General features: G+C 46.6%; 2 protein-coding genes and 1 long non-coding RNA gene across 3 annotated transcripts; 2 read left to right on the top strand and 1 right to left on the bottom strand.

The window, feature by feature from the left end:
- The first annotated feature begins 33,978 nt into the window (after positions 1-33,978).
- Positions 33,979-98,248, top strand: LOC125619551. Its single transcript, XR_007351084.1, has 4 exons — positions 33,979-34,453; positions 87,836-88,021; positions 89,318-89,478; positions 91,750-98,248. It is a non-coding gene; the product is annotated as an uncharacterized LOC125619551 (long non-coding RNA).
- Positions 98,249-99,110: 862 nt separating this feature from the next.
- On the bottom strand, positions 99,111-100,469 carry LOC107150317 (calmodulin-like protein 3). The gene has a single exon (XM_015495296.2). It carries the CDS (start codon positions 100,305-100,307, stop codon positions 99,858-99,860), a length of 450 nt encoding a protein of 149 aa, XP_015350782.1. The 5' UTR covers positions 100,308-100,469; the 3' UTR covers positions 99,111-99,857.
- A 21,443-nt stretch (positions 100,470-121,912) lies between these two features.
- LOC107150315 (calmodulin-like) lies at positions 121,913-122,841 on the top strand. Its single transcript, XM_015495295.2, has one exon. It carries the CDS (start codon positions 122,062-122,064, stop codon positions 122,509-122,511), a length of 450 nt encoding a protein of 149 aa, XP_015350781.1. The 5' UTR covers positions 121,913-122,061; the 3' UTR covers positions 122,512-122,841.
- The last annotated feature ends 4,589 nt before the right edge of the window (positions 122,842-127,430 follow it).

Genomic DNA, 127,430 nt, shown 5'->3' with positions numbered 1-127,430 from the left:
CAAAAAAAAAAAAAAAAAAAAAAAGAAAGAAAAAAGAAAAGAAAGAAAAAAGAAAAGAAAGAAAAAGAAACATTTAATTGGTTCTTAAACCAATTATCAGCGTAACCTGGAGGGCTTGTTAAACTAGATTGCTGGGCCCCACCCCCACAGTTCCCAATGATTAAGTCTCAGAGGGTGCCTAAGAGTTTGCATTTCTTGTAAGTTCCAGGAGGTGCAGGTGGGGTGCCGGGAGGAGCCACACTTTGAGAACCACTTTTCTAATCTACTGCATTTTCCTGTGCACCATCTTCTCTCATTTTAGTTTCTAGACTCATTTAAATTGATGGCCTTTGAAGTTTAGTGTTCTAAGGAGCCCTCTGCGGGAATCTAAGAGAATTAGGCTTATGTCAGGCCTCAGCAGAGGTCCCTTTTCCATTATGGACTGTGCTCCTTCCTTTCTGCTTCCTAGAGAAATTGCTCGAAACTAGGTTTCCTGAGCTGGAGTCCCTGGAAATGGGCTTTGCAGATCTTGGCTGCAAAGAATCTTATTGTGTTTCTCTCTATTGCCCCTTGCTAGACTTCTAGCTGCAGCCAAGCATTGGAGCCCTGGAAAACAAACACTATAATCATTTGCACTTTGTGTCCCCGGATGACCGATGGTTACCTCTTGCCAGGTGTGAATCATTTTCCTCGTGATGTTCAGAACACTGAAGTAAATGATTGATGAATGGGAGAGATCTAAAGACCTTGGATAAATCTCTCGTATCTATGAATCCTTGAGGACAAGCCACCTTGAATTGTGTTGTTGTCTTATTTCCAAACCATTCAAGGCTCTTGTAAAGTTCTGCCCCTGAGCAGTGGCAATAAGAGCTGTTCCATTTTCCACACGGGAAAACACTGAGAAGCAGAAGAAAAATTTAACTTGCAGAAAAAGTTTCACCGGCTAACGGTCTCTGCAGCCAGGGCCTCGGCATGTCACTGTGAACGCCAGGATGGAACACCCCTCCATATGGGGAAGCCATTGCTTCCCAAAGAGTGGCAGGGTGGAGACAGTTCCTCTCCCTTCTGGCAATAACCTGGAGTGAGTCCTTGGTGGTATGCTCTTTTTTTCAAGAGGTCCTTTTGCCCAAAGTAGGACATCTGGTCCTTTAGGAAACCAGGACATTCACCTGGGCTAGTGGTGTGTTCCCAGCCTCCTGAGCTGCTGAGATTGCATGTGTGCACCATTGTGCCCGGCTTCTAGGGGAGTCATTTCTAAGATGCCTCTTGATCACCCACTCTAATCCGTTTCATGTGTAAGTGCTTACTGAGAAGGCAGGACTTCTCTGAGCCCAGGCTTTACTTTTTCCAAATCAGAGCTGACACCCTGCAGATACCCACCCCCAGCGCTGTGGTGCACAAGGTGCAGCAGGAAGTCCGTAAGCCCCCAGACCCAAAGAGCTGAGTCCTTCAGGGACACAGCCCGATGGTCTCTCTCTGTTCTTTCCCATCACTCCTGTCCACCCCCAGAGAGGACAATTCAGCATGATAGTGAAGGAGAACTGATAAGGAAAAGAGGGACCTGCACCCTCCAGGCCTCTCCTTGGGTTTGGTTGTGCCTGGATGGTGCTCTGGGTTTCCGGTATCACCCATCTTGGCAGCCCGTCTTGGACATGGCCTCTTCCTGATCAGCTCTTTCCTTACTGATGTTCTCTCTTTTCAACTTGGCATTTTTTAAAAAACACGTTTCTGGGCATGTTTTTTATGGTGTGAACTGTGTCTCTACACAATTCACCTTTTGGAGCTCTGACTCCCCATGTGACTGCATTTGGAGGTAGGGTCTTTGATGAGACAGGTTAAATGTGGTCATAAAGGCAGGTCCTGATGAGATAGGATCTGATGTCCTGATCTTGGACTTTCAGACTTCAGAACTGTGAGAAAGTGACCGCTTGTTATTTTAGCCACATAGTCTATGGTACCTTGTAATGGCATCTGGAACTCACTAGCTAAGACCATGCCCAGAAGTCCTAATGGGAGCAGATTTGTCTGTGGATTCTGATATTTATAAGTTTTGGGACTGAACATTTTATTTAATTTATTGTTTTTTGCAGTGCTGAAGATTGAACCCAGGGCCTTGTGCATGTGAGGTGAGCACTCTACCAACTGAGCTATATCCCCAGTCATGGGACTGAACGTTTTAAATTCCAGTGTAATCTGAACACTATTCTCAGACAATCACATTAACATAACAGGGTGGATTGTGGGTATGAAACATGTCCAGGTGTTCACTGCCCATCTCTATCTCATTTTGAAAAATATTTCAGACTCGGATGAAGAGGAAAATCCTCTTGATCTTTCAGGACTCAGTTCATTTCCCACCCTGTGAACCTTTCCTCCAAGGTTCTTCCTCAAAGGTGTGAATTCTTCCTGGGCTTACAACTTTACCCAAAGCACTTGATTTTCAATTCTATAATTCATCTCATACTTGATTCTAATTATTTTTGTGTCTGTAAGGTTCTCCATACTGGGAGTGCTTTGAGGATAGGGACCAGGTCCTGCTTCCCATCATCCTGTGCCTAGCACATGGCCTGGCTGGGAGAACAAGCTCTGTAATTGTTTGCTGAATGAGGGGCAGGATGAACAGTGGTTCCCAGGGTCCCTGGCTGCCCCCGCTGTGTGCTGGTCCCCCTCGATCTTCTGACTGTACCTGGCTCTGTGCATCTCAGCAATTTTTTCTCTTTCATTTTCCAGGTGGACATTGAGCCCTAATGCAGCCATCGGGGAGACCCTGGTCCGGGCAGCAGAAGGAACCCATGGAGATGCCAAGGGGTCCAATGGTCAGTGCTTGGTCAGGAGCTTCCGCGGTTAGTGGGTAAATGTTTTTGCAGTTTCAAGCCTGGAATGTGAATTTCAGTGACTGTGCTGAGTAGATGGGTGAATTAATAACTGTCCTGAGCTGGTTCAGATTTGGGGCAACCAGGACACCTGGGCAGAGAGGCCTGGGATTTCTGATGCAGAGATCCTGGAGGGAGGGTTGGAAAGGCTACAGAACCAGGCCACAGCCAGAGTCAGCAAAGCTAGGGACAGATGGATGACATTTATGTCAGAAGCATGGCCTTCTACAGCCCCTGGCACCTCCACAGTGTTGTCCTCACAGCAGTGGCTTCTCCTGCCACTGTCTACCTGAGAGACAACAGCAAAGACAAGACAAGTGTAGGTATAAATTGTGTGTGCATGCACAAGTGTGTGTGTATGTGTGTGCAGTTAATATGGTACCCACTCTGGAGTGCCCACTGTGTCACACCTTCTCACCTCGCCCTATTGAGAAAGTGCTGCTCTCTTCCCTGATTTGCACACAGGAAGGTCTAAGAGCTGAAACTTTTTCCATTCTAAGGCAGAGCAGGTACAGCTGGAGGACCCCTGTACCTGACCCACTTTCTCACAGCTTCTGCATTGTGGGGAGGCTTTGCATGGATCTCCTTCTCTCAACTGTTCTCCTGTGACTTCGCCATCCTGGTGGTGGCCTGGACATAACCCCTCAGGATCTGTTCTCAGAGAAGGGAAAAGCCCACAAAACAAAGAAGAATGGCTCATTGTGCTCCTTATCTCTGAAAATGGATTTTTTACTTTAATAAGAACTTTCTGGAGGCACAGCTCTTTGAGGGACCCCTATGACACAGTGGGACCTGGTCCCTTTGCTTTCATAACCTCTATTTATATTACTCAATTCAAGAAGTAATTTCTTAATTATTCAATTACCTTGTTAATTGAGTAAATAGGGAAAATTATTCAATTACATGTTCTCAACAGTAGTTATCCCACTGTGCTATAGAACATTAGGAATTATTCCTCCTATCCCACTGCACCCCTGTACCTTAATAAAGCTAGCTTTTAAGTGTTGCCAACAAGCTCCTTTAAACCCAGGGTTTTCTGTGTCTTTGGTTTTTATGGATGAGCCAAAGGCTCATACCAAAGCATTTTCCAGCCTCTAGATAGGTACCAATTTATAGTCTTAATTCGTTGATGTACAGGCTTCCTTAATGTTGCTGACTGTGACCCTGCGATGATGTAAGGTGTAGGTAGGGGTCAAGCTGGTAGGCAGCCCAGGCCCGATTTGCACGCAGCCTGTTGTTTAGATGTTTGTCCACACGGTGGCGCTGGGACACCAGCCTGGCCTGTGGAAGGGACTCCCGTGGGGGCCAGGTCAGCTCTGGTGCTGCCTAGACCTGGGCTGACCGAGCCTGTGTCTACAAGGCCTCTGCTCCCTCAACCCTCAATAACCCTTGTGACTCCATGGCACTGTTGCAGGAGATGGAGACTGGGCACAGGCTGTTAGGTGACTTCAGAGTCTGGAGACTAGACCCTTCCACCTTCCTGCTGCCAAGCCTGGAGGAGCTGCTGAGTTTGAGTAAAAAAAAAAAAAAAAAAAAAAAAAGAAAAAAAAAAAGCAGGAGAACAGATCCCCCCCCACCCCCCAACCCTGGAACAAATTCCACTCATTCACTCCAGCACTTGCAGTCACCCGANGAAGACTGGGGCACAGGCTGTTAAGGCTGACCATTCACGAGATCTGGAGACTAGACCCTTCCACCTTAACCTAGCTGAAACCAAAGCCTGGAGGACGCCTGCTGCAGTTGAGTCAAAAAAAAAAAAAAGAAAAAAAAAAAAAGCAGGAGAACAGATCCCCCCCCCACCCCCCAACCCTGGAACAAATTCCACTCATTCACTCCAGCACTTGCAGTCACCCGACAATAACTCTCAGGTGGCTTTGTTCAGACGCCACTGCAACCAGCAGTTGTGATTAGTGGCTTATTTATAGTGCGTCTAGAACGCTGCTGTGGATTCTGTCGCATTTAGACCTCTCAGTGCCTTGACATCTGGCCCCTAAACAGTGGTGCAGAGTCATCAGGGTGCTGCTGTGGAGTTCTGGGTCCTCCCACCCCACCCCACCCCATGCTGGAGTGGTTCTGTAGGTCTGGGGTGGGGTGGAACCTGCATCTTTTAGCCACCCAGGGGGAAATAATGCTGTAGAAATGTGTTGAAGGAATGAACCATTTTCATTAGTGTGTTTTTCCTCCACCCCCCACTCTGTATCCTTTTGATTACCTCTTTCTTTCTTTCTTTCTTTTTTTTTTTTTAGATTGTATCTTGGTACTCTGAAATTCTGTGAAGGGAGATGTAAAAATAGCAATTTTTCGGAACCAGTGTTTTCCTATCTTCTGTTTAGTCTGAGGTGGTGTCTTTGGCATTTCCTAGGCTGCGGTCACTGTGGAATGCTGTTGGTGCACCCAGTGCCCCTCTGTAACCCTGGCCACACGTGCCCCGCCTGCTCCTGCTGTCACCTCCAGGAGGGGGTAGCGGGTGTCACCAAGCACAGGGCGTCTCAGGGGCTCCTGGCATTTCTTTTGTCCTGGTGGGCTCTAGAGGTCAGAAGCTAAACTCTGACTCTGTGTTATTCCAAGCAAATGAGAAACTATTGGCTCAAGGTGGATGACATGCTGTCTGAGCTCAGCACAGTCCAGGACACAAGGGGAGACCAGAGTCTCCTCCAGGACCCTCTCTCCTCCAGCTCTCTCTTCTCTGTTTCACTCGCTCATCAACCCTGACCCTAACCTGCCTTCTCGGTGGCTCCTTCTGCCTTCCTTTTGCTGCTCCTGGGACTCTGTGGCCTGGGGGCCACCCCAGCATCCCTGTTCACGAGGCTAAGGGATCCTGTCCAAGGCCTCCCTGCAAGCTGAAGCCCCCTCAAGGGGACAGAACCACTTTCCCGACAGCCTGCCCAATCTCCTTCCCCCCTGCAGGCCCCAAACCCAGTCACAACAAGTTCACAGAGAAGGAAAAAGGCAAAAAACTAAAAACATGCATCTTGGCCTCAGAACAAACCCAGAAGTGGATTCACTTCCAAACCACTTACAGCAATGATGTCAAGAGCGTGGATGCCTGAGTTGTGGGGCTCTGCTTCAGTGGGGTCTTCCCTGTGCTAGGAGAAAGGGGCTGTGTGAGGGGCATGGGAATGGGACAAGGACAAGGGAGGGGATGTCCCGGTGGAGCAGGGCTGAACGTTTTGCCTCTGGCTGGTGCTTCCCACACGGAGCCCTCCAAGGGGAGGAAATGTATCTGGAGGAACAGGCTGCGTCCTCCTGGCTGAGGGCAGGCGGGCCTTTAGTCCCCTGTTCCCACCACCCCTTCCTCACCTCCAGACAACCTCAACCTTTCTGATGAGGGCCTGGCAGGGTTTTTTTCCTGTTAACTCCTTCCACATGTTCTGCTCAGGGCCTATGCAGTTTAGCTATTTACTCCCAGGTCCCAAAGCGTGGGGCCCAGGCTCCCTAACCCAAGTCTCCTGCTTCCTTCTGAATGGGATTTCCTCTTACTCCTCTGCAGTGTTGAGCAGCAGTGGCCTTGGGCCTGTGCTGTGGCTTGGAGACATGATTACTCCCCACGATGTGGAGGCTGACCCTGCGGTGGGCAGGAGGGTGAGCGATCCTGCAGGAGGAGAGGTCTGGCCGATAGCCAGCTCTGTGTTGCCATAATCTGTGAGAGTTGGGGCTGGGTACTGAAACTGAGCAGTCCTTTCTTTTGAACTGAGAAGTCCCTTCTTAACACAGTGTTGCGAAGTCCATTAGGTTCAGACAGAAGTTGTCCAGAGACTACCTTTAACAGGAGAAGGGGTGGATTCACATATTCATTCATCCATTCACTCCCTACCCATTCATTCATTCATTCATTCACTGGCTTATCCGTCATTTCAGCATTGAATAGGGACCTACGCTGTTCCAGTTTCATTCTGGAGATTGACAGGTGGGCTGTTTCAGACAGCTGGCTTGAAACAGAATGGGGCTCTGTGCATGGGGACCTGGAAGATCCGCCAGGCTACAAAACCACAGGGCCAAGTGCAGGGCTGGAGCCTTGATCCTTGGCCAGCAGAGGCCGCAGCTGTTACTGATTACCCGCCTGCCTTGGCCTGGAGTGCTGGGTGTCCTTTCTCTAAAGAGGAAATGCTAAAGCTCCCAAAATGTGTGGCAAAAAGTGCAGGCTTGTGGTTTCACAGAACCAGCCAGGGCTCTGCCTCCACGGCATTTGCCCAGTCAGCTGCCCGTCACAGTCCACCCACCCAGTGCACTGGCCCCGGACAGCTGCTCGAAGGGCTCAGGCAGTGGCTGCAGGCATTTCTTGTTCTCTTTTCTTTTTCTTTGTTTTTGGTTCCAGGGAATTGAAGTCAGGGGTGCTTAACCACTGAGTCAGATATCCAGCCCTTTTTATTTTGAGACATAGTCTTGCTAAGTTGCTTAGGGTCTCACTAAGTTGCTGAGGCTGGCTTGGAACTTGGGATTCTCCTAACCCAGCCTCCTGAACCACTGGGATTTCAGGCGTGGGCCACCATGCCCAGCTCGTGTCCTTCTTTCTAACACTAGCTGCTTATTAAGGCTCAGTAAGAACTGACCTCCATATTTGAGAAGTCAGTCGCCATCCCAGATGAGCCTTTCTGAGGCTCTGCTTCCTCATCAGGAACGTGGGGATAGTTGTACTTCCTACTTCCAAAAAATAAAAGATAATTTTTTTTTTCTCCCTAAGATAGTGTCTTGCTATGTTGTCTAGGTTGGCCTTGAACTTGAGATCTTCCTGCCTCAGCCTCCTGAGTCACTGGGATTATAGGTGTGTGCCCCAGTGCCTGGTTTAGGGTACTAGCTTGCTTGATGGTTTTGGAGTTGCTGGGTTTCTCTGGGTCTTCTACTTGCTCTGAATCTATGACCTCTATGATCTCTGTAGGATGAGCTGACAGAGTCTTCCTGCCTCTGTTTTTGCCATATTCTGTCAATACCTTGATAAAAGTTCTTCATCCTCAGGGTAAACCTGAAATTCCTTCATACAGAGTCAAAGGCCCTGCCCACCTTTCCCGTTCCTTCTGGTATCTGCCATGGGGAAGCCAGTCTTCCCTGGCTTCGCTCACCCTCAGCCACTCCTCCTGTTCTATTGCTGCCCCCCCAGCAGTCCTTCGCTGCTCTCTCGGTGTACACAGCCATCCTCATCTACCTGCCCCAGTGGCTCTTTAGGGAAGTGACCCTTCAGAAACATTTTCCATTTCTATTGGAAATTGTGGAATGCTGGGCACGGGTGACCATCTCACAGATCAGAGATTGAAACCAGAGATGAGAAGGGATTTATCATCCATTACTAAGAAAATCAACAGGAGAGATGGAACTGGAGTCCAGGACCATCAAATGTGGGGTAGAGTTGTTTAGGAAGCCTCTGGGGTTCCCTACCCACAGCCACCTGAGTACACTGAGAAGCCAGGAAAAGAAAACCTTCTAAGCTGGAGGCAGACAAAGGATCCTCAGAGTCCAAGATACTGTACTCCCCCATAGTACATTCCCTAGGAAGGAAGCCTGCCTTCCCCCTCCCTGGATCCTTATATCCAGACGGAGTGAGGGAATGCATAAAATAACAAAACAAAACAAAACATGTATCCTCCCCCAAGTCCCTAGACATCCTTTATGACAGTTTTCTGAAGGATTAAATGATTGGTCGGGACCACACAATTTTAAATTCTGCTCATGTGAGCAGACCTTCATCTGATCCCGAGGGGAGAAACCCAACAGCCTGAGAAGACGAGAGAGAGAGTCAATGGAAATTTGGCAAGCTCCCCGGGCTGCTGGTGGTGGCTGCAGCCAGACAGGAAAAGTAAGACGGTGTGAGCAGAAATGGCTGGAAGGAGAAGGCTTTTCCAAGAAATTACAGAGGGATCTTCTTCCAAGGGCCTGGGGGCCTCTGCAGACATGATCTCATTACTCCCCCAACGTCCCAGTGGGACTGGAGGCCAGGGGTCTCTGCCCAGTCTTAAGCTCAAAGAAAATGCAAACTTCACCGACTTTCCTACATTTTCTGATTTCAAGCTTGGCTCTGAAGTTGGCTCACTGGCAGTGGAGGGACGAGAAAGTCCCCCTGACGTCTGATGAGGGCTGAGTCTCCTCAAGCTTCAGGGGTTTGTAAAAATACTTGGATCCCTGAGGACAAAAGTGACTGGGGCTAGGGAACTAGATGTTCAAAAGGAATTATTTCATTTGGTACCTGGGGGCCAGGGCTGACCTGCCAGTGTTTCTGAGTCTTTTCTATGCCTTGAGCACTTGGCTAGACACCTATGGGTACAGGGTGTGTCGGAGCTGGACTTTATCAGCAAGTGGGACACAGACTTGCACTCAGAACAAGTGCTAGAGGAGGGTCGTGGAGTTGGTGTAGAAGAAGAGAGTTTGGCAGCCATGATTTGTCCAGGAAGGTTTGGAAGAGCTGTTGTTACTAGCCAGCTCCCATCAATGGATGCCAACTATATGCCAGGCACTGGACTGACTGATCTAGACACATCATCTCATTTAATCTTCATGACAATCTGGGGGCTGCTTCCTATTTGCTGCCCAAGCACCTTATCAGGTGCAGGCCATTGTCATTCTTTGAGTGCATGGTTGATAACAAAGCCTCCTGCAAAATAAAGAGGTAGAACTCATGGGAGAAAAGTAATTATGAATTAATTTAATGTCAAGATTTGAACCCAGGGCCTTGTGCATTCTAAGCACATCTCTACCACTGAGCTACACCCCTAGCTAGGAGAAAAGTAATTCATCCCAGCTGCTGAGTATATGACCAAGGGAATCAGAAGCCAGGACCCCAGTGGTTAAGAGCCCCAGCCTCAATTCTAGGCAGTCTAGCCGGACTGGACTATGCCCTTGAGTCACCCTGTGCCTTCCTATGTATTGATTTGAAATGAGTTTAAAAATATTTATTAGAGCTGGAGGTGTAGAGGTGTAGCTTAGTGGCTGAGTGCTTGACTAGCATGAGCAAAGACCTGGGTTCAATCCCCAGCACAGAAAGAAAAAAAAAAATTACTAGAGCTGTTGGGAGAACTAAATAAAATAATATATAAACCTGTTTAGCACAGGACTGGCATAGAGTTTATTCTTATTTTGTTTTTAGCAGTACTGGGGATTGAACCCAGAGCTTCACATGCTAGGCAGGTGAGCTGCATTTCCAGCTCTTTTATCTTTCATTTTGAACCAGGATCTAAGTTTCCCAGGTAGGCCTCAAACTTGCCATGTTCTGCCTCAGCCTGAGTTTACAGGCAGACACCACACACCTGGCCGAATTAATTATTATTTAATGAGTTTTACTCTAGTGCTGTGTCTATGAAAGCCCATTTGAGGAATGCTGCGTGTTATCAGGTAGCTTTTTATCATTCCTCCTTTGGGATCACTTCTTCATAAACTTTGGACCAGGCTTCAAAGTCTTCCCACATCAATACAAAATGACTTGTTTGGGAACCGAAGGCTTTTTAGCATATACATTCATGTTTTTTGAGTGAAAACAGGCCTAACTAAGCCCCCTATGTGTGATTTAAGGGTAGAGTCTGGATAGAACCGGCTAATTGTGGTCACTGAACGACATGAGAATAAATGACCAAATGCTTGTTGGAACCTACCTTATTAAGTAGTCTCGAAAACAAAATAAATATTCATTCTAAAGATGAAAGAAAAGGAAGAGATAGCTGAAACATCACAACCAAGAAGAATGAAAACCAATTGTTAAATGGGGTGCCTTTCGAATTTCAGAGTGGTAAATATCTGTTAACTTTATGAAGACTGTGTACTTGCATTGGGTGGCCATAGGAGAAAATTAGTTGAATCTTAGCTTCGGCTATGAAATCTGAGATCTGTGAAACTCCAGCACTAGCCGGGGCTCGCAGCTAAAGTGCAGGTGGGGAAGGGGTGCGGACTGCAGAGAAAAAGGTGCCAGCAGACACTCCCTTGGAAAAGTCCTCCTCTGTTCCAATTCCCAGTATTTATTTTGGCTTTGGGCAGCAAACTCCTCTGGGGAGAGAGAAACCTAGTGGAACAGAGTCAGGGAGGAGGCATTTGAAAACCACAGGGTTAGTGATGAGATGGTACAAAACACACTGAACCAAAATACTGAGCTTAGGGTGGGTCGGGTATGTGGATTTCTGGATTGTTCCATGACTGCCAAGGCCAGTGGGTAGAGCCAAACACAGCCAGGATCCTGCTTCCTGGATGACCTCCATTTCCTGAAAAACCTTCCATAAAGTGGTCCCAAAGTTTAGTTAAATGGCCATGAGCTCCCTCCCTTCCCCCTACAACATAAGCAGCAGCTTTGATGTTGATGAATTTCCCTATGATAAGCAAGGCTTCCGAAGAAAGACCAGTGGAGGCTTTTGTTTGCCTGAGAGTAGAGTGTCTCATGCCCTTGGCATAGACGTGACCTATAGCCTTCTCTTGTCCCCAGGGATGTCCATCTAAGTACTCAGACTGGCAAAGCAGCATGTCTCTCATCTGCAGCCTCCAATCCTTCACAGAAGCTGGGGTTCATCTGGAATAGGACAAGGGCAGAAGCAGCCCCATGGTCACAGCCTGGACTGGGGCCTTCCACTCATCCTTGTGAACATGCATGAGTTGTTTTACTGTCTGCAAGAAGGAGAAGTAGAGACCTGGAGGGTCAGTCTCCTATGGGGCTCAGTATGGAGAAGAACTTTTCCAGGTGCGGGGACTCTGAATGACCAGGTACTGCCCTTCTGGGAGCTGTCCATCCTGCAGACCTCCACCACAGTTCTGTGGGACCTGTAAACACAATCCATAAGCTGCTGGCCCCTCTTATAAGCATAGTTTCCCAAGACTCCATGAGTTGTGCACTTGTTTGCATTGTATTTCCTCATCAGCAAGGCTAAGGGATCTGCCTATCCCTCAGCTTGCTAGGTTCCTCACATGTTTGGACGTTGGGCCCCAGGACCTTAAGTGAATAAAATTCAAGTCCTCATGCTATAGTTTAGATTATGAATATCTCCCCAAAGCCCATATTTTAAAGGCTTGGTCTCCAGTGTGGCACTAGTAGGAAGTGGTAGAATCTTTAAGAAGTGGGGCCTAGTGGGAGGTCTTTAGGTGATTCGGGGTGTGTCTTTGAAGGTGGTTGTGTAACCCCAGCCTTCCTCTTTCTTATGCTTTCTGGCTTCGAAGTGGGAAGATTTGCTCTTCAATATGCTCCCACCATGATGTGCTGCCTCAATGCGAGCCCAAAACAACCAGGTCAACTGAATATGGATTGGAACCTCTAAGACTATGGGTCAAAATAAACCTTTTCTCTTTATAAGGTAATTATCTCAGGCATTTGTTATAGTGATGAAAAACTGACTTAACACACCTTCCTTTATTGATTCTCTCTTCCATCAGAGGAAAAAACCAAAATTTTTAGGAGGACACAGACCTTGAGAGTTGAGGAGAAAGTCCCACTTGGCTAATGAAAAAACTTCCAGATTCAAGGAGATTGTGAGTACAAACCTTCTTTCTGCTTCCTGACTGTAAATGTCACCTCTTGAGATCTTTTGGTTTGTGGGCTTTAACAAGGAGGAAGCTTGTTAGTACCAGAACTAACTTAGACTGAGTAGCATCTCCGGAACTCAACCTCATTCCTTCTAAGCTTCTGCAGAAAGTGTCAGATTTTTCCAGGCCCACAAGGAGCAATCTCAAGAAGGGCTGGCCATGTGGGGGCCATCTCTGAGCTTGAGATGTGAGGCTGAGAGAGTTGTTTCTGGGTGACTGGTGGTATGTGTCCAAGGGTTGGGAAGGACTAGGCAGGAAAAGGAGCCACAAGCATCATTTTAGTACAGCAGAATTGTTTGGGACCACTGATGCCTCTTACCCCACTGTGCTTTCATGTTTCCAAGTAAACCCCAAAGCAACCCAGATTTATGGGACTGTCCAACTCTTTAGACTGTTGATGTGCAAAAAGAAATAGACGTAGACTTGGTTTCTCCACCCAACTTCTCTTTCCTATTCCTACCACCTTTCAATGTGACTTGAAGGCAAGTTTTTCCTCCTACTGGGCTTCAGTGTTTACCTCAAGGGCTGGGATGTGGCATAGTCATCTCTGTATACTCAGGGACTAGCATAAAATTGAGCACAAACTAAGTTCTCAAATGTTGAGTGAAGAATAAATGAGGGACAAGAAATAATAGAGGGAGAGAAGGAGGGACAGAGAAGTTGCCCATAGAGGGCGTGCAGGGTAGAGACATGGAAGTGGGAGGGGGTTGGCAATTTGGTTGGTGAAGGTAGACTGTTCTTTGTTCTCATCTTTCTGAAGCTATTTGGAAACCTGATAGATTTCCTTTTTGGAGTCTTTCCTAGATTTACTTAAGAAGGCCAAGACAGAGGGAATTACCCAGAGAGACAACAGGAGTCTCTTCTCAGTTGTCAGAAGTTGAGGCTGAGGGAGGAAGATGGGGCCTTCAGACTTTTGCTTTCTCTCCCTTGGCTGAGAGACTGAGCTCTGCATAAGCCTTCACGCTGGCAAAGCTGGCACAGAGAAGCAGACCATTCATTCTCCAAGGTAGAGCTGCTGCCTTCCGGGAACTTGTATTAGACATGTACCACAGTACCACATGTACACAAGAATGTACAGGCCAGGCACACCAACAATAGACCTGGTGACACAGGGCTGATGTGTTCACCCTTCACTTGGTGCTGGGGTCCTGCAGAGCCTGGGGGTGCCTGAAGGGTTAAGATGAGGTGCAGAGGAGGCTTGTCAATGGGCTTAGTCCCTATTCTGGTGCTAAAGAGACTGAAAATGGATCCTGGTTCCCTAGTGACTTTAGCATTGATGAGCAGAAATGAAGACTACCAAAGTCTACAAAAATATTCCAATTAACCATATGCCTTGGGGGCTGTGAACAAGACGAAGAACTTAGGGGTTCAGTGAATATGTTTGGCTGTTCAGTTGGTTCTATCCATATACAGAACAATCATTCACTTAAGAAATATTCTGTGCACTCTCACCATGATGTGCAGACCTGGACCAGGTTCTGGGATATAGAAAGGAACAAGGCAGATGTGGTACCTGCCCTCAGGGACATTAGCATCCTTCTATGCCCACATCTGTACATTGATTGAATGCAAACATTTCCCCATAGCTTGCACATTTTGAGTTCTTATACAAATAATTTCCCCAAGTATACAAACCAAAAGAAAGAAGCTCTGTTATTTAACCTAGATCCATCAGAGATGGGTGGGTTCTTGGAGATCATTCAGGGAGTGCTTCTTTAGGTCCTAAAAGTAGCCTGGTGAAAATATAGTGAAGGATTAACAAATTTAGGAGATGCAGCTCAAGGTCTGAATGCAAACCTAGGACTTGTTCCACTGTTGGAGCCTGTCCTGGATGGGGAATGGCCAGCCAGACTAACCGTCACTCAGGTGGTGAGGAGCGCGCAGAGTCGGGCAAAACCATGCTGCCCCCCAGGTAGGCAGTAAGTGGAGGTCCAGCAGGGGAGGTTGGACTCTGCTCAGCTCTGCCCCTAAGTATGGAGAGGGGCCTGCTTTTCTTTTCTGGGTCTTGGTTTTCTCATTTTTAAAAAGAATGCACCAGTCCTGCCACATTCCTTCTCTCACCTGTCCAAAGGTGAATGAAAACAACTGAGCAGCGTGCACAGGTTCCCAGAAGGGAGAAAAAGAGAGGAAGCTGAGATATGACTCAGTGTCCCAAGTCTCTCAGTCCCTCATACCTTTTAAATATTAAACAGTGCCAGAAAGCCCTCTGGGACCTCCTCACTTTCTTCTCCTTGGCTTCAAATTCCTGAACTGCCAAACAAGGGCTTGCCTCACACTTCCTGATCCTGTACTCTCCCCCTACAACTCTGAGGACACCTTGGTGACTGCTGTTGGTCATGGCTGTTGAACCTGTGCTTGCAAGTGCTTAGTGACTAAACAACTGTGTGTTGACAGCGATGAGATAAGCAGCCCCTCCCATCTGCCTTACGGCTCTAACAGCGCCTTTGTGATCACATAGTTCAATAAGTTGAACTTTCCAGGTCAGGAATGTGAAAGGATCAGGCACTCCAGCAGCCCTGGATATGAGGCAGGGACCTGGGTGACTCACTGGCCACAGAGAGGGACAGAGAAATTATTTTCTCCCCCCTTTTCTCTCTCTTTCTTTTCTGTAATCTGCTTTGTTAATTCATATTAACTGTACATATGGGGTCCAGTGTGATAGTTCCTATTTATATACAGTGTGCATCAGTCAAATCTAACCTTCTTCCATCTTCCCTTGCCACAATCCCTGGCCCCTATCCTATCCCTAGTACTCATTATTCTACTTTCAGGTTGACATTTATTTATTTATTTAGCATTACATGTGGTTCTTGTCTTCCTGTGACTGGCTTATTTCATTTAACATAATCTCTCCAATTCTATCCATTTTGCTGCAAATGGGAGAGAGGAGTTCTGAGTGGCAGATAGTATGTACTGCATCTCCTGGAAAGGGAGGGCCCCCTTCCCAGCTCCCCCATTGAGCTCTGAGACATTTTTCACTCTAATCTCAGTTCACTTCCATGGATCTTAGAGCAGACTAATCAAACCTGGTGACCTGGTGATTGGTATTTTTCATTTGTCTAGTCTCTTAAATCCTGGGCTAATGTTTGAGTGATCAGGTCATGTATTGCCCCAACTAGGCCCTTTTCAGAGGGCAGGAATGATGCAAGGAGACTGGGAAGGGCGGGTCACCTGAGTTGTAGTGGAGGAGATTTGTGTTAGGGGTCCTCTTTCTGGGCCTCAATTTCCTCATCTGTCAAACATTATTTTATGCTGAGAGCCACAGCCGAGTCGGAATGGCCCCTGGCATTTTGCCAATAGTATTGATTGACAGGAGAGTTCCCATTGGTTGGGGAAGTGCAGGAGGAGGGATTTCCGGAGGATATTTCCGGCTGCTGGTTCCTGGATGAGCTGCGTGGGATTCGGGAGAATCCCCCGGGAGCATGTGTGAAGTGTATTGGTGGAGTTCAAAAATAAAGTTTGTTCCTGCTTCAGAGGCTCGTGGTTTGTGCCCAGCCAGACTGCGGCATTTGGCGACCCGTACGGGGAATGCCTGAAGCTCGGAGGTAAGTGAAATTGCTCACCCCTAAGGGAAGGCGAGAGAATGGGTGACCATTTCAAAAAACAATGTGTTCTTGTTTTGTTTTTGTTTCAAGCTGCCTATCCCTAGAACTTTCTCAGGCAAACTGGGAAAAATGGTTGGCTCAAGGTTTGAAGTTGTTCGCCCCTGAGGAAGAGATAGAAATAGACCACAAATGCACATGTCAAGAAAATAGGAAAATTGATACAATGATTTTTTGTTCCGTTTTTGTTTCATTCTGTTTCGGTTTTGTTTTGTGTTATCTTATTGGGTTGCGTTATCTTTATAGTAGATTAGAAATTAGTAAAAAACAAACTGAAAGAGTGTTAAGTAAATTGTTAGAGGTTCAGACCATGGAGAAAGACATTTTAGATCAAGCAAAAGAGAAGGTCTCTCAAGCTAGTCAGACAGAGGAAGAAAATTTAAAGGAAGAAAGCTTAGAGGAGAAACAGCTATTAGGGAAAAAGCTACAACAGGAGGCTGCTACTAACACCGTTCTATCACCAGAGGGCATAATTCAACCAACAGCTCCACCTATGGAGACAGCTGAGTGGCCCTCAACCCCGTAGTTGATAGATGGGATCCTGAGACAGGACCTCAAAGATTAGCATGCCCTGTACTTGAGCAGGCAGGAGGGCAGCGAATTCACTGTGCTTTAGATTTCAAAACAGTGAAGCAGTTAAAGAGGCTGTAACAACCTATGGTCCTCAAGCACCCTTCACTGTAAGCATGGTCGAATCCATTACCAACTTGGACATGATGCCAGCAGATTGGGCTAGCATGTGTAAATCTGTGCTAAATGGAGGACAATATTTGTTATGGAAGGTTGCCAATGAGGAATTTTGCATGGAGACGGCTAGGCGAAATGCAGCAGCCGGAAATATCCTCCGGAAATCCCTCCTCCTGCACTTCCCCAACCAATGGGAACTCTCCGGGAATCCCCACGAGAACTCCAAAGTAGCGTGAGAACTGCAAAGTAGCGGCCGAGGCAGATAGTAATGCCTCTCCTGTCAATCAATACTATTGGCAAAATGCCAGGGGCCATTCCGACTCGGCTGTGGCTCTCAGCAATTTTAGTGTGATGCTTCTTGCTTTCAGTTACCCAATACATTTCAGTGGGTTTACAGTAAGTAGCATGTCTCATGTTGGGGAGAGTTCATTTCACAGATTTCAGAATACCTTCTAGAGGACAAGACCTTCTTAGTTAAACTTGTCATTGAAGGACCCAAGCAGTATTGCCAATATGTGAATGCTGGTGATATTCGCCTGCATGGCCCATTGGGTGTTCACAGGGAAATACAGGACTGTGTTCCTCCGCGTCTGTATTCCTGCTGCTCTTGGAGGAGGGGCGATTTCTCACATTCCCTTTCCTGTAGCTCTCCCCACTTGCTACTCTGATGTCCCACCGCATTCAGCCAAACTAAACCAAACAAAAGACACGCTTAAGAAAACTGAAAATGATCTAAGACCCAGAGAGATCTTTCTCCCTTTCGACCTTGCAGGATTTATGCTTCATTTACCACAATGGCTACATTTGTGGTGCCAGCACACATAGCCTTCCCATAGCACTCTGTTTTTGTGAAAGATCTCACCATGGGTGGCTAATACCCTACCTCCTGCCTACCCCCCAAAATCTGATCTTCTGAGGATGAAAGTTCTGGCTCAACAAGGGAAGAAGTGGGTTTGAGAAATAGTTGGGTTGAGAGGGAGGGCTTCCCTGAAAGTTACTTTTTCTTTGAAAATGAAGAGACAGCAGTTCTAGAAAGACTCCCTCTTTCATAGTTAGATTTGGGTCCAAATGTACAACAGGTATATGGGAAAGAGAGCAGGTGCAGGCCCAGTTTCTCGCCTATCCTGGGGCCCCTGTGGTGTCCAGTGCCTACCTGCAGGATGGAATGGCTCACCCTTGCTTGTGCATACCTCTGCCCCTCCTCCTGCAGGGCTGGATATTTTCCTTCTGCATACATATTAAATCTAGCTCACGTGACCATAGAAGGGTCAAAAAGTACCTTCCTGCCTCAGTTTCCCCATGGAAAACATGAGAAAAGCTTCTTTATACCAGCCTTACCCCTGAGGACCAAACTGACAGGTGATTTTCCTCAGAGCCCAGTCTTAGAAAACCTCTACCTGCCCAGTTTGTGATGATGTGTGGACTCTTCATTCTTTGCATGCCTGGATTGGAAATGACAAACAGCACCTCACTGCAGTCTACGTTCAGCCCAACCCCCTTTCCTGTGTTGCAAAACTCCCAACATCTAGTGAAGAAAAGATGCTACAGCCTGTAACTAGGCCCCTTGTTAGTGCTGCACCCTGGCCTACAGGTGTGGGGGGACATTTATTAGGAGGCAGGCTGCATAAGCAGAGGAACTCATGCACACACCTGGGCCATGGCAGTGGGAGCCACTGAAGCAGTGGTGAAGTGAGGACCCACAGGGCTCGGTCACTGGGCACTAGAAGACACCATTGCTAAAAGTTAGACTGGAGTGGGATTTACCCAGGAAGACCAACTGGACATTGGCAGAACCAGAAGGGAACTTAGAGGTCCCCATTCCCTCCTTTGAGTTTATATGGAGGGAGATGGAGGCTCAGGGAGGGGACAAGACTGACCCCCAAAATGAACTCTGGAAAGTGATGGAATTTGAAGGAGACTTTTGTCTTCTGATCTCAAGTCCTGGGCTTGTCATTTCAAATACATCATGTAAGTGGATACACTTGATGCTTTAAAGAATTTATGGCGGGCTGGGTTTGTGGCTCAGTGGTAAAGTGCTTGCCTAGCACATGTGAGGCCCTGGGTTCAATCCTCAACACCACATAAAAATAAATAAAGGTATTTTGTGGGGGCTGGGGATGTGGCTCAAGCGGTAGCGCGCTCGCCTGGCATGCGTGCAGCTCGGGTTCGATCCTCAGCACCACATACAAACAAAGATGTTCTGTCCGCCAAAAACTAAAAAATAAATATTAAAAAAAGAATTTATGGCTCCAATCATATGCATTATTTACTTTAAAGTCCTGAAAGCAACTCAGACAACACCATCCCTCCCTAACTCTTGGCTTTCTTTGCTATGATGTGACAGATTCTCATTTGTTGAAGCAGTCTGAAGCCAGAGAGGCCATTAGGCCTCATTAAGATTCTTAGAGCAACCTCATCAACTTCTGCTAAAGCAGTTCTGAGTACAAATGTTGTATACAGGAGCTGGTTTGCACAGGTGTGGATCTCCCCAAGTCTCAGTGCTGTAAGCAAGTGGGCTGGGATTTGAGAGAAGAAGCTAAAAGACAATATTAACACAGCCAGTAAGGTTTTCTGGAGGCATCTGGGAATCATCAGGGTCTATGTTGGGGGAAAATTGTGATCCACAGAAGAGACAGTAAGAGCACAATGAAGATCTTTATAGGGCTGCTCCACAAGGTCCATGCTCGCTGGTTGGCAAGAGTTTTTGTTTTTGTTTTAGAGAGCAGGAGCTCAATCTTTCCATTTCCCTTGCCCTCTGTGCTGTATATAACCTTGTAGGCTTGTTTTGAAGCTGGATTTTATTTTTAGATGGAGATATGTATTGCTTATTAGGTTTTATGAGGAATGGTACTCAGTGTGGCAGATGCCTGTTCTGGAAACGAATGGGGTATTTTCAACTGAGGTCTGGGAATCAAGCTGCGTGAGGAGCATTTCTCGAATCCCATACTGATTCTCTCCTTGGGCCTCAGTGTTAGCCCCACATTCCAGGTCTTCCCCAGAAACATGGACACGCTAATGAACACCTCAGTCTTCAACCGTTTCACAAATGATGGGACCTGTGCATTGAAACATTTCAGCAAGTGCTCCCAGTGGTAGCTCTCCTACCCTCTTCCCCTCCAACAAGAACTTGAGCAGATTCCACAGCTTTCTGGTCACTCTTGGTAATTAAATTTAGTCGCCCAATTTGAAGCTACAATTATGATCCAACTCAAAGCCTCTCTTTGCACCTTGCCTTCAGGAGGCTGTCATGCACATCTGGCAGAGTGGCACAGGTAACAATCACAGGTGTGTTTTCCTGCCCATTCACCTCTGTCTTTTCTTTTGAATTCTAGGCATAATAGAAGCAAACCCCTGAAGCACAACAGGCTTAGTTTTTGAAAAAAAAATTCTCTCTACAAAATTAAGGGAGACAAATCATCTCACTTTATCATAGAAAGTATTTTCAAATTTCAGTATTTAAGGACTTTTTAAAATCTGGTCTACATCCCAAACTCATCCTTCCATGAGAACTAAACAATGTGAACTCTTTGCCTTATATTCTGAAGTACTGTGTGTGTTAAACTTGATTTATTCCACTCCTAGATATAGCCATATAATTGCCAGTAGGGAAACAGTACACACAGTGTGTGTAGATAATATTAAGTGGAGTGGTTTTTAAACACAAATGGCACAAATCATATTAACAAGTCCTAGGAAGAGGCTGTTTCTTTTATCCCAAACTCATTCCCTAAGCTTAGGTTGAAGAGAAGGTGAGTGTGTTACAAAAACATTTTCTCTGCATGGCTTGCTGGGGATTCAGATGGCTGCAGTATCGTGGCGAAGAGGCTCATAAACAGAGGTCATAGTCTGAGATTTTTCTGGACCAGTTGTTTTCACTTTGCTCTATAACCACAGACTCTTTCCTCAGTTCTCTGAGACCTCTTGCAAGTGTATCCTTGGTCCAAGAATAATCATATGAGAGCATCTGGTCTCTTTCTTTCTTTTCTACTAAGTGCCAGTTACTTCATTTTGGAAGTCAAGCTCATCATTGTCTCACAATCTATTATAAATTCCAACCTGTCAGGACATACATTTCAAGCTCTCATGGAGGCTTTGTGACCTGCAGTCTCAGGGAGTTAGGTTTTGGGGTAGCTGCTGCTCAGGGTTGTGTCATTTATGGGAGCAGCTCCAGAGGAAGGCCTTAGGTAAGACTTGAAATGTTTTCTTGCTTCATTGAGACTATTTTTTTTCTTTTTCAGAATGCAAAGAACACCCAGGAAGGTGAATGAGCTCTCTGTGAACACTTCATCAGGAGGGTCAACCCCTAGATGTTAGATCTGTGTGGAGGATAGAACAGGAATAACATGTTTGGGGCTTAAAGCAGAATACTGATATGTGACCCCAATCCTTCAGGAGCAAGGGGTTCTGTTAAGAGCTTGTTTGCCTAGGGTTGGTTTAGCAGAGTGTATAGAGAAAGGAAGAAGCTTATGTCCAATGAGATCCTTTGGGGAGAGCTGAGACCAGGAGGGTCAAAAGCAAAGTCAAACTCACAAAGTGCCAGAAGCCAACTGCAGCTAGGGAGATAGCCAGATATGGTCCAGGTTGGATGAAGGTGTAGTCTAGAGAGTAAATTACAAGCAAAGAAGGGGATTCGATTGATCCTGAGACTGCTTTAAGGATTCCAGCTCCAACTTCTTAGGAAGATGGTGCAATGTCTGGCCAGTGTTACGACTCTTGGGTCCTCTTCTTATAAGGGAGAACCTGGCCAGGAGGAATTTCAGCTGCGTAGGATTGTGTCCCCTGAGATATGGAGGGCACAGTTGTGTTTCACCCCAGCCTTTCCCAAGAACAAGGCCAACTTTGCCAGTATCAACTTGCTCACCCAGTACTGAAAATATTTTCTTGGCAATGCCCCAGTAAATCTGCTGAACATGTTGAGTCTTAACAGTCAAGGGAAAAAATGGGGATTGTGTGGGCATTGCTCTTTTCCTGTAGATGAGAACACTTTCTGATGCACAAAGTCAGCTCCAGTATTTACTATGGCTCTTCTTTTTTTATCTCAGCTATTTGTATTTCCATTTGTAGTCTGATTCTTTTGGGATTTGAAAGTTCATAGCATTCCTCTATGGCTTACCCGCCATCTTGGGTCTTTATAATTCAGACTAACAGGGAACATTATGGCCCAGACTATCTTGTTCTTCTGAATGTCATCCCAAGTGCTGGAGTGGAATTATGGACTCTTCCTTCCCTATTTGCTCTTTTCTTCATTTTCTGTCCCCTGACCCCATCTCTTTCCCAATCTCTCTCCCTCCTCCCTCTTCTCTCATTCCCCAAAATGATAAGATTAAAAAAGTGGTAACAGAACACTAAAATTAGACATATATGACCAATGATTCTTTTTTTGGGCAATGGAAAAATAAACCATACCCACATTTCTATCTTTCCCAGGATCTGAAGAACAACCTTGACTATTTGGGCAGTTGGCTATTTCTGGGCACGTTTCAGAAATAACTCATGTTTGTTTATTATTGGGTATTTATAACAGTGTTTCAGAGTAGTCCTCCAAGAACCCCACAAGGGAGCATGGCTTCAGCAATAGCTGAGGACAGGGCAAGGGGGGCTGGAGGAGGGCAGGTTACCATCACCTCCAGGACATCCAGCCCCACCCTCTCCCTAGCACTTTTGCTTACTGAGGAAAAAACAGGGCCTGTGGCTTTCTGAAAAATAAGGCTCTGAACTTTGTTTCAATGCAAGTTTTCCCCGAAAAGACGTCAGCACCTAGATCGGATTACTTTCTTGAATGTGATGGAGCGTGTGCGCAAGCGTGTGCACACACACACACACACACATGCACAGGCTCTGGGCTCAGGCGGAGATTAGTGGTGACATTTCTGGAGGACTAAAAGGATCTTGAATTCCTGAGCAGTCAGCCACAGACCTGAGCAGCCCAGGAATGCTGCCCGTTCCTGGCACTGACATCATCTCTCTCCTCCTAACTCAGGGAGGAGCCCTCTGACCCCAGGTCTTAGGGCAGTTATTTTTAGACGGGACCCTTCCTGTGGCATTCCCCTGGTGTACTCAGGGAGCCAGGGTTTCAGTGAGGGTCTCTGACTTACTTAGTGTCTGCCTCTGCTGGGGAAAGAACCAGGAGTGAGAGACTTAAAGATGAGGGACCTTGGAGCACATCTGGCCAGCATCTTCATTCGGAGATGACACTAGGGAGTTGTCAAATGGCTTGCTCAAGGTCAAAGAGCCACTTGCAAATTTGTTCTCCCTTCTTTCCTACCCTTTCTTGTTGGTCTTTGTCTGTTTCAGTGACTCTCAAACCTGGTGATCTCATGACCGATTTGTACTTTGAAAATTTATTGATAATCCCCAACAGCTCTTGTTTACATGGATCATATCTGTCAAAATACACTGTATTAAACATTTTAAAGCTGAGAAAAAATTAAAATGCATATATTAATACATTTAAAAATACAGAAACCACTGTGTGTTAACTATATTTTCAAACACACACATACACACAAACATACACAAACAAAACAATGAAAAATGTCATTATTTTACATTTTACAAATCTTTTTAAGAGAAGACAATGAGGTTGTCCTACTCCTTCCATATTCAGTCAGTTACAAAATCACATGGCATCTGGAAACGTCACTATGAGAGAATGAGAATGAAAGAAGCAACTTATAGTCAGAGGATTATTATAAAAGGATCTGCGATGCTTCAGTGGCCCCTGTACCCCACTTTGAGAAGTGTTGATCTATTGAATATCTCTGTCTGCCTCACTTACAACACCTTTTTGTTCTGGTTCAAACTGTCATTCTCCAAACATTCATTGAATAACTACCAGATGTTACGCTGGAAATTTAAACACAAATAACATATGTGTTTCTCAGGAGTGGAGCCTTCTCCCCAACTAGTGTCTTTGAGATGCTGTGTCTGCCCGTTCTACCTCCCCAATTCTCCCAGGGGCTTAGAGTTCTAGGTAACAAAAGTCAGAAAAATGAGCAGGCTCTTTCTACTTCCTACCCTGCCTCAGGTCTTCTTTAAGATTAAATAGATACATAATAAATATGTCTGGTATGTATATAAGAACCCAATAAATGTTGGTATTTTTTGTTGTTGCTTTTTTTACTTGGGAATATTGAGGCACAAAATTGGAAGGGAAAGGAAAGGGGAGACTGCAGGAAGAGAAACATCTCTAGAGTTCACATTTCCATGTGCCCCAGGACAAGGGCAGCTGCTTCAATGGCTGCCCAGGTCTCTCTCTCAAGCTGAAGTGCAGTGGTGAGAGCATCCTCCAGGTCCTCTCTCTTCCTTAGCCACTCTTCTTTCTTAGAACCCATCATGCATTTTATTCAGACAGTCCACTCCTAGGCTGTTCCTCAGCAGGCTCAGTTGGTGGGATGCACCCTCACAGACCTCAGCATTAGCAGGGTTTTGGAAGGAGTCCCTAGGCCAAGCTTTGGCACGGCTCTGAGCTGCCACCGACATGGACCTGATGAAGCTGTTCAGCCTCTGCCCAGAACCCCCTTCCCCCAAGGATGGCAAGTAGCCCCTCTTCCCCAGCTCCTCTGATTCTCCTTCAGTGACTCACCTGCTGCCTCAGGAGTTTTCCATGACATTAGCCATCACCTGTCCTTGCTTGTCTAGGACTTGATACTCTTTGGGAAGCACTTACCTGGTAGGCGGATGATGTCATCTGGGCCTGCTCTGGGCCATCTCTGTGGGGCACATAGACCATGGTGGGCACACCTTGTGGATAGTCAGTAATGGCTCACAGAATAGTGGGTAAGAAGTTGAGCAGCCTGCCAAGCAGAGCTAGTTCCTCCCTGTGCAGTCTGAGAGCATTTTCTATAGGACACAGGTACAATTGCCACTTTCTCTCCTAATGTAGCTGGGCTTGTGGGGCAGAGCTGTCTTTCCCAAAGCTGCAGGCTCATTCTATCCATCACTCCCTCTGCCCACCCTGATGGATCTGCTAATGCTTGGATACTACTCACAGCACATGCTCCACATGTGCTTGCCTGTGAGTGTGCCTGTGAATTTGTGTGTGTGAGTGTGCGTGTTCCTCTATACACACAGGCACCCAGCAGAAAAAAAGAAGAAAACATTACAGGAGCTTATTTTTGCTTTTCTCCAAGGCTTTGAAGATTTGGGGGATAGTCTAGAAGACATGTGGGCCCCAGGGTCCTGAGGGTCTAGGCAGCTTTATCCTACTGTTCCCTGGAGCGGAAATGGGAGATGAGCTGGATTTGTTGCAGAGAAATAGGATTAGGATACAGTCCCAGCCTGGGCTTCCTGCACAGGCCACACTACTTGTGGGGGCTTGAGTTAAAAAAAAACAAACCATGATATATTAGAACTCAGAAAAAAACCAAGGTTGTCTGGTCCTGAGTAGACTCATAGGAGGTGAATTAGAGGTGAGTCAAATTCTTTTGGAGGAGGAAATGACTTATCAGGCTGAACTTCCTTACAAGTACATCCATCAATCACGGAAAGCAAAAAAGAGCAAGAAAGCAATTTGCAGAGTTCTGGTTGCAAACTTTCGTTTTTTTTTTTTTTTTTTTTTGTCCAGGCTTGACGGAACTGTCATGGACCGTAGCCTCCTCAAGGGGTGGGAAATGGGGTGTGTTCTGGCCAAGAAGAGCCCATTCTGTGAGTCCCCTGCAGGAAAAGGCTGTTTTCCTTGTCTGTCCAGGGCTCCCTGCTTCTGCAGTATAAACAGTCCTGGCTTTTCTGCTGCTGCTTTTCTGGCTTTTCTATCTTGAAAAGTTAGAAGTTCTTGTTGCACCCACAGCATCACAATATAGCTCCTTAGCAGTCTCCATAACACAGCTATTTGTAGTTCAGAGCCCAAATTCATTCCTATGCTCAGGGATTCTTGATATTCCATTTATGGTTGTATTCATCTGCATACTGGGGGAAGGCCCAGGCCTTTCTTACCAAAATACTCCTAGAATGCTCTCAGAGTGTCCATTCTGCACCCTTCGCCACTCTAATCCAGTGAGTCACACATGACGTTATATTCTGATGATTCTATTTCTGCCCTTCCTAGAGGTGCCTAGAGATTCATGGAAATGCACATAATCTAAACTCTTCATCTGACAGAAGGGGAAACTGAGGCTCTATCTACATGATACAGCAAAAGTCCTGGAGCAAATTCAGGGAGGGACTAGGTCAGAATCCAGTCCTCCTGTCTGGCTGGGACAATGGCTGGTTTTATAAATGTCTCCACGAAGTTAGTTAATAACCTCTAAATTTTTTATGTGCTATTACTAATAATAACAACAACATCATATTTGTTTTTGTAACTTTGGCAAAACCACAATAACAACAACAGCAACAACAACAACAACAACTCAGGATTGAATTCCAGGTCTCAATTGCAGAGTTAAGTTTGAATGTAGCCTGAATATTCCAAATCAAAGATTTGCTGTGTTTTTAAAACCAAGTCTTGCACTTTAATGCAATGATTTACCCAAATAGGAATTTGGGTATTCCTATTCTGAGGGGGTCAGTTTGTCTCTATAGCCTAGAATCTGTGTTGTTCCTCCCCCCCCATTCTTACAGCGAATGCAGGATTTCAGTCTGCGAACTTTTGCAGCAACAAGATTGTCATCATTTCATTTCACACTCATCCATTGGCAACATAAAGGGCTCCTCTAAGAGATGGGGCTCAGAGACCCACATCCAAGCAATAAAAATGAATTCCTTCTGGTGGTCTGCAATGATGCAAATGGATTCAGTGTCTGGCTTTAATGGGGACAGGGAAATCGCTACCAGATGACTGCCGCGTTCACAGAGACAGAGTTTCTGGGCCTCCCAACTGAAACCATTTCTGAGGGCAGCCCGTCCCCACATGTGCGGCACAGACGTGGGTTATTTACGGGACGCCCTGAGTGCAGTCAGGCTCAAGGTATAACAGCAGGGGCTGCGTGCGTGACGGCTGAGGTCATGCAGTTATTCATTTCAAGCTGTAAAGACATTTGGTTTTAAAAACCCCAGCGACTCCACTGGGATTGGCTTTCAGAAAAGAAAAACAGTCCTGAGTTCTTTTCCTGTCCAAGCAGCGGTGTGCTTAGACTGACATCACCAGCCCCCTCTTAACCCTTTGGGGTTAGGAAAGTTCCTGTCACTTTCTCTGGGTGGTTTTTGCCTTTTGAAGAAAGAAAGCATGAGCCAGTGATTTACTATGAACTGACACTGTGTCTGAACAGTGTGTACCCAAATCAGAAGGCACACAAACTACTAAGAGCACAGGAGAACTCCAAACCAAACAGGATGAGGCTTTTAGATAAGTCTGATTCTAGAACCACTTTCCTCATCTGTTAGGTAAAGGTGGTGGTGGTGGTGAAGGGACGAGCTTATCTCTGTCTCTCTCCAGTTCTGTGCACATCCGGGAACATATTAATTTTATGTGTTCTATGGTTGTTTTTAATCTATGGACTGCTTCTTCCAAGAGCAACCATTCCCTGAGGTCACAGCCAGTTCTGCAAGAACAGGAAATTTTTGTACCCTTCTCTGATCATGAGGAATAGACTCTTTAGACAGTCAGTGAACCAAAGAGGCTAAATAAGAGGTAGTGAAGTTTTAAGGAATATTATACATGCGCACCTGTGTGCCACTAACGAGCATGTGTCAGAGGCGTGCGGTGTTGGAAAATGAAGGTGAAATCGGGTTAGTAAGGTGGACAATTGTGTTGAGGAATGAAGAGACCATAGATGGGGGGCTTAGCTTTCTTCATACAAAGATCCAGGTTAGGAATAATTCAAAAGTGTACAAATAATGTGCTCTTTCCAGTCTAAGCAGTCATTGTACACGTGTGGCAATTGCATGAGGTAATATAAATATACCCCAAACCAATGCTCTCATTCAACATGTTACAATTTAACAAAAATATATGTATAAAAAAATGAAAGAATGCATGTCATCGTGGATGAAAATACACATGATTTATGTTTTCTTTTTCTTGTCTATTTGTACTTGCTAAGTTTCCTACCATGAGCATTTACCATTCAGATAATTTGAAAAAAATTCATGATCACATCTAACTGGTAAATTAGGAATGATAGAGCTGGGAGAGTTTCTCAGTTTTCTCCTGCCCCAGGTGAGATACCAAGAGACTCAGAAAATGCTCTTGGATGATGGTTAGTGACTCCCCTTTTCCTTCCTTTTTGTTGTGATTTGGACAGTTCTATATGCTCCCTTTCCAAAAGCAAGATGATTTTTGAATTCTGGTATTGATATCAATACCTTGTATAGAATTCCACTGTCATCCTTTAGAACATGCAGACTTTCCTGGTCTGTGGCTCCCATGACTCCTCCCTGCACATGGTAGGTGCTGAGCTATGCTTTTTCTTGGGCTGTCCTCTTCTTGTTAATGGTCCAGTTGTCAGCCACACTCTTCCAAATCTTCAAGCAAGCCAATTGAGGGGATGATGATATAACATCTTCCCTTTATTTCTAATGGCCTCACTTGGTGCTTCGCGTATAGTAAGTTTGAGAAATAAATGCAACCAGACAAATAGCTCCATGCTATTTGGTTTTAAAAACCCCAGTGACTCCACTGGGATTGGAAATTCTAAGAATCTATAAGGCCAGGGTTTCAAATCATCTGGGGTGAAGTTTGCCAAATGTGATGGGGGAAAAGATTTCTGAGCATCAGGGATAATATCCCCGTGAGCAGGCAAACATGCAGGGAAAGGGCATGAAACCATGGCTGCCAAGGGTCACCTGGTCATGGGTCACCTGTTCCCATTTGCTCCTGGTTGGTGGAGGAGCAGTTGTTGCAGGTGTGGCTTGGAGGGGGCTCCCAGAACAGATCCTGATCCCAGCCACACGACCACATCTATACAGTGTAGGGTTTCCCTCTGTCTGTGGAGACACAGGGTAGAAGGCAAAACCGTTCAGTCCACGTGAATGCCAGGGGTGATGAGTCCTGAGGTTTGGAGGCCTTGAATCCTTACATTCAGGCCAATCTGAGTCTCCACCGCATCTTCAAGACAGGTTTGCCCTGGTGCGTGCACTGAGGCCACTTGGACCAAGCTTGGGGGGCTGGAGCCAGCCTTCCTTTAGCTGCTGGCCCCACTCAGGCTCATTCATCTCCCACAGCTGTCAGGAAGAGAACAACAGGTGAAAGCTGGCCCAGCCCATTGTTCCCAGGAAGCCTTTAGCTACGCCTGCTACCCCCATGCTGGCCGAGCAGACCTCCGGCTTAGAGCATTTCATGGTGGGAGGCCGGCTCTCAGAGCCACATGGACAGGGAAAGCCATCTTCCCCTTGAAAGTCCCCTGAGTCTGGGCCTGGGAAGCTGCCTTTAGGCCCCTTGAAATACAGGGACAGGTGTGGCAGCCCCTCTGGGAGCTCAGCCTGTGACCCTGATGGCTGTGGGGTCAGAAGAGCACATTCCATATTCAGGCTTCAAGCCTCTCTGTCACCCATCAGGACAACCCAGAGCATTGAGGTTTCTGGCCTGTTTGTCAACCATGCCCTCCGAATCTTCAAGCAGATCCCATGAGATGGATAACCATGTCCTCTTCCTTTGGAGTTAGTTCTAGTTGCCTAGCTTGGTGCTTCGTGAACAGTAAACAGAAATATTTGCCTAGTTCAGTTGTGTTTGAACTGCATGGAGAGCATCATGACTAAATTCAGAGAATCTGTGGGTCAAGGGCCTCAAGCTTCACATTAGAAGTTTGCCACATATGAGGGTGAGAGAGACTTGTCACCATCAGGGCAGGCTGACATGCAGGGAAAAATAAAGGTGGGGGAGGGGTACACTGGAGAGACCCCGAAAGCTGTGACAAGAAATATCAGTCCTAATCCTGTGGATGGGACCTGCTCTACCAGTTTGGAGGGTTTCCTAGCCCTTCTGTGGCCTTGGCAGCCCCCCACCCGCTGTCCCTCCAGGAGAGGGACAGCTGATATTCTGCCTTCTCTGTGGTGCCCATATGCTCTACCTCTCTGTAGCTGCATTACATTTTTGGGAAGAAAGAAGTTGTGGATAAGAGTTTAAGGAAAGTCACAAAATAGTTGATAAGTAGCCCAGGGAAGGCTGAGACAGGAAGCGCATTTTGGAGATGGGGGGGGGGGCAGCTGTGGAGAGCTTAGGGCACCCAGATGGTGAGAATGGTGGAAAAATCCCAGAAAGCAGGGGGAAGCCTCATTGAGCTCAGTATAGCATTAAATTAAAATTTAAATAAAAGATGTGACTCCCATCAAAAAGGCCTGGATAGGTTGCAACAGAGGGATAGCGACCCCCTTCCACACAGGAAAGCAGACGGAGCTCTACAAAGGCAGGAAGGGGAGCTTCCTGTTTCCATAGATGTGGAAGGCTGGGGACTGGGGCCTGCCACTGGTGGAGGTGAAGGGTTTCTTTTCCTACCTCCTGAGGGGGTTTCAGTGCCCCTCAGGGTCTGAGGCAGTATCCCAGCCCTGCCCTGTCCTGTGCATAGGAACTGGGTAGTGAGATGGGACAGTACTCCCCACAAGCCTCTCCTTGGCTGGAGTTTGAATTCCTGGTATCAGCCTTGGTCCCTGCTGCTTTTTTTTTTTTGGTGGTGCTTAGAATCAAACCCAGGACCTCACGCTTGCTAGGCAAGCACTCTACCATTAAGCTACATTCCCAGCCCTTTTTATTTTTATTTTTTATTTTGAGACAGTTATCTTGCTAAGTTGCCCAGGCTGTTCACAATCTTGAGATCCTCCTGCCTCAGCCTCCCAAGTCAGTGGGATATCTTTTTAAGGGGTTCCATGAAGAGTTTGGCTTACTCCAAGCATGATGTGCACATCTGTAATCCTAGCTATTTGGAGAGGCTGAGGCAGGAGGATCACAAAATCAAGACCAATCTGGGCAACTTAGGAAGATACTGCCTCAAAATAAAAAAACAAAAAAGGAGATGTAGCTCCATGGTAGAGGGTTCCTGAGTTCAAACTCTGTACCATGGGGGCAGGGGGAAGATGCCATGTGGGTCACTAGCATGCTTTGCTTGACCAGAGTTTCTGGTCTGAGTCCAGGGAAGCCATGGTCCACCCCCTCTTCCTCTGCAGCCTCTTTGCTCATAGCCTGATCAGGAAGTGATTCCTGCCTTTACTCTTTCCCTCCATGGTCTTATGGGTCTACCTCGAACCACATCCAGACTGACCTCTGGAAAACCCCGCTTGGCATTCCTGCCTTCTCCCTATTCCCAGCCCCACTTTATGCTCTGATAGTACCCACTGCCCATGGATTTAGATTCAATGCCTTATCTGAGCTTTATGATACTGGAGAGTATCATACGGCAGAGTACTAGCCTGGGAAAAGATACAAATTCAAAATTTGAGGTGTGATTTTTACTGAATGGGTCACTTTCACACCATCATAAACCTGAGATATTGTAACCCGAACACTGTAGGTTGCTGACCGTCTGTATTCTATCCAACTGGAAATGCATTCTGGTTAAGATCGGTGTCTTGCACCTTTGAAACATTGGGGCATGCACATGAATAGTTTCTCAACAGATGTTAGAATCTGATCATTGTCACAGCTAACTCAAGGCATGGGGACACAGAACACAGAACACTGATAGGCATTTCTTATTCAGATATGGCAGGTCCTGGGGGCTTAGGGACAATAGGAAAGCAATAGAATTGGGGCTGAAAGAGGACTCAAAAGAGGCAGCCTCACACCTGGGGGCCTGGAACTCTACCAACGAATTGGGGATAGACAGGAGTCATAGGCAGTGACTCATTGATAGCTGCAGATCAGAATCCCAGGGTGTGGGCTTGGGCAGCAGGAACTGGCTGAGATAGTGGGCTGTAGCCGGCCAGACCTTGGCATTGTGGTGGTTTTCTATGGAATACTATGGCAAGGGACCTCTATGCATACACCCACAGCAGGGCTGGGCAGTTGGCACTGCCACAGGTTTCAGCCAGTGGGAGGGAATTACCCACCAGTGCCAGAGATGTGGGTGGACAGGTACTCCAAGACAGCTAGTGCCCTGGCTCCTGAGTCTCCCTCAGGCACATCTCGGTCCAGCATGCATGGCAAAACCTGCCCACCTGGGGACTGGGCCCACCTGCTGCAGCAATCAGTCTTAGGCTACCACTTTCTAGCCAAGCCCTCAAGTGGCAGGAGGTTTCCTGAGGCTCCTTAGAGCCAGGGTAGCTCCCAGCCATGGGCCCTGCAGTCTGGCTGCAGGCCTCTGGTGACATGCTGCCTGTTGCCTGTTCTGCCTTCTGCATGTCTGTACTGCATCCTGCTCCTTTTGTTTCTACCTCTGGCCAAACCAACTTTGTCTTCTCTGTCATCTCCCCGGACCAAGTGCCTCTGAGGGTCACCAAGAAAGCATGTATGAGCCATCGTGGCTGCCCAATAAACTGGCTTCAAATAGCTTGCTTAAGCTCTCTGGGGACACTTAGTCTCCGTGGCTCTTGCTCCCCCAGTGCTGTGCCACATAGTTCCAGCTGTGCCCAGGGAGAGGCTGTCACTCAGTGGTCAGGAGTGCATGGTTATTTTTAGGCACTTGTTGTCCAGAGCACCCACCTCCCTGAGGGTCCCCAGTCTACCCTCTTCACCTTCTTGGGCTAATAGATACTGCCTGTACCTCGGTTTTCTTCACCCACCTTTCTCTCTCTCTCTCTCTCTCCCTCTCTCTCTTTTCTTTCCTTCCTTCCTTCCTTCCTTCCTTCCTTCCTTCCTTCCTTCTTCTTCTCTCTGTCTCTTCTTTCATCTTTCTTCCCCTTTTTCTGATGGTAAGAATCAAACCCAGGACCTCACACTTATTAGGCAAGGGCCCTTCCCTACCCCTAAGTGACATCCCCAGCCTGTCTCCCTTGGTTTTCTTAAGGAAAGATGCTTTTGACTGGAGTGTCTTGGAATAGACTTCTGTCTGTAGCAGAACAGGCAGCAGGGAGTAATAGAATATTCTAGAGGGAAGTTACATGTGCTAAGTTTAGGGTGGGTTCTCCTAGGAGTGGAGTTGGGGGATGACTGGACTGGTACCCATAGGGTTCTGTCCAAAGCTCCTGCTTTTATCCTGACTCCAGAGAGACTCGACAGGACTGAGACCGGGTGACAATCCAACCCCCAGAGTTGCAATCCTTGCAACTCTCCTTATTTTGCTCACCTTTTGCGTGGGTGATCTTACTTGATTGCAGTGTGTTGAAGTGAAAAGTACTGGTGATGACAGAGAGGATGGCATTCTGGAGGTCACTTCTCAGGGTCTACAGTTTCCACATCAGAGTAATGGGCATAATAAAAACCCACCCCATCTATGTTGCAGGGACGCTGTGAAAATCCACCCTCATACCTATGGATGATGCATGGAGAACAAGAGGGGCTGCTCCACTTCCAAAATGCCCTCTGGTTTCTGGAAGGGGGTCCAGAGACTGTTCAACACCAGAAAGCAGAAGCAAGAACAAAGGACAGGCAGTTTGTGTAGCTCGGTGATGGGGCTGCACTCGGGGGATGAAAGCTGGTTTGGGTCTGGGAAGATAGAGATGGCCTTGAGGGATTGCAATGCTAATACCTCCAGAGCCCTTCTGCCCACCCTCTGACATTACCAAGGTTACCTGTTTACAGGGAACAGTTCCTGCAAAAAGGCTATTAATGAAGCACCTCCAGGGTGACCCTTCTTCTGCCCATTTTCTCTGACCTTTTGGTTCATCCCCTGGCAGCTTTATGTACTCAGGATGGGGAGAGGAAAGAGGCAAGATAAGGGGAAGGAGGGCAGGAGAACCAAGAAAATCTAACATGTACAAAAGGGGCAGGCCACCCTCACTTCTTTGGATACCAACTCTGGGTCGGTCCCTTTCTTCCTCCCAGGAGAAATCTCTTTTTATTCTTTAAGTAAAACTTGATTTCTATGCCTGCCTGGGCATTTCTCGAGGTTCAATCTTCACATCTGGGGAAATGGAACTCAGAGTTGCTGGTATCATAGCAGCCCGCTAGCTGATGGTGCATGTCACTTCTTCATTTTTCTGGTGTGATCATGCCTCGGGGTCTCACCTGCCAGCCTTGGAGGGCAGGTGGGAGGAGCCCCAGCAAGGTAGGAATTCCTAGTAAGGGTTCTAGCTGCCATTGCCTTCAGAGCAGACCTTGCCCTAGTTCACACAACAAACAAACAAAACCCATCTCAGTGGGGGTGCTAAAAGCTGATCCCCTGGCAGAAGTGAGGAGAGGAATTAAGGCCAGAGCACCCTCCCATTGTACATGGTCTGTGTGAGGCCTCTGTGGCATCAAGCATGTGACGTTCCTGAGATCAGTGGCTGCAGCCCCTTGGAGGTGCTCCTGGCTTCCCTTCCCTCTGTCCCCAGCATGGGGTGCTCAGGCCAGGCAGATTGCTGAGATGGCATCCTGGAGCCAGCCAGCCTACTGCCAGCTGTTGTCTCCCTTCCAACTCAGCATCTCCAGGTGGGGACACTAACAAAAGAGGCAGGGCTACTCCCTAATCTGCAGGCTTAGGCGTGAGCTCCGGGGCACAGGGGCATGGGTGGAGACAGCTGCAGACTGCAGCCTGTCTTTCATGTGCGGAGCTGGGGACCTGCAAGAAATTTGTTCTGTGCCTGCTGCCAAATTTCCTCAAAGAACAATGAAAGCGAAGATGCTGTTTTGCAGTCCAGGAAGCTGGAAGGGGTGTGGTGGAGCAAGTCTCGGGAAGGTCAGGCAGACCACCGCGGGGAAGCTGCCTCCCCCTGGGGAGCAGGCGTCCTGAGACTGTGCCTTGCCCAGGCCCAGGCTCCTCTTTGAGGCCTGGAGTGGGGATCATGGCTCTGAGAGCATCGGGCAGGTTGTAGGAAGTGGAGCTCCAGCAGAGAGGAGCTGGCTTCTTCTTCCCAGTGTGGTTTTCACACAGTAACTTGGAGGTGAGTTTTGGGCATTGCTGCGACAGCTAAAGGCCATTGACATCATCACAATGCATCTTGGTTCCTTCAGGATTTTCGGGAAGACACATGGTGTCTGCCTTCTAGAGGATTCCAGTCTGTTTGGAAAATACCCGTGTACACAACAGAGTGACAGGTGGGCGGTGGGCTGAGACCATGGACGCTGGTGCTCACTGCCTGGTCTGTATGCTGATTGGCTACTTGCTGACTATGCACTGAACCTCAGTTTCCACCTCTGAAAATGGAGATGAACACCAGTACCTACTGTATGGAGCCGTTATGAGGATTAAATGACGCATAGTTTGCAGTAGAATGGCATCTGGCATCAGATGCTTGAGTGTTTGCAGAATAAATAACATGCAAGTAAAATTGAAAATGTGGGTCAAGACAAACAGGAAGAGACCACATTTAGGTTTTAAGAGGAGGTTTGGCAGTTTTCCATCGTGGGTGTTGTCTTTTATGCACGGTTTCTGTTACTTCCAATCTGTTTTAGGTTTGCGGGGAAGGCAAATGGGAAAGAATGTGATTCTGAAACGTACAAAGCTTGGAAAGACCCCACCTTGCCTGACTGAGAGCCACTGTCTTAGAGATGATGGCTGCATTCTTGCAAAGCATGGTGCCAATCCATTCCCAGACAAGTTCATGTGAATGGGAAGCTCCCAGTCTCTCCTGAAATCAGTGCTACTGTGTTGACAAGGAGAAGTTAGAAATAAGACTTGGCCAAGGTCCCAGAGCCGGAAGAAGTCCCAGGTCATGTGTTGGACATTCTACCAACACATCTTCCAGGGTTTGAACTAAAGCAGGCTTTTTCTCCTCTGGACAAGTAGATGTTTATAGAATGTTCCATCGTCCCTGGGATATGCCCTGGTGAGAAGAAGAAGGGGTCTGTAGCTAAGCAGGAAGTCAGAGTGCCGGGTTTCCGTGGCTCCAGCTTTGCTGGTGAGGATTTGCTGGAGGAAGACGTGCTTCCCCAGAGCCACAGGTCCTCAGAAGACCAGATCCTGAGGACCAGCCAGCAGAGGATCCGACCTCTCCACAGGAAGTCTCTCCAAGGGCCACAGGAGCAACATGGTGCCTGTAGCTTCAGGCTGTCGTGGGAAGAGGGCTACTGGTCCTTCTTACTCATAGCCCCACGGGAAGTGGCCAGACAGCCTAATGACACTGAGGACTTTGAGTATTTGACTTTGAGACTTGTCAGGCAGAGTCTAGAGGACTCCAGACGATTTCAATTTTGCTCAGCAACATTTTGAAAGCACACAGCTGAGTCAGTAACACCAGTAGCAACCACTACAAGGATTTACTTCCTCTTGTGAGTGCTTTACTAACTCATTTCTCATCAAAACCGGAGGAAGGAGGTAATCTTAGTGTCTCCATTGCATAGATAGGCAACCCACACCCAGAGGGGTTAAGTAACTTTCTCAAGGACACAGAGCTTATAAAATAATAGAGCTAAGATTCAAACCCAGATAGTTTGGCTCTAGAAAATCTTGCTCTTGACTACAGTATACAGGCCCTGAGTTATGTAAGTACATATGCTTTAAACACAATACGGGAAACAGTTAAAAATGGCACTGCTCAGCTTTGCTTCTGAGACCTATACAATTTACTTAAGGGGTTCCTAGTCACTAGACAAAGTAGCGGGGTACAGATGATAACCAAGCAACAAATGCATTATTCCAATTGCATCTGCTTTCTGGACTTTAGGTTCCGGTGGGGTCACACCCACCAAGTTTCCCCGTAATACACTTTTTACAGTGGTTGCTGTCAGCCCACAGTTCCACGCTAATGAGGTCTTTTTTATGAACAGTGGTTTTGTCATCTGAAGTACATTCGCTGTCCCTTGAAGCTCTGGGGCATCTGCAGATCTGATCAGCAGGTTTCCACTCAGGTCACTGCATGAAGCAATCCAGTGCTCCCGGGGCTGTGATTTAATCAGCTGCAGGCTCATCCCACTGCCGGGCCCCCAAGCTTGTCATAGGGAACTTCCATAGTCCAGGTTCCTCCTCAGCGTTGCTCTGAGCTGACCCGTCCCCCTCCTCACCTTTCCTCCCAAATTCTGTTCTCTCCCCTTATTTGGTATGTGTGTGGGTGTCCTTGGGGACAGGTTCTGCAACCAGAGCTGTTTGGCCTGCATTCCTCCTATTGTCCTCAAAACCGGCCAAGCAGAACAAACCTGCCTGAGATTCCCATTACAACGCCTGCTTTGGGAGTCCAGGGGCCAGCTGCAGTGGTCACCAGGGCAACCAGTGGTGCAGAAAAGGGTAACAAAAAAGAGCCTAGAGGCTCTTGACCGATCCTTCAGGAGTCAAGGAGTTGAGGGGAGGGCTGGAGGTCGGCTGTGAGAGAAGGTTGTTATTCAGGGGTGATTGTTCCAAATGTCAGTTGTGAATCCCTTTTGCCACCCTCTGGGGCCTGGCTAGCCCCCATCCAGCACCCCACTGTGCACTACCAGTATGTGCCTTCTATGTGTCTGCTTCGTCAGGGGTCCACTTGGCCCTTTAGAGCCTTTTCTTTTTTTGTGTGTGTTCCCGCCTCACACTTGACTGTCTTCAATCTCTCCCTCCCTTTCTCTCATCCTGCGCTGGGGATTCCTTTTCCTCTCCTTTCCCACATGTCAGAGTATCAGCATCAAAAGACTGAAAAAATTAAAAAAAAACAAAGTAAAATTGAAAATAAGGCCAGAGGAGGGGTCTGATGGTCTGAAGATGGGCTATTGGCAGATCTATCCCACAGCCTCTGCCTCAACCTCTAAATGGCAAAGGCAGTTATCTTTGGCCTGTTCAGACCATGTCTCTGGGTGATGATTTTGTGAGGAGTCCTGTGGTGGATTCCTTTCCAGTTGCTCATTGTATAACTGTTGCTGTTACATTCTGGAGAACCAGAGGGGGGTGTTTTTGCTTCAAAGACTGAGACTTAGGGCCGAGCCTTTTCTTTTCTCCATGTGCCCCTTACCGTCCCTGTCCCTGTCCAGGGAAGCCCTGTCTCAGGGTGTCAACCATCCCGCGGTGCCTGACCCTAGCTGTCTAACCTCACAGGGAATCCTCTGTGGGGTTTAGACTCTCATAACTCACTTGCCCAAGCACAGGCTTAAAACATGACCTTGCTTTTTTTTTTAAATATATTTTTTAGTTGTTGATGGACCTTGATTTTATTTATTTATATGTGGTACTGAGAATCGAACCCAGTGCCTCATATATGCTAGGCAAGTGCTCTACCACTGAGCCACAACCCCATCCCATGACCTAGCTTTTTATAGGTACTCTTCTCATTCCCACCCCATTTGCAGGCTTTTTTCCTGATTCCTTGAAGTTAAAATACTTTTTGTTAACTTTATATTTCTCAAAATATCCTGATCAGGAGAATCACTCAGAAACTTGTGTTTAGAATACAGATTTTTTTCCCACCTCAGATAGAGCAAATAAAACGCTGGTGTTTTGGAAAAATCACCCCAAGCGATGCTCTTGTTTGGGCAAGTTTGGGGAATGTAGCCCAGGGGATGCCTTTCCCTTCTCAGGTTTATCTCCTTATTGTTCTCACTGACCTCAGGTCACCCTTTCAACTGCAGTGTGGCACTGATCCTCACAAAGCTTTGCCAGCCTGCCCACAAATTGGCTGGGTCAGGGGGGCCCTGGTGAAGTCACAAGTGTCTCATGCTGGCCCCGTTGACCCTGCTTTGCCTCCTCTCCAATGTTGTCAGACCTGGGGTCATCCCCTAGTGCCCTTGGCCTGCCATGCTATGGATACTCTGTCTGTGCTGATCAGCTCACAGAAACCTGAGCTCCAGGAGGAGTCGGTGGGAGAACTCCAGCCTGTGCAGCCTACCAGGTGCCTCACACCTCCTGGTTGCAAGAGCTGGACACTGCTGTGTCACCAACCTCCAAATCCTATGGCGCAAAAGTATCTCATTGTGCTCATGGCTTTTGTTAGGAATTCAGAAATGGTTTGTGTCTGCTCTGAACTTTGGGACCTCAGCCAGGGACACTTAAATGGTTTGGGGTGACTAGAATGGCTGCAGGCAAATCCCAGCCTGTCCTTTGTGGGTGCACCAGAAGCCTTAGCTGGGAAGACTCCCAGGTTGGGCTCAGCTGAAATGGTGAATTCAAACGCCCACATGTGGCCCCTCCATGTTGCTTGGACTCCCCCAAATCATGACAGTCCCCAGGTGCTTTAGGACTCCCGAGTGAGCATTCTAGTGGCCAAGTGGAAGCCACATGGCCTTTTACCTCTTTGCCTCAATGCCGCAGTGTCACTTTCTCCATTGTTTAAAACAGCTGCAAATCCACTCGGATTGAGGGATTGTAGGCCCAGATCTCAACTGGAGGAGAGCAGAAGAATTCAAGGCCATGTTTTACATCTGCCACAGGAAGAAAGAGCCGTGACAGCTAAATGGAATACATGGAGCTGGGTTGGGACCTGGACTAAGAAACAAAGTAGCTCTAAGAGACATTATTGGGATAGTGGGAGAAATTTAAATATAGGTCATAGGTTAGATAATAGTATGGTATCAATACTGAAATTCATAATTTTTGAAAATGCAATTTGTAATTTTGATAATTGTGTTGTGGTTGTGAGAGAGAAACATACCCTCCTCCATGCACAAGGAAGAAGGTACCTATATAGAGAATGACAAGGCTAATGGGCAAATGTAACCAATTAGTGAGTTTAGGTGAAAGTATATGGAATTCTTCTAACTTCATGTAACTTTTCTGTAATTTTGAAATTATCTTAAAATGAAAAGTTACCAAAAAAAAAAAGTTACCAAAACAGAAACTTTCTGGAAAGTTCTCTTAAATGTGTTGAAGATGACCTGTGGTCCTTGAATGCACCTTCCCTGGGGCAGATGCCCTCTCTCTCCTTCTCGCTGCTTTAGTTGGGGGTGGGGGTGCTCTGGTCACAGCATGTGTACTTCCTCCCTGGGCTCATGGGCCAGCTACTGCCCTTGTGGGGACACTGTAAAATGTGACGTCTAATCCAGTTGACACCCTTGGTTTCTGTGTCCCTTTGTCTGCTAGCTGATCCTCAGCTTTGCACCTGCCTCTCCCAGACTGGTACAATTCTGACCATAAGTCAAGGGTGACCAGAGCCAGGCCATGCCCCCCGTTTCTGTTCTGGGATGGGAACCCAGCACTCGCCTTACCTTCATGCTCCAGAGAGACCTTTCATCATATCTTTGGGACTTACCCCAGCCACAGCCTGGATTCTGGTTGTCCTCAGACGGTCATGACCCGCATGTTCTTCTACTACTTCCCTTGATCTCGTTTCTTGTAACCAAGGATTGTCATGGACACATCAAGGTCACCTTTAGCTATGTCTCCCTCACTTGGATGTGATTTCCATTCCAGGGATCAAGGAAACCAGGGTCTCTTGTTTCTCCCTCTTCTCTTTTTTTTGCAACGCTGTCAGGTCTCTGGAGAGTCTCAGTCCCTCCCTGTCTCTCTGGCCCACACGGATGGGCTTTGGGAGGAGACTGTACTTTAATCTTCTACCTCTAATCTTCTAACTCTCCTTTTCCCACCGTGGTGGGAATTCGGGATCTTTTTTGAGTCAGAGACTTTTATCTATTAACCTGGAGGGGCAGCTTTTTTCTATTACCTGCCCACCAGCCTGCACCCTTTCTTGGAGTCAGGAAGCCCTAGATGGAGGCGGGCTGGTGTAATATTTGAGGATCTGGTGAAGGGGAGGCCTGTGAGCTGGGGAGATGGCTGCATGTCTGACTTTCACTGGTCCCTAACAAACAATGGCCCTCAGGTCTGGCCCTCAAGTCCTACCTGCAGAGGCAACATGCCAGGCCCCCAGAGAGTCTCATGCAGGTATTTCTGCAAGCCCTGGGGAGGGAGTGGGGGTGGTGGTCCTCATGTGTGTTCATGAGTAAATCCCAACCAGAGCGTTAGAGGCTTTAAAATCCAGCATGTGCCAAATTGTAAGCAAGGGGACTGAGGCAGTGGAGGGGTGACAAAGAGTCACCGAGGTCACTAAATGCTTTGGATCATAACTGTTTAGACATCTATAATTTCCGACTTTCTGTAATGTGTATTGAATTGGGCATTTTGTTAAATAGTTAGCACTTAGGGTGGTTTTCTTGGTTCACATACATCCCCTTTACCTCCATGGACATGCTGAAGAACAAAGTGTGTATGTGTTTGCATATATGCATGTGTATGTGGATGAGCGTGTCATGGCATACCTGTGAGTGCATGAGCATGTCAGTGCATGCCTAGGGATATGAGAGAGACTGAGTGTGTCAGCATATGTCTGTAAGTGTGTCTGAGTGTGTGAGTTTGTAAGTATGTGCCTGCATGTGCACTTGTATGTGAGTGTGTCTGAATGTGAGCCATGCCGGAGTGTGTGAATGTGTGTGCCAATGAATATGTGCATGTCTGAGTGTGTCAGTGCATATCTGAGTGTATGTGTGTGAATGTCTGAGTATGTCTTCATGAGTGTGTCAGTGTGTACCTGTGACTGTGTGTGCAAGTGTGTGCATACTTAGATGTGAGTTTGGGCATGTGCACACTCACAGGGGAGCCTTAAGGCACAGACATGGGTGGGTTCTAGGTCCTGGTGGGCGTGCTCAGGGCCTGGGGTCTGAGGAAATGGGTAATAAACCCCTGGAAAAGGCCCAGGAACCTCCAACAGAAGTGTGCACAACTCGAATGGGCACATTGAAAACCAAGGGCTCTGCTCTCCCCTGCTCCGTCACTGCACCTCCTCGTTCCCACTGAAGGGAATGAGACCACATGTCTGGAGGGAGGCCAAGAGCAGAGTATGCTCTATGTGGCCTCCTCAGACAAGAAAGAAGGGAGAGGGACAAAACAGAGATGAGTGGAGAGAGACTGAGTGGGGCAGAAAGACTGAGAGGAAGACAGCGAGAAAGAGACAAACCCGAGAGGAGTGGGAGAGAGAGGGTCTGAGGGCTGGGGAGGCAAGGGGGGGAGGGGCCAGAGCAGGCTGCAGAGTCCACCTGTCTACACTGACCCCTGAACTGGCACAGAGGAACCACTGGGTAGAACAGGTCTTGGCCTACGGGCAAGTGGCAGACAGGGATAGCTGCACCCTCTAATTGGGCCACAGCTGCCACAAGCAGGCCAGGAACCCCTTTGTTCCCCCAGGTGAGACTCACAGATCTGCTGACTGGTTCAGGAACCAGGTGCAGATGGAGAAATGCTGACCCGGTGACCCAGTGTGAATCTATCACAACATCTGTTAAGGGCCTGCTATGGATCCAGAGTCTCTGCCCAGTTCCTGCTCTGGGGTCACCATAGTGCACTCCCCAGGGCAGGGAGCTGGTTTCTGTTAAATCCAGAATATAATCAGAGAACAATGAGAAGCTGTGGTGTCTTTCCCTTTAAGGGATCCTGTGTGGAATCAGGGTGTGAATCATCTGCCCCACACGTTTACAAGGGAGTTGAGTAAAACCAACCTCCTAAGGATAAACCCTTCCAGGAAAGACTGAAAAAAAAAAATTGCTTCTCTAGCTGTGGAATGCAGTCAGCACCCTTTCTGTTTTTCTCAGTGTGATTAACTTGAGTGATCGTGTAATTAGAAACGATATCTTCTATTTTGGGTTATTTATGTTTTCCTCCCTCACTTGGTTCAAATAATCAAGAATGATCTGTCTACCAAAGAGGCTTCACTCACAGAGGACCTGTCCTGCTCCTGCCCTCCTGGGTCCCCACAGCAGAACAGACCACACCACTGTGCCAGGTGAGAGCAGGTGCCACCCAGCGCCGGAGCAGAGGGAGTCCGGTTGGGCTGTGGCCTGCTTCTCGCACACTCTTGTCTCCCTCTTCACAAATAGGGAAACTGAGGCACAGAGAACTGAAGCATCTCACCTACATTTCATAGTGAACTAGATTGGAGCCAAGCCACACTCCCATCACAACCCAGATGGCCTTGTGGGAGGGAAGTCAGAGAAGACTCTTCAGGAGGAGATGCCACCAGTCTTCAAAATCAGGATCAGGGCCTCATTTCTTCTGAGTTGAAGAATGAACAATTGAGAAGCACCAAGGCAAGAGCAAAAGTTTTATTTAAAGGCTTAAAGGCTAGGGGGGAGAGAGAGGTAGAGAAAAATAGAGAGAGATAGAGAGAGAGAGAGAGAATGAATACGAGAGGGAGAGACTCCTCTGGAGAGGAGGGGGTCCACAGCTGGTGCCTGAGGGAGTGGGGGTGTCTTGCTCCTTTTATAGATTTTAGGTTTCCTTTATTCTCATGCCCCTCCTCCTCTTATTTTGCCTACGTGACCAAAAGGGCAGGAAGAGGGGGGGGGTGTGATTGCTTGTGTTGGAAATGTGATCCTTCCCCTTCCCCGGGGAGGTTGTTACCAACCAGGTAATGGAGAGTGCTATCTACCCATTTCCTTTTCTTGATAATTATATACCTGTCCGTTTTCCCCAGTCTCAACACCTGGTGTAGGAGCTTTTTGGAGGAGGACGTGGCGGAGAAGGCCATCAGGGCTGCATGGGTGGGCAGAGGTAGGAGGTGGTTCTGGGGCTCCTGCATCATGAGAGAAGTGTGGATAGCAGAACGGTGTGTCTGAGCATCAGTACAGGTTGACTGTGCATCTGTGGACTTGCCTTTGAGGTTCCAGGATCCTGTGTCCTTTGCAATCACAGGGCACTTATGACTGGTCATAAAACAGCAGGTGACTGGTGAGCCAGCAGCTGGGCACACAGCCCTATGCCCTTTGGATTCCGGAGAATGTGATCAATCATAACCAGGTGCCAAGGATGTAGAAGTTTTGCAGGAGTGGGTAAAAACAATGGCACTGGGATGAGAAGATTCAACTAGCTGGTGTGACCCTGGGAAGGTCACCTTCTTTGTACGTATGTGTGCTAGTCAGCTTTCTGTCGCTGTGACAAAATACATGAGATAATCAGTTTATAAGAAGGGAAAACTTATTTGGCTCTATGGTTTCAATTCATGGTTGCCTTTTGGGCCTGTGGCAGGGCAGAACATCATGGCAGAGAGCATTTGATAGAGTAAAGCTGTTTACCTCATGGGGTCTGGAAAGCAGAGAAAGAGAGACAGAGGAAGGGGATGCAGTCCCAAGAGTATGTCCACAATGACCTCACTTCCTCCCACAGTCCCACCTCCTGAAGGGTCTGCCACTTCCCAGTGACAGTAGAGGCTAGTGACCAAGCCTTCTATACAAGGTCTCTAAGGGACATTTAAGGTCTAACCCATAACACTCAGTTTAGTCAATGGTCATACAACACATGCCCCACAGAGCGTTCTGTGCAAGTGCTGAGAGGTGCCGCCATTACCGGTGGTCAGAAGTTCTGGGTTCTGACTCTTATCTAGCTGGGCGTGATCTCCGAAAACCTCTCTGCACTTTCCTCTTCCCTGAGTCCTCCTTCCCCTTTGTGCTAAGCCTGACTGGTTCAGAGAAACCCACAATCACTGGTCTTTGGAGTGAGGTCGAGTTGGTGGGCAGGCCTGGTGTCCCGTCTCTGGACTCAGGAAGCCTCCTACCTGCATCTCCCTGCTCACCTGGCTGTGCAGCAGATGGGGTCAGCCTGGATCCTCTTCCCTTTAGATCACACTGTGCCGCTCCAGCTGGGATGGAGGCACCTACCTGTAGTCAGAGCCTGTCTCTGGCAGACCTCAGGGCTGGGTGTGGGTGATGATTGGTGGATGCACAGCCTCAGGAAGTCCCTGTTCTTGGATGTGTCAGGCACAGAGTTAGCGCCATATACCAGTGATGGGAGTCCCTGAGGTATGTCAGAGGCTAGATCTGCTGTTATGACCAGGCTGAAGGCCCTGACAGATGAACCCAGCCTGACTGCCAGAGGTAGTCCTCCAATCACTGAACACATGCCTCAGGGCTATTGTGAAGATTTTAGAAGACAACATAGAGAAAACTCTTAGCATGAATCTCGACATGTGGCAAGTTCCCAATAAGTTATGTTCTTAGGCATCAGTTCCTTCTTGGTCTGAGCTATTGAATATGCATATTAATTTCCCCATCTTTCCAACCAGGCGTACTTGATGATGCTGACTTATAAACCTAGATAGTCCACTGGCCTACAAGCCCCTCTCCTTGCTGAATTGTCACACCTGCTCCAGAAATTACCAGCCATGCAATGGAATCTCCTCAAATGGAGTGACCGTTCCACCTAGGGGGCTGGTCCATGCTGAGAGCACCGTTTATTCTTGGCTCACCTTCCACCTGCCCTGTTTCTCTCTCCTCCACCTCATTTCTGTTGGGAGCCTGGACTGTGCCGCTTTAAATAACTTTCACGAGGGAGACTGGATGACTCAGTGGCCAGTCACTGTGTGTATCCTTGGCGTTGTATTTAATCCCTCTGAACTTTAGATTCTCTATGCTGAACACAGGCAGGCACGACACCACTTATCAGACTCTGTATCAAAAGCCACGCAAGTGCTACGTGAGCCGGTTCCAAGAAGAGACACGAGGAAGTGTTTCAGTGCTTGTCCTGAGAAGGGAGGACTGGAATTTGGGAGAATGAACTCGGGTCCTCGGGAGCCAATTAAGGGAGAAGCAAAGCATGGCCCTTCCTGATGCCAGGGCTGGGCAGAGCTTGTGGCTTTGAGATCCTGATGGGTTTGAGAGATGCCCAACACACAGAGTTGAGGGCTGTTTGCTCCCAGGCCTGCACATGTGCTTGTACTTGTGTGTGAGAAATGACAGTGACAGAGAGGGTGAACCCAATGCCCAGTCATCCTCCAAACCCAGGAATGCCCTGAGGGTACCAGACACCCTCAGAGCTCCACTGCAGGATGGGGCAGGAACATCCCTAACTGCCTGGACAGACACTGGTCACTGGAAACCCTGGCTGTGGCCTCCTAAGAAGGTCCCTGGTGCCTTGCTCCCTCCCCAACTGCCTATGGACATTCAGCTGCTGAGGCTGCTGAGGGCTGTAAGCTGAGGAACCCCTTGTACTGCTAACGTCAAATTTCAGGATGGAGGAGAGTAGGGAGGAGAAAGTTGGGAATTCCTGGCCATAGTCAGGAACAAAATTGTTCAAACCCTTAGCTGTATACAAGTATGGTATTTATCAAATGGCTCTGTTCCTGGCTTCCCTTGCTAAGTCTACAGCATGAAGGGGGAAAAAGACCTAAATTGGAGTCACTGTTAAGATCCATAGGTGCCCTCCTGCTCCTCCCTGAACCCCCTGTCCTGACTGCACTTATTAGGCTGCAAATTTTTTTTTTTTTTTTTTAGAGTATGAGCTGCCCGTCATTATCCCTGGTCTGAGCCCAAGGTGTGAACAGGTGTGGTGAGGTGTGTCAGCCTAGTGGCTGTCAGGAGAAGAAGCTGTCCTCTCCATATCTGCACGCCTTGGGGCTTTGAGAACTGGGGTTCTTGTCACAGCCAGTGCAAGTCCCTCTTCCTCTCCTTGCCAATCCCAAACAGGGTTGATATTCAGTACATTGTGTTAATAAATGTCAACAGACTTGTTTCAAATGATAAAAAAAAGTATCAATTAAATTGTCTCTCATTTACCTGAGAAGATTAGACCAGCACACGGCACACAGCAGATCCCATAGATACTTATGGGACAGATACATCTGGCTCCAAGGATCCTTCCCTCCAACTCCACCACCTCAGGAATGGTGCTGGCCAGTGACTTGCCTCTCCCAGTTCCTGAGAACAAAGGCTGTGATTCAGGAACACAGGGTCCTCAAGGACAAGGACCTGGGCTTTTGTAATAGGGACCTGGCACCTGGCCTAAGTAGCTCTTTGTTCAAGTGTCCAAGCCTGGAGTGTATATATCCCCACCCAAAACCACACCACTCACACTTAATAAACAAGGATAGTAAACACACTTGGGTAAGTGTGTGAACAAACATGCAGCAAAGCTTAAACCCTGTCATTATTAATAAGTAGAGCTTTACTTATACAGTGCTGAGTTCTACACACAGTTCCTAGACCTGGAGAGTCTCTGAGCCTGGACCCTGGAGTTCAGCCCCTCCTTCTGTCCACAGCTGTGAGAAAGTCAAAGCTCTGCAATTTTGAGAGACCATGGCCTTGAGACACAAAGCCTGAGGCTGGGCTATCCCCAAATTGAGAATATAGTAACAGTTGGTTCTGCAAGATTTTACTTTTTTAGTGGTTCTGGGAATTGAAACAAGGACCCCCGTGAACACTAGGCAAGCACTCTACCACAGAGCTATATCCTCAGCCCTAATAGTTACTTATGTATACAAATCACAGCTTTTGTTCCATGTACTTTAAGTACCTTAATCCATCTACTTGCTCTGTAAGGTGGACTTTGTAGATCCTTTTCACAGATGAGATAAAGTACTCAGAGGTTGAACAATTTGTCTAAGATCACACAGCGTAGGACTGGGATGCCTCATTGCTTTTCTCCAGGTCAGACAGAGGCAAGAACAACCTCAAATCTAACTTGTTTGTATTTACAGTTTGCATTACAGTAAAAGTTGAAGAAGGAGGTTGAGGGCAGGGGTCATGGTAGAGGGTCTAGCATCAATGATGGTGATAAAGTCCATTGGGACACATGGGATGCAAACCAACAACCAGAAGAAGAGAGTTTTCTAGCCGTTCATAGCAGATCAACAAATCAAGAAAACTCTGAATGTACTGTGTGCAGGTTATGAGCTGGATCCCCTCAACACGAGTGAACCTGTAACAAGGGAGATGGACGCTGAGGTCATTGGAAAAGGAGTAGTCAGTTGAATTTAACAAACACGCATCACATACTTACTGTGGACAGGCTTGACACAAGGCACTGGGCCTTCCAAAAGGTAAGGCAGAGACCCTACCCTGGAATGGTCAATGACTAGCGAGAGACATTGACAAAGTCAAGGATGAAGAATTAGTGCTTAAAGACCTGGGACATTTTGCCTTCCTTCTGCCAAGTTCCCTTAGGCCTTCTTGTGCCCAGTGGGTTCTGCAGCCCAGCTGGGAGCAGGCTCTGAAAACCTCCTACAGGTCTGGGCCCCTTCCAAGCCTGTGCTTCCTGCCCCTCCGTGTGTGATGGAAACAGCCTGGCACGCCAGGCTCTGTCTCGTGCCCCTGTGTCCTGCCCAGGGCACTCAGTGGTGACTGGGGGAAATACGCCTGGCTGGCTTCAAAGCTGGTGACCCACCCTTTCCTCCAAGGCCAGCCTGCTGTGTTGTGCTGCCTGTGGCCTACGGTGGGGGTGGGGGACAAGTCTGAACTTGATATGAAGGCAATGAGGCCTCTTTCTGCCCTCATCGCTCTGAATTTAGTGCTGGGCTGGGCCCCTCCTCTCCCGGCTTCCCAAACAGCTCTTGGTGCCCTACAGGGGTACTTTTCTCCCAAACCCTTCAAACAATGTCCCAGGCCCTCAACTGAGATTCCTAAACCTGGTTCATCTTCAGAGTTACCTGGTGGGTTTTTTAGAAAGAGCTGTTCCCAGTTCCACCCTAACAAAACTTTCAGGAGGTCCCTGTAAGTTTTTATGTGGCACTGGGGATTGAACTCAGGGCCTCACATATGCTCTCTACCACCAAGATACATTCAGAGTTCTTTTTATTTTCTGTTGAGTCAGGGTCTCATTAAGTTTCTAGGCTGACCTGGAATTTGCGATCCTCCTGCCTCAGCCTCCCGAGTAGCTGGTAGTATAGGTGTGCACCACCACAGAAGCCTTTCTGTAAGAGCTTCTCAGGTAATCCCCGAATAACCCAGGTTTGGACTGACTGCTGTAGAGGCATACCCCAAGCTGGGGAAGGAGCATCCATTTTTCTGGGCTGTAGCTTCTGGTGAAATGTTTTGAGAAACTTTGCCCATGAAATCCTCCTTTGGGGGCTGGGGATGTGGCTCAAGCGGTAGCGCGCTCACCTGGCATGCGTGCGGCCCGGGTTTGATCCTCAGCACCACATACAAGCAAAGATATTGTGTCCGCCGAGAACTAAAAAATAAAAAAAAAAAAGAAATCCTCCTTTGATGACATGTCAATGGACCTGAGGAGCCCACACAGCAGATTGCCACTGTCCAGAGATGAATAAGCCGGCTCCTTGGAGGAGAAGGGGATGTATCCTGTCACCCCAACAGGCTCTTTCTGGAGAAGTTTGATTCTAGACCTTTTCTTAGCTTTTTCCCTCTTCTCCAGCAAAACATCCACCTTGTGCCTGATCTTTGCAAGGGTGCCATGGAGTCATAAGGGGAAAACGACTGGAGAAAAAAATGTTGCATAATTCATTATCTCATGTATGAGTTCCCACCTTCCAGGTAAATAATTCTGTGATCCAGTTAAAATATTTACATTTCCTCCAGGTTTTCTAACTGAAGACCTCAATGTTACAAATGTCCGATCTGTGTCAGGTGGATAATGGATTTGGGGGAAGGTGGACTTCTGAGAGTACATCATTCTTTAATTCATTCAACCAATCAGCTAACCACCAACCACCAACCACCCAACCACTAACTCTCAATCACCAACAACCAATTTCCAACTATCCACCCAACAGTTATCAAGTATCTACTAAGTGTACAGAATCCTTCAAGCCACTAGCTCAAAATCATTCCTTTGGGGCCATCATTAAGGTATAAAATTCTGAACAAAGAAAAGGGAGCAATCAGCACTCTGGTGTTTCTTAAAGGCTGGTTAGAGGGGTCAAGGTGTCCCTCTGAAGATTCCATTCTAAGTCATCTCGGATGGGCCTCTTTTAGAAAGAGGCACCTAATGATGCAATTGTTGTGGCCTCTGGAGCTGAACCGTGACATTCTAATGTGGAGTTCACGTTTCCACACACAGGAAGGTTATTCACCTTCACAGGTCTCAGTTTCCTTACCTGTGATGCCACTCTTACATGGATTAAATAAAAAAGCCCTGGATATATATATTCAAGGTTCAGTAAATGCAGGTAAATAATTCTGTGATCCAGTTAAAATATTTACATTTCCTCCAGGTTTTCTAACTGAAGACTTGGTGAGCGTAGAAGTCGTGAGGACCTGGGGCCGTCCCTAGGGTGGCTGGAGGCTGGTGGGCTGGGAGGACAGGACTCTATGAGGAAAAACACTTTTGCTTCTGAGGTCACAAGCTGGGATTGCAGCCAGGCTCTGGCAGCAGCCTCTTACTAGCTGGGTGACCTTGAGCAAATCACTTAACCTCTCAGAGCTTCCACTTCCTCCTCTGTGAAGCAGAGATTAAAAGTCCTTTCTTGTTTACTTCACATTTGGCTGCAAGAGTAAAGAAAGTCGTGAAGTGAAAGTGCTGAGGAGCCCTGGGAATGGTCTTCCTCCTGCCTTGAGGGCACCCAGAGGAGGCAGGAGAGACTTGCTTGGGCTGGGGAGGGGCTGGGAGAGCAGGCGGGGGTGCTCAGAGCAGGATGCCAGTGGCAGATGTTGACTGGGACTCTTCCAAGCAGAGGTGAAGAGAACTGGGGGACAAGCAGCCGCCTCGAGGACCACTTGCTTTTCCTCCTCCTTTCCTTGATCCCTTTCTTTCTTCCCATTTGCTTTCCCACTTTCCATTCTCTTCTCTCCTTCTTCTTGCTTTCTTTCCCACTATAGAGGTGATCAGGTCAGACACCTCAGGGATACTCATCTCAAGTTCTCTCCTCTTGCCCACTACTGAGCTGTTCTCACCGACTCCCTCCACTTGGCCCTCCACCCCATTGTCTCCTGCAAGATGGACATTTCCCTCTCCATCCTGGGGCTCCTCTGCCTTTGGGACCAGGGACACCTGCTCAGTGAGCATTCAGGTGCAGCCTATAGGCCACTTGTGACCAAGGGAATGAGGTCCCTTTCAAACCTAGGGCAGACATTTCTAAGGAGGATCCTTCACAAACTCTTACAAGGTCTCAGCTGACGTGAGTTCTCTACCTGCAGCAGGTGCCAGCTGGATCGTGGGTCACCCCATGGCTTCTCTTTTTGCTCTTTTTTTCTTTTGCAGTGCGGGGGATGGAACCCAGGGTTTGCGCATGCCAGGCAAGCGCTCTGCCACTGAGCTATACCCCAGCCCTTCTAGGATACTCTAATTCAATTCTTGAAATATAAAAAAGTGTTGGCTTTCAAAATTGCTGTTTCTGAGTTGGGGAGCAAGAGACTTATTGGGAGGTTAGGAGCAGGAGCTTTGGTGGTTCTCATTCTGAGTTTTTGCATAGAATCTGAGCACTCTCTGAGGCATAGGGGATGCTGCTCCTGACTGATAGGGTGAGTGTGTTAGTTTTCTTTCTGCTGCTGTGACAAAATACCTGAGAAAGTAAACTTGAAGGGAGGAAAAGTTTTTTTTGGCTCACAATTTCAGAGCATTTAGTCCATGGTTGCTCGGCTCTGTTACATGGCAGAGGAAGTCTAGGCACCCATGCTGGCCTGGAAGCTAAAATGGGAGAGCAAAGTGTTGGGTTCCCAGTATCCCCTTCAAGAGTATGCCCACAGTGCCCTAACTCCCTCCCCAGGTCCCACCTGATGAAGGTTCTACACCTCCCAGCAGTGCCCAAGGCTGGTGAACAGGCCACTGACATGTGGTCTTTGGGGAACCTTCCAGACCTAAACCATAGCCATAAGGTTCTTGTACAGAGAAAACCAAGGAAGAAAGGGAAGAGAGGAATTTTCTCCATGGTGTCTCACTCTGGAGGAAAGGTATCAAAAGATTCTCACTTATTTACATAGAAAAATGGCTCACCTTTTGCCACGGAGGACTTTGATACTTCCGTGGCAATGCCCAACTTGCTTGGAGTTCATCTCAGCACCTCCCTGTGAATCCCTCAGTATTTGTGGTAGTAGTGAGCCAGGTGGCAATTGTAGGGGCTGAGGGTCTTCTCAAGCATGTGAGGGCCGAATAAATAGACAGGGGCTCTTTCTGTGATCCCACTTGAACCCGAAGATGAAACAAGGCAAAGTTATCATGCCCCAAGTCCAACTCCATGTTACCCCCGAAGACTGGCTCTTCCTCCATCTCAGGAATGGGCAACTCTATCTTCCTGATGCTCTGGCCAGAAATCTTAGATTACTGGACCCCTCTATCTCCACTCACATCCAGTCCTTCAGCAAATTCTGTCACCTCTGTATTCAAAATAAATCCTGAATTTGATCACCTATGTTCATCTTCACCATCACTCTCCTGGTCTGAGCCACCATGATGAGCTCCCAGTGGGCCCCTGTGCTTCTACCTTTGTCCCTTCTCTGCCCAGCGGCCAGAGTGAGTCTTTCAAAATGTGCCTATCACTCTTCTGCTCAGAGTCCCCTGATGGCTTTCCATCCATCCCACTCAGAATAAAATCCAAGGCAGGGTAGCAGCCTTCTAGATGGTGCCCAGGGATCCATCCCCCTTCCTGCCCTCACACTCTTGTGTGCTCTTCTCCCACACTGATACGGATCACCTATATTTGATGCCTTCTAAGGCCAATGGTTGCTCTCTGGAAGATGTGAGCCATCATGTCACTGGGAACCTCAAGCAGTTCTGTAGAGTTCCATGGCAAGGAACCCGGAACTTCTGCTAAGCAGCAGCTGACTTGCCAGCAGCCTGAGTGAGCCATGTTAGATGTGGATTTCTGCTCCCAAATCAAACTTCCAAATGAATGTGCTCTGGTCAACAGCTTGACCACAACTGCACAGGTGATTCCAAGTCAGAATCACCCAGCAAAACCAGTCCTGCAGTCATAGCCACAGAAACTGTGTGAGTAAAACAGTATATTTCTGTCTTGAGCTCTAAATTTTGGGGCCATTGGTTATGCATCAAATAGATTACTAGTACTCACACCCTACAAGACCCTGTATGGTCTGCCCTTACACCTTCTTTACTTCTGGAATGTTCTTTCCTTTCACTGTCTCCTTCTCTCCCCTCCCTACCATACATATTCTACTTGAATATACATATCACATCATGTGTGCCCTCTTGCTGAATGTGCCAAGAACAACCTGTCTCAGAGTCCTTACACTTATATTCCTTCTGCTTGAGAATTTATGAATTTTTAATTAATACAAAGAATTTATACTTAGTCCTGAGATTGCTATATGAATTTTTTGATGGACAATATACCTCCCCAGTTGTATGGCAGCCTTCATCCCTAAATAGGCAAGAATTAAGAACAGGAGAAGTCTTGGGTATATTGATTTATCCACCTCTAATCTGGGAAGTGGATAATTCACAAATAGGTATTTTATTTGGAAGTGTAGGTAAAAGAAAATTATGTTTTTAAGACCAAACTGGCAATTCCAAGGTTTGGCTTTGGAAAGAAAATATCTAGGCAGGAAATGGTGGTAGTAGAGCTCCTGGGATGTCCCAGTGTCCCACCTCTTGGTGTTCACAGCCCATGTAACCCTTTTCCCAGGGTGTGGGCTGTACCCAAGACTTGATTCTAATGTGTAGCACATGGCAGATGTGATGGAGTGTTGCTTCTGACCTTGGAGGACAAAGAGATGGTGGCTTTCCTCATGGACATTCTCTCTTATTTTCTCACTTGTTGACATTGGCAGAAGCCAGCTGCTACATTGCAGGCTACACTACACAGGGTCCCATATGCCAAAGAACAGAAGGCAGCTTCCAGCCAACAGCCAGGGAGGAACTGGGGTGCTGGGCCCCATAGCCCACAAGAGCTGCATCCTGCCACGGACCATGGAGCTGAGCCTGGAATTGGACCCTGCATCAGCTGTGTCTTCAGATGGGACTGTAGCTCCATCCGGAACCTTGACTTAGCCAGAGGAGCCGGATAGGCCACTCCTGTATTCCTAACCCACAGAAACTCTGATGATCAATGTCGAGACAGAGCCTCACCAGACATACCTGGTGATCTAACAAACCCTTGGGGTTTTCTCCTTCTAATTGTTGTTGTCAACAACATCCTAGCACTCAAAATAGGCTCTGCCTATTCAGTTGGTCAAAGCAAAGATTATTGACTTTCAAACTTGCCTAATCCCTGTATCACTCCTGGAACTCAAAGAGAAAATACAGCGTGCTTTCCAGCGCCAGAAGTGAGTTAACTGGTCTGTAGGGCATCCTGCCCCACGAGGGTTTATAAAGCTCTCCACCAGATGCTAACAGGTAGTACAATTTGATAACCATTGTTATAGACAATAGCTCCTTCCCTTAGCTCTCTTCTCTACTGCTAAACTAAGCTGAAACTTTTGAAATCTGTGAATCCTGAGTATTCACAGATTTTGTGTTTGCCAATTCACCTACCTGCTAAAATTTACTTGTGGCCTCAAAATCAATATGTGCAGTGATTCCAAACTCATTTATGGACATGTGCAGAGTGGCAAAAAGTTAGAGTCACTTGATACTCACCTCCCAGCTGTGGTTGAACAAGACAATGCCCTGCCCCCTTGTTCACCTCCATTACTGAAGGAAGTGTTCCTTTCAAGGTCAATTTTGTGCCACATCTTTTGCATTTTTTTTGTAATTTTTATTGCTTTTGCTGTTTACATTGCTCCTGGACACAGTATGGAGGTGCTGTCTAGTGTTCCGCCATAAGTCTCCTGTGCCTTATGGAAAAAATGTGTGTATTATATAAACTTAGTCCAGGAATGAGTTTTGTATGGAGTGGTTGATGAGATGTGACCAGAGGCTCACAAGAACCTCACCCTGTATTTCCCCTAGGAGCAGTGGTTCAGCATTTGCTCCTCCAGGGTTCTTGGCAACTTTAGATAACATAACTATTATGAATAACAAGAATTAGCTGTACTTAGTCCAACACCAAGTGAGAATTAAGGGGAATAAATACAAAAAATTCAAAAAGCTTAAAACAAATTTGTTTACAAAGTCTAAGATAAATTAGAATTTACTATTTACTTAGATATATAACACTTAACCCTTAAACAGCTGGCCAAAGTTCACAGGTGTGTGTTGTCAGAGCCCCTAGTATTTCCCTCTCTCTACAATTTGGGAGGTATTTTAATGTTTCAATGGCCAAAACTAAGAGAAACAGCTTCTTTCTAAAGTTCACTTTCAGCTGTCACTCTGAAATTTTATTCTATTTATTCTGTCCTATTTATTTTATAGGATCATGCCATACATAATACATCAACACACACTAATCTATACAGTTTGATGGATTTTTACATATGTGTACAACTGTGAGGCCATCACCTGGACCTCTGATCATTTTAGGTCTGAGAGACACCTCATTATACCTGGTGAGTGACATCAGGAGTGATCCCATCCTTTAGAGATGTCAACTCCTACACCCACAGCAAGGGCATGGTTTTTCTGTGCTTTTTAAATTATTTTTGTGATGCTGGGATTGAATGCAGGGCCTCAATCATGCTGGGCAAGGGCTCTAATGAGCCACCCTCTGGGGCCATGACTTTTCTATTTAGGCTCATTAACATAGTCATGTTTTAATAAAATATGTATAATGTCAATATTGTAAAACAAGACATACATGAATAGGAAAAGGAGGGTTATTCTTGCACACCATGGTGCAAAATAATATTGTATTCCTTAACTAGCGGATTATTTTAAAGCTGTTACTTAAGGAATTCAAGGTGTGCACAGGGTAGTATTCCCCCTTAGCACTGGGCAAATATTTCTGGATGCTCACTATAACAAATTTATTTAAGTCAATGTCTTCTGAATAATTTTTGGGGTAATAATATTTCAATAATATCTCAAAATGTCCAACATGCCCAGTATGTGTGCAGGCTTCCTGCAAGATGGCGCAAGGTTTGCCAGATGATTTTTATTCACACTTGTTTTCTATGGATTTATGGTTAACTTTATTTTTGAGAAAAATCACCTATTGAAGTAGCTTGTGATCACGAGTCTGAGAAAGATCTTCAAAGTAGTTTTTGTTATAAGTAGTATATAGTGTTAAAAAAAAGAGTTTATGCTCTTGCATTATGGATTTTTTGCTATGCAAGGATCTTAAGCCCCCAGTCTCTAAAGACAAGTAACCTATCTCCTCCCCCAGGGAAGGACTTTTTGCCCTACCCAAAGCTCAGTAGTCACAGAGTTGCCCTAGCTACAAAGAAACAAATCGAAGGAATACTCATCCTTGATCATGAGGGGAAGCTGAGCTCATTGCCATTTGACTAATAGAGGATGCAGGGTACAAGTCGTGGCATGTGGGCCCATTGCTAAGAGGGAGTTTGGGATGGGGAGGGTTGCCATGGCATTGGCCAGTCAACATAAAGAAGGAGAAAAGAGAAATTTGGTGTGAAATGAAATATGAATCTTCAAAGGAGAGAGAGCTGATATGGGCAAATAAACCAATATGAATGTTTGGAGGCTGGAGATGAGGTGATGGAAATTTAAAATGACTTTAAAATGATTGGCCATGAGCCAGAAACCATAGCTGGTCACTGTGTCCATCAGAGTGAGTCAAAGTGAGATGGTGCCTTGAAGCTGGATAAGAAATTATTTGGCATGTTCCCAACATTCACCACGTTTGTATTAGGGGCCTTGACAATTTTGTCTGGGTTGGATTTGAAAGTGTGTGTGTGTGTGTGTGTGTGTGTGACTGCACATGTGTGTGTGTGCTCTCTTCCATCTTGTGGCTTTCCTGGGTATGTGCTAAAGCTTAGATCATCCATGGGAGACTAGTTCTCCCTCTTCCTGGATTCTTGTGATCAGATATTTCATGTTCTGCCTCCTTTCTTAGGCTTAGGAATGTCTGGGCCTCTTCACTCTCCAAATTTTAAGGAATAAAGAGAAGACTGTAATTCCAAACAAGGATAGATTCTCATGACCTGCTTTCCTTCCTCTTTGACTTCTCCTCAGAGGGACTGCAGGGTCTGGAGGCAAATGGAGGCCACTGGGAGGTCTAAAGATCTTTGGCTGGGAGAATGGTGTCCTTGTCCTCTGACTGCTCGAGGGATCAGTAGGCATTCAGCACTTAGTCTCTGGTGCTACTTGACTTAAAATCAGCATTCTACAGTGATGCAGCCACATCAATGGTTATAGCAGCTCAACTCACAACTGCTAAACTGTGGAACAAAACTAGGTGTCCTTCAGCAGATGAATGGATAAAGAAAATGTGGAATATATACACAATGGAATATTACTCAGCTTTAAAGAAGAGTGAAATGATGGCATTTGCTGGTAAATGGATGGAGCTGGAGAATACCATGCTAAGCAAAATAAGCCAAACTCAAAAAACCAAAGGCTGAATGTTTTCTCTGATATGTGGATGCTAATTCACATGGGGTGGGGGCTAGGGAAGAATGGATTGCTTTAGATTAGGTAGAGGGGAGTGAAGGAAGAGGAGGGGGTGTTGGGAAAGGAAAGATAGTAGAATGAATCAAGCATTATTACCCTGTGTACAATATGATTACACAACTGGTGTGATTCTATATCATGTACAACCAGAAGAATGAGAAATTGTACTCCATTTATTTATGATGTGTCAAAGTACATTCTACCATTATGTCTAACTAATGAGAACAAATAAAAAAAAAAAAAGAAGAAGAACCAGTGTTGACAAAAAGATCTCCCAAATAAAAACGAGAGGGGGGTTGGGGGGTTCAAAGCATAGCCAAACCAGGAACTCCTGGGTCTTACGAAAAGACCCATCAGCTTTAAGGAAAATATGTCAGACAAGACTAAACTTCAGGCCGAGGCAAGGATGGGGTTCCCTCAAGACCATCCTGAACAGCCCCACTCTTTCCCTTTTGTGGGGCTCACGTGTGTGCAGATGTTGAGGTCGATGTATAATCTGGAGGCTGAGCATGAATCCTCCACCATTCTCATTTTCGCAATCCCGTCTAGCACTCGGAAGTGTGTCTGGGTTCCTGCAGGTCCCCTCCCAGGTGTCTCAACCCACCTGCCTCACAAAGCCTGTCTGAATGGCTGCTGGGCCCTGAGTCATGCCTCCTCACAGAAGCTTTGCTGCCGAGGAAGCCTCCTGAAGCCTCTTTAATCTGCAAAGAGGAAATCCAGGAGTCCAGTCATCCTGAGCCAGTCTTCTTCTGGAGAGGACAGAACATGTTTGTGGATACACAGGCATGATGGTGGCAGTCAGCGGGACATGTCTGTCATGCTAAGTGCAGAACTTTCCCAATGCTCTGGCAAATCAGGGTGATCTCTCCAACTCCCCTGGGTCTCTGACAACCAGCTAGTGCCTGTCAATCCATGGAAGACTTGTTCTCCCTCTTCCTGAATTCTTTAAATATGTGGATTCCTGGATTCTTTAAATAATTAAAAAAGTGGGGAGAGATTCTTCAGAGAGAATGGGTTTAGTCAGGAGTAACGACACAATGGTAATAAGCATTATATGTAAACTATGAGGATATCCAAGAAGGTTGAGGCAAAGGGTTGTTTTTAAAGGCAAGAAGAGGAGGATTGCTTCAGTTGTCTTGGAACAACTATCCTTGGCCGTATAGATCAATAACAAGGGTGGCTTCAATCCAAGGCTGGATGGGCAGTGGCTGGACAGATGTCCTTGCAGAAGTATTCTTTGTGTAAAGCTGCAGTGGCCTTTGTGCAAGGCTGGGGCTCTGGCAGGATCTTTGTGAAAGTTCCTCTTATCAGGCATGCATGGTACCTCCTCCTTCATATTCTCCCGATTTCTTTATGTTTTGTTAGGATTTGACACAGAGACTCCATTTTGATTCTGACCATTTTCATATGCCTGAAAATTCTCATTAGCTTGTGCTTGTGAGGAGAGAGACCTGAGGCTCATTTACAGAGAGAGAGAGAGAGATCATTCTAGAAACTGTCCAGCTGTAATCATCACCAAAGGCAAAGACAAGAAGGAAGCCTCATTATTTAGCATCTGCTTTGGGCCAGGAAGCTGTTAGGTGCCTTTGTGTGTTGTCTCATCTAACAGCTCTGTCAGGTAGGTGTGGCATAAGCGGTGCCACATGTTTTTAAGAACATTACATTTTCTCCATTTCCTGCCCTGCATCCACTTATTTCCAGCTGGGGGTCATTAGGTTGGGCTGGAGTGATGCACACCATGTCAGGGCTACCCCTATTATCTCCCTGAACAACCATCTACACCTCTCTCTCTCTCTCTTCACCCGATGGCTGCTGGTTTAGTGATATAATCCAGGGGCAGAGGCCAACAAGGTGTGGAGCTCTGCAGAGCCATGGCTGGAAGAGTGTGGGTACTCTGGAAAAGGATGTACTCTGAGCTTGGAGAAGCCCACACAAGAGATCCATCTGCATAACTGGAAATGATCGTATTCGGCTTTGTGCAAGAGAGAAATGTGTTTTTTGCATTGAGGTTTGGGATTGTTTGTTATAGCAGTGAGGAACTACTCTAACACATTGTTACATGAATTCTACTGATGACCAAAGTGGTACCAGAAAGAATAAGTGAGAAAAATGGTGCTTAAACTCAAATCTGCCCCACTTCAAAGTGCATACTTTTTTTGGGAACTCTAGGCTTCTATGTGTGATATTCTTTCATTAAGATTCAATGGCAGGGGCTGGGGATGTGGCTCAAGCGGTAGAGCACTCACCTCGCATGTGTGTGGCCCGGGGTTCGATCCTTAGCACCACATACAAACAAAGATGTTGTGTCCGCCAAAAACTAGAAAATAAATATTAAAAAAAATTCTCTCTCTCTCTCTCTCTTTAAAAAAAAAAAGATTCAACGGCAGGCTGGGGATATACCTCAGTTGGTAGAGTGCTTGCCTCACATGTACAAGGCCCTGGGTTCGATTCCCAGCACAACCACGAAAAAAAAAAAAAAGATTCAATGGGAAATTACCAGCACGTAGTGAACTTTGTCTAGGACTCACTCCTTCCAGGGTCCAGGATCCAGTGTTTGTTTATGGGTTTGGCCCTTGGTAGTCTCTGAAGGACAGAGATCTGGGAGAGTGGAGAATATGTGGTGGTTACTCAAGTGTTTTAAGGAAATAAAACAGAAGGATCTCAAGAAGTCATTTTGGGGCAGCCCTTCCAACCGAGTGTATTGTCTGCACCAAAACATTGTTTAAAGACCTGCACTGAGTATGATTCTCTACATTCGGGTACCTACTGTGTATCAGGCACAGTGCTACGGACCACAGTTCAGGACCTCCAGGTTTAGCTGGGGTGCACAGGGAAGTAAGCCAGTAATGACCATGCAGTGAGAGTTGCTATTGAAGCGCCCACTCAGGAATGGGACCAAGCTGGACCTTGGGGTTTGGGAAGCCCTCCTGGGTCAGAGTCATTCCAGGAACTATGGGCTGTTCAGCCTGGTGAGAGGAGAGTGTGCCAGGCAGGATGGTGAGAGGCGAGTGTGGGCAGTGAGGATGGCAGTCTGCTGACTGCTGGGGTTTTGGAGACCATAGGCAGGTGCCAAAGGGGATGAATATAATTGAGTCTGTATTTTAGAGAGATCACATGGCTGCCACGTGGGAAGGGAATGGAGGTGTCAAGGCTGGAGGTTTGTAGACTAGAAAGAGGCAATTACAGTGATTCTGGCATAGACCACCATGGACTGGATTAAGGAGGAAGTGGATGGAATTGCTATACCCACACCTGTGCTGAGAAAGCACCTGCAGGGCCCAGCCTGGGCATGGGCCAGCTTCTGGCTGCCCTCCCCAACCCTGTTTGTTTCAGAGAAGGAAGGGGACAGTCTGGACCCTGCCCTTCAGATGGGTATCAATGCAGAGTGAGGCCATGTCCCTGGAGCTCCTGAGAAACCCAAAGAAAGGTGCCTGCTGGGCTCTACCCAGAGACAACAGGAGGGAGGCTGTCTCTGGCCCTGGTGGGGAGACTTTGTACCACAGACAGCTGGACCTCTCAAAGATGGTGCAAGGAATCAGCCGAGGGGAAGAGGGAGGAGACTTCCAAACAGCTGGCTCACATGGAACCTGGCTGCGAGCACTTCAGAGTTAAACAATCTTTATCGACTCCTGAGGGTGTCCCAAGGGACCAGGCCTGGGCCACAGAATGCTACAGAATTGTGGTGCCTTGGTTTTGCTGGGCGCCTGACATGCCTTCAGAACGATGGCTCCAGACATCCCTCTGGATTCCTGTCTGAGGGCAGACACGTTCAAGGCCCAGGAGAAAATTCCTGTGACACTGTTTTCTCAACATTGCATCTTAACACCTTCCAGCCATCCGTTGTTTCTGGCACCTCTGCTTGGCAGGCACCTCCAAGACGTCACTCCTCTGGGATGCACTGCAGGCCTCACTGGTAACCGCAGCTTTTCACCTACTTGGAAGCAGCTGGAGCCACGACACTCCGACCTGTGTCTAGACCCAGACTCCGACCTGTGTCTGTCCAGCACTTTCCAAAAGTGCTGCTGTGTTGCCAAAGCCAGGTCCGTGCGGCAGCCCCGGCTGGCTCCGTGGGTTGCAATCAACCCCACAGACTCCAGCTCTAACTCTGTCTGGTTTTGTTGAACTAGGAACACGCTGCGAGCCAAGTCTCACTTATCCTTGGTTAACAAAGGTGCCAGAGGTTATGTGGAAAAATGAAATAAAAAGAGAAACCCAACATGGTGTCATTGCCATGAAATTGGGCTTCTTTCCCCCACCAACATTTCAGTTTTTTCATTTGTCTACTGTTTTTTTTTTTTTTAATTGGAAAGTTTTACCTACTTATAAAAGGAAACAGAGAGCTGGGGTTGTGGCTCAGTGGTACAGCACTGGCCTCGTGTGGGTGAGGTACTGGGTTCGATTCTCAGTACCACATAAATAAATAAAATAAAGACATTGTGTCCATCTACAACTAAAACAACAAATAAGTAAGCAAAAAGAGGGAAACAGAATATGATCACAGACCATGAGGTACCATCACTGTATATCAGCATCATAAACAACTATCAATTCTTAACCAACTTTATTTTATCGATATTATTTTATCCCTCTATTCTATTTTAAAGCAAGTTGAGACAACACTTTTTAAAATATATTTTTAGCTGTAGATGGGCACAATACCTTTATTTAATTTATTTATTTTTATATGGTGCTGAGGATCAAACCCCGTACATGTGAGGCAAGTGCTCTACCACTGAGCCACAACCCCAGCCCACAGTTTGGGACATTGTTTCCTCAGGGCATTCTTATTCCTTTAGAGAGAATTTCTGGTTGGGAGGAAGGACAAGGACTGATTTGGACCATATAACTTTCTGGAGGTCAGAGATCTGGGGAGTGACTTTCAATTTTATTAGAATTTCTAGATAGGAAGGAGATTAAGCAATTTGTTTCTCTTATTCTGTCTACTAAAGTTGGAGAAGAAGGAGGAAGAGGAGATACAGATGCTGACAATTCATGTTGAAGAACTGTAGGCCGATGGTTCCTAATTTGAGGATAACTTGAGATTGTGACTTCAAACACCGTTGCCTGCTCCTTTCTGGCTGCTGATATGAGGAAATTGCATTTGGGGGGGGGGTGTGAACAATGGGAGGAGGTTTTGTAGCTTGGTTCCTAGGGTGGAGATGGAGGGTAGTAGGTGGTTAGTTGATTTTACACTGGTCCCCAAAGTGGGTTTTCAGCCCCAGGTGAAAGAGTTATAGGTAGAAGCTTAAGCAACTGTTTTGTGGGGGGTGGGGTGGGTTGGGAAACCCCAAGAGTGAGGAAGGGAGAGATTCTGCACAACAAAGTGGCCCCCAGAAGTAGGGGCTTTGGGAACCTTGGGAGATGGCAGCCTGTGGTGTTTGGTAACCCTCCGGGTGGGCATCAGTGGCAGTGGCTATGGTGGGAGGACAACATGGGGTTCAGGAGCAAGAGGTCAAAGATAGTACAGGCTTTGTGTTTTATGTTGCTGGTAGGAGCTGACTCACTGATTACAGAGTACCGATAAGACGTCTCTGAATGACATTAGGTCCTCCTGAGGTGTACCTTCCTTACTAGGGATGAAGTGATGAGCTTGCTAAGAGCTGGCTGTGGTAAACATGGGCCTGGAGTAGAGACCAACCAGGAAGAGGGTTCAGGCAAGAGCAAAGGTGTGGTGGCTGTGGTCAGGAGCCCGGAGCCTGCATCTGGAGCCACAAATAGACCTGTGAGACAAACATCCAGAGAGGCAGAACTGGGGACCTGGAGCAACTGGCCTTGGTGTGGATCTTTCCTCTGTTGTTTCGAGCTCCTTGAATTTAGAAAGCTCATTTTGCTTTTCTGTGCCTTGGTTTCCTTATCTGTAAAACAGGAAACTCTCCTCATAAAGTGTTTGTGAGGATTAAATGACCAATTCATGTAAAGTGCTTCAAACAATGCCTCTCCCATGCTGGGCCCTTGGTAAATGCTGTGTTATCTTTGTTTTCTATTTATCCCTGGTAGCACCAAGATGATGACAAGGAGCAGGGGGGACATTGTCCTCTGGGTGAAGTCCAGCATTGTAGGCACCTGTACCAGCCTCCACCACCTACTCAGCTGCCTTCCAAGCAGTTCAGTTCACCTGACTTGCTCAAGCAATGCTTGACTCTTGTTTGCCAAAGATATTGTGCCCTTCTAGTGGTTAGTCTCTTCAAGATTCAGGAGCAAGAAGACAAAGATATTGCAGGCATGTTGCTGATAGGGGCTGATTCTCTTTTTAAAGAGAATAAAGAGTCTCTTCAGGATTCTTCTCTCTGCCTATTAAATCTCTACTGTCTTTCTCTTTTTCCTCTTCTCTTCCCCCCTTAACTCCTTTCCTCCCACTTCCATCTCTTCTTTCTTTTCCCAGAGTCTCATGCATGTTAGGCCAGGGCTCTACCACTGAGCACCATCCCTAACCTTTTTTAGTTTTTATTTTGAGACAGAGTCTTACTAAGTTGCTGAAGCCGACCTTGAACTTGCAATCCTCCTGCTTTAGTCTCTCAAATAGCTGGGATTACAGGCATTTGCCACTGTGTCTACTAGAATATGGTTCTTTCCAGGAGCCCAACTCTCTTAGAAGATAATTTCCAACTTGCTTCCAAAGAATCTCTGAACAGTACCAATCCATGATTCCATCTCCCCTCCTCTAGCCCCTGTACTGAGCTCTCCTGTCACACACACTAAGATAAAGCCAAGAGTGCTGTGAGGGCAACAATCCATTTCAGATAAGAGCCTGAAGCAACTGAACCAGTTTCATAAAAACACTGAATGCAATTTTAGTTAGGGAAAAAAAAAAAAAAGGACTAACTCCTTGAAGCTCTGCTTGCTTGCTTTGGTGATGTGTCACTGGTTAAATAAATATCCTTTGTCCCCCACGCCTCCATCAAAGACTACAGTTAAATTAAAAGCCAGAGTAAAGGACACGTTATTTATGTGCATGTGCCTGCTGATTATTCCTGGCTGCCTGTGGCTTTTTTGAGCCACCAGGGAAGGTGAGCTTTATATGGGGCAAGAGGGTATGTGTGAAATGTTCTCTGAATGATGACTGCAAGGTGCTCAGAGAAGACTTGACTTTATTTAGACATTCAGTTTGTTCACAGCTCCCTCCCTGGGAGGGCTCCTGGCTGCTTCTCCAGACAGCCTGTGTGTGGTGGGAGGACAGGCAGAATGTGGAGGCCTAGGGGAGGGCGTGCTGGCAGCAGGGGAATAAGAGATTTTTATTATGAGGGAGGTTTCCTCATTCATGCTTGAAATTCCCGTGAGGCGCAGTTTGATTAAATATTTACATGATCCAGGTAACCCTCAGCGACCCAGATAGTTCATGCTCCCTGAGGAGCTATGCATTTCGAGGAAGGGTAAGAAAATATCCAAGCCTCTTGATGAAAGGTAAAAGTTCAGAGACAGCAATGATGGGAGCATCCTGGCACGGAGGGTCAACACTAAGACATTTCATAACATATTATCCTCAACTTCTGAAGCAGTACACTGAGGCATGCTCTGTGTAGAGGGAGACCTATGCAAGTCTGTGCACTTAAAAAATAGGTATCTACATAAAGCTGATTTACGGCTGCACGGACAAGTGTCCCCTATAATGAAGCATTACAGATGGTGTCACCTGTGATTTCTGTGGGACCCAAACACACAGAAACAAGCAATAATCTTGAGTTGGACCCACCGCTGCATCCCCAAAGTCTCTCCCATCTCTGAGACAGGGATTTCAGGCAGGAAGACTCATCATTTATAAACTGCAAAATACATAGATAGCTGATGATTCTATGATGCCAAAAATATTTAGAGTTATTCCAGGAAAGAGGGCTCCTTGTTTAAAACTCAATTCGGTAACTAATTGGAGCATTTTCTTCGTGCTGGACATTCACTCTACCCAGGGTGCTTGGGCTCAAGATGCCTGGGCCCGAATCCCTTGGGAACAGCTGAGTCACTAGAAGAGCTCCAGAAACAACATGGTCCCCCTGACGAGGGTGTGGGGGACCCTTCACAGAAAGGGTTTTGAGGGGAGCCTGCAGGATGTAGGGTGTTCTTCCTGTGTCCCCTGGAAGCCTGAGACTGTAAAGGCAGCATCCTTGGGTCCTGGTGGGGCAGTAGCCTTGCTTTTCACTTCTGTCCTATTCACATCCAAGCAGGTAGCTGAAGGGGGGAATTTTCCCACAATGGAAGAAGCTTGGGGCCCCAGTCGTGGGCAGGAGCCTGTGTGGAGGGCCATCATTCCAGAAGGTAGCATGGGAGTGGCCAGCATCCAGTTCTGTTTAGCCATTCATCTGCCCTCTTAGCTTCTGGGCTGGAACACCCCTGTTTCAGCCCAGGCACGTCTGGGGTCAGTACAAAAGGGAGGGCTCCTGGGGACAGTGGTGCTCTTGTTTTTGGTGTGGTACTGCTGGCTTTCCCTAGGGTGTGCACCCTAGGGAAAGCCAGCAGTACCGCACTAAAACAAGAGTGGACCACTCTAACGGACCCCCCTCCACATGCATGGACCCCTCAGCACTGCATCGATCCCTGATAGGCAGATGCCCTCTGCCATGGGCTTCCTGGTGGCTGCTGCTTTAGCTACTTTCTTTCCAGATGGGCCTGGTTCCTTCTACAGCAACCCCCCCAGCTCCCCGGCTCATGGGATATTGTGCCACCTGATAAGCCAAAAGGCAGAAATGTCACAGGAACCTGTGCTGGCTGGGTCTGCTGATTTGGCTGGAAGACCCTGGGCAGGCACTGCTCTTATTCTTCTTCCCTGAAGGACCCAGCTTCCAGGCTCACGTGTCTAGTCACTTCCAATGCAGCAGTGAGGCCAGCCAGGCTCCCCCAGCTGGACAGCTCCATAGGTGTCTTGGGATGCCCTTGCTTAGCTGGTGGTCAGAATGTGGGGGTGGGGAAGGAATTCCCCTTGGAGGGTCCACTCTCAGAATCTCTCCTAAGAGAAAAAATACTGCACAATAGCTTCTCACGAAGAGCCAAAGATGGAATGGGTAGTAAGTTAAGGGACCGAAGAGCTCGGGGTGGGGGGGGATAGAGAGAGATCACTCCAATCTGGGACTTCCCTCTAGACGCTAGGCCGACTTTGCTCCTGAATTGCAGCAGGACAGCCCTCATCATTCAGAAGAAGTTGCCTTTGATCTGTTGTTTGGTGATGGTTCCCCAGTTCTAAGATCTGATGTGCCCAAAGCTTCCCTTGGTCCTGAAAACAGGACACACTGAGAAGATGAAACGCTTGGCTGAGCTGAGCTCCAAGGGAAGTCCTGGTCATTAGAGAGAAAATGTCCCTCTGGAAAGACGCTGAGTTCCTCATAACATGGGAGGCTGCTTTGATGTGACTTTTTTATTGGGAGCCATGTCAGGGTACAGGACTGGGTGCAAGGAATCCCTGGGTTTCCACGGATGCGTCCGTGCCTGGGCACCAGCAGGAGCCCAGGGGCATGTGCAGCAGGGAGAGTTATGACCCCTCCCCCAAAGGACATCCCAATTATGAGACCTCACAACACAGGCTAGGGGGTGCCCACCAACATATATGTCCCAGCAGAGGGTGTACAGCCACAGGGCCTGTGCTCCATGCCAGCCTTACTAAATGGAAAGATCCTGGAAGCTTTGGTCCACCCTGGAACCATGGGGAAGGGATGACTATCTGCTGCCCATGGCCAAGAGACCTCAGAGCTGGGGATTTGAAAGTTATGATTACTGTCCAGCCTGGGTAACCTGGCCTCAGTTCCATCATTTTAAAATCAGGAGTCCTTCCTTCCTTCCTTCCTTCCTGCCTGCCTGCCTGCCTGCCTGCCTTTCTTTTACTTCCTTTTATTTTTTCTGTTTTGCTCCTACCTTGTAAGGTCAGTTGTGACCTCCCTGTACCTTGGGAGGGCAGCAGGACCTAGAGAGGCCTGATGTGTGCAATGTTGGACTTGTTCAGGGAGCTGGGGTTAGTCCACATAACTCTTCCTTCTTGGCTGCCCTGGGAAAGATTCATGGCAGTGTCTGCACGGGAGAGGAGGCAACCACCTGTCCAGGGCTTGAAGGCGCCCAGCACTCCCTCTGCATTCAACGCCCCCCCCCCCGCCCTGCTTGTCATTCAAGTCTTGCATTTGGAGGGGGAATCAAGGGGCGCTTTTCACCTCCTGTGTTTCTATAGTTTTCTATATTATAGCAATTGCTTGTAGAAATTACATGGTCCTTTTGAAATTAAAAATACCCCAAAATATATTTGAACATTTCTCCATTGGATAAAGGTGATCCCCTTACAAATTCAAGTCCCTCTAAAGTAGAACTAATTTATTAACCCCACAACACCCTCTGAACTTTTAAACAAGTCTAATCTCTTAGATTACCTAGAACAAAATGATCCAGAAGGAAGGAATACATAACTCATCAATGAGTGTTGGTTTCATGTATGATGAGTGAAGGTTGGTGAGGAGGGCTGTTTGGATTCAGGGATCCAGAGAAATCCCAGGTTCATAGTACATGTGGCATGCGGGAATCGTTTACTCTGGCATCTTCAAATTGTGCTTCTGGAGACCTCGGGGCAGGTGGGATCTCTCCCATCCCCTTTTCAATAAGAGCACCTCTGCTTTGCTCTGCTTTGCTTTACAGACTAGCCTGGCACGTGAGGTTTCTGGCTGGATGGCACTTGGCCAAGGAGAGAAGGAAATCACTGATGCAGTCCATATGTCTCATGCTGACTAGGGTTCAAGACAGCAGGGGTGTTCATGGCCACAGGATTGTTGGTGCAGGCCTGGACCTGGAGCCTAGGGGAGGACTTTGTGCAGCCAAGCCTGGTCCATACTGGGGTAGCTGCTCTGCTTATGTAAAAAAGAGGGACAGACAGATGCAGAGCATTTTCTGAAAAAGGCTAGGGGGTCTCAAGTTTAAAAGGACAACTCAGGGAAGAAAGAATGGCAGTGAGGCTCTGGGTGCCAATGCTTGCTATAAAGAGGTCTGCAGGGGTGTTGATGGAAGAAAAACTTCATGAACTTGACAATTCTGTATGTGGTTCAGAGATTACAAATGCCCCGACTTCTCCAGAATGGTGTTCTAAACCTGGAATCCAGGGTCTGCTCCTGGCAGGCTTCAGGGAGCCCACAGACTTCCTGGACTTTTAACAAAATATGATGTTGGGTTATTGCTGTGGGGTGAGGGGTGGGAGGGGGGAGTTTGCAATCACTGGATTCTCTCTTTTTTTTTTTAAATTTCTTTAGTTGTAGATGACACAGCATCTTTATTTATTTACTTTTATGTGGGGCTGAGGCTCAAACCCAGTGCCTCACACATGCAAGGCAAGTGCTCTACCACTGAGCTATAGTTGCAGCCCCAGCAATCACTGCATTCTTAAAGAGATTGAGAACCATTGAGAATCGGTTCCACAAGGAGACCTTGTGCCCAGACTGCCTGGCTCTGTCCTTCAAGTAAATTCTCTGGCTTATCCCGTGCTTCCTCCTGGGTACAAGAACCGCACTTAAATCTCCAAATTTGGAATCCTGATTCTGCAGCTAGAGTGCTTACTTGTCCACAGGGGAGGACTTAGGAGGCAGGAGGGGGAAAGACTGTGCATTCCCTGGGGGTGAGTGTGCAGTTGCACACATGTGGGCGTGAGCAACAATCTCTAGGTGCAGCGTTGTGACTGTCAGGCCAGAGGTGCTGGTGCTTTCTTCCCTCTTCCGTCTTTCTGTTTGGACGCAGAGTGACTCTCTTTGAAGACCTGCCTTTGTGGCCACTTCAAATGCTCCCCCACCCCTGCCATGTCACCCTCTGATCCACGTGGTCTTTCAGGGCACAGCTCTGACCCTGAGTGAGCCAGCAACCTGGGCCAACAGCAACAGAGGAAACCAAGACGGCGCTGGAAAAAATATTTGTTTAATTAGCAGAAATGATCTGTGATCAGAATCCCTATTTAACTGCCTGGGCTGGGCCCAGTCTGATGAATTTTCCTTCTGCCTGGAAGAAAAATTGAAGTGAGTTACCCCAGGCCTGACAGATTCACTTGGGGCCTGTGTCCCTTGACCTTCAGGGTCCTCGCTGAGGGGATCCTCGGTTTCCCCTGCAAGTCCTGTCCCCCTGGTTCTCTAAGCTTGGATGTGTTGTTTAGGCTCCAACTTGGTGCCCTAGGAGATCTAGAAGCTGCTGGAAAAGCAAGGGTCACCATGGAGGCTCTGTGATCTTGGACTTCCAGCTTCCAGAACTGTGAGAAAATCGATCTCTGTTGCTTAAGCACCCCGTCTGGGGCATTTTGTTATGGCAGTCTGTAGTGTTCTTAAAGGAAAGGGAGATAGCAAAACACCCTGTCCCTGAATTCCCCCTTTCTGTTCCCAAACACTAGCCAAGTTAAAGGAACAATGAGTGCAACCTCAGGTTGCAATGTCCAAATACATGTTATTTTGAAGGACACTGGTTTTTTTGCTTGCACCCTGGGAACCATGGCAAGCCAGTGCTGCTGCAGAAAGTGGATTTTTGCATAAAAGCGAGGACACGGGCTTCTCAGGATGCCTGGTGCAACCAGGCAAACTAAGCAAACCTGCCGATGGTGTCACTGTTCTGCCACCTAACACAAAAAAGCCCCCTCTCAGTGGGGCCTGGCACAGAACTGAGGGCCCTGTGAAAAGGACACGTGTCACTCATCCAGTGGGCTGTCACTAGGCAAGGCACCATGATGGGGAGGAGGTGCTGCTTGGTACAGCACAGTGAGGGTGGAGGTGGGTCCGTTCAGCCTGTTGCCACAGGACCTCCCCCAGCAGCATTTCTCAACAAAGCTTTTGCCCATCTCTGGGTATTTTCTTTGGTGTCTTAACAATGTATCCCACTGTCCTGGCACAATGGGCTGCGGAGGTGGCACGGCCTGAGCAGACTGACACAGTCCCTAATATCTCCTCCAGCTGATTGAACCCTGCTGTTCTGGGTTGCCCCTGGATTCATTTCCTGTGTCTGCTGTAACACTACCGCAAATTTAGTGCTTAAAATAACACAAAGGTATCCTCTTATGGTCTGGAGTTCAGAAGGTGTTAGCAGGGCTTGTGCCTTCTGGGGCTTCAGAGCAAAACCTGTCTCCTTGCCTTTCTTGGCTCTGGAGGCCACCTGCATTTGTTGGCTTGTGGCCCCTTCCTCGTATTTCACCTTCCTTCACCGATTCCTGCTTCTGACCTTGACCCCTGCCTCCCTCTTATAAGGACCCTGTGATCACACTGGGCTCACCCCATAATCCAGTATCATCTCCACACCTCAAGATCCTTCCACTGAATTCCATCTGCAGAGTCCCCTTTGCCATGTGAGGTCACCCATCCCCAGGGTTGGGGATGGTGCTATGTAGCCAAACACACGCCCTCTCCACTCTCCAACCCATATCACCTTGCATATCTGCAGAAAATCAGAAGCCACCGGGAACCAAGAGAGAGCAGGTCTTCAGGCCTCCAGTCCTGGCTGGACTCAGGGAAGCTGAGGGACCACAGCAGAAGTCTGGGTGGAGGGAAGGGAACAGGGGTGCCTGAGCACAGAGGGCGCTGAAAGGTACCAGGTAGTGAAGAACTTGGGCTTTGGAGCTAGAGAGAGCTGGTTTGGAGTCTGGCTCTTGGAGCTCAGAGGGGTTGTCCAAGCTCTGAGCCTCGATTTCCTTGGTGGAAAATGGGAATAATGGCACTGTTAAGGGAAATGAAGTGGGGCCTGAGGAATTATCCATACTTTGAGTACCTACGTGATGAACTGCAGCTTAACTTAGTACTGAATTAATTGCAAGTTTCACCAGGAGCTGACTTTTGAAACAAATCCTTGAGTCTCAGCCAATCACTGCAGCTTCAGCCAAACACAGGAGGCAACTGATCTGCCTGTGTTCAAATAAGGCATCCGCGAGCTGTAACCAGTCGAGAGGTTTCTGTGTCTCTGTCTATCTTGTGTCTGTCTATACTTCCTGCCCACCAGAGCTCTCTGAGCCTCTTCTGGTTCTGAGGGCTGCCTGATTTGCCAGCAGTTCTGTGCTTCATTGAACTTTCTTGAATTTAACTCTTCTCAAAGTTTTTCTTTTGATAGTTCCTACCTTGTAGGGTTATTATGGATATTAGCTGGAAATTCCTTGTGTGCTTGGATAAAGCTGGGTGTAACTCCTGGCACATTCTAGGTACTCAGCAAATGCTGGTTAGGATGAAAGTGTCTCCATAACCTGGCTGTTCATCCCTCCAGTGTGTGGGAGCCAGCGAGACGGTGCTGGTGTGTGTGTGTGTGTGTGTGTGTGTGTGTGCTTGCACGCGTAGGTGTGGTGGGGGGCCAGAGTGTGGATGTGTGAGGGTGTGTAGGGAGGTCATGGGACTGGAGGGCCCAGGAAAGGATGGGACAGTAGACACCCACCTGCTGCCAAAGATTCTTTCCTACAGAAGAAAGCCACAAGCCACTTCCTCGAATGGGGTCGAACTTTCTTCTCTCTCCCTTATTTCTGGATAACCCATTGATAGGAAATTGCATTAAATGACTTCATCCCTTTGCCCTGACACCCCCTCCACCCTCAGAGTTTATGCCTGTCGTTCGTTAGTCACTGGGTGAACTGGGAGTCTGTCCAGGGCGAGGCGTCACCCTGAGATAGAGCTCTCTGCCCACCTCCTGTGGCATGCAGGGAGGTGTGCGCGCGTACGTGGGTGTGCTCACGTGCACACCCGCCTGCGTGGGGTAGGGGCAGAGGAGGGTGTGGCACCCACTCTTCAGCTCCCCAGAGTGGGTCCTGGAGCTCACCATGGGAGCCCTGAGCCCACTTGGAGTTTCTCTGCACTCACCTTGGAGTCTATACCTGTGTCAGTCCTCAGTGCTGAGGAAGGACACCCTGCCTCCTGGGACTCGGTCACGACTCCAGGCATGGCTCTTACACTGCTCACTTGGTGGATCCTGGGTTCTGGGCACTGGGAGGGGATGATGGTGGCTGGGAGCTCTTGGGAGAGCAGACACAGCATATAGAAGGACAAAAGCTTTGGGGCTCCTGTCACCTGAGTGACCTCGTTTGGGCACAGTCTTTGGTTTCAGCCTGTCTCCATTTCCTGATCCAGAAAATGAGATGCAGTCCTTATCCCATGGATAGTGAGGACAGATGAGGGAGTTTAGGTGGGTTTCAGAAAGCTCATGGAGTAGAGGGCTCAGTACTGTGCCCCGTCTTCCTGGACGGAAGGGTCACATGTGGCCTCCTTCCCTTCCCATCCCACGCTTCCTTCTGCCTCCTGACCCCTCCTCAGTCCTCACCTGCCACGGTCTAAACCAGAGCCACCAGCCTTTCAAAGGAAGGTAACAGACCCCTGACAGAAAGCTGTGTCTTTGTTTTTGCCTCTTTTTTTCCCTTCCCCTCGCACACAGAAGAAGGAGACAGGAAAGTTTGCCAGGTCAGGCCCCATTAAACTCACAAAAGGCTCTTTGTTCCAACCTGGGATGGAATAAAAAATAACAGAAGTGTTAGAAGGGCGGGCATTTCCTTCCCTGTTCTTGGGGTGTTGGGGTGAGGCAGGCCCTGCCCTCCTCCCTGGGTGCTCTTCTACCCACTCCTTCTCTGGCACCCTCCTGTCATGATCCTGGCCTTCATGTTGGAACTGTAAGACGGCCTGGCCAGAGGCTTCTGTGGTCTTTTGAGTCTAGCCAGTTTCTGATTTTTTAAAACTGTGATGCATAACATAAAATTATAGGTACTAAGTTTCCATAGCACTTCCCCCGTGGTTTGTATTGTTGGGAGTGGTGTTATTAAGTCTCTTGCCAAAGGTCAGACTCCTGGTTACTGGCTGAGCTGGGCCTAAAACCAGGTCACTTGCTATCAGGCTTGGCTTTATCTGTTGTCACGTGCTGTCTATAATCTCTGGCACTGGCTGTGAACAATTCTGCTTGTTCTGATACTATGTCTCTAGTACAGAGAGATTTGTAGCAAGATTTATTTGTCCCATTAACCATTAAGGTCATAATGACTTTCTAGGCCCCTTACTATGTGACTGCGCAATTGTACAGTGTGTAACCTGTGAGCTAGAACACGTCAGCCCTAGTTTGCTTCTAGTGTTAATCCAGTAGTATTCAGTCATTCCTCAGAATAATGATGGTGTGAGGACTTTGCGGGGGATATTTGCCTCAGCGTTTAATACTTGTAGTTCTGATGCCCGTGGTATGCAGAACTGAGCACAGCCATGCTGAAATAAACCAGCACATGAGCCCAAAAGGAAGAGCCTGTTGCTCCCAGGAACACTGGCTGCAGGAGACCTGTGCACTCTTGTTGGCTGGGCTGGGTGGCTGGGCGGGGTGGCTGTGGGCACATGTTAGGGGAACTGGTCCTCAGTCAGGCATCTCTAGGGGCTCTGATGGAGTGGGTGTCACCAGCCAGGATCATGGCTCACCTCAGGTAGCCAGAAAGTCAGAACGTGGGGTGCCTCAGGTGAAACTGCGGCAGGGAATGAGCTTTTCTCCCTCTGTTCAAAACAGTACAAATGGCCCAGCCCATACTTGCTCGTAAGGACAGACAGAACAAAAGAGAGCTGGATGATTGTGAAATATCTCTGTGGCATTGTTTGGTGGCAGGATGCAGGTGTGGCGTGTTGCCCAGGCCCTTCTGGGGGCAAAGACACAGGTACAGGCTCGTCCAGCTCTTGATGATCAAGTGCTTGTCACCATGCTGGGTTCTCGGTGCACACCAGGATTTTGAAAAGATAACTTTTCCTTTGGATTGAGAGAGCCAAGTTAGTAAGAAGGAGTAATTAGCAAGTTAGAGTTAGTTAGAATTCTAATAAGCAAGTGAGGAACTCTAATTGGTTAATCGGAGTTAGGAAGTTAGAGTTCTATTTTGTAAGAGCTTGATTAGGAGTATGATTGACATATATTAAACTGCCCCAATTTAAATATTCATAAGTGTGTCCACATGTGAAACCACAGTGAGGTGAAACCATTCCTGAATAAAACAGTGAGCAGGGCTGTTGTCCCCGAAAGTTCCTAGTGCCCCTTGCAGTCCTTCCATCTCCCCCAACCCCCAACACCTGGGCGACCATTGCCAATGTTGAAGAGCCCTTCAACTGCTGGGTGCATTTTGACCTCAGGCATTTTAAAATATGAAATAAAATAAAATAAAATGTTGTATCTTAGAATCCATGGGATGGTGCGCTTTGAGCACTAATCTGAGGAAACGTCTATAACCTTTAAGGCCTGGGAGCCTGTGGCTGGGTGGGATGAAGATATTGCTCAAATAAGCTGCCGTGGACCGCAGATCTGGGATTCAAGTTCAAGCCTTTTGGCTTCTGTGGCCCTGGCTCCTGTGACCACATCAAATGGTATTTGCTAACCAGGTACAGTGAAGTTGGGCACTTGCCTAATAGGTGGCAGGGGTTGGCCCAGGCCTCTATAGGAGAGGGAGCAGTCTCAGCGGCCGGAGCCCTTGGGAATGTTTCCCAGGTCCGTGCTGACCGCTGGTGGTGTGGCCTAGAGAGAGGGCTCCGGGGAGGGAAGTCAGGGGAACTGGAGCCTCCCAGAAGCAGCCCCTGCCAGAAGCAGTAAACTGGGAATCAGGCACAGGACATAAGCTCCGTGGGGACAGGTTCTGCCCTGTTTCTCACAGGACTCCAGGGCCTAGCATGGGGCCTGGTGCAGGAGAGGATTGGTAGATTTGCTCCATGAACAAGGAAGAACGAGCCCATCTGGTGAGGAAGAATCAGGAAAGGCTTTGTGGCAGATGTAGAGTCTCAGTGAGTGGTGGTTGGGGTACCGCTTTGCTTAGATTTGGCCTTGGTCCAAGGGGTCAGCTAGCCATCAATTGCTTGGGGGAGGTAGTGAGCCTGGTGAAATGGGTACCCGCTCTGTGGTGAGCAGGCCCAGGTCAGAGGCCTGTCTCTGTCACTCTGCTTGTGATTTAAGGCATGTCCCCTAACCTTGGTAAGCCTCAGTTTATCCATAAGGAAAATGGGGCTTAATGACAGTATTCCCACAGATTTGTTTCAAGAACTAAGTAAGTTTGTGTCACGAGGCTGGCACATGGATAGCACTTAAGAAGCATTCTCTATTCCACCTGCATGGGTTTGAAATCCAGAGCTATTAGTGAAGCCAACTTCCCCACCTCCTCTGGGCTCGGAGACATCCTGCTTTTTCTCTTGGTTAGAATGTGCTGGTGAAGAGCCAGCAGTGAGTCATCTGCCGTGCCTGGATTGAGCTCTGTACTTGGTCCTGGCCATGCTGCTCCTCCCACCTAGAATTCCACGCCCCACTCTGAACCCATTGTGGAAGGACTGGCTCAGGTCCCACCACCTCCAGGGAGCCTTCCCTGATTACTCTGACCTGGAACTTTGAGTGCTGAGGTTTTTCTCCTCCTTCTAAGCCCCCACAACTGTTTTTGTTGTCACCACACTACCTTACGATTGAGAGTGCAGAGCCTGGCACTGTTTCCTGTTTTGCATGTCAGTATTTGGGTTCTCATTGTGCTCTTCGAAGGCAGAAATTATGTCTTATGCTTCTTTGTGCTTGGGTTGCATCTTCAGGATGGTGTTGAACAGAAGATAGGAGGTCACACAACAGGTGACTCTAGAGAGAACCAAGGCCAGTCCTTAAGGTCATCACACACACATAGAGTGTTTTAGTGACAGTGGGAAAGTATCTGTGTTGGTATGTGGTGGACGCTGCTGGTGTCCCTAGAATTGCATGTCCTTAGAGTTGCATGTCCTCTAGGGATGCCCAAAGCAGCAGGTGGCCCTCATTCTGTGGCCTTTAAAAAGGCCATAGAGGATTAGCCCATTGGAAACATCATCCTGCCCAGGGCTCTGGCCAATCCATTCATTGGTCGGCACTGTCCATCATGGGGTGTCTTTGGTGCTGGTGTGCTGAGCTCCTAGGACAGGATTTCGATGGCTTGTCATCAGCTTGTGTTCCTTAATTTTATTCAGCTTGTGGTCTGACCTGGAGCTGCTTCCCTGGGGATTGTCCTTGCTGACCCACACCAAAAGCCTAACAATGACTAGATGCTATTCCTCGCAAACCACCCGGCGATGCCTGGGGCCAGTGACCTCGAAACTTCTAGGGAGGCCCAGGCAACCCCAGGGGCCTCCCGATCTGCAGCGCACCCCCACTGCTGCGTCTGCCCTGCTCTTTGATACACTGCTTTGGAATGACTCATAACTAATGTTTCCTGTCAACAAAAACAAACACCCAGGGAGAGGCCCTCCTTGCCTAAACAATTCTTGAAATTGAACTGGAAGCGAAAATCCATGACACAAAGGGCTTTGCAGGGGAAGAGGGAAGGGGAGAAGCCAGAATAAAAACAGATGATCCAAACAACCGGGCTGGAGGAGGCACACACTCAGGTGGGTGGGCTCCTGCCCGCCTCTGAGGGAGGGAACAGAAACACTTGGCTTCTTCCCCACATCGGAACTTGAAGGTGGTGCTTTGCCCCCATCCCTTGGCAGGGACCTCACTGGGTCCATCTAGCCACACTTCTTTTTTTTTTTTTTTTTTTTGCTAGTTAGCCCTGGGTTCCAGATCATACCCAGAGTCATTGTGAAATGAGAAGAACGTGGGCTTTGAAGTCAACAAGGCCTGGCCTGCCGAAGATGGCCTGGCTTCCTTCTGGCTTTACAGCCTCAGCAGGTCCCTTCACCTCAAGGGACCTTGGTTTGCTGATCTGTAAAATGGGTGCGATGCCTGTCTGGGAGATTGCTGTGGGAATTAAAGAGGATACACGCACAGTGCCGAAACAGGGAGCGCGGATTGCCTAATGGCTGATCTTATTTGATTGAATATATTTATCTCTCCAATAAGCCTTCTGGGATTAGTAAGAGGAAGTTGAACAGAATTCCTCCTCCTCCAGTGGACACCTGCAGCGACATAGGGAGGGAGGGAGCAGGTAGCTTGGTCTGTACAGCAGCCGCTGTGACTTGGGGCTTTGGACTAATGGAATTGTGTTCCCTTGCCACAGGAAGGATGCTCATGGACATGCAGAAAGGCGGTGCCCTGATCCCAGGCCACTGGTTTATTTCTGGTCATGATTGATGACCTTTACTGCCTTCTCACAAGCAAAAGGATCTCCCTTCAGCCTCTGGCAAATGTCCACAGGTCCAGGCATGGGCATGTTGGCCAGGGTGCAGACACTGAGAAGGCGCTGGTCCCTTGGGCTCAGCATGCACACAAGCAGGCCCCACTGCCTCCTGAGCCTCTGGGGATGGTGCTGGGCTTGTGAAAAGAGTCTTACAAATCTCAGCTCGGGCTTAGCTCCCGGACGGCAGGGTAGAGACCACTGGTTGGATTCTGGAGGGGCACATTCCATTTCAATGGAAAGAAGAACTTTTCATCAATGATAACAAAAACTTTCCTGGTGCAGTATGGATTCTCAGAAACTTCATCCCCCTTTGTCCATCCTTAACTTGTTCACTGGTGGTAGTGTGTGTGTTTAGCCTAAGAAACAGTCTTTAGAAAGACTGTTTGATCTCAAGCTCTGTTAAAGTAGATACACCTGAACCAAAGAGCCATGACCCTGACGGCCAAGTTCTGTCAAAGACGGTGATGCTAAGACAACCCAGGCAGACCGTGTTTCTCAAAAGGTGATTCCCTGGGATGAGACCCGTCTCCGCCTGGGTGTGTCCACATTGCAAAAGTCTCCCAGTGACATTGCCACATTGATCTTGGAGGAGGACTGAGGGAAGCAGGCAGGGTGAGTTTTGTCTTCCTTTTGCAGAGAACGATAACCTGCCCAAGGTGGCCCGGCCAGCAAGTTGCAGGTCTGGCAGGAGAGACAGGTCTTCTGGCTCCTATATAAAGCCTTGTGTGGAAAATGAGTGGGCTGCCTCGTGAGCCCGCAGGGCCAAAAAGAATCAGATCACTTAGGACCATCTGGAGCCCAGATTTATTCCATGAAGGCATGCTCTTGGACTGCTGTGGGGAGCAAAACCTGGAATAATATTCAGGAGTGTGATTTGGCAATATGGATCAAGACCCTCAAAGATGCCTCCGTGAATGAAGAAGTGCTTTTTACTTCCAGGAGAGTCTTCAAAATGGGCATCAGGTTGAAAGGTTAAACATCGAGTTAGCACATGACCCAGCAGTCCACTCCTAGGGTGGATGCCCAAAGAAGTGAAACATGTATCCGCACCAAAAACGTCATACATGAATGTTTATAGTGGCACTGCTTATAATTGCCAAAAAGTGAAAACAGTCTACTGTTCATTAATTGCTGAATAGATAAATAAGATACAGTATATCTGTATATGGAATACTATTTGGCAATAAAAAGGAATAAATATTGATAGATGTTACAACATAAGGGATCCTTGAAAAACTCTGCTATTTGAAAGAAGCCAGTCACAAAAGGCCACATACTGTGTGATTGCAATTATAGGAAATGTCCAGGAAAGGTAAATTTATAAAAAGAAAATTTAGATTAGGGTCATGACAAAACTCACCTTGCCCTTCAGAATCAATGTGGCAATGTCACTGGGAGACTTTTATAATGTGGACACACCCAGGCAGAAGTGAGTCTTGTCCCTGGGAATCACCTTTTGAGGAAACACGGTCTAACTGGTTTGCCTTAGTTTAGATTGGGGGTTGGAAATTGGTGTGCGTGTGGAAAATGGAGATCGAGTGCTAATGAGCTTGATGCTTATTTAAGGGGAATTGAAATATTTAAAAATAGATTGTGGTGAAGGCTGCTCACTACTGTGAATATACCAAAAACAAAGCAAAGCAAAGCAAAACATTGAATTATACAACCCCTGACAATCACTGATCTGTTCTCTGTCTCTATAATTTTGTCATTTCAGGATTGTCAGAAATTATTATAAATGGGATCATGTAGTATGAAATCTATTGGGATTGGCTTTGTTCACTCAGCCTAATTCTCTGGATATTTATCAAGTTGTTGGGTGTTTCTATAGTTCATTTCTTTTTTATTGCTGAGTAATATTCTGTGGTATGGATGTATCACATTTGTTTACCGAAGGATATATAGACTGCTTCCAGTTTGGGGCTATTGCAGATGAAGTTACTGAACATTCATGAAAAGATTTAAATTTTTTCCATTTTTATGGGAATAGAATTTTTTACTTCTCTGCAGTAAATGCCTAGGAGTACAATTGCTTTGCCATAGAACAGTTACATGTGTATTTTTTAAAATAAAAGAAATGGACAAACTCTTTCCATAGTAGCTGTATCATTTTATAGCAAGTAGGAATGATCCAATTTCTCTGCATGCTCACCAACATTTGGTGGTATTGCCATTTTTTATTCTGGAGATAGATAGTGCTATCTCATTGGGGTTTTAATTTTCATTTCTCTAATGAATAGTGATGTTAGATACATTTTCATGTGCTTATGTATTTCCTCTTTCATGAAATGTCTCCTTTGGGATTTTTGATTTTGATTTTTCTATTTTCTTATTAGATTTTTAAGTTTTTTTACTGTTGAATTTTAAGAGTTCTTTATATATTCTGTATTCAATATAGTAATTCTTTGTCGAATATATGGTTTGCAAATATTTTCTCCCAGTTTGGAGGTTGTCTTTATATTCCTTAATAAGATCTTTCATGGGATGAAGTTCAAGTTATCAGTTTTTCCTTTTACTGTTCATAAGTTTGGTACCTCGTCTAAGATCTTTTGGGCCACCTCTTAAATCCAAAGACTTTCCCTATGTTTTTTCCTTAATTTTTAATAGTCCTAAATTTTATTTTTAAGTCTTTGATCCATTTTGAGTTAAAATCCTAAAAGATATGATGTGTAAGTTGAGTTTTTTTCCCCCCTTCTATGGATGCTCAATTGCTGACAGTTCCATTTATTGAAAAGGCTGTCTTCATTGCATTGAATTGCTTTTGTATCTTTGTCAAATATCAGATGGATGTATTTGTGCAGGTTTATTCTCTACTGTGTTCCACCGATCTATATGTCTATCCGTTCACCAACACCACATTGTCTCTATTGACAATTATCTAGTGTCTCCAGATAATAAGTCTTCAAATTGGCTGCACTGATTTCCTCCCATATTATTTTTCTTTTTCAAAGTGTGTTAGCTATTATAGTTCTTCTGTTTTCCCATATGAATTTTGAGGTAATCTTGCCTATCCTCTATCTATAGAAATCTCACTGGGGATTTAATAAGAACTGCTTTAACCTTGTTTGTCAATTTGGAAAGAACTGACATCTTTAATATGTTGTCTTCCAGTTCATCGACATGGTATATCTTTTATCAGAAATTTTGTGGTTTTCACCATACAAGCCCTGTATGTATCGGGTTAGTTTTAATGTAAGCATTTTTTAGGTGATTATAAATGGTATTTTAATTTCAGTGTTCATTTGTTTACTGTGTGTGTGCGCTCACACATGAACTTTTGTACATTTAGCTTGTATCTTGTAGCCTGTATAAACTCACTGATCAGTTCTAAGAGCATTATAACATTTCCATGGGATTTTTGTATATAGGCAATCATACATCTACAAATAAGGATGGTTTTATTATTTCTTTTTGATCTTGTATATTTTATTCCCTTTTCTTGGCTTATTACACTGATTGGAACTTTTATTACTATATTGAATAACAGTGGTTTGATTTTTCATCATTAACTCTAATCTTAGGTGTGGTCTTTCTATAATGTTCTTTTTCAAGTTGAGGAAATTCCCTTTTTATTCCTGATAGTTTTTTTTTTTGGATATATATTTTTTGAGAACCATAAATGGATATTGAATATTGTCAGACCTTTTTGTATGTATCAATATATTCATATGAATTTTCTTCCTTGAACTATTAACATGGTGGATATGTCCATGTTTTTTTTTTTTTTAACCATTAAACCAGTCTTGTATTGCTAGAGCAAATACCAATTGGTAATGTTGTAGGGACAGATGAGACAAGGTACTGAATATAGCAGGAAACTGTTTTATTTGGCTGCAGCCAAGTTCAGAGGGGACAGCTTTTTCTGTAATCAATCAATCTCCTGAACCCTGTGGTTTCAGAATTTTATACCCAGCACTTGAGGGGAGGGGCTCAGAAGTTCACAGTCTGTAGAAGTTCACATAAAAGCAGTTTTTTTCTTTCACTATTCTGGGCAAGTTAACCTTTCAAAGACAACACTTGAGAAGGGGGAACTTCTTCTCCCCTTTCTTTCCTCCCCCTGCCAGCTGTTACCATGGAGCCCAGTTGGTAACTTATCTTAGAAATGTAGACATCTTTGTGAAGCCCCAGCTCAAGGCCAGAGGCCTTGTTTACATATATCTACAAACTACTATACTGCATACATATTGGTGAAAAACTAGTAAGGGGGTGTCCAGCACCTGGAGTGCTGATTTCTTCCCAGCCAGTGGCCAAGTAAGTCAGAGTAACACGAAAATAAGAAGTATATCTACATTGAACTCTTTTGTAGGTCTCTTTTGCTGACAGTCCTAAAATCAGCCAGGGTGAAGATTTCTGTAGAGAAATGGGGTGCCACTATAGTAATAGTGTATAATTCTTTTCATATATTGTTAAATTCTATTTGCTATCATTTTTAAAAGGGATTTTGTATCTATATGCATGAACTATATTGATTAATAGTCTTATTTCTTTTTTTATACATGTTTTTTGGTTTGGTAAGTATTTACTGTTGTTCTATTTTCTGGAAGAGATTATATAAAATTGCTATTGGCTTCTCTTAAAGTGTTTGATAGATTCTCCAGTGAAATCACAAAGTCCTGGAGATTTCTTTCTTTCCTTTTTTTTTTTTTTGAGAGTTTTAAAATGGCAAATTCAATTTCTTGATAGTTACAGGGCTACTCAAATGATCTAATTCATATTGGGTGAATTGTTGTAGTTTGTATTTTCAGGGAATTGATCCATTTCATCTAACTTGTCATATTTACGTGGGTAGCATTGCTGGTGGCATTCCATTACTACTCTTTGGATATCTGTTGGGTCTGTGGTAGTAGCTCCTATTTTATTCCTGATATTTGTAATTTATGTTTTCCCTCTTTTTTTTTCTTTTGTCAGTCTTGCTAGAAGTTTGCCAATTTTATTGATATAACAAAAAAGGAAGCTTTTTGTTGCATTTGTTTTTTTTTTCTATTTTTCTGCTTTCAACTTCATGGATTTTATCACTTTATTATCTCTTTATTTCTTCTCTTTTTTAAAGGTTCTTGAGGTAGGGACTGAGATTATTGACTTGAGGTTTTTCTGCTTTTCTAGCATATTCATTAGGTGTTATCAAATTTCCACTCAGCACTGCTTTACCTGTATCCCAGAGATTTCAATATGTTTTATTTTCATTTGATTCAATATTTTTTTAAAATGTATCTTGATATTTCTTCTTTGGACTATGAATTATTTAGAAGTGTTCTGTTTAATTTACAAATGTCTTGAGATTTTCCTGTTATCTTTCTGGTATTGATTTCTAGTTTGATTCCATGGGACTGGAGACATTCTTCCTAAAATTTTAATTCTTTGGAATATGCTGAGGTTTGTTTGTGATCAAGAATATAGCTTATCTATCTATCTTGAAGTATGGGAAAATGCAATATGTCATCATTTAAAAATATAAATTATAAAACTTATGTATAGTGTAATTCCATTTTATTTTAAAAGTGTGTGCATATACATATTCATGAGAAAAATCCTGAAAGTTTATACATCAAGATGTAACTATCCTTTATTTTTTTCAGCCTTTTATTTTATTTTGTCACTTCTGAATTCTCTAAGATTAAAAATTCTAACTTTCATGATCAGAAACTTTTTTTCAAAATAAAAAGAACAGTGCATAATGTGTTATAATATTGGAGCTTAAAAACTGGGCTATCATTTACTAATCAAGTGACCCAGTTACCTCAGTTAATCTCATTGAGCCTCATTTTTAGAATCTGTAAAATGGAAATCATAATGTGCATCTTATACAGTTATCATATTAAATAATAAGTCAAGGCCAAGATTTATTAAAGCATTTTGCAAATGCTCAAGTAGATTGCACAAATTATGGTGGTGTTTTAATTAGAAGGAGGATTAAAAAAATTCTCTTGGGTCCTTTATAACTATTTACTTTTAAGCTTCTGTGATTCTTTCACTGAGGAGCAAACAAAAGGATAATAGAATTAAAAGGACTCTGAAATATCTTGTGCCTGTAGACAGAATTCTCCACAATTGCTGTGCCTCAGGTATTTCTGGAAGCCTGTGAGTTTAAATAGGACCCAACAAATTTGTATTTTTTCAGCAAAGTTTCCTTCAAATGTCTGTGCTATTGTTCCCCTGGCACAAGAGTACTTACTGCAACATGGAATTTAATTTCTGGTTAGGAAAATAAAGATATTGGGTTAAGATACATTCCATGCTTGTATAATTATACCAAAATGGATTCTGCTGTCATATATAACTAAAAAGAGTCCATAAAAAAAAAGATATAGGGTTAAAACTTTTCTCCTGAAAGGGAAGAAAAATTTTCTGAAGTTTGTTTTTCACTTTACTAGAAACTCTTCTTCTTCCTATGAAGTTGTAATTGTTCCCCAAAGCGGGTGATTGCAATCAGAATCCCAAGAACAGTCTATCGGCTTTACAACCACCATTTCCTCATGGCAGGAAGGGAGTGGGGCCTGCTGGGTGTGTCAGGGAGGGACAGAGGGTTTCGAGGTGACTGGGTTCCCTCCTGTGTTACTTAACTTTAAAGTCCTCCTCCTTGCCTGTCTGCGACTCTCCATTCATTGCAAAGCTGGCCCTGTGGGAACTTCTGCAGTATCTCCCACCCTCTTAGTGGTAACCTTCAGCCTTCCTTCTGGGTCTTCTGTCCTTCCTTCACCAGCAACCAGTCACTTGGATTAGAAGGTGACCTTTCTTTCCTCTTATATGATACTCTCTTCCAAATCCACCCTCTCCTCTGGATGGTGTCTTCTGGATCAGGAGAAGCATGGCCTAAGCTTTTCTAAGGATATTGCAGAGGATCCCAGAATCTATTCAGTTAATGAACTCATCCACGCTTCAAGACTCAGTGTAATATCAGCTTTCTCAAAGTTCACTATTCATTCAAAACATAGCATTCATGCACAAATGGCATTCTGCTATTTTAGAAGATACAATTATGATATCTTTTTATTACCTGCTCTTTGCCAACCAAGACTGGGAGTTCTTTTGGGCTCAAGGACTTTCTCTATTGTGTTTTAGTTTAATTGTAGCATGGTGAACACATAACATAAAATTGACCATATTAAAATGTACATTTAAAAAATGTACAATTAAGTGGCGTTAAGTACACTCTCAATGTTGTACATCCGTCACCACTATCCATTTCCAGAACTTTTTCATTATGCCGAACAGGAACACTCTATCCATTAAACAATATCCCCATTTATTTTTTTATCTTCCCTCTTGTGTTGGAGGACTTGCGTTAGTCCAGATAGGACACGATGTGAATGTGCCCTTGGAGCTGGCAAGGCATTGGCTAAGTTCCTGCCACCTTCTTGACACCTTGTGGGAACTTAAATGCTCTTAAAAATTGAGCTAACCTGAGAGCTGGGTATTATAGGTATCCTTTACAATTCTTGGCCCTTCGTTTAAACTCTTCTCACAAATGAAATCCTATCACTTGCAGAAACTGAAGGTCATTAATTTAAGCAAAACAAGCCAGGCACAAAAAGACAGATAACACACATTCATTTGTGAAATTAATAAGTTGATCTCTAGAAGAATAGAATGGACTAGTGGCCACTAGAGACTGGGAAGGGCAAGGGGCAGGGGTGGGAACCAAAGAAGTTCAATAAGGGGCACAGAAATGCAGTTAGAGGGGAAGGATTCATTCTGTTTTTCTATAGCATAGTGGGGCAACTATTGATTAAAATGTCCTATGATGTATTTCAAAATGACTAGAGAAGAAAAGTTTGAAATTCCTGACACATAAAAATGATCAATGTTTGAAGAGAGGGAAATGATTAATACCCTGATTTGATAATTATGATTGTGTATATGTATTGAATTACCATGATATAGCCCACAAGGATGTACAAATATTATGTTTAAACTTTAAAAATTTAAGAAAAGAGAATGACCTTGGTTTTTACTGCAGAGAGGTCTCTCTTCATGAACCTCCAGATTCTGTTATCAATTTTTTTTTCAAATCAGTTTCACTCATCTAATTTTGATAGCCATGTGAATGAAATAAAAGCTGAAGCAATGGAACCCACTCCTGAAGGTGCTCAGAGCCTGATGTTGGGGTGATAGAAAGGGTCTTCGTTCCACTTATCAGATCTATGGGCTCTCGACTTGGAAATCATGATTTTAATTATGGTGATACAATCGGAGAACATGTCTGCTTGAGTTTTCTCAAAGGCAGATCATAAAAAGCTTTCCTACTAGAAAACTGGGGAGAGAGAGAACTCGATGTAGGGTACATGATCCCCATGTTAGGACAGAAAGAGCAGCTCCTTGAATATCAAACAGACAATGGAGGAACTACCTGCCTCCAGTCCCCCCTGGCAGTGATTGTTCTGTGACTTAGGAACCAGAGAGACTTATCTGGGAGAATGTAGCTCATGGTCTCTCATGAGGTTTCCATCAAGCTGTTACCTGGAGCCGGTGTCACCTGAGGGCCGGGATCCACCTCTAGGCTCACTCACACCATTGTTGACAGATGTCAGCTACTTGTGGGTTGGTGATGTTTCCTAGAGCAAGTGATCTGAGAGCCCAAGACAGAAGCCATGGTCTTTTACAATCAAGTCTCAGAAGTTATACGCTACCATTTCTGTGGCCTTCTGTTTTTCACTGATCAACTCTGGTCCTTGTGGGAAGGGACAACAAAAGGATGTGAATTCCAGGAGGCAGGGGGCATGGGGACCATCTGGGAGGCTCCCTGCCGTAGACTTTAGCCCCTCCTACTCTGTCTATCCTTGTCAAGTTCATCAATAACCTTCATATCACTAAATCCAGTGGCTCATTCTCAGTCTTCTTTTTATAAGACCCATCATGGTCCCTTCTGAAAACACTCTCTTTTCTTTCTTTTTTAAAATTTATTTTTTCTTTTTAATTATTTATAACATTAGAATGTACTTTGACGTGTCATACATACGTGGAGTATAACTTCCCATTCTTGTGGCTGTGGTATTACACTGTGGCATTACACTGGTTGTGTATTCTATGAACATAGGAAAACCATGTCCGATTCATTCTACTGTCTTTCCCATTCCCATCTCCCCTCCATTGCCTCCATTCCCAATCTGGTGAACAACCCCCACTCACCCCCCCACCCCTGTGCCTATTGTGAGTCAGCATCTGCATATCAGAAAGAACATTCGGCCTTTGTTTTTTTGGGATTGGCTTATTTCACTTAGCATGATTGTCTCTAGTTTGATCATTTATCTGCAAATGCCATAATTTCATTCTTCTTTATGGTTGAATAATATGGTGTATATGTATTACATTTTCTTTATCCATTCATCTGTTGAAGGGAACCTAGGTTGGTTCCATAGCTTAGCTATTGTGAGTTGAGCTGCCATAAACATTGATGTGGCTGCATCTCAGTAGTATGCTGATTTTAAGTCTTTTGGATATAAACCGAAGAGTGGGATAACTGGGTCAAATGATGGTTCCATTCTGAGTGTTCTGAGGAATCTCCATACTGCTTTCCAGAGTGGTTGCACCAATTTGCAGTCCCACCAGCAATGTATGAGTGTGCCTTTTCCCCACATCCTGGCCAACATTTATTGTTATTTGTATTCCTGTTGATTGGCATTCTGACTGGAGTGAGATGGAATTCTCAGTGTAGTTTTTTAAAAATATTTTATTTTTTTGTTGTAGTTGGACACAAGACCTATTTTTTACTAACTTATTTTTATGTTGTGCTGAATATCGAACCCAGGGCCTCACACATGCTAGGTGAGCGCTCTATCACTGAGCCACAACCCCAGCCCTCAGTGTAGTTTTAATTTGCATTTCTCTAATGGCTGGTGATGTTGAACATTTTTTCATATATTTGTTGACCGATTGTATTTCCTCTTCTGTGAAGAAACACTCTCTTTCCTTGTTACTAGGTTGGAATGTCCCCTCCAAAACTCACATTGAAATTGAATTGCCATGGTGATGGTATGAGGAGGTGGGACCTTTAAAAGGTGATAGGTCGTGGAGGTTTCATCCTCCTGAATGGATTAAGGTTGTTAAATCTTTTTTTTTTTTTTTTGGTATTGAGGATTGAACTCGGGCACTCAACCACTGAGCCACACCCCCAGCCCTATTTTGTGTTGTATTTAGAGACAGGATCTCACTGAGTTGCTTAGCGCCTCACCATTGCTGAGGCTGGCTTTGAACTTGTGATCTTCATGCTTCAGCCTCTGGAGCCACTGGGGTTATAGATATGGGCCACTGGGCCAGGCAAGTTTGTTAATCCTTACGTGGATTTGTTATTGATGGAGGGGTCAGTTATGGAGGGTTAGTTATGGATACAATCCCATGACAATCCTTATAAAAATGATGTGTTTGGCTTGGTTTCCTCTCTTTGTCTTGCCCATGCTTGCTTGCTCTTTTTCTGCATTATGATACAGCACTAGTATCCAGCACCACATTCTTGTATTTCCTATCCTCCAATCATGAGTCAAATAAATTTCTATTGTTTATAAATTACCCAATCTCAGGCATTCTGTCATAGCAGCAGAAAGTGGACTGAGATTCTTGGCTTCCAGTATTTTCCTGGTTTAATTTCTCCTTTATCTTATCATCAATCTACCTTATGCTGTACTTGCTAATTTACTTGCTATGCTAATTGTCTCACTCATATCTAAGCTCCATGATATTTTTGTCAGTGTCCTTTGCTATTATAGTTATTATTGCAGCTGATCAGTGCCAAGCACATGGTAGGCCCTGAATTTCCCCAGGGAAATAAAGCATTTCCTCTAAAACTGTTCAGAATCAAAACTGAAATGGGAGGAAGGAATCATTTGGACAAGGTGAATTTTATTTATAATTTCAACTGGACCATACCAGGGAGTCTGTAAGTTCAGGATGAACTTGATCCAGGTCTCCATGGAAAAGAAAACAGTACTCAGCTGAGTCCTCATCCCTGACAGTATGGCTTCTGGAGACCTTGATGCAGGAAGGTCTCTGCATTCTTACCAGGAAGACAAGCTTCACAGCACCTGGGGTGCCAGGACTTCTAACTCAAAGAGACTAAGCAAACCGTGTGTAATCCTAAGAGATTCTCTCAGCTTCCTTTACTCTTGGGTACAGGCTGGGATGAGTCTGGTGGCCCCTTAACTTTTTGAGATGATGAGTCTCTGCTATAGACTGAATGTTTATGTCTACCCAAATTCATATATTTTTTCCACAACCCCTCTATGTTGCTATTTGGAGTTAGAGCTTTAGGGAGGTAAGTTAGGTTACAAGAAGTCATAAGGAACAAGCTCTAACCCAACATGACTAATGTCCTTACAGGAAGAGACACCAGAGAGCTTCCTGGTCTCTCTGCCACATAAGAACAAGGTGGGAAGATGACCATCAGCAAGCCAGGAAGAGAAGCTTCACCAGGAACCAAATCCTACTGGCACCTTGATCTTGGAGCCTCCAGCCTACAGAACCATGAGAAAATTCATGTCCATGGTATTGAGTATGGCAGCCCAGGTAGAGTGAGATAGGCTTTGTGCCTCTCACAGCCACTCTGTCTATACTGTGCATACACCCTGAATTCCATCTCCATCCAGGCCAGGATGTCTCCTCGCTCTCCTTGGAGGCCCTGGCTAGTCCCTGAGGTCTGGCTCTGCTCTTGCCATCCTTCTTGAGATGCCCTCTCCCCTCTTTGTGCTTTTTAAGTTCACTCTCTCTCCTCTTTTGCAAAGCTGTGTTTGATTGCCCTGTGCTCTTCCTTCACTCGTCTGGTACATTTGTATTCAGCATCCTGCATTTTATTATTTACATGTCCTGTGCTTGTTTGCAGTGATGACTTTGGCTCCATAGACCCTGGAGAATTTGTTTCTTGATGACAAGGACTTTGCTTTGTCCTTCATAGCTCATCAAAGATGTCTGTAGTACTTGTTAACTGAGTGATAAGCATACAAGGTGTGAGTTTCTGTAGAAAGTCAGACAAAAACAGACAGAATTAAAGAAAAACACAAGAGTTAAGAGGAATCCCCAAACAACTGACTCAGGCTTCTCTTGTGTCTGAGATCCAGGGTGTACCAAGGACTGTCCCCTCGAGGGCACTGCCTGAGAATACAGACGCTGGAGGCCCTTGGTCAACTCCTGCTCTTTTGGCCTCGCTCCCTGTTCTGAAGCCCAAAGGGAAAAGGGTCCTTGAAAGCTTTTGTGCCACTGGAAGGAAAAACAACTTGCATGAGGCTCTACCCCGAGATCAAATTCTTAAACAATTAATGAGCAAATTGGGGCAAACATGTTAGGCTGGAGTGGAGGCTGGGTTGTATTTGGGAAGAAGTGGAAGGCCCTGGGGAAAGAGGGAAAGAATCAGAGGACAAGAGCAGAAAGACATGAAGACAGGAGGGGAGAAAGACACAGAAAGGGAGGGAGATCCAGATGTGGAGAGATGGTGGTGAAGGGTGCTGGGGGGTGGGGAGGAGGAGAAAGGAGAGGAAGGAAAGAGCCAAGAAGACACCCGGCAAAGGGCAGCTCTAAAAAGTCAAGCACATAAGGAAATCAATAAGAATTCCAAGAGAACTGGAGACAGGACTAGAAATAGAAAACAGACAGCATGAAAAATCCAAACAGTCAGGGAAATGGGGGAGGCCCTTGGGGGAAAGAGAGGAGGTCAGACTTAAAAGTAGAAACATTTGGCGTCACAACATCTTTTATTGGCGTTTATGAAGAAGCCTGATTGAAGCCCATGTTTGTGAGTCTTGGATATATACCTTAGGCAACCTCGAGGGCTTGGAATCTAGTTGACAGACTTCTGTTTTTTCTCTGCAGGGAAAATTGCGAATCAAGGCTTTGCAAAAGGCCTGAAGTAGACATTCACATCATCCAGCCATTCACCCAGACATGTATTGATCATGCTGAAAATTTACCTTGAGCTTCTGCATCAGGGTATCTTTTGGGGGACCCCTTCCAAGTCCCTAAAGGGGCCCATGGTATGTTCATATGATTATATACTTTTTTTAAAAATTTGCAAAATGATATATTTTAATTGCAATCAGTAAGATGGCTGCCCTTTCCCTCTTCCTCTGTTTGTTCTCAGTCACTTAGTGGGCAAACTATCTCCAGCTGTCCTCATACAGACATGACTTCAGGGGTATTTCTACCACCCTCTGTGTTCTGGCACAAGAGTCCAGGCACGCTGGTTTTATCGTCATGTGAACGCATCCCAGGGTACTAGGCCCCAGGGGAGAAGGGAAGCAGAATAGAAAAGAGTTCTGAAATACATAGAGCCAGACACTGGGAAATTCTTACAATTACCAGGTGTTGAAACAGGATTTAGTTCCCATCGAAGCCTAATCACAACTGAAGTGAATGAATGAAATGCATATTGACATAAATATGTGATTGTCCACTTTCCAAACACCACTAATATAATTTTGTCTTCACTACAGCAAGAAAGGCTCTAAACACAAACATCATCCCATATGAGGGAACTCTCTTTTTCCCTGCAAAATGAGAATGTGAAAGGGACCAGATTCCAGGCTCCTCATGTCCCATATGCCATGTTGAAGTTTCTATGTTCTAGGTTAAAGAAATTTTCTTAACTGTTCTTTGGACTTTCCTGATGTCCCTTCAGCCTCTTAAACAGAGGGCTTCATTGTTGCAAAACCTCTTTGTGTGTTTTTGTTCTCTTTCCAGTGGAGACCTCTATTTGGCCACAGAACTAAAGTTTCCTCACAGGTTTTGGATTACAAATAGACTCTTACTCTATGCCCTGGGTCTCCTCTGGGAACACCATCTTATTTTCAAAGTTGTGACTGTGCAGAACTGGGTTTTGCATAAAGCCACTAAGATTCCAGATACATGGACTGAAAATTTCCTTTTAAAATTAGATAGGGGAGTTTGAACCAGGGTTCTTATTTGGATAGCCTAGTTCTTGGAAATGCAGCTGGTGTCTTTTGGAATATTCTAAAGGAGCCTCTATGCATAAGTTCAAGCATTTGCTTGCTCAGCATTAGCCTCCATATGGAGAACTTCCTATGCAGAGGGCTGTGTGAGGACTTTAGGAAATGCAAAGGTACTTTTTGTTTATCCTGGCATAACTCTTGTGCAGGTTAAATGTTCTCCAGTTTGTTTTTTTCCTGTAGACATCTCCAAATCTGTGCTATTGTGAAATCCTTTCTCATATCTAGTCTCAACTTTAACTGAAGATGTTTTTGTTGTTGTTGTTGCTGTTTAAGACCATTTAGGTTTTACTGGAGAAGAACAACTCTATCGTTTTTTCCCCCTAATCTTCCCTTCTGAAATGAAAGACAGTGATCTAATCACCTTGAGGTATTTTCTTTTCCAAGCAACAGAGTCACTATCCTTCAAGGAGCTTCTGCCTGATCCACCCTTTGGTGAAGGTGATAGGAATGGAAGTCGGGGCTGCAGGGGAGAGAATTCAGGGTCTCCACCAGGCTGAGCGTACAGCCTGGGTTGTTAGGACCTGTTTCCCAGCTAGGTCTCTCGTCACAGCTGGAAGAGTTCAGGGAATATTCTGGGACATTGAGCCTGCTGTGAACATGGAGAACCGGCAGAGTGAGGGGGAACCAGGTACCGCTGAGCCCAGCCTGGCCGACCAGTGCTGCAGGTGGTGGGATGTGAAGTGTCATTTGGTCTCTGGGTTCTCTCTGAGTGGTCATCCACTCATTCAGGGTGCAATCCGACGATATCAGTGGTGAATTCTGGGGGGAAAATAAATCAAACAAATCGAACAAAGGAAAAGGCCAAAGTTGTATCAACAGGCTGGGTGGAAACAAACTCCAGCCCACCCATCTGCAAAGATCTGGCGTGAGGATGAAGGCTCTAAAGGAGACAGTCAGTCTGTGGAACTGAGTGTCCCCTGGGACAGGTCCTGCCCTGTGACTATGACGGTCAGCGGGATGGTTGTGTCTGAAAAGAAAATACAAGGCCCCTGATTCAAAAATCAAGAATTCCAAGAGAGTGACAGCAGAGCCTAAAGGCAGCTTGAGGTCTTCAGAGATGAGGCTTGTGAAGCTGGGTGAGCAGTAGAGGAACTCGCTCTGTGCTCTCCGGGGGTCGTCCATTCCCATGGCTCCCCAGATCTTCAACCCAGCCCAGCTTCAACTTCAGACTTCTGACTGTTTACAAGTCCTATTACCTAAAACCAATGAGACTAAAAATCAGATTTCTCATCTGGTCCTATGCCCTCTAACCATCAAACTAAATTATAAACTTCTGTTTCTCAATCTTGCTTTCAGAGACGGAGGAGGCCATTTTGCCATCTGCCCAAATCCTTCTGGCTTTCTCCCTCCCCAGATTCCCTGCCAAATTCTAGCTCTTGGTATTTTTAATCCATTTCCCTCTTTCTGCCATTGTTCAACCCCCGTCATCCTAAGCCCTGTGCCTCTTCTTGTATTATCTGTCATCCAGGTCTCCTAACTAGTTTCTGTCTCTAACCTTCTCTTCCAATGGCTGCCAGCATGTTTTCTCTTTCCCCCCAAATCAACCCCCTGATGTGACAGTCGCCCATGACTCTCCTTTGCCAGTATGGAGCCCAGAGCCCTCAGAATGTCTGTGAAGCTCTTCATCACCTCATGCGTGCCCACCTTTCCGTTGTCATCTCTAACACCTCTAGCCAGAACGCGCTAGGCTGCTCCACTCATCCCATCAGGCCTGTTTTGAACAGGGACTCAAAGCCAGGTCTATGCTGTGCGTTCTGTCATGAAGGTGACTAGCTCCGGGAGTTCATGGCTTGCGGGGAGGAAGATGGCAGAGGAGATATCCTGGTAAGGTAATGAGGTGAGTGCTTGGGGTTACAAAAATGCAGCCTCAGAGGGTTATGGGGACAGGGAGAAGGTCTCCAACCTGGGGGTGAGGGCAGGGGGGATTGGAAAGCCTGAGAGGTTTTCTAAAACATTCAGTCTTGGAATTGGATCCCTAGGGATGTGTGGGAGGTGGCCACCCAAACAGGAACCAAAGGACATTTTGCTTCTTCGTGCCTCTGGGAATTTTCACATACTCTTGTTTTTGCCTGTGTCACCCCTCCCCATCATCTGCCTGGGTGCTTTCAAGACATGACTGGAGGGGTACCTCTATGGAAAGTCTTTCTAGGTACCCACTCTGCCCCCCTTCACCCGCTAAACTGATGACAGAGTGTCCTCCTCTGCTTCAGGGCATTTTCCATTCTTCTTGCAGTGCCTTATAATTATTGTCTACGATCTTCCTCTTACACTTGTGAGTCTTATTCACCTTCGTGTCCCCTAAAGTCTAGCACACGTGTGCACACACAGTATTCAATAATATTTGTCCACCAGCTTTATTCTCACAAGTGCTGTATTCACAACAGAGAGGTGAGGTCCCTTTGCCTTCAAGGTTGGTCACACGGTGCTTGGGGTCTGGGACCCATCAGCAAAATAGATTTTGTAAAGCTGACACATGTCAAGAGCTGAGCTGCTAGGGTGGTGAGGGACCGAGCACGTGTCATCTGAGAAACTCTTGAGGGCATGAACACTGCTTAGCCTGGAGAGGAGAGAAAGCAGTGTGAGCCTCAATGGAATTGGCAAACTCCTGAGGCACTAACACGGGGAGAGGGGCTGCTTTTCTTTTCCAGCATTCTGGATTCCATCTAGAATGTAGAAAGAAGAAGAAAAAGGCCAATGTGTGATGTCCTATGGAGGCACCCTTCAGATCCATCCAAGGAAACATTTTCCAAGGATTAGAAGTATCCAACCTTTTTACAATTAGTTTTGAACTCCTTACAATGGTCACATTGAAAGAAATGTAGATTAGCCATCTCTCAAGGATATTGCTGCTGTTAGGCCTTGCATCCTGGGGGAAATTGGGTCAGTGACATTTTCCAAAGCTGTTCAAATGCAAGATTCTACAAGTCTACTTATTTTTACAATGTTGCTCAAATCCAAGATTCTACAAGCCTAAATTTTTATCCTGACCTGATTTTCATCCACCCTCAGGCTCTGTATTAATAATGTCGAGTTGTCATTCTGCATAAGGAAGAAAGAAGACAGCCCAAGCTGCCAAGCATGGTGCCACTGTGCCCTGCTATGCAGACTCAAATGACTCTTCGCTTCCTCAGAAGTGCTGAGCGTGGGAGAGGGCAAGTGTTCTCATGGGCACTAAGCTGGTCCTCTGCAGGACCAGGCTTTGAATACCAACTGCAAGTCCAGAGTCTGGGAAGTCGCATCAGAACTGCCACAAGGTCTTCCCTGTGTAGCAGGGATTCATTCCCTCCTCCTTCTGTTTGCACTTGGCTCTAGAGGGCATGATTTCCTGTAATCAGAACTGGACTAGGAGAAGGGACAGTTCTGGAACAAGTTCCTAGCTACCCTCCTGGGCCTCAGAGTAAGGAGACAGGCTATGACTACCTTGAAACTCCCCTTGGAGTGGAAGCAATTAGCTTGCTGTAGTTGTCCTAACAAAGTGCCACAGACGTGGAGTCTTAAAAACATAGAAGTGTGTTGTTTTATAGGATTAGAGTCTGGAAGTCCAAGATCAAGGTGTTGGAGGAGGTTGTTTCCTTCTGAGGGCTGAGAGGGAGACTCTGTCCCGGGCCCTTCTCCTTGGTTTATAGGTGGCTATCTTCTCAAATTTTTACATTGTCTTCCTGTATGTGTGTTTGTCCAAAATTTCCTCATCTTGTAAGGACACTAGTCATTTTGGATTAGGGAGAATTCTAATTACCTAATTTAAACTTGACTATGTCTGTAAAGACCATCATCTCCAATTATTATCATATTCTGTGCTATTGGTAATTAGGATTCCAAAGTGTGAACTTTGAGGAGACATTATTCATCCATGATAGGGGATGTATTTCTTTCTAATGGCCCATGATGTGGGCCCCCTGGTCTAAGTTTGGGTGAGAGGCAGAGTCCTGCTATAGAGACTGAGAAGCCCAGACAGATCCCAGCTGCTCGGCAACAATGACTGACAAGGGCTTCACCCTGCTTTGTCCAGACAGACCCACAGCATGGGACTGTGAGTAGATTGGGATCTACTGTCACAAAGATGTGGGCCACTGCAGGGTTCTCTCCAGTTCTGCGGGATCTGCACCAACCTCCTGTGCCAGGGCAAGGGGGCCGGTGAGACGAGCTGTCCTCTGCAGGGAGGGGCAGCTTGACAATACCAGCTCTGCCATCACCCTGAACCCTGAAACAGTGGTCCTCATGGCTCCTGGGTTTCTTCTTTACTCTAGGTCCTGTGTGCCCAGACATTCTTTCTGGCAGCTGCTCCCCACTTCCAGGCCTTCCCTGTGCAGGGCTCAGTTGAGGCCTGGCTTCCAGCCCTCACCACCTCTGTTAGATGGGCCACTCTCAGTCTCGGGCTACTTGCTCTGAGAGCTTTGCTTTGGTACAGTGGGAGGGATGTGAGTTTTGGAGCCGGTCAGATGCAGGGTGGAACTCTATTAGATGTATGAGTTTGGGAGGTTTATTTAAAATCCTGAATTCTTAATCTTCTCTTCTCTAATGTGAGTTAATAAAAGTAGCTGCCAGGTGTACTTGTCTCTAATGTGAGTTAATAAAGGTAGCTGCCAGGTGAACTTGTTTTGAGTATTAAATGAGCAAATGCAACTTGTAGTAAGCACTCCATGTTAGTGTACCCCAGTGAGGGTTCAGCTTCTCTTGTGGGAGACCTTTAGACCAGAGTCTTAAGGTCACAGTGGGCTGTAGATGAGACCAGCTGGTGACTATGGGAGGTGAGCTTCACTCATGGGCTGTGGGGCTGCCTGCGGTTGGTCTCCTGGGACTGGTCCTTGGAGTCAAGCTCCCTCCAGGTGTGCAGGGCAGTCTTCGGCACCATGCAGAATGATCTGGACCCACCTATGGCTAGCCTTCAGGAATTCCTCCCTGTGTAGCAAGTACCCTGATTCTTTCCCTTCCTGGGTAGTTGTGAGTGCACAAAAGAGGGGAAGGACTTGGAGAGGATGTTTAGGAAACACTGATTGTTATCCTCTGGCTATGGAGACCCTCATTCCCAGGTCTATCTCAACCTTCCCTGAACTTTGAGGAAGGTGTTCCATCTCACCTAGCACCTAGCACCCAGCACTCAGCCTTGTAAATGGTGAGAGGATCTCAGGGGACTTCTTCATGGTGACTCCAGGCCCAGCTCCCTTGTCTTCCCTTGCTCAGGCCAGACTCCTAATCTAAGGACCTGTTGCTATAGAAACAGCCACCAGAATGAAGGTGATAGGGAGGTTGGTATGTGGGTTGGGCCCAGACCTTTCTCAGAGACTTCCTTCCTTCCTTCCTTCCTTCCTTTTGGAGAAACAGCACAAATTCCCTACTACTTCATTTGCAGTCTTAGCCCACATGTGAGTTTTGATGTTACATTTCTCCAGTGGGAACCTTGGATCATTTTTTAGCTGACTGGCTCTGGGAGCCTTTGAACAGGCCCCTGGAATCTGTAAGGAAAAACAGGAGCCTCCGGGGATGGGCTGAGGTTGATTTAAAAGTGGAAACGTGGGAGTCAGAAGCATGCTTTATATAGTTTGGGAGGGCAGGAGCCCTGAATCCTGATTTATGAGGGAGCCCCATGAAACTGGAGGTAATATTTATAAATTCCTTCCTCCAAGGATGCATGGAATGCCCTTCAGAGCTGCAGTTAGATGGCACTTTTTTTGGGGGAAGGAGGGAGGTTGTTTAAATTCAATTATTCAATGACTGAAAGCAAAGGGAAATGTTAGGGAACTAAGTTGGAGTCCCAGAAAAACACAGGGCTGCATTCCTCTCTTGCATCCTGCATATCGGTGACTATTTATTGTCTTCCCACTGCTCCAGCCCCCGGCAACTCCCCTGCCCTTACTCAACAGGCAAGAAAACACCCCCAGTCATGGTGATCCCATTTTACAAATAAAAACATCTGTCTTGGCATCTGAGGACAGGTCAGATTTTTTGGAGGTCAGGCCAGGGTGAGGAAGAAAGAAAAAGAAGATAAAGTGTGTGTGTGCGTGTGTCAGGGCATGAGGTGCTGAGGATAGGCACATGTGCCCCAGGTGGCCCTGGATCTAGAGGCTGTTGTGTGATGGGACACATTGCCCTGGGGGGAAACTCAGTCAGAATGACTGACACCCAGCTAGGGAGTTGGCACTGCCAGCCCCATGAAAAGATCACACATACACTGTGGATTTTGGACCCACTGGCCTGTGCAAGGGACCCTTAGGACATCACCTTTCTCATGGTGGGTAGGGGAAAGAATTAAAAAGCAGCAGCCCAGGCATTGGGGGTACCGCTCGGTGGTAGAAGGCTTGCCTGGCAGGCCCTGGCTTCCATCCCCAGCACCAGGAAAAAAAAAATAGCAGTCCAATTGTGTTTCCCTCTTGGCCTGGCATTCCTGTCCTGATCCCAGCAGGTACAGAGAGGGGTCCAGCCATGTGCCTGAACAGGAGGAACTCACCATGACTAGATGGCCGCCCTGCTTCCATGTTTTAAAATCATGTAAGAATGAACACCAAGGGAAGGAGGGCCACATTCAACTTTGCAGTGGGCCCAGCTTTGGCCTTTCTTCTCCAGAGTTTCCATGGAAGAAAGAAGTGAGCCCGTTTATTACCACTCTGCTTCCGAGGGACCCACTGCAGGGAGGATCAGGGGCTGTTAGCTCAGCTGAGGGCAAGTGGAGGCCCCGGGGCCCCTCCATTTCATCTGCTAGCTCCTGCCCAGACATGTGGAAGGATCATGAGTCGTGCAAAACGTGTGCATGCATGGTCTCAGGTGGTGCATGAGATCATGAAAACATGAAAAGAAGACAGATGTCAGTTAAATTGCAGGGAGGTTGGGAGGGAGACCAAAAAAAAAAAAGAAAAAGAAACAACAACAAAACACCTTTATATTTTATATCCTCATCCCCTTCTAGCCAAAGCTTTGGCAGTGAGTGGGTCCTGAAGCTTGGAAGGGCTTCTTTAAGCTATATCTTGAAAGAAGGGGATTCAAGCCACACCTCCAGCCAGGTCCTCTACAGGGGCTAGAGAGACCATGGGAGACCTCTGTTTCTGTAGTTACTGTAGGAATTTAGGAGATGAAGATGCTGAGATGTGAGTTGTGCTTGCTCCTAGAGGGGATGTCCTGTTCCTTTTAGCAGATGGCTCTGTAGTTCAGATTCAAACCTTCCCTTGGCTCTTCTGCTGTCCCACCCCCAAGGGAGCCACTACCCAGTGACCTCTGGGCTCTCTACTACCTCTCTTACAGAAGATCTACAACCAGCCCTGACTCTTGAAGGTGTCAGAAAGGTTAGTGTGCTGGCCACGCCTAAAAGTTCTGTTCCCCTGGCAGGAGGATTTACAATCACCTGTACCAGGGCTGGTTTTCACCGGAGAACCTACTATCCAGTGAATCCTCAGAAACCAAGCCCCAAAGTGTCATGAGAGAGTCTGATCCTGCATTTCTCTGGAAGAACACTATAAGCCTCAGAGAGTGCCAATATGGGAAGGGGCCTTAGCATTAATGGTGGTAGTAATTGTCATTTATTAACCACCTACTGCATGTCAAGAATACCAATCCTCATCTTCACAAATGCTAGAGAGAAGTATTCTTGCAATCATCACAGTGGAGGCCCAGGCCAAGGCATGAGTGGCTGGGTAGCACAGTGGTCAGGGCACAGGTTTGCATTCAAATCCCAGCTCCCTGTGACATTTACTCACCAGCTGTGGGACATGGCACTGATTTTTAGTTCCTTATGTCTCAGCTTCCTCATTTGTAAGAGAAGCAGCTGCTCTCTGGTTGTGGGTTACTATGCAGACCAAATCCTCACGTTCAGGAAGGACTGCATGAGGGGCCTGTCATCATGGGGGTGGGGGGACACAGCCACACATTTTGATAGCAAGGCCAGCATTGGAATTTCAGGCTGTTCAGTGCCAGAATTCAGGTTCTTTGATTTTGAACAAAGGAAGAAGGGGTGAAGTTGGGGAGAGGTGGGAGGTTTGGGAGAGAAAGGACTTATCCAAAATTGATCATTTCTTATGATCCCAGTTAAGTGTCCACTCCCTTTGGAACTAAAGTGACATCTCTGGATGATCTGATCCTATTTCTGGGCGGGGCTGGTGTGGACAGGATGGACCTCTTTGAGAGCTTTCCCACCATGTGTGTTGGAGACCTGTCTCAGTTAGCACCCCTACCCTATCCCTTGCCGCCTTCTAACCATGGGTGCTTTCCCACAGCCACAGTGACGGCAGGAGAAGCTCCTTCCTGCTGTGATCCATCAGGCTTCTAGGAGCTCTACCTGAGTTTCTAACTGCTCATTTCTACCAACTTATCCACTCTATTGAAAGTGAGTATTTTTCAAAAGATCACATACCTGCAACCCCAATGACTCTGGAGGCCAGGGCAGGAGGATCACAAGTTCAAAGCCAGCCTGGGCAACTTAGTGAGACCCTGTCCCAAAATTAAAAGAACTGAGGATATAGCTCAGTGGTGGAGTGCCCCTGGATTCAATCCCCATTTTGGCGGTGGGTGGGGGGAGTAAATATTCAAGATACACCATATCTAGGCTTCTCTCTTTTTACTATACCTGTCAGTACAGGAATTCATTGCATTTCCAAAAAAGCACAAATTTTATGGCTTATGTCCTGGACTTACCAAGGATCATTTCAACTGGAAGAAAAAAGGAAACCAAATAGGAACATGACATCGTATTTATTTGCCTGCAGCTTCCCTCTCCCTTTCAGTCAAATTTCCCTCTTTCCAGGTGAATTGTAAGCATGTGACAACTGACCCCAGTTTTACTCCCAGCTTCAAAAGACGAATCACAGAAGTTTGGCGAAGACAGAATGGAACAAGCAAGTGCCGTTTTTGTGGAAGGGCAGTGATGTTTTTCAGAAGGCTGGGCCTCAGTCATCCAAGTCCCCATCACCACTCTTCAATCCATGGCCAAGACGTCTCCCCAGTCCAACAGCAGATGAAGTCTTCTGTCCAAGATGTTCCAGGAATTCTGGCATGGACTGAGGGCTATAATCCCCCCGGTCCCCGTGTTGGACACCTGTTAGGGATCCTGCCCTAACAGGTAGCTCTAAGATGTCACCAGGCCCATCCTGGCAGATGGCAGAGTCAGGAAACATTTACTGGTCCTTTGGTTCACTTTGGTGCAGAGGCAGGTTTTTCTGCTTCTGCTCCTGAGTGGCGGCAGCATTTTATGCTTTGCTTGGCTTGAGGGTGTTCTGCATCCTGCTGTGCGAGCAGGTGAGCAGTTGGCAGAAAAGGAGGTGCAGAAAGGTCGATGGAATCTACTTTTCCCCAAAGCAGCATTGCCCAGAGGAAGCTGGGGACGGAGCTTAAGCTGGGGACTCAAGCTTAAGGCCTGAGTGAGGTTCTTGCTGCAGTAAGAGGTGGCCTCTGCCCAGCCAGGTGGGCAGCCCAGGAGCCCCTCACTTGGACACCAGCATGCGCACAAACTCCTCGTAGTTCACTTGCCCATCTCCGTCCGTGTCTGCTGCCCGAATCATCTCCTCCACCTCCTCATCGCTCAGCTTCTCCCCCAGTCTGGTCATCACGTGCCTCAGCTCGGCTGCGCTGACATAGCCATTGCCGTCCTTGTCGAACACGCGGAAGGCCTCCCGGATCTCCTCCTCACTGTCCGTGTCTTTCATCTTCCTGGCCATCATGCCCAGGAACTCGGGGAAGTCCACCGTGCCATTTCCATCCCGGTCGATCTCGTTCACCATGCCCTGGAGCTCAGCCTCTGTGGGGTTCTGGCCCAGGGACCGCATGACGGTGCCCAGTTCCTGGGTGGTAATGCAGCCATCCCCGTCCTTGTCAAACAGAGAGAAGGCTTCCTTGAACTCGGCAATTTGCTCCTCGGTCAGCTGGTTGGCCATGCTGGCAGGGCAGGGGTGGCTGGGCTCCTGAGCTCGGGCGGCAGGCTGGGCTCTTCTTCCCAGCCTGGAAGGACAGGTGGAGATCCCGAGGGGCAGCTGCCTGTCTGGCTTTCTAGCCTCAGCTTGAATTGCTGGAGCTTAAGAAGCAGTATGGTCCTCCCCCATCCTTGGCCTGGCGGGATTAGGCTGCCATTCACAGACACCCCCGCCCCTGCGGTTGCCTGAAGGCCGGGTCCTGTTTAGACAGGAGGCCAGGAGCAGCAATCAGGCTGGCCTGCTAATTGAGCTGACGCCAAGCCCTGTGTGAAAGGCAGGCAGTTTTCCACCCTGACATCAGCAGGGCCCACAGGAGTCACCAGTCAGAATGCCTCCCATCCAGGTGTGGGGGACAACCTGCAGAGAAGTTAGTCTGACTTTCGCCTTTGTACATTTTCCTCTTTCCCTTTGTTTTCCCAGCCGTCCACCTGTCACCCCATCTTCTGCATTTCACACAATAAAATCAACAGCCATCACCCCTTTCCCCTTCAGGTGAAGGTTTTTACAGGATGAAAAGCAGACTTGTCATTACTGATAAGGACTTCCTTTCCTTGTCTTTGGTTTCCAGAGCCTTGGAGATCTCGAAGGGTTGTCAGAGGATAAAGCCTTTTTCTTTGTGTAAAAGCAGTATTTTCTTGTCTTTGGAATAGACAGGATTGGAGAAGGATTTCCTCCAACCCATTCACTCATTCATTCACAGGTATATATTGAGTTTCTACTATGCGTACATGCTATTCTGGAAACTGAAAATACGGTGTGAACAGGGCAAGCCACGCCTGGCCTTCATGATGTCCATGTTCTGAGAAACAGAGAGTTAGCAAGCAAAGGGACAGAGGAACCCAAGCTAGGTCAGTAGAGAGTTTTGATTAATGCTATGAAGGCAATGAAAGGTGATAATGGAGAAGACACCAGGAGTCCCCTCCCTCCTTGTGGTTAAGGATAGCCCCTCTGCAGAAAGGCACATGAGGGTGACCCTGGAGCAGAGGAGGGCATGGTGTGGACAAAAGATAGAAAGATGGACAGTGTGGTTACAGTCTAATGAGGTGGGGCAGGAGGATAGAGCAGGGAGACCTTTCAGGACTATATTCTTAATTTATGGACACCTGAGGAGGCTTTCAGTAAGAGCTTGTCTGAGTCCTGGTGGAGCCAGAGACAGACAGGCATCTCTAAGAGCAGACAGACCAAGAAGGGTGTTCACCAGGCACACGGACTTGGCTGCCATCTCTAGGGCCTCTGGAGAAGGGAATCCAGGAAATCCCAACAGGGAGGGAAGCATAGAGCTGGCCCTTTCTTTATTCCGGGGCTAGATGTGTAGACATGGGGACTGGGGTCTGTGTGGGAAAGAAATCGTATTTATGAGAACCTAGATCTACTGAGGAAGGAATATGGCAGGATGATAGCTCGGATTTTAATTTTTTCCTCTCTGAATTGACACCCCTTCTGCATTCAAGTATTTATGATACTAATTCTTCCTTTATTCAATTCTTCCTTTATTCAACTCTGTTCTTCCTTGACTGGAGCAGTTTGTGGTGGGGAGGAAGTAGAAGTTACCTCCAAGGTCATTTCCTGCCTACCTGAAGCTTCCCACAAAGCCCAGGCCCTAAGGGTTGGGGCAGGAGGAGGAAGGAGGATCTGTCCTGGGAGAAACAGGGAGGTTAAAGAATTTCCTCACCCCATGGAAGCTTTTCCTTGAGAAGAGAGGCATGCAGGACCTCAGGGCAGCATGACCCAGGATGCGGCCATCATGGGAAGAAATGAGAAAATGAAGGGTATCTCAGAAGCCACTCCTGTGGACGGCTGACCAGACTGAATAGTCCTCTCCTTCCCCACTATAAAATGTTTGGTGGGATGGGGATGGGGTGCTGGCCAGGAATTCCTGAGGTTTCATTTCTCTGCCATATTGATAAGAAAGGGGCTGAAAGTTAAAAACAAACAAACAAACACCAAAACCAAAACCACAAACAGTTGACTTGGAGATAATAATTATGTGCCATTTTTGTTTGTTAGCTGAAAGCCATACTCTCTACACAGATGTGGCTCTTGACAGGGCTTTGTTTCTGGTAGTGCCATCACCCATCAAACACTCTGGGAGCTCTACCTTTCTTTTGTGGTGGGAGTCTCAGGCAAAGGCTGTGCTCATGTCTTGCCTGCCGTCACCCAGTCAAACGTTTAGCCAGGCCCATACAACCCTCCTGAAGCCCAGGCATTAGAATTTAGATTCTGAATGCTCTTTAAAAATATTTAAATATCTCCAATCTAAATCACTCAACTATCCAATAATAGGGGAGACTAACCTATAAAATAATAAAAAGGCAGCAGGAGGTGGCAAGGTGGCACCACTTGGCATGTGGCCAGCAGTCTCCTGGAGAAGCAAGGCATCACTGGAAAACCCATGGCTGAGAGAGTCCCGTGATGGACGAGGACAGGGTGATGCTCATCACTCCTTCTTGCTTCCCCTGCCACTATGCTGAGAGGCCAACAAATGCCACTGGTTTCTGGGTCATGGTTTTGTTGCCAAAAACATCAAGCCTTTCTTAAATGTGTTTTTCAAAAAGGCACACTGAAAAAGAACTGAATAAAGGATGTCAAACAGAGCCCCTTAGTGCACATGACTCACAAAGGGCTACCTTGGGACCGTCCAAATGGTTGCAACTCCCAAGTTGGGAAACTGTGGCAAAGGGAACGTTTCCTATGTCACAGCTTCATTCCCTCTCTGCAGCCTCTCACCCAATACACTCATTTCCTTCCCTGCAGAATATATATATATATTTTAGGTCTGAGGACCCATTTAAATATTTAAAAGTTATTGAGGGCTCCAAAGAATTTGTGTCTGTGTGGGGTCTATGTATCAATATTTACTACATTTGAAATTAAAACTGAGAAATGTTTAAATACTTAAATGCATTATATATTTATAACTCTAAAGATGGAGATTAAAATCTATGAGTTGTTCACATGAATAGCATTTTTGTGGAAAAAAATAAATTGTAATTTCCAAGATGAAGAATAGGGGAGTGGCATTCTAAAAAGTAGTTTTGCAAATCTCTTTGACGTCTGGCTTTATAGAGACTTATGAATGTCTGTACCTAATCTTGTCAAATTTTTGTTTTGAAGTATATGATTATATACATCACACAGATGTGCAGTTGAGAGAAAAGGGAGTTTAAAGGTCCTTTTTTCAAAAAAGTAGACATTCTTCGTTGATGCCACATCAAAATTTGACAAGTGAGGGCTTCTTTTTTTTTTATTGGTTGTTCAAAACTTTACATAGCTCTTGACATATCATATTTCATACTTTAGATTCAAGTGGGTTATGAACTCCCATTTTTACCCTGTATACAGATTGCAGAATCACTTCGGTTACACATCCACATTTTTACATAATGCCATATTAGTAACTGTTGTATTCTGCTACCTTTCCTATCCTCTACTATCCCCCCTCCCCTCCCCTCCTCTCCCATCTTCTCTCTCTATCCCATCTGCTGTAATTTAATTCTCTCCCTTGTTTTTTTTTTCCCTTTCCCCCTCACAACCAAGTGAGGGCTTCTTGAAGGTTACTTGCAACATGGAATCTGAGACCATATCAATGAAATTTTCATACCGCTACATTAAACTCCATTGTGTTCTCCTGCACTTTGAAAGGATATTTTACCTGTGTGTGGTTTTCTAATGCAATGATGCACTGGTCCCTTGGAAAATATTGGTTCACTGGTTCTTCCAATCATCCAGATGTTGAATCATTACACACATAATATAAAAGAATCAGATTCATTAATATCACCACCAATCCCATTAAAAATTTTTCAACTGTTGAAGGGTCTCAAGTTCACAATGGCAATTAAAAAACTTTCCCAATTTTCATTTGTAAGCTCAATTTTATTGACAACAAATACTGTTACTTTCCTTGAATCGAGAAACCTACTTTATCCATTTTTGAGAAAATGTCTTTCAAATACACCTGAGTAACTCTGGCTCATCTGTCAGCTATTCTTTCCAATCAAAGTGAACTTCTACGAAAAGAGCTTACCTGGCCACCCCTGGAATTAATCACAGTAGTATTTTTCTCATGGCAATATTGTATTTCAGTATTCAGCAAAATATTAAAGATGTGCATGTGAGAGTTGAAATGTTGTAAATGAAGTCTTACTGCTTCTCCTACTATATTCTCAAGTAAAGCTGGCTTTTTTGTTTTTAAATGAGACAATGTGGCCATGCAGAATATAATGACTCATTGCAAAGAAGCCTTGATTGATGCTAAGGCACTGGCTGTTAACACTCCATTGCTTTTGATTTCAGTGCAAATCAACACAGAGGAAAAAGCCAAACCACTGCTGTTATTATGAAATAGTTTGGACTCCTAATTTCTCGGAAAGGGTCTTGAGACAACCTGTACCTCCAAAGATCCACAGAGCACATGTCATACTATTTCCTGTGACCCTGGTGGAACAGGAGTGACCGAGAGCTGCCATGGTAATCTTGACAAAGCCACCTACCAGCCTATGCACATGTCCATCTTTTCCCTCCAACTTACATATTCACACCTAATGCAATAGCTATGGATTCACTGAGTACTTGGAACAATCACTCTTATTTCTGTTGTCTCCATAGATGGCTAGACAATGAGCAAGTTGGCATCTTGGACTGGAATCTAGATTGTCCATTTCCTGTACTCCCAGGGGGCATCCCATCCTGTTCTCTTGCGGTCATCACCAACTTGGTCTTTGATCTCTTGGTCTGAAAAAGGGACTGACCAGCCTAGAAGTCTTTCAGCACAGGAAAGTATGAAGATGCACTTGTTGAAAGAGCTTATCTTTGCCCACCTTTCACCAAAGCATTTCACGTCCATTTGCCAAGCTAACATCTCCATCTGCACATTTCATCAGCACCTCTTGGTCCTCATGCTGCACCAAATCTGCTTCCCCTCCAATCTTCCTATCCCTTTAAATAACAATTCACTCAACTGTTCATAGCTAAATCCTAGCTAGATTCATACTTACTTCTTCCCTTCCTTTTGTACTTTATATATATTCCTATTTCATATCCAGTGAAAGTGTGTCCCAATGCACCCACCGTACCAAACCATCATCCCGAGGCAGGACTCGTTAACAGCCTCACAACTGGTTTCCTTTTTGTGTTGTAATTCAATGCATCATGTCATTTCCTGCTCACAGCCCTATATTGGCATCTCTTTGGACCTCAAATGAAATCCAAACTCCCTAGGGTGACCATCTTAACCTCTCATGATCCTTTCCTTCCTTCTTTGCTGTCAAATATCATTAACCTCCATCACTATGTTCCAGATACCAGCCTGCTTTCTGCTCCTTGAACACTCCCGTTCTGATTCCAACTTTAGTATCTTTGTAGGAGCTGCTCCAGCTACCTGGACATTTGGCTCCCAACGTTCAAGTGGCTGGTCCTTCTTGTCACATCAGCCAAAAATTAAATGTCTCCCTCCATGTGAGCCTAACCTCCTTCTCTACCTGTCATTTTTTTTATTTGTTCTTTTATTTCCTTCATAGCTCATCACTCCTAACTTTAAGTTGCTCATTTGTCTGCTTTTTTTTTTTTTTTTTATCTTTTTCTTCCCATCTAAGTTTCTCACAAGGCAAGGCTGATTCTGACTTCTTCTCAAGCCCTCTGGAGGTACAAGAGGCTCTCTGCCCAGCAGATGCCAATTATTATTTGCTGAATGAATAAAGCATATGTGGGCCACTTTGTCATGAAAGTGCAACTTTGCTTCCAGCTGTGTGACAAGGATTATCAGAATCTTATCTTTCCTTGAAGTTATTGTTCAAAAAACTCCCTGGAGTGCCTCAAATGTTCTTTTGCCCAAATGCCCATTTTATTTGCTTTGTGTTGTCTGTCATTTCTTCCCCTATGGTTCTCAAGTTTTCCATGTGGCTCCATGGTGACAAATGACCTCTCTGTTGGTTCCTGGGCGCAGCTGCCACAGTTGCTCCACATCTGTAGACATGTCTTCACAGCTTCTCCTATTTCACTTCTCTGCAAGGATGCGAGAAAGTCCCCACCCCCAGCACTCCATTTGTGCTGCTCTGAGGAGTGCACTCTGCTGCCTGCTGACCCTGTAGTCACATGACACTTTCGCCTGCCTATCTGGTTATTATGGTCCTCGCCCAGGGACTCTGGCAGGGATTCCCTAAGGAGAGGCCAGGCCCAGTTGAAGTGATAAGTGATGGCAGGAATTAGGGTGAGGTGAGGCTTCTCTCCTTAGTAAGGAAAGAGATGCAGACACAAAGTTGAGTTTGAAAGTTAGGAGGATTGTCCAACCGGTGGAGGGACAAGGCAGAGAGACAATATGGGGGATTCAGAATGGAAAGTGGGAAGAGGGTCCCAGGAAGATGGTTGCACCTTCTGGGCACGGCTGATGGCACTTTGTCAGGACCTCAAGCTTTCTCTACGTTTGGGTGGGTTCTCTGGTGGCTGAGGGGTTAGCTGGAAACCATGCAAGTGGAAGAATTAAGAAACAATCTCTCAGCCTCTCTGGCTCTTGACCACACATCCTAAAGTAAGTTCCTTAGCTTTTTCTTGTCTTGGGCTGACTTCTCACTTCTTATCTGTGGCCTGTCAAAACTTGGGTACTGGGGCACTTTACCACTGAGCTACATCTCCAGTCCTTTTTATTTTTTGTTTGGAGGCAGGGTCATGCTAAGTTGCTAAGGGTCTCACTAAGTTCAGCATCAAAAATTTTTACCAGTGACTTTCCATCATGACCACTCTATAAATCTAGAAGAGACAAGGCATAGCTGAATTTTTAGGGGTAGATGGCTTATATTGTTGATATGGGATCTTTGCAATGCACATTCTAAGCTGCAAGAACAATGGTACAGACAACAAGATGGAAGACATAATGGTGAGTATTTGATGTGAGGTGTCCCCAGAAGCTCATGTGTGAGACAGTGCAAGAAACCTTAGGGGTAGCCCGGTGTGGTAGCGCATGCCTGCAATCGTAGCAGCTCGGAGTTTGGGACAGAAAGATCGTGAGTTCAAAGCCAGCTGCAGTAACTTGGAGAGGCCCTAAGCAACTTGGAAAGACTGTGTCTCTAAATAAAATACAAAAAAGGGCTGGGGATGTGGCTCAGTGGTTAAGGGCCCCTGGTTAATCTCCATTACCAAATAAATAGATAAATGAATAAATAAATAAATAAATAAATAAAGCAGCTGCCCCACCCTGTACCACAGGGTCCCACTTTGTAGCTGCTGTCTGCTGAGGTCAGCTGCTGAGCTGCTCCGAGCTCCTCAGTCAGTGCCCGGCACAGCATGAGGGGCGTGAGAGTAGTTTGTGCTTAACTCCTGAGAGCAAAAAGTCCCATTAAATCAGGAGCAGTTGGTCACCACCAAACAAAAGCAAATTACTAGAACTCTCATAGAAAAACCGCCAAGTAAGTACCAATCTATTCTTTTTTTCTTAATTTCCTGGGAGAGGGCTGTTTCTTATGATGTATGCTGGGGTTGGAGTTTTCCCAGGGAGTTCACCCGGAGCTCCCTCAGTGCCCACTCCAGTGCTGGGGTGGGGTGAGCAGCATCAGGGAAGGGAGTGAGGACAGAGAAAGCGAGGTCAGAAGAGGGAGAAGTGGCTGGTCCTGGGGGGCTTCATGGATCTGACCCCACCAGCCTATCAAACTTGATGTCTGGTATTCTGAAAAAAAAAATTGAAATATTAAATGGGGTGATGTTACCGAGGGACTAGGGCCACATCTACCTTTGATAATTGGCTCAACAGGGTCATCTGTACTTTAAGCCCCCACAACCAAAGGTGAGATAATAATTGTCTCCAAGAGAACATGTTCATCCCTGAGGCGTATGAAGTGCACTAAAAGGCAGGAAGGGCTTTTGTTCCAAGTTCCAAGCCTTTGAAGTTTATGATTGTGATGAAAGTCTTCGCATTTAATAGGAGAGGTGTGTTCGCGTGTGTGCACGTGGGTATGAAAGCTGTGCACACGTGTGGATTAACCTTGTGAGAATGTGTTGCCTGCTGGTAAGCCTGTGGTGTGTGTAGAGAGCAGGGGCATTAGGGCATGAATTCAAGCCCTGGATGGGGGATTTGAAAGAGGCCCAATTGTTTGGCAAGGTGTGTCCCCCATTTTACCAGCACCCACTCTGGCCCTTTTATTCCAGTGGTTTTCAACCATATAATTTGGAATCCTGGGATTCTGCAGAAGTCCTTCAAGAGGTACTCAGGGGCAAGGAAGGTCAGGGGCAGGGAACACTCCTTCTCACCATCTGCAACCAATCAGCTCTGTTCTAACTATGTACATATGAGGCAAGTTGCAACTCTTGGGGCTCAGAGTCCTCATCAGGGCAAAATAATAGTACCCAGGTCAGAGGGGAAAATGGATTGAGCCATTAAAAAGTCTCAGAAGAGCAGCTGAGCCTCTAGCATAGTAAGAACTCAAGGAATATTTATTTTTATTTTTTTTTTGAACTCAAGGAATATTAACTATTACTTTATAAATACCAGGGATATATTTTTATGTAAAAAATGACTTCCATAGGGCCTTACTCTCGAGATCTCATCCTCTTGGCTTCTCAGAGGACTCACTCCAACTGCCATCACATTGAGGGTTAGGGCTCTGGCATGTGAATTTTGTGGGGGACACAATTCAGTCTGTAACTCCCACAGAAAACCTTTTGGCATTTCTGTGCATCTTTTCTGCAATTGTAAAATGAAGAGAGCAGACTGCTCTGACTTCCTGTCTGAAAGAAGATAGAGGTGATCAAAGGGGCCCCACCCAAGGCTGAGCCAGGCGTGCTGACAAGAGGCCAGACTTGATGATTCAGGGAAGGGATGCCCTTGGAACGTGGCAGTTGCTGAGGAGTGGAAGGGGCAGGGAGTGTGGGGGTGGGTGGCCCAGGAGAACAGTCAAGTGCAAGGACAGCAGCACTCAGGGAAGAGAGGGAACTGGGGTGCGCTGAGCTCTGAGCTTTCTTTCTGCACTTTGGCCAAAGATAGCGTGTGATGGAGCTTCAGAAGTATGGAGAGAGAGCTTCATGGATGAGGAACAAACAAAACATGATGAAGAATTAGAGTTAAAGAAGCCAAAAAGGGTCAGGGGAAGAGAGAGGGCTGCAACCTACCCTTCTGGAGGGAAGAGGAGGAGGAGGCCAAGGTCTGAATGAGGAAAGAAGAGAGGTCATACACTGCCTCTCGGAGGGGAGCAAGCAATGGCTGCTGAGAGCAAGCAATGTGCATGGGGAGCTTTTAGATTCCAAGATGGGTCCAGGTACCGAGCGGAAGGCAGCAAAACCCTGGAAATGAGAGGTCTCCTATGTGCTTCAAAAGAGAAAGTGGGCCTGTAATCCCAGCTGCTCAGGAGGCTGAGGCAGGAGGATCCCAAGTTCAAAGCCAGCCTCAGCAAAAGCGAGGCACTAAGCAACTCAGTGAGATCCTGTCTCTAAATAAAGTACAAAATAAGGCTAGGGATGTGGCTCAGTGGTCAAGTGCCCCTGAGTTCAATCCCTGGTAACTACCCTGTCCCCACCCCCACCAAAAAAAAAAAAAAGAGAACGTAGATTCTGTTTTGCAGAATGGATTGAGAGAAACAGCAACAACAAAGATCTTAAAATGTTGTCAGGATTTTGCATTTCACTCATTCTTTTACCTGCTCAACCACACACCAAATATCCTTCATTGGATTGGTGTATACTGGGGACTCCTGGAACCACCTTCCTTCCTGACTGAGGACATCAAGATGGTTTCAACAAATTTCCCACTGGCAAGGAGGTCAGGAGCTAATTATACATACTATGAGTGAATACTATGGGTACACAGAAGTTAGGGGACTAATGCTCTGGAGGAATCAGGAAAGGCCTCCTCTAGAGGAACCCCTATTTGAGCTCCATGAATATGCTAACAGATCAGCATTTGTGGAGTCTCCATGCTTTTGCTGGAAGGGTCTCTACTTTGAGCTCTAGAAAGCAGCCTGCTTTGGCTGTCTGTGAAGTGGGTTTGTGAGTAGCTTCTGACCTCCCCACTTGACAGTAAAGGCAGAAGTGGCCTTCTCTTTGCAGAAAGAAGACCCTAGTGCCATCTTCATCTGAGATGGATATGGAAGATGTACCACAGGTAAAGGCTGGGTTTGGCCTTTTAATGTGGACAGCCCCTCCCCATGCCCCACTGCCTTTTATTGATTAAACAAATAGGTACTTGTAAATTTATGGATCCTATATGTGTAAAGTACACCTTGAGGAAAGAATTTTCACATGCATCTAATAAGAAAATATTACAGTTTGAGGAAATAAACAATGACTGTGAATCCAAATATTTAGAATCCATTTAGAGGGCTCAAGTTGTAGAAACTTATTTCACTGTAAGTAATAACAGCTTGGAATGTACTTAAAGAAGGGAAATGGTCTAGTATAAATCATAGGATTTGTGGGGAAGAAAAGAGCATGTGTAACATGTAAAAGCAAAACATCTGTCCTTTCTGATCATCTGATCTTCATAGAATGGGGCCCATGTATGGGAAAAGGGTATGGATCGGGTGGTGGTAGGGAGGAGGAGACAGACTCCCCCCAGAATGGAAGGCTATTAAAACTATAATAAAAGTGAGGATCAAGGAAGGAGAAAAGCTCTATTCTGTTTTCAAGATGCCAAAAGGTGTTCAGATAGTTTTTTTTTTTTTTAAACAAAGAAAGCTCTTAAAAAAGACAAGTGAGACACTAGGGTCTGTTGGTTCTTTGTCTTGTGAATTCAAAGAATGAGATTCATGGACACGAAGGGTGAGAGCAAAAAAGCAAGATTTATTAAAGTAATATAAAGAAAGCAGAGGGATTCCAAGGAGGGTTGGTGATGGGTGGCTGTTCTGTAGGGATTGACGTAAGAGTAGAGGGGAGTTAGGTGACCTTAAAGACCATAGGATAGAGAATTTAAAGAAGTGGGTCTGTGGGGCCAGTCACACCAGGGCACCTGGTGTCCATCCTGTCCAATCAGGATGTGGATCACATGCCTTTGCCTCAGGGACTTGGCTCGAGTTTCCTGTGTATACTTTCAGGCTTGGATGGAGTCACTGGTCACTCTCTATTTCATTTGTGAATTCCTGGGGCAAGGAGGTGGGACCCTTAGCTCTGTCTGCCTCACACATTTCTATCTCCCAGACATTAAAAAAAAATGAAGACATTAGACCAAAAATAAGGATAAAGAATCAAAGATCAAATACAGAGATCTTTAATTAGCAGAGGCTAAATTACCAGGGAAGAGAAGGGAACTTCTTGTCAGCAAGAATCAGAGGTCAGCTTATTATAGAATGTTCCAGAAGATACTGGTAAACTTAAATACCAACAGCTTTAGGTGATGCTGAAAGGACATTGCAAATGATAGAGTTCTTGATGAAATTGTTCCTAAGAATTGCATAAAAAGGTATTTAAAACCTTCTATGTACAAAGTACCTTTACCAGATGACTGGCTTTAAATTTTGAAACTGACTAAGCAGTTAAGTGAGTTGCTAAAGCCACATAATGGGTGAGAGGCAGAGAGACTACATGGCTACCTCCCCAGTCACACCCTGTGATCCTGCCATCACTCGACAGCCACCTCCCATGGACCCCTGACCAGTGCCAGGGCCTGATTAAAACTGATTATGCGTGTGCTTTTTCACTAGTGTGCACATGATAAAGTGACAGTGATGGTGCTTCTGGGCAAGAAAGCCTCGCTGCCAAGTCCTATCAACTCTCCAAGGGTCGTTTTGGCTATCTTCAGTACCTTAGGCAGGAAGCCAAGCTAATCAGATAAGGAACAACATGTGTGATGCTGTGGATAGCATATTGAGTTTTGGAATAAGGCAAACCTAGATTCAAAGTCCCGGCTCTATCATGAACTAGTTTTAGTGGCATTGTTGAGCCTTGGTTGCTTCATCTATGAAATAGGGACAAGTGGTGAGGACACAATGAGGTCATGCATGAAGCCCTTAGCACAGCACCTGGCACACAGCAACACACCTCCTTCTCAGGTAAATGGGACACCAGTGGAATCTAGGCAATGAGGTGTTGTCAGGCTGGGATGGACATTTAATCAGAGGAGTAGGTGGTGGCTGCTGACACTGTTGAACCCTGGTGCAAAAGGTTTCCAGAAATGTTCCTGCCAAAGGTGCCATGAATACCAGGGTCCATGTCATATAAAGCACAGAGAGAACCTGTGACTAGGAGACTTCGGGGAAAAGTACAAAGATCCCGCCATCACTTCTTTTCATGATCTAGTTAAAGCAGATACGAAGCTTCAGAACAGGGAAGAGCAACTTCCCCAAAGAAGAAAGCAGGAAGACAAAAGAGAAACTCACAGGTGGCTGGATGGGACTGTGGGAAAGACAGGGAAGGCCAGCCATGGGGACACAGAAAGGGCTCGAGAGCTTTACCATGTGGGGAGAGAAGAGGGGACGTGGCCAACCATGCCAGGGGGACTTCAGATTTTCAGGCCACAGAAACAAACGGCTTCTGAAAGACTGAATTAAGAGGAGAAGGGGGCATAGGCACAGGGCTAGAGCCCATCAGAGAGAGAGAGAGAGAGAGGGAATGAGATGAGAAATTAAAGCTAGGGTTGAAGTTCATTTGGATTTGTAAGAAAGTGATATGTCGTGGTTGGGAAAATTTTAGTGGTAGATAAAAATGTCCAAAGGGTCCATGTCTTTTATAATTAAACATTTATTCAACGCTGGAGACATTTAAGAAAATCCTGAAAAAATATGTGGGAAAGGCCTGTCATCTTTGGAAGTAGGATGTTAAAGCAACCCAAGACACTGGTGGTCAACCCTGGAAACAAGAAGGGGTTGGGGGTGGAAAGAGGGGATCCAAAGAGCAGTTGGACGTCTGGTCAGGAAGGCACATCCACAGGGTGGTCTGTGTGTGACAAGAACCAAGTAAGTCATGACTCATGTATTTTAATTCCAGCTTCCCCAGAGGGTTTCTCTGTGTTCTTCAGTTTCTCAGTCTTTGAAATGGGGCTAACCACAACTACCATCCTGAAATTGGCCAGTGGAATGAGAGAAAAGAGTCGTTAACAAATGGATATTAAGCAAGTCCATGTGAAATGAGAGACTGTCCACCTGGAAGGATAGTCCTTCTCTTCAACTCACTCATTGCACAGTCAGAAAATCCAAATCACAGACGGGGCCGAGGGTCTCCTCACAACTGGACCAGCACCGGTCACTTGGAAGAAAGAGTCCCAGTTTGCTATCCATTGTCTTTGCTGCTGAGCTGGGAGCCCCTATATTGGCTCCACACAGTTCAAGGGCATCCAAACCCTGAGGCTGAAGCAGCTCGGCAGAGGGGAGGCTCTGCTATGGACCTGGTTAGCTTGGTCAGTTTACTTGAGCCCTTGGAGGGCCATCTGTGACAAGACCAGCCCTTCCTGATAGAATGGGTTGCAGGGAGAGTGCCCATCTCTCAGGGACACCTTTGTAGGTACTTTCTGGCATGTGAGGAACACATGTGCCTACTCTCAAGCCTGGTCAGGGAGGCAGGCAGTCCACACAGATTCCATCCCAGGATGCAATAAACTAAATGCCATGGGTGACGGAGGCAGGGAGGGACTAACCAAAAGGGGGATGGGGCTGCTTGTGGCACTGCTTGCATCTGGATGTGGGCTAGGAAAGGAAGGCTTGGAGATGGGGGAGATGTTTCAGTTCCATCTGCTGGGAGAGGACAGGGAGGAGAGGGTGCAGAGGAGCAGTGTGGGGAAGGCAGGAGGGGGAGGGCTCAAGCTGGAGGTGGTAGGTGTTTTGCGGGGGTGATCTTCCTGCTCTCAGACCTCCAAGCAGTTACAGGCTCTGGCCTGGTGGCTAACTGACCACTTGTTGGGACCCATCTTGACCCGACTTCATTCAGCTACAGACAGATGGCTAGACCTGCTGACAAACCTCACTTCCTGTCTCTAGGCAGATATATAGTGTCCTCTTCTCCCCCTCTGTGGGGCGGCCCATCTCTCCCACCATAAACACAGCTCCTCCCAGGGCTGACTGTGCCTGGACCTGCCCTGGCCTGAGTGCCACAGAGACACCCCAGGAGGAAGCATGGCATCCCTGCTGGATGGGCTGGGCTCCTGCAGAACAGGTTTGCTGTGGAAACAGTGCCCAAACAGGCGGCGGGAAGGGCGTGTGCAAGGCCACCTGTCCTGGAACTGGTGCATGGAGAGCCCTCCTGATGAGGGGCACTGAGCTGGGAACTCATCAGGACTCACGCTTCTCCCTCGGGGAATCACCGAGTCCCCTCTCGGGGTGGGCATCGAGCTCTTCTCAGGCTTCAGGGAGAAGATGCTGTCTTCCCAGGTCTCACTGCTCCCACTTAATGAAGCCGATGCCCTTTCTGTTTCTCCCAGGCTAGTGTCCCCAAGGACAAACACAGAGGAGAGCAAGTGCCACTGGGGAAAGAAGCATTGTCTATGCCAGCCCTGCCCCCTGGGTCCTACAGTTTTAAACAGCTTCTGTCTCCTCTCCTTTCTTATCACACACATTGAGGTCTTTCTCACTCTCCTGGCCCCATTCAGACCCATGAGCGTTGCTCCTTGTTTTGTACCATTTGTGTTATAAAAAGCCCAGGAGAGGGCTGACAAATCTGTAAAGCCTCTAAGCTGTCGTTGGTTTCTTGGACGGTCAGCTGGCCCAGCACCCCTTAGCTCCTGCTGGGAGGAAGGAAAGTCTAAAGGGTTGGGCTGAACATGAAAATGGCCAAGTCAAACCTTCACCTTTGTGTGGTGAGCTACGGGCTGCCAAGCGTTGCCACAGCACTTTTCCACTTGATTCTCACAAGGGCCCCCTACTGTATATGGAAAAGGGATTACTGGTCTCTTTTACAGTTGACAGAAACTAAAGCTCAGGGAACTGTCATTTCTCCAAAGGCCCCAAATTAGTAAATTGCAGCCAGCTTACAATGAGTGTTCTGACTGTGGGTTGAGGGTCTCCCTGGGACCCAGGCTTGGCGAGGCCAAGGGAACTGAGCTTCTTGGTCACCTCCCGCTCACACTCTTCTCTTATCCAGGACAGGGCCTGTTTTCATTCCTTGTGTTTGAACAGCTGGAGATTCAGAAGAATCTTTCCCTGGGGTTGGTCTAGAAATAGAAGAGCAGACCCTGGGAAATGCTCCCCTTTTGGAGGTCCTATGAGTTCTGCCGTGGGCAACCCTGAGGGTAAAGGCGCCTGCCAGCTCCCTGATTTAACTGAACTATTTTTGACTTGTGCTTTTTTGAAAAATGCCTTATCTTGGAGGCCTTCTCCGCCTATGAATGCCCCCTCACACACTGCCTCATCCTAACCAAGTCTCAATGAAGTCACATCAGATGGCAACAAAGCCAATGTAGTGCCATCCCATGCCAGCATGGCACACCTGGAAATGAGTATTTCTCTAAGCCATGCACATGAGTTCCAGGTCCAGGGAGTGTGAAGGGACTGGGGAGTAGACCACTTCCCACACACCTGTGTAGGCCCTAGGTCTTTGCTTCAGCAGGCCAAGAATAGATAACATAAATGGAACTTCCAAGAGATGCTAAATATTTCCCAGGAAATAATAAAAGGCACCAGATTGGCCTCAGCATCTATGGGGAATTGGTTCCAGGACCCTCACCCCAGGATATCAAAATCCAAGGATGCCCAAATTCCTTATATAAAATAGTATTTGCATATGACCTACCCATCCAACCCTCGAGTACACTTTATCTCTGGATTACTTACAATGTATAATACATTATAAATGATATGTAAACAGTTGCTATCCTGTGTTCTTTAGGGGATAATGTCAAGGAAAAGTCTGTACATGTTCAGGACAGACACAATTTTTAAAAGACAACTTCTATCTGCAGTTGGTTAAAGGCAGAACCCGCAAATGAGAAAAATCAACTGTACATACTTTGTTTACCTTTTCTTTTGTTTACTCTGGGCTTCTAAAATTATTGAAATATATTTCTGGCATTCATCTACTTGCCTTTAGTCATTGAGATCTCAATTCCCCCAAAGGATTTTTGTATATGTGTGTCCCAGCAACGGGTGTGATAATGATAATCCCTCTTTATTCAGTGTTAAAGCTCATGGAAATTTCCAGGCTTCAGAATAAGTCCTAAGGCGAGGGAGTTGAAGAGGGAGGAGGGAAATACTGGGGAATGATACTGGCCACCTTCTATTGTTATATTGTGCACATGTACGAATATGTAATAACAAATCCCACCATTATGTACAACTGTAATGTACCAATAAAAATATGGGGAAAAAACTCACACAGTCCTGAATCCAGAAATACATCGGCAGCCCCCGCACCACTCTCAGATCAATTGATTTATTACTGTTTCTAGATTAAAGTTGCTGGTTTACAAGCTTGATTGATCTCTTTTATCCTGGAAACTTTGGATTCTACCTTAGGTTCTGCCCTAGCAGTTGGGAATTGAACAGGAACACTGGGCACACTGAGATAAGATCCATGGGAGAGGGACAGGGGGACAATCACCTAGAAAAATCAGAGCAGACCAGGACTTCCTTGTGCATGCCTGACATGCACCATGTGCCCGGTGCTGTGGGACGACAGAACTGAGGGCCGAGTCGATCACTTTCCACCACAAGAGTGACACTCCATCTCACTTGTTCTGAATGATGGGGAAGGAAACATGTGATCCACCTTGGGAGGATTTCCATCCAGGGTGGTCAGTTCTCCTGCTTCAGTTTTCTGGAAATGGGCCTCGCTCAAACACTTCTCACAGAAAGTGCTGAATGACTAGGGCCTGAGTGTGTGTCAGGACTGATGAGTAGGCCCTGGGTCTGGGACACGGAGCAGTGTGTCCTGCCAAGTTCCCAGGTGTGTCAACGACGGTGCGAATGGGGAAGGACTGCTCTCACCAACGAACACGACAAGTCCAGGCGAGACTGTGGGCACTTGCAGCCCTCATCAGCCCCAAGGCTGCCTTCACCTGAGAAAGCACAGACCTGCTCTGTGAGAGGAGGGCCTCTGCCATTTCCCAGGGGCCCCTGGTGTGACTTTATACTTTGTAGCTCAAGAATCACCCTGTTGGTTGGACAGGGGTCTGCAATGGAACAGTGACCTGCAACTTCTGAGTCCTTACCACGTGAGCATTTCCTGTTGACTGTGTCCATCTGTCCAATCTGTTCGACATTCATGGAGCACACTGTGGTGGGCACTAGCAGGAATACTTCCAACGCTGTCCTTAGTGCCCATGAAATCAGCACTTCTTACCTCTGCTGGAGATGTTCTCAGCCCTTTGAATGGCCACCCTGGCCTGCTGTGAGGATATTTATCTTTTGTCCAGGAAGAGGACAGGCCAGAGGCGATGGAAGACTAGCATGGACCTAGCAGAAAGTTGGTGCAGGATAATTGGGTGACAGGTGATAGTGATGCTTCTATGTCACTGCAGCCAGGCCCTGAGCTAATCCTCCCTGGCAGCTCTTTGATCCCTGCAGTGACCCTATGAGGCAGGGATGGGGCCAGGAAGCACCTTGCCCAGGTGCACAGGGAGGACAATGGGGGAGGCAGGACTTGACCCCACATTGCTACTGAACCACACGATCTTGCTACTAGAGGGGACACTGTGCTGCATTGAGGGGCTGTGGCAGAGGGGGCTGGGAGCTGCCCTCTTGACGGTACACCACACTCATCTACCATTTCTGCTGCCCAGTACCAAGGAAAATCCTGATGGCCCCGAGCTCGTGAAGCTGGTCCCAGGAGTCCTCTCCCATGGTTCACGCCCTGGAGAGGTGCAGTGACTTCACACAGACCTCTCCACTTCCCCGTGGGGAGCCAGGCTGTGCCAATACCACAGACTCTGCTCAGGTGCGAGGGTGAAATCAGGTTCCTGCAAGTCACAGGAGCCAAGACCTGTTTGACGGGTTTCTTATGAGTGTTTCACTCACAGGAGCCAAATAATAATGGAACACTGGAGTGTGTATTTGTTCTTGGGGCCAAGCTCATGTGAAAGCAGGACTCGACTTTAGCCGTTTATTCCAAACATCTGAACAAAATGACAACCACCCCAAACGCCTCCTCCCAACACCTGTGTGTACAACCACACACTTAAACACATGCACACATACACACACCCCACACAGTGCACACACATTAGACACATAGGGCACATGTAATCACACACACATATGTATATATATAAACACACTCATATATGCACACTCATGCACAGTGCACACATACATACATAAATGTACACCTACATAGGTGTACATCGGTGTTACATGCACACCTATACACTTGCACACACACAAGCACACATCCACATGCGCAAGTACACATGAGTGCACATAGCTATTGCATAGGGCAGTCCCCCTGGCCAAATGCTCCCCTTCCTGCCCTGGGAGCTCCAGCAGTATTGGAGAGGTTTTCATCCTTCCTCCAATTCCCTCAGAGGTCCTCTTAATTGAAGGGGCACCTTCTCCGCCAGCGCCACTGTCATTCTCTCTGGGCAGAGTCTGTATCTTCACCAGGGGATGACATGTGAAGGGTAGCAGAGGGGACACGTCTTGAGGAAGAGAATCCACCTTTGATACTCAGTCAAGAGGCTCAGGCCTTCCGACACCCCTGCTCTCTCCTCCAACCCCACAACCTTCTCCTTTCTCACCTGGTTCCAGGTGCTGCCTCTCTCACTCGGCCAACATGGCTGGGGATGGATGGATCTGTCTGAGTTTGCTTCTCGAGTAGCCCCAAGGGGACAGGGAGCAAGTGCCAGGTCCCCCTTGCCTTGAGACCCTCACTGCGTGAACAGTATCCCTTCCTTTTATCACACAGGGAGCCTTCAGGAAGCACAGCCTAGTGAATGAACTTGAGCTGGGAAGGAACCCATGGAACTATGTCATCCTTAGGTTTCTACTGCCTCTTCTACACAGCTGGAATGGGCTCTGTGTCTGGGCTTCTGCACGTAAAACAGCTGAAGAAAAGGGCTTGCACAAGCTTACCTCGATTTTGGCACAAAGGCAGTGTTGTCCCCTTTTCTAACACCTACTTTGACCTCTAGTATCAAGCTCTGTAGTGTAGGTTACACATGAATGACTGACCCAAAGTGGAGGGGAGAGTGGGTCCCACTCTTGGAGGCTGAGTCCGCATTATTGACTGCTCACTAACCGAGGCAAGAGTTTGGGTGGGAAGGAGTAAAGAAACCACTTCAGTATTTATATCTGCTCTCAAAAGAGAAAGCATGGGTTTGCAGAGGAAGCAGGATCCAAACATGGCAGACCAAGGATGAAGAAGACAATCAGAAGTCACAGGACTTTTCTTTCTGGTAGCTCCATCTCTTGAATATGAGAGTCAGTAAGAATGATCACCTTGCTGTGCCATGGTGGGTATCAGCTGGATGCTTTTCTGAATGAAGCCCCTGCTGTGCATGGAATGGCATCCTCAACAACCGCAAGGTGGACAAGTCTTGTTTTTTTTAGGTCAAGCAACAAAGGTATGAAAATAGAATTGACAGTGTGTTCCCTCTTGAAGTGGATATCTTCCTGAGGTTTACATCAAGGGTGAGCCAGCTTGTCCTTGAACATATAGGTTCATCACAGAATAATGACACCTTCTGTGGTTCTGAACTTTAAACTTTGATCTTAAGTACTCTCATTAGATATGGTGGGTGTATCATCCTAGTTAATAGGTAAAGATATCGAGATGGAAGTTTCCACATGGGTGACCGACCTGGAACCAGGAACTCGAGTCTTCTATTTGCAAAGTTTGTTTAACAGCCAGGGAATAATAAATAATAAGGCCATAATTATGAAGCATTTGGATTTAATCATGGGTCCTGCTAACAAGAGGAGAAGAAAAGGAAATTTCAAATACTGATGGATATCATCAAATATTCTTTAAAAAAAAAATAAAGGAACTGGGTTGAATCTAGTTATTAAAAGTTCCACCCTTCCTGTGTCCTTACCCAGCAGGATGCTTCCGTGTTCTGGTCTCCAGGCTGGAATGATGTCTCCACCTGAAACTGGTTGCCAGTTTTATTGAGAAATTGGTTGCTTAATGTATATTGAGTTCTCAGCACTATTCCGGTAGAGATGAGATAGCAATTCTTGTTCAAAGACTCTTTATAAAAGGAGTTGGGGGACACTTTGCCCAGCTGTAATCCCCCCCTCGGGAGGCTGAAGTTGGAGGATCGCAAGTTCAAAGCCAGTCCCAGTAACTTAGCAAGGCCCTAAGCAACTTAGTGAGACCCTGTCTCCAAATAAAATCCTAGTACCAAAAAAAAAAAAAAGGGGGGGGGGTTGGACAACTATAACATTTCTCTCTCTCTCTCTCTCTCTCTCTCTCTCTCTCTCTCTCTCAGCCCCCCTGGACTCTTGGATGAGGTGGGGGTGGGGGTGCCATGACAAGCAGACAGGGCTGTTTGTCTGGCTACACTTTAGGGAAGGAGAGAATGCTCTATTTGATTGGCTGAACCAGAGGAGAGTAAAGGAGTTTATTCCTTATGGGAGGGGGGGATGAGAATCCATAGAGATCAAGAGGAAACTTCCTTTAGAAAGTCACTGTGGGGAGTCCATGGCAAACCTCCCCTCAGCAGGAGGAAGGACCTGAGGATGGTCCGCCAAGGGCTGAGCTCTTGGTCTAAACCATGCTGTTCTAGGCAATAGGCAGGGATGAGTTTTTTTTCAGAGGGTGAATCAGATGGAGGGCTCTGGGGTCCCCGATAAGTAACCATGCTTAGTGATAATGCTCAGCTAAACCAGAGGCAGGCCAAGTCCACACTGCAGTGCCTGTTCTGTTTCCTCCTGCCCCTCAGCATCAGCTGGGCTGGCCTTCTATGGTCAGCCAGTCTCCAGGCGACTCTGTTAAGACTCCAGCCACCCGGTGTCATCCCCCTGTGAATGGACCACAGCCGCTTCTCCCCAAGGGTATCTACACTGAGGACCTTGGACTTAGCAATGGAAGAGAACTGAAGGGATCACTGAGCTGGATGGCTCTCCTGGCAAGGAGATATAAAAGCCTTTGTCCTGCCTCTGAAATCACACTTCGCACGTTCGTTTGATAAGCAACAGCTTAGCATCAGCTGTGGTTCTAAATGGAACATGGCTCCTTGCTTTCTGGAAGCGAAAAACTTCCCAAAGTGAAGGGAACCCATCTGCTGCTCTAGACCTGTTGTCTGCCCTGGCCTGGAAGCTTGATGAAGCCCAAAGTTTTACCCATGGAGACTCATTTCTCCCACAGACTCCTCTACCAGCCCCATCCCCTGGGGAAAGAGCAGAGAGGAGAGCAGGTCTCCTCCTGGGGACAGCTGTTCTCCTGAAGTAGGCTTCCGCACACCCCTTCCCCTCTCTACCCTCAGTCCCTACGAAATTGGGGAAGCTGTCCTGAACCCATGGGTCCGGGTCTCTGTGAGAATCAGTTGCAAGGGAACTGTGCTCTGAGCAGGTGTCCTTGCAGTGGGGTGGTCTGCCATCAGGGCCAGGAGAGGTCACTAGGCCTGCAATGCCATGCTGCTTCCCACCCAACTCTTCCCATGGGCCCTCCCACTCCAATTCCTGCATTTCTTGTCTATAGCAGGTCTGTCCCTCCCTGGGAGGAGGATCTTGCCTGAGGACAGGTGGAGGGTGGAGAGCCTTTCTCCTCCCTCTGCTCCAGTTGCAGAAAAGGAGGGGGTTCCCACTCTGAGGCAAGGCTGTCCTGCAGCTCTGCCCTCTGACAGACACTGCCTCAGAGCCCAGTGGCTGCTCTGAGCTCGGAACCACGATCCCTGGGAGCAACAGGTTGTCAGCAAACTCAGAGGTGCAGGGCCACAGACATGGCTGAGGAGCTGTCTCAAGAGCAGGTGGCCGAGTACAAGGAGGCCTTCTCCAGATTCGACAAGGATGGGGATGGTGCCATCAACGTCCAGGAGCTGGGTGAAGTGATGCAGATGTTGGGCAAGAAATTATCAGAGGCGGAGCTGAAGGCGCTCATCGCCATGGTAGACACAGATAATGATGGTGTTATCAGCTTCCAAGAGTTCCTGGCAGTGGTGGCCAAAAAGATGAAGGCCTGGGGCAGTGAGGAGGACCTGAGGGCCGCCTTCCGCGCCTTTGACATCAACGGTGACGGCCACATCAGCGTGCAGGAGCTCAAGCAGGCCATGGCCCAGATGGGGGAGCAGCTTTCGCAGGAGGAGCTGGATGCCATGATCCGCGAGGCTGATGTGGACAAGGATGGGCAGGTGAACTATGAGGAGTTTGTGCAGATCCTCACCCAGAAGTAAGGCTCCCCGGGTGTGGGCCTCACCCTGTCGGACTGACTCTGGCCCACTGGCTTCTCTGCCTTCTCTGGGCCCCTGCTTTTGTTGTGGTGCAATAAAGGGAAAATCTGGGTTGGTAGATGGGAAATTCCTCATCCACGAGGAAGACTGTGCTGTCCTTGGTCTGGATGCTGGGCTCTCCGGGGCTGCTCACAAGCTACTCTCTGCCGCTGAGACCCTGGGCAGAAGGTAGCCTCTTTGAACTGGTCCCTCCCCCTCTCCCTGCAGTGGAATGGGTGTTCCCTACCTCATAGGGCTGTCACAATGGTTTAAATAAAAGGAATGATAAGTCCAGCTGTGTGCTTGGTGTTTGATTGTAAAGTAGACAGTCCAAGGGAAACAAACAGTATATTTGAGATGCTTTTGGGGCTCTGTCCCTCTTTTCACTTGGACCTGGTGGAATACTGGCTTGAGTAAGCCCCATGGTCCACCTCTTGCCTCCCCTGATACCACCAGAAAAGGGAAAGATGGGTGGCTCTACGGGGGTGGGGAGGATGGAGGAAACAGGTGTCATGGCCCTAGGATCTGCCTGGGTGAGGACCAGGCCAAGTCTGAGACCAGGGTGGGCAGCACCACCTATGCCCATCAAGGAAGGATAAGGTCCAATGCATGCAGCCTGTTGGGTTTTAACCTCAAATAAAAAGATGGGTTGTGTCTCTATACATTTGTGTCTGCCTGTGTTTGTGTCTCTGTGTGTGTCTGCAATAAAGGGAAAATCTGTGTATGGTCTGTGTGGATATGTGTGTGTGTGTGTGTACCTCTGTGTTTATGCTCATGTCTCTGTGTCTGTGTATGTATTTGCATGTGTCTCTGTGTCTTTGTGTACATGTGTCCTATACCTGAAATACAGGATGCTATAGATATTTTTAAAAGGTGGGTCCTGAAGATGAGACCCTCTTTGCATGAATGGAAGCCAGATGGTCAGGAAGTGGCCGGAAATCAGGGCCCTGTGATGGGAAAAGTGTGGGGAGTGGCCCTGGAGGTGGGGGCCACTTGCCAGTTAGATGACAAGGGCAGAAATCCCAAGCTGAGGTGTTTCCAAGGCTGAGTGCAGGTCTCTGCTGTTCTCTGAGGACCTCCTGGCCTTGGGAGGCTCTGACATTGCTTCTAGAGCTTCTGTCTGAAGAGTGCATCCCAGAGAGGAGTTGGGGAGAGGAGGGATGATGGAGAAGGAAGACTGAGGTCTGCCAGTGGCTGCCACAGGCATGCTGGCCATGAGCGGGGCCACTCTTTGAACTTGGTGTAGGGTATTGTGTGTGGCTGTGAACATGAGACCAACAGGCAGCTTGTCATTTAACAAGCCTAGGCTTCTGCTTCATCCTCTGTGAAATGGGGTTTTCTTCTGTTTTTGCTTGAGAGAAATTTTAATTCAAATGATCCATGATGGCACATTTATGTTCTAACTGTGGTTCTTAGGCCAAGGTAGGGAGAGCAGGAGGGCCAGCTCACCAGGAGAGGTACTGGAAAACATGCTCACCCACTGGGAAATATTTTGGAATGTATCCTGCCTTTTTCTTTTGTCTCTACCCATTCCCATCCGCCTCTTTGTAGATACTTTTCCCTTCCCAGATATGGTATCACACAGATGGTTCCAGAGTCTATGGACACCTTTTCTTATAAAAATAGTAGAGATGCACATCATTGCTTTTAGTGGTCACTTAATATCCCACTAAATGGTCACGTCCATTTTAGTGGCAGTCAATTCATCATGGCCTTCGGAATGAGCCAGGAAAGTCTGTAAATTCTCGATGGCCACTTGTTACCAATGTGACCATGAGCACATACCTTCACCTCTCTGAGTCTCAGTTTTCTTACCTGGAAGATGACATGCTGACACCTGAACCACCAGACAGCATGAGGGCAGCACCTGGCACCATGTCTGCACCTCATTAGAGATGACTCAGAGCCCACTCCTGAGGAAGCCCCACTGAGCAGGACCTTGAGCCTTTGGAGTGTGCTACAGAGAGTGCTCTCCAGAGTGGCCATCTGCCTCTGGGGTTCCATACATGGCCCAGGGCAGTTTCTGACACCTATTGTGCTCAGCACTAGCGTGGGTGTTCCTGACAAATCTCTTAATTGTGTAGCACTGCCAAGGGTGTGGGCGAAGGAGAGAGAATCCTGGACTGAGTTCCGGGTCTCTGTCCCTATCAGAACATGGAGCGTTACCTGGGAAAAATATCTGGGTTTCCAGAGTCAAGGCCTGCATCCCACCTGGTATCAGGAAGGCTGTGAGACCACACCAGGGGGCAGGGGAGGGACGAGAGGGGGCTATATCAGGAAGTTCTGTACTGATGCAGTTTGGGGAATGGCCAGGCAGACAGAAGACCATCCCCATTTTTAAGAAACCCTGACCAAAGAAGAGGAATGAAGGCCCTCCTGCCCCCAGGCAGGTGAATGATGTGTCTGGGGCAGACAGGATATTGGAGGCCATTCGTTTATCACTGACAGGCCCTTTCCCAGAAGGGCTTTCACGGGGCCACAAAACAACTAAGCAGAAACTTCTCTTTATCTCTTGTCTCAGGAGACCAAAAAGGGAATCTGAGGACCCGGGAGAGGAAGTGATTCTCTTCAGGTCTCAGGGAGGTGCTGAAAAGGACCTGGAGTGGAATTCATGTGCTCAGAAGGGCCACCTCCTGTTCCCAGCAGAGCCTGAGAGGAACTGGGAGCCCCATCAAGCGCAGTCCCCTGGGCGGGGGGGTCCAGGAGGAGGGTGGGATATCTTCTAGAAGCTGGTCATCTGAGTTCCACCCAACAGCCTGTGCAAAACACCTAGGAATGGCTTCTGGGTGGGCTGTGGACTGCCCGAAGGCCTCGGAGGACAGCAGCCAGCTGCACTCCATGGCCAGGGCTTTACAACCCCCTGAAGAGACCTGTGTGCGTGAAGCGTATGAGGACCCAAAGATGCTTTAGGTCATTCAGGGAAACCCAATTCTCTGAAAGCCACTTCTCTGAAAATCAATTTGCCAAAAGACAAGTTCCACAAACAGTCAGTCTGCTATTATTTCCCAATGTACCAAAAGACAAAAAACGAAAACAACAACAAAAATCACCCAAACAAAAAATAAAACAAAAATACTCCCGAAGGAACTTAATAAATTAGTTCATAGTGGAGGAGCTACTGAAATAATTTTTTAATTTCTCTTTGAAGTTTTATTTACCCAATTTTAATTTTTTTAGTTCACTTAATTTTATATTGAGTTTAGTAAATTATTGTAGCTGCAGTCAATTCACCTAATCATTGCAGCATAACCCTGACAGAGAGTGAGGTTCTTTTTGTTTTGCTTTTATACTTTGGGTCTATGATTTGGGGGAAGGAGAGACCTTGTAACTCATTTCAAGATTCAGCTTTTGTATATGTCTTCCAAGTCAAGGATTTTATAAATTATAGATAAGGCAGGTTTCTCTATACTAAAAAAATTTCAGTATAGTTGTTGCTTTTGTACTTCTCCTAATTCCCAGGTGCGTTAACTTGCTCAGTCAAATGAATATTTTGCATGTGTTTTAAGTACTTGGTAAGTGCTCAGTGTCTGAACCATGAATCACACCCAAAACTGACATTTAGAATGAAACAGATGACTCTCCCAGAACTGATAGGTGAAATAGCTTTGATGAAATCAAAACTAATTCAATTCAAGCAAAATTTCCCCCAAACTTCCGTGATGTTAATTAGTAAACTGACTTTAGGTAAATCAGCATACACATTCAAACTCCAAATATTAAATAATACACCATTTTCATTGGGTTGTCCCTGGATCTTTTAAATCCTAACTTATATTCATTCCCAAAAGGCCTGGTAACCCAGTCTGTCTTTTCAGGTGCATATAACCTGCCTCCTCCTGACAGCCTTCCAGAGCAGGTCTTGACACAGCTGACCAACCCTCAATGTGCCCTTTCCTAGCGAATGATGAATGTGAACTCACTTTTTGCACAGTTCTTATCAAAGTGCCTCCTGCATTACAAAATTCCTGGTGAACAAGGCTTAGTCTTCTTCCTCAGAATACCAAATATGAAAATAAAACCCATCAAGGATTAGACCAGTGTTATAGCTTGGATGCAAAGTGCCCCCACGCCCACCCCGAAAAGCTCCTGTATTGATGTAGGAATATTCAGAGGTGAAATGATTAGATTATGAGAACTGTAACCTAATGAGTCCATCCTCGCTTGAATTGACTGACTGGAAGGTAGCTGTAAGCAGATGGGGTACGGCTGAAGGAGATGGGTCACTGGGGGCCTGCCTTGGAAGGGTACATCTTCCATCCATGTGGCCCCTTCCCCCTCTCTCCCTCTCTGCTTTCTGACCCCAGCATAAGCTGAGCTGCTTTCATCCACTTTATCTTTCCCGCATGATGGACTGTACTGGGCCCAGAGCAGTGCTGTCTATGGACTGAGCCTCCGAAACTGTGAACCCCCAATACATTTTCCCACCTCTAAATTGTTCTTGTCAGGTATTTAGATCACAACAACACAAAGTTGACTCAAACAGCCAGATTACAAACTCTTCAAGTACAAAACCCTCCTAGCACACGCACTGTGTCAGCAGGAGATCCAAGACTTCTTCATCCACAGGCATTATCTCCAGCCCAGGAAAGATGACTCCCAAGATGTTCACAAGGCAAAAGGAATTTTCACACCAGTGTACTCATCAAGAAGAGGGAAAACCCAAGGTGAGACTAAAGAGGGCTTCTGCTTTATATCCTATTATCTGAGAACAAAGAACAGTCCTCTTATGATCCTAAAATTCTAAAACTTTATTTTCTTTTGGTAGAAATAATATTCTACGGCATGTAACCCAATGAATCAAAGATTTAGACATCACACTATGTCTGAATCAGTTTACAAGATCTCAGACTAATGCTTCTGATTCATAGTGGAGGAGCTTCTGA

This window comes from Marmota marmota, unplaced genomic scaffold, assembly GCF_001458135.2.
Source record: "Marmota marmota marmota unplaced genomic scaffold, marMar, whole genome shotgun sequence".
In the NCBI taxonomy this organism is placed as follows: Eukaryota; Metazoa; Chordata; class Mammalia; order Rodentia; family Sciuridae; genus Marmota; species Marmota marmota.
Note: the sequence above shows the minus strand (reverse complement) of the source record. Positions and strands in the feature narration are given on the sequence as shown.

Coding starts and splice junctions, on each gene's coding strand:
- LOC107150317 (XM_015495296.2), bottom strand. CDS start 100,307: ATGGCCAACCAGCTGACCGAGGAGCAAATTGCCGAGTTCAAGGAAGCC.
- LOC107150315 (XM_015495295.2), top strand. CDS start 122,062: ATGGCTGAGGAGCTGTCTCAAGAGCAGGTGGCCGAGTACAAGGAGGCC.